The 144179-nt window shown below is 38.5% G+C and overlaps 2 protein-coding genes and 1 long non-coding RNA gene across 4 annotated transcripts; 2 read left to right on the top strand and 1 right to left on the bottom strand.

Moving 5' to 3' along the window:
- Positions 1-61681: 61681 nt before the first annotated feature.
- Positions 61682-121366, bottom strand: CTPS2 (CTP synthase 2). 2 transcript variants are annotated; one of them, XM_010725429.4, is made up of 19 exons: positions 121124-121366; positions 117861-118067; positions 115977-116147; positions 115580-115680; positions 113629-113745; positions 112211-112294; positions 108219-108299; positions 106754-106905; positions 106387-106519; positions 103105-103193; positions 102285-102379; positions 101334-101396; positions 100696-100739; positions 77837-77933; positions 76616-76671; positions 74904-75000; positions 72268-72412; positions 67071-67181; positions 61682-65454 (listed from the first exon to the last, which is right to left on the bottom strand). In XM_010725429.4, the coding sequence occupies exons 2-18, from the start codon at positions 118024-118026 to the stop codon at positions 67112-67114; spliced, it is 1761 nt and encodes a 586-aa protein (XP_010723731.1). In that variant the 5' UTR covers positions 118027-118067; positions 121124-121366; the 3' UTR covers positions 61682-65454; positions 67071-67111. The 2 variants fall into 2 exon arrangements, with proteins under 2 accessions (XP_010723731.1, XP_085067708.1); XM_085211582.1 differs by having other exon boundaries at positions 121255-121349.
- On the top strand, positions 92709-95230 carry LOC146545594 (uncharacterized). The gene is made up of 3 exons (XR_014880131.1): positions 92709-92823; positions 93025-93184; positions 94988-95230. It is a non-coding gene; the product is annotated as an uncharacterized LOC146545594 (long non-coding RNA).
- SYAP1 (synapse associated protein 1) lies at positions 121357-141370 on the top strand. Its single transcript, XM_085211593.1, has 9 exons — positions 121357-121677; positions 125307-125425; positions 127663-127729; positions 129447-129520; positions 129698-129837; positions 131332-131477; positions 137950-138008; positions 138661-138808; positions 140244-141370. The coding sequence occupies exons 1-9, from the start codon at positions 121485-121487 to the stop codon at positions 140369-140371; spliced, it is 1074 nt and encodes a 357-aa protein (XP_085067719.1). The 5' UTR covers positions 121357-121484; the 3' UTR covers positions 140372-141370.
- The last annotated feature ends 2809 nt before the right edge of the window (positions 141371-144179 follow it).

The raw sequence follows: 144179 nt of genomic DNA, 5'->3' as shown, positions 1-144179 counted from the left end.
ACTTTAGATGCTATGTATTATAACCATGTCAGAAGTCTCCTGAATAACTCTTTCTGTCTCCTCACATACGTAATCTGGACTTGTAGAGAAATCTTCATGCAATTATTAAGATTGGAAAAGATCCCTAAGATCACCTAGTCCCACCATCAACCCATCACACCATGCCCACTAACAATACCCCTCAATGCCACAACTCCGTGTTTCTTGAACAGCTCCAGGGATGATGACTTCACCATCTCCCTGGGTAGCCCGTGCTGCTGCCTCACCACTCATTTGGAGAAGAATTTTATCCTAATATTCAGCCTGAACCTCCCATGGCACAGCTTGAGGCCATTCTCTCTCATCCTATCAGTGTTACCTGGGAGAAGAGGCCGACCCCAGCCTCATCACAACTTCCTTACAGGCAGATGTAGAGAGTGATAAGATCTCCTTGAGCATCCTCTTTCCAGACTGAACAATTCCAGTCATTCGCCACTGGTGTTTGATTATTCTACACAAATAGTAGGAGCTACAGCAGAGAAGATGTAAGAGCCTGCAAAGATCAAGACTTGATCAGTAGTACCACTAACCTGTAGAGGTTCAACAAGCCTGGAAAAGAAACAAGCAAAAGCTTTTGTAAGAAAATAAGCACTTTAGAATCAGCATTCAGATTTTTTTTTTTTTTTTTTTAAGATGCGAGGCTTCAGAAGGAATATGTACCTTGGAGAAATCAAGCATTTTGTCACAATGACATAATGAGCTACGCTGGGAATAAACCAGCTGGTTAGATGTCTGTAGGGTAGGTCGCCTGGAAATAACACTCACTCAGACACTAGACAAGAATAATGGACTTACCAAATCTACTGACATCCAATCTCTCAGCCTACCCACGAGGGCATCCTTCTTTCTCAGCATAATGAAAGATCTGCTACAGGGAAAATATGCCCATAAACTCACATTGATCTAAAGTTAATGTACGTGTGAAAAATTGCTATCTAGGGTGTCAGTATAAGTTCTATCAGCATACTGGGAGCAAACAGAAAGTCTTTCTATTGGCATCTCAAAAAGAGATATATATATAAAAATATGCTTAAATGATATGCTGTATAAATAAGCAATGAGAAATACCTCATGCATACTTTCTGATGAAATACCTGGTAAAATGAGAATCTAAGGTCCACAGAGCACTTGTTGAATTGAATGCTAATGTTCCCAAAATGCCCTGAAAACAGATAAGCAACACAAGATAAATTACTTGCAATTCTTTCCCCAGTTCATGATAGAAACCACTGTTTCTTTGGTAAATGGATTGAGAGTGGCACTGGAAATTCCTCAAGCACATTTGTGCTCTCCATTGAAGCATTAATTTGTAAAACCCTATCCCACTACTTATTCCCCTGTGATGAGCCTCCAAGCAGGAGTCACGCAATTACCTTGAAGAAGTTGGGTCAAGTTAGAAAGTTTAACAGCAGCAAACGCATAGACATCCAAACTTTTTTCTTGCCTAGTTCACAGTGAGCAAATGGGAATTGTCTTGGGCTGTATACACAAAGGTAGCTCCAGTAACGCCTCGTATTTCCATGGATATTAAAACAGGTGCAAAGAACACAATAACACTGTTTGATAGAGCAAAATAACAGCATAGCCACCATTACCATTAGCTATTTCACCATTGATGGACAAGAGCCAGCATGCTGCACTTTTAAAAATCTGCACCAGTGGAGGTGATCTGCTGTCACTGCCACTACTGATAAAATGCACTCGCCCCTCTCCCCCTGTGCCCACAGCCACTGTTGGTACTCTACAAATGTTCAGCAGTCATTGAGGAATGTCAGGGGATGCAATTTTTTCTGCACAGAGGCATTCAGTGACATACCTTCACTTCATTCACTCTTCCAAGTCAGATGCCATTGTGTCAGAGTGCCCCTCTGCTGCCACTTGTCACACTGAAACAAAATGTAGTGGGATATTGGTCACCAACATCTGCCTCTGACGTTGTGGGTCAACATAATCACACAGGAGACATTAATTTCACAGCAGCCCTCATAAAAATTGATAATATAGTTAATGTATATAAGTAACAAAATTTATTTAATCCATAATATTTTTTATTAAAAAAAAAAGCAGCAAAACTACAAAACTATTAGGATATGTGACCCTGTTTCTGTGAAACTAACACATAAATCTAGTTCAATGGCATTGGCTGCCATTCTCAGTGAGCTCTCAAGGGGTTCCTCAGAGGCTTTTGATGAAATGTTACTCCTCCTGTGCTTCATCCTTGAAGAAAGTTGCTCACAAATGTAGGCAGTGCCAAAAAGCGATGACATGAATAGGGCATGACTGTGAAGCAAGGAATGTTTTTCTCTGGTAAGAGAGGTCTCATAAAAGTAAAGACACACAGTCAGATTTTTGAGTTGAATGTCTGACTGCAACTCGATACACTCCATTTGAAAATATGCAGGCCATGCATTTATGTTAACTGAAAATGGAGTTTAAAATATACCAAAAATATACTGCAGCCTATTAGAGGTGCCTGAGCAAAAGCTTACAGCTAGCACAGCAATCTAAGCTGATATCTACATAAACGTGCAGAATCACTGGACTATAGGGGCTGGAACAGACCTCTGGAGTCCAACCCTCTGCTAAAGCAGGTTCCCACAGTAGGTTACACAGGAAAGCATAGAGGCTGACCTTGAATATCTCCAAAGAAGGAGACTCCACAGCCTCTCTGGTCAGTCTGTTCCAGGGCTTTGTCACTTTGTTAGAGTAAGCAAGTTCTTACACCAGATGGACATGGAACTCTTCTTAAGAGACCAACATGAATTGTTGGCAAGAAGAGATTTAGAAAAAAAGAGAGATGAATAAAAAGAAGAAAAAGGTGTTCGGGCTTGGTTACGAACAAAGCTGAAATCTTGTTGGAAAATGCAAGATCTGCTCTCTAGCGTGTAGTTTTGCTTTGGTGAATCTGGAACATTTTGATTTAAACCTGGGCCTCCAATCATTTTGAAGCCTATGGCCAAAAAAAACTATTGCATCTTAAAGTTTATGATCTCATTGCCATGAAATTCTGGCAGGGAAGTGCAGAGTTTGCACTCCCACCAAGTTCAACTGATGTGTTATACTTGGGAGTTTCTTTCAGCACACAAAACCCATTTACTGTGATATATGATCATTAGCTGTTATGTCTTTTCATACTTTTATGCAAATTTACATGCAACTAATTTGTAAACAACTGCCTATTTATCAAGTTGTTACTTGGTTCTGTCTGCTAATGTAAGCTTCTAAATTTTGTTTAACAAAACAAATTTGAAATGTGTCTCTGATTAACATATAGCTCTTTTCTCAAAGCAGCACAGACCTAAGATCCTTATGTAGAATGCCTGTGCATGCTAAATGCCTTGACTTGGACAAATGGTTGGGACAAACTCAATTTACCTTTCATTTCATAGGCTTGTTCATGCCTGAGAAAGAAATAACCTCATAAAACATTTGCAGTGCTCTGCTAACGTAAGCAATGTCTGAAAAGCTGCCAATGAACTGAATTTTTCAGATTTTTGGTGCCATAATATACTGCTAACCCAGCTTGTACAATAACAGTCAGCCTCCAGCATCTTGGAGATAAGCAGCTTCAGCTACCTCTGAGTAGTGGCATGTGTCTCATGAGGAAAACAGATGCTGGCAGTAGCTTTGGGAGAGAAAACCTCCTTTTTTTCTAATAATTGTTAGTGTGGTTTTAGTTTATGTTGACACATTTACAGTCTTTCAATAGTAACCATTTTCTTCCCTTTGCTACCAGTCTTTTCCCTTGGAAATCATCACCCTACTACTTGAATACGTGAATGAAAACTGAGGTGACTACAAACAAAAGCAAGCTCAAATACACGAAGCCATTTCTCAAGTCTTGTGGTTTTCCCCTCTCTCCATCACCTGAGTCACCAGCCAGAATGGGCAACAGAGCAAACCTCCTGAGGGTTGTTCCATGCCTTGAGCTGCCTTTGATGCTCAGAGATATTTACTGAGTGTTCTTCTTGCTAACAGAGTGGGTAAAGATGCAAGGCCGACTGGAAGAAAAGCCAGAACACTTTCCAGAGCAGATTACATCCACAGTGCTTTTGATAATAATAACACATCAGACAAGGTGTCTATTCCCATTTCCTGCTGCATTAAGACATCTGCATCTACCCATATTACTTTCTGATCATACTCTCCATTAGCACATCCACATCTGGGCATTGTTACTATGTAACTGACAGCAGTAGCCTCTGGCTACCCACCTCCACTTATTCAGGTCCCATTTAGGCAAAGCATACATTTTCCCTTTCCTTACCTCCAGCATTTTCTGTATTTCAGTCTCAGAGTCAAATGAAAGTCATTCACAAGGCCTTCCTTGAACAACAATGGACTTGGGCAGTCATTGCTGATCCCGAGGAGGGCAAGAAGATGAACATATCCTGAAAATGGCTGTGATCACCTCAGCAATGGTGCAGTGAGAGAACTGTAGAGACTGAGGTTACTCTGGATTTAGATAATAACATTACTCTGACACAGTACATGTAATTGCCTCAGGGGGGGAGGGGGAGTAATTAAAAGACGAAAAAAATAAGTTAATTTACAATTTCATCTTCTGTCCACTTCTCATCACATGAAATAGAGATGGCGCAGGATAATTAGGCTCATTGACCTGAGCAGTTTGTGCTCAAAGATTTGTGATAATGTTCTGCTTTACTCTTGGTCTCCTTATTACCCATAGGACACTGTGAAATATCAGTCCAATGCCGAAGTGCATCAGTGCAGGCAGCCTTAGGGTCTTGTATCTTAATGTATGTTTTGACATCTGGTCAATCTTTAAACTTAACATATTGATTTATGTGCTAGCACCACAAAGAGCTCCCTATAGCTACTGAGCTGTCTGTTGTTTGCACATGCGAGGTCAGCTGCAGCTCATGCAGATCAATTCTTTGTGGTCTGTGCCAGAAAGTGATAGGGAATAAAATCATCTGTGCTTCCCTTGAAAATAAGCTTCAAAATTCCTTTAAAACTAAAAAGTCATAGTACACTATGTGTATCTGTAGGAAAAAGCCACAAGGAGTGGGTAATGGCACAAGGAATTAAAATGAAGGTACTGCTGCATAGTTCTGAAGCTGAGCTTCAGAATAATCACATTTCATCCTCCAAGAATATCCTTCCAGATGAAACATGAGATGAATGCCATTTACTTACCACACCAGAAGTTCTGGAAGGAAAATAATGAGACAGAAAATATGACGTGTATATGAAAGAGCTCCAGCAAATAATGGTTGTGATTTCTTACTATCATCAAGTAAAAGAAACTGGTGATGAAGTACACACTAAAGAAATATATATTTCTTTTATCTATCCTCAATATTTGGAGTTCTGAAACCATTTACCAAGTTTGTTTTATTTCTTCATTGCACCAGGATAGTCCACTGCTTGAGAAGTGAAATTTATTAACATCTTATTTTATATATGCATATATAATATATATAAGAATCATTGAGGTTTCGCTAACTGGTTTCAAAGTCCATTTTTCTTCTACCTTGGCTCGTGTATTCTGACACTACAGGCTTTTACACTGAAACTGCAATGAAGAATTACAGTAAAATCATTGAAGTATATTGTTAATTGCTATCTGGTTGCCTATCAGGGGTTACAACTTGGCAACATTTATTGGAAAGCACTTTGTCATAATCTGACAAGACAAATTAATTAGTGTAAAACTCCACCATGCATTCATTAATGCTGATGAGCTTCACACCTTTGACATAGCTACTGCTACATAATTTATTCCATTGGCAAGGAGCATGGTGAGACCCAGGTTTATTTCTTTCAGAGCACACAGCAATCACTCTTTAAACACCTGCGCCTTTTAATAAAGTGATCAGTAAGGAAAATACTTTTTAATATTGCTAAGGTGCTGTGTCCCTACTTGTATAATAGTTTGTGAACACCTTCTCTACATGTCTGCAGAAACGCAGTTTAAATATCATTATGCGAAGATTTTCTTTCTTGGGCTTTAAAGATGTTCCAGGTGCTTTATGTCCTCTCCCTTCTCCTGCCAATGAAAGTAACAGAGCATTCCTAATTTTCCTTGGCAAGCGTTTGTTCCCGGGATATAAATACGAAAGACTACAGATTAGGCAAGCAGAGTCTATTGCTGGAGAATTTATTATTCATCTAAATTATGAGCATTTTCGTATTAGAAAGATGGGGCTGCTGAGAGCATTAAGAGTAGTTATTGTAATGAACTCCATTTTGGGACTGGCTGTGCACAGGCAAAGAGGTCATGTGGGTGAAGAACAGAACTGGAGCTACAAGCAGTAATATCTTCATAGAATCACAGAATCACCAAGGTTGGAAAAAATCTCCAAGATCATCCATTCCAACTGTCTACATATCACCAATATTTTCCACTAAACCATGTCCCTTAGTACGACATCTAAACGTTTCATCTCCAGGAGTGGTGATTGCACCACCTCCCTGGGCAGCCTGTTCCAGCACCTCACCAATCTTTTGGAGAATTTTTTTCCTAATATGCAACCTGAACCTCCCATGACACTACTTGAGACCATTCCCTCTAGTACTACCACTACTTACATGAGAAGAGGCTGATCCCTGTCTTGCCACTACCTCCTTTCATGAGTTGTAGAAAGCTATTATGTCTCCCCTGAGCCTCCTCCAGACTACATAATCCTAATTCTCACACACTTCAAGACCTTAAAGTCTTTCTTATAGTACCAGGATGCCATTGGTCTTCTTGGCCACCTGTGCACACTGTTGGCTCATATTCAGCCAAGTGTCAGCCAACACCCCCAGGCCCATTTCTCTTACACAGTCTTCCAGCCATTCTGCCCCAAACCTGCAACATTGTCTAGGGTTGCTAAGTGCAGGACCTAGCACTAGTATGCTGAGGTGACACCACGACTCACATCAGATCAAGACAGTTGGTAGGAAACTGAACAAAATGCTCACTCTGAACTTCATTGTAATATGACTGAAGCACTACAAATATCAAAATAAACAAATCAAACCAGAAGGGCAAATGAAGAACAAAGTAAAGTGTGTGCAAATGGTATGAGAAGAGGAAATGCTTATGTATATATGTACAGTTGAGAAGTGTACATATATAAATAGAGCTCAGAAAAAAAAAATCCAGATGTCCATGGGTAATTAGTAGTAACTTGGGAAAGGACAAGACATCCTTGCCCAAGGAATGTAGTGGTGTGAAGAAGAGTGAAAGTTTATCACAGAAACTGGAAAGTGTGCATGCGATCAAAGCAAAAACTTATTCTTGATAAGCTCTGACCAATAGTAACAAGATCTCAATATTTATACCCAAGCAAATGTCTAAATGGAACTGAGCTCAAAAAAGGCCGTTTAACCGCTTAACTGTTGCACTACTGAGCAGCTGATGTGCCCAGAAATTTTGTTTTCTCTTTTCCAGTACAACAAATTTGTAGTTCAGTCCAGATCAGCAGCAATTGCTGGTGTTTTATATGATTATATGTATCCATGCAACAGTGTGAGAGGAAAAGAGCAGTTATCCCGGTGGAGCAGAGCAAGGTGCAAGCAAAGGAAAGCTGTAAGGTCTCTACATGGAGCACTGTGTGGGACAGAGATAAGAAATCAGAACCTGCAGGAAGCAGGTGCTCTCATGGTAACTGAGCTTTGCTGATGAAAGAGTTGAATCTTGCCATTCAGTAGTCTACTTGACAACAAGAGGGCATTTTTAATGAGACAGAAAGGAACATTTGCAAACTAATTACACAAACCATTGTCATTTTGACACGAATGTGGATCTAGCATACTATAGTGACAGCTGGTAAAACACTGACTTTTGGATACGTTACTTTTAAGCACATGTGTTTTCTTAAGAATGCAATGCTTAACAAGGCTGAGAAATAGCCAAAAGATTTTCAGAAGTATATAGGAAGTGAGCATCCAGTAACATCATTGGGAAGTCCTCTGAAAAGGACCCAGCTGCCTGTCTACATCTTTACCAGAACAAAACAGAGTTCAAGGCACTGACTGTCAAGTCAATATCAAGTCAGTATTCTAAATCCTTGGACATATGAAAACTATTAAAACCTGCTTTTTCCTCAGTCTCTCAAGCCAGGTGCTGTACAAGAGTAAGTACTGTAGAATCTGGCCCAGGATAGCCAGAACTTTCTTATCTCATCTTTGGACTCTTGCTAAGTTTTTGTCACCTCTTCAGTTCCCTTTCAGTGCCAAACAAAGATGTTGAGATTTTTTTGGCTTTTTTTTTTTGCTTGGTTGTTTTTTTTTTTTCTTAACCCTTTCAGGAAGGAGAAGTACACTGCATTTACTGTGAAACCAGGACACTCTCTTTGCATTGGCAGTACTTATTAGAGCTACATGCATAAAATGTGTTGTGCTACTATAATTTTATAATTTTACTATAATTTTATTCCCATACGGAAAAAAATTGAAAACGTGTTCTTTACACATTTGAAATATTTTGCTTAATTGCTTCTTCTAGAGGGCAGGCAGAAGCTGAAATCATGTGAAAGGGCATCCTCACACCTCTCTACTATTTTGATTGCGTAAGCATACAGACCATTATGTCTTTTCCTGCTGAATGACTGATGATTATCAATAATATCTTGAGTTTGGATAATGTTAAAAGTAAAATCCTTTAATGTAAAGGGAAAAAAGGGTAATTTTGATTTTGTGCAGGAAATGAATAAATGGCTACCTATAACCAATTAATTAAAATTCATTCCATCCTCTGGCCAAACTAGCGTGAGCTTATTTTCACTTTGGATGGAATAGATGCTGAAGTGATTATATGAACAGAGTACCAAAAAAAAGCATATTAACACTAATGCACATGGCTTTAAATTAATGTTGCCAGTACACAGGTACATTTAAAACACATCTTTCTTTCCATTCTGCTAAAATACATTAGCAATTTATTAAATCATGTATTTAGAAATGTACTTTGTACAACTTGCAAGATAACTTTTTCAAGTATTTTTCTCAAATTTTTAGGCTACAAGACAACGTTTCCTACGGACTTACAACATTTCTTGTCATTTCCCCGTTGCCATAAAGCAGAAAGTTTGCAAGCAAGACTGCCCAAGGAAACTACAAGCCAAGTTGCTATAGAAATACAGTAATTAATTCTCTGAAGTTGAGTAAACATTCAGACTCTCCTCTTCTTGCATTAAAATTGGGTATTTCGTGAGAAAACCACTATGCATAGGACAAGTTAATAGAAAATTAAACTGAATTAGAAGATGAAAAATATCACTAAGAATAATCTTTCTAATCTCTCTGTCAACCCCTAAATCTTCATTTCCAGACAAAGAATGTCAAGGTAGGTAAAACATTTCTTTCACAGAGAGATCTTTCCAATCATGCAGTCAACTAAAATATTTCAACTTTTTGTGCGTATCAATAGCAAAGGAACTAGAATCTTCTTTGTACCATTATGTTGCACAGAACACTGTTCTTGCCTGCCTTCCTTACAGTTCCTACCTTAGAGTTCCCAGCTATTCTCAGCAGATTGCAAAGGGCAAAATACATAATAAAAGAAAACACTTCAAAATAATTAATTTAAGAGACAGAACAAGAAGCTTTGACAGACATCTCTAAATTCTAAGCCTAATATCAGAATCATAAACCCTTTACAGGCTTTACAGTATGTCCTTGCATTAAAGAGAGAGCAGCACTCACTTATCTCCAAATTAGATCACTAGGTTTTCAGCCTTTTTCTCAAAGGTGAGCTTATCCTTAGCTGCTTCCTGGGGACCTAAGCCTGCTTGCTTTGATGTCAATGAGATCAATGAAAGTTTGGCACTGGCATTTAAACAGCACAGGAAACAACATTTAGACCACTTAATTCAATACAGCTGCAGACTTTTGCAGCATGGCCCTGACATTATATGTTTAATTTTATTAATTTTGGAGATGTAGAATTTGTTTCCAGATTTCAGTATTTCATTTTGTACTTTTATTTCGTGCAAATAGCAAGAAATATCTTGAAATATAACTGCACTGTTTTTGCCATGGCAATTTTCAAAGCCTTTCTCTAAGGTTTGCGGGCTTTTCTTTTTAATATCTAGAAGCCACTGAGGAATATATTGCACAGGAATTGTAAGCTAAATCCCCAGGTTCTTCTTGCGCAGCTATGTGCAGGGTTAAGTCTCCACCAAATTCTTACTATCGCTTCAGCAATGTGGATTGCATCAGAGCTTTGCAAACCTTTTTATTGGCCTTAAAGAAAGCAAAACTGCAGCTTGAATAGAGCTAAACAGTTAGGCAAGAGGTGATTAAAGTAAGTTATTTTCAGGACTAACATCTATTTCTTTAGATGCCATCCCCCACCAGCTATGAGAATGAAGACCGAAGACTCAATGCCAAATGTTACCCTTTCTCCAGGAAGTCATTAGTGAGCTACTGTGGACTGCCACATATGGCTACAATTGCAAACAGCTATCTGCTTCATTATTTGCTCCATTCCTGACCGAAAATCTCTCTCCATCATAAGAAAAGGTTTTTTTAAAAAAATAAACTTGTTTCAGACTAACTCATTCATCCCATCACTTGCTCCCTTTTCTCACCACCAAGATGTCAACAGATCTGCTGTCAACTTGGTGTCCCCCCACTCTATAAATTCTTAGAGAAAGGGTGAGGAGTGAATTTACTTTTGATTTGGGTGGCAGCCACTGGGATTCTGTACTGAATCTATGCCTCTTATTGATGCCTTGGTCCCATACAAAATACATCTATTGAATTTGCAGCAGCTTGTGCTGCTCTTCCAAAAGCATGTTTCCAAGTAGTCTCCATTTCCAATTATTTCTCTCTTTCATGCCCTCAAAGAATTAGAGAGAAACAATCACTTCAGAGAACAATAGTGAAAATCATCTGTCAACTTTGCTGTGTAATTTTTATTTTAATCCATGCAATTATGTGTAAGAATAATTAAATTCCTTTTACTGTCTCATTCCGGAGTTAGAATTATATGGGACTAATGCTAATTTTTCATAATTAGAATAATTAACTTATTTCAATTTATTTGTTTTGGGGAATGACTTAGGCTGGAAAGCATAGGTCACTGAGTAGCAAGATGGTGTAGTCTTTAAAAAGAGCATTTTCCCTGTGGCAATGGGAGATGATACAGGGCTTTGTTCATGATCATCAAGTGTTAAGGTCAGCACCAGAGCATCCTTTATAGAATTTCACATTGGTCCCCGAGTTTTTTAGACAATGATTTTGTGCAGGCACCCAAGAAATGACTTCTCTTTATTCATCCATTCCTTTAGTAGAAACAGAGAAAAGAAGGTTTCAGCCCTTACCTTGAGTAGGTCCATGTTCTTCCAATCAGCCCTGTGGTTACTGCCGGTATGTTTCCCCACTACATATTTAAAGCTGCATATTAAGCCCTCAGTTGTAGGTGGATGTTCATTTCTAAATAATAAAGCAAGTAAAATATTGGAAGAGGTATGGGTTTCACTCTTCACACAGGTCCAAGGTACTTTATTTCTTTATGGACCTGAGACAGGTGTAAATTTGCCTAATAGGCTCTTAATTTCTCAGAAAAGATGAGGTTATTTGAAAGAACAAACAAGGCTAATAAAAACAAGTGAAACCTCAAAATAATTATTTTAGAGATTAAATAGAAGACAAATGGCAACTGTATTTCATTTGTAAGCACACAACTGAACAATCCAGTAAGACATTGTGCAGACAGCTCATAAAAAAATGATAGATTGGAAGAACAAAACAAACTTAATTAAATCAATATTATAGGAATGAATTGTTATATCTACTTACTTTACTCTCATATTTTATAAGGGTTTTGGTAATTGTCTTATTGTTGTTGCTGTTTTTAATAAAACCTAACACATTAATAATTCATCAGAATGAAAGTAATCAGCTGATGAAAGGGAAAACATAAGGAATTCACATAATCACAGAACCCCAGAATGGCCTGGGTTGGAAGGGACCTCAAGGATCATGAATCTCCAACCCCCCTGCCACAGGCAGGGCCACCAACCTCCACATTTAATACTAGATCAGGCTGCCCAGGGCCACGTCCAACCTGGCCTTGAACACCTCCAGGGTCTGGGCATCCACAACCTCTCTGGGCAGCCTGTTCCAGCACCTCACCACTCTCTCTGTAAAGAACTTCCCCCTGACATCCAACCTAAATCTCCCCTCCCTCAACTTAAAACCATTTCCCTTGTCCTGCTGTTATCTACCCTTTCAAAGAGTTGATTCCTCTCCTGTCTGTAGGTTCCCTTTAGGTACTGAAAGACTGCAGTGAGGTCATTCCACAGCCTTCTTTTCTCCAGGCTGAACGAGCCCAGCTCCCTCAGCCTGTCTTCGTGGGGAAAGTGATCCAGTCCCCTGATCATCTTCGTGGCTCTCCTCTGGACCCTTTCAGCTCTCTGTCTTTCTTTTACTGGAGGCTCCACACTTGGACGCAGTACTCCAGATGGGGCCTCACAAGAGCAGAGTAGAGGGGGACAATCACCTCCCTGTCCCTGCTGGCCACCCCTCTTCTGATAGAGCCCAGGATATCATTTGCTTTCTGAGCTGCAAGAGCACACTGCTGGCTCATGTAAAGCTTTTCATCCGTCAAGACCCCCGGGTCCTTCTCTGCAGCGCTGCTCTCAAGGACCACTTCTTCCAGTCTGTATGAATGCCTGGGATTCCTCCATCCCAAGTGCAAAACCTTGCACTTTGCTGTGTTGAACCTATTAGGTTCACCCAGCCCCACCTTTCAAGTCTGGTGAGGTCCCTCTGAATGGCATCTCTTCCTTCCACTGTGTCAACCGCACCACTCAGCTTGGTGTCATGAAATTAAATTTCCCCACCTTTTCTTTTATTAAACCACCAACATCTCCAAGGCCCTATTTCCACAGAAATGACCTTTTGGACAGACATTTCTTTCTTGGAAATGTTAAATTTTTCTTTGACTCCTTAACAGCTTCATTATTTTGAATATTTGAGATATCAAGACTAGGAGCTTAATGTCAGAATTGCCTTGAAGTTCTTCTGCAGTAGGATACATTAGGAGCAATACATATTTATTAGCACATCCAAAGATTATGAGACTGTTTAAGTTTTAAAGTATAATAATTCCCTTCTACGGTGACACTTGCCAGCCAGGGAAAAGTGCACAGAGGGCGCTGGGTCCACAGACAGCCACACACCTCATAGGAGCATGAACATCTCTTCTCTTGGATCTGCTGCCTGATAAGTATCATAGAATCGTAGAATCATAGAATCACCAAGGTTAGAAAGACCTCTACAATCATCTAGTCCAACCATCCACCTATCACCAATATTTCCTCGCTAAACCATGTCCCTTAATACATCATCTAAATGTTTCCTGAACATCTCCAGGGACAATGGCTCCACCACCTCCCTGGGTAGCCCGTTCCAGTAACAGACTACCCTTTCAGAGAAGAAATTATTCCTAATATCCAACCTGAACCTCTCCTGGTGCAACTTGAGGCAATTCCCTCTTTATCTGATGCTAGTTACAGGGGAAAAGAGGCCAACCTCCAACTCACCACAACTTCCTTTCAGGAGCTGTAGAAAGCTACAAGGTCTCCTCTGAGCCTCTTCTCCAGACAAAACAATTCCAGCTCCCTCAGTCACTCTCTGTAAGACTTCTCCTTTAGACCCCTCACCAGTTTCGTTGCCCTTCTCTGGACATGCTCCAGGGTCTCAATGTCTTTCTTGTAGTGAGGATCCCAAAGCTGAACACACTGTTTGAGGTGCAGCCTTGCCAAAGCTGAGTACAGGCAACAATCACCTCCCTGCTCCTTCTGGCATCACTATTTCTAATACAAGCCATGGCCTTTGGCCTTCTTAACCTCCTGACCATACTGATGGCTCATGTTTAGCCAAGCACTGACCAATATCTCCAGGTCCATTTCTTCCATGCAATCTTCCAGGCACTCTACTCCAAGCCTGTAGCATTGCTTGGGGTTGCTGTGGCCAAAATGAAGGACCTGACACTTGGTCTTGCTGAACTTCATTCCTCTGGTCTCAGCCCAGCCATTTAGCCTGTCTAGGTCCCTCTGAAGGCCCTTCATACCCCCAAGTAGATCGGCACTTCCTGATGTCATCTACGTGGACTTCTGCAAGGCCTTTGACATGGTCCCTCACCACATCCTTATCTCTAAGTTGGAGAGATATGGAATTGAAGGGTGGACTATTCAGTGGATAAGGAATTGGTTGAAAGGTCACAGGCAGAGGGGCACAGGGTTGTGGTCAATGGCTCTGTGTCCAGGCGGAGACTTGTAACAAGCAGTGTCCCTTAGGTGTGTGTCTTGGGTCTAGTACTCTTTAACATCTTTATCAATGACATAGATAGTGGGATTAAGTTTATCCTCAGCAAGTTTGCTGATGACACCAAGCTGAGCAGTGCAGTTGAAGAACAAAAAGGTGGGCCCTTGTGAACCTGGTGAAGTTCAACAAAGTGAAGTGCAGGGTTTTGCACTTGGGTTGAGGTAATCTTAGATACGTATACAAGCTGAGAGAAGAAATTCTTGAGAGTAGCCCTGCTGAGAACACCTTAGAGGTTGTGGTTGGTAAAAACCAGCACTAAAAACAGCTTGTAGCCCAGAAGGCCAATGGTATCCTGGGATCCATCAGAAAAGAGGTGGCAGCAGGTGACCACCCACCTCTCCCTCAAGATCCAGAACCTCAAACCTATTATGTGGGAATACCTGAGCAACTGAGGTAGGTAGAGACGAAATTTTCCTGTGATGTCTACATATGATAGAATTGTAGAATCTGTAGAGTTGGAAGAGACCTCTAAAGTTTATATAGTCCAACTCCCCTGCAATGAACAGAGGAGCTGGACTACATGCAAACACACACACACACACACACACACAACACCAGGTCATATATTAATAGGCTGAAGACTCATCTTCCATTGATTCTATTTGGCATCCCCGAGAGTACTATCACAATGAGAAGGATGGTAACAGATAGTTTTATCACTTACAATAACAATAAGGGCTAACTGGCGATGGCCATGTGTCTCAAATAGTATTTACAGGATGTACAATTCATTAGTGAGAGGTAATTCAGATGTTAATGACAGTGACGTTCGGGTATAATTTAATGTTCAGACGCGGATGCAATTCTGCAGACTACAGCTGTTTGTCCTCTCATCCTTGCACATGGAGCACCTCCAGTGCAAGAGCTCAGGTATAGAGCAGTTCTCCGCCACTGAGAGTTTGCAGCCAGCAAGCAGGGATGGCCCCATCGTGCTACTGCTTTAAAGATTTTAAGGCTTTAAATGCCTTCTTGTGAAGTCTGCTGGTTCCTAGACTTGTAGTGGAGGCCATAAAGTACTGAGAATATTTTCTGCTTCTAAACCTGCCCCTCCTTAAGAGAGATGGAAAAGAATCCCTCCAGTGGTGTGTTGGTTCCTGCCTGCTGCAGGGAACTAGCAAGCCCTGCCAAAAGTGTCCACACTGTGGTGACACCAAGTGACAAGTTCTTCCCAAGGTGATATTGATTGCTACTTTACTCTTGTTTGCACAAATAGTATGGATTATCAAGAGCAACGGTGTAAAAAGCAGACAGTAGAACAGGGAAAGTAAGCAACATAGGACTGTGTCTGTCAAAACTTAAGACAGGTCTGATAGTTTATTCAGTTGTTGCCGTGAAGCCTTTATTCTCGATCTTTGCCACATCTCACAGACAAAGCAGTTTCCTATGGTCAGTGTCTGTGTGGCTCCTCTGAAGAGCTGTGCTCCTAGATTTGTGTCCCATAGTCTTTAATACATTCTTCTTTATCTCTGCTCCTGAAGGCCAGAACACACAAAAAGAACATCAAACATCTAGAAGAGGTGCAGAGAGGCAGGAAGGATAGTCATTGCTCTACAATGTCTTCCATATGGGAAGAGACCAGGATATTTTAGCTAGGAAAACAGATTGTGGAGGAGAATTAGAGAATGAATGGGAGAAGTGAATGGGTAGGGACTAAATGGAGAAATGATAGCCCCTCAAATGAGAATATCACACATAGCAGGCAGGTTTGAAACAATTACGAGGACAACCTATCCAGTATAATAAAACCAGTTTTCAAATTGCTGGGGAAAAAAAAAAAAAAGAAAGAAAGAAAGAAAAAAATATATATATATGGATACAAAATGCAGAAATTATTAGCCAAATTCATAGATGAACATGCTTCATAGCATAAAACTAAGATTTCTGTCTGAGACCCTCAACAGCAGACTGGGATTAAGAGATCTTAGTGGGGCAGCATGAATGCAAACTTACTGTCTGTGTTTACTCTTGGGCTGAGCTTTTGACATAATACCTGGTAGTGGGTGGAGGGAGGGAGAGAGGTTTCCACTGCACATGGCACCCGTAAGCCCTTTGATGCTTATTGTCAGTATGGCGTGAGACTGGCCTCTGGTGAAGGCAGGAGAGAAATGACTGCTGTGGGAAGGAGATATTCTACCCAGAGAGAGAAAGACTCAGGGAGGGGAACCTGGGAATAGATCTAGCCAAAAGGCTGAAGGATGGATCACATCTCCTCACCTGCTCCTAGGGATCAGTATTAGTCTGGGCACAGCAAGACCAGCCACATCCGTCCCATGTCTCATCAGGGAGGAGGGATGCAAATGACCATAGGAATCATCTAGATGCAACACTGCAGGCAGCGTGCTAATGGCTCTACATCCAGTGATACCTTCATTTTTCCCAGAGGTGAAGGAAGATTTTCTCCTGTGTCTGCCTCAGTACTGAGTGCTAACAACACAATCGAGCCCTATATTGCTGATGAATGCAAGTTGTGTGATGTCATGACTGATGCAAAGACATGCCTTGCTAATCACTTTTAACGTATTCCAGACCATTCTAGTGCAGTTCCAAGCAAATTACAGTGTTTGGTGGAATAGAGGCATGAAATTGTGATGTGTGGAGTAAGAGTAAGTCCTTGTTGCAGGAGGTAAGGAAAATTCAGAGTTCCTTCATTAGGCAGTAATTAAAATGCAGTTTATAGAGCAGGAAAACAGAATATTATTGAACAACTGTAAGACAGGTGAGCTAATCACTAACGGATTCTATTATGCTGCCCTAGCCCAAAATGAAAGCGATTTCCCTCTAAATTAGAATGAATTAAGAGCGTATTTCCTGATTACACCTTACATAATGATGCAGGGGATGGTTCTTCTGTTCGCATTTCCTTTCTTCTTTAATAAAACATACCGGAGAGGAAAATTAGCTAGCTGTTCCCATTAGCCATTTTGAACATGGTGTATCCCACCCTCACAACAGGCAGCTGTTAGGTTAGCTGTAAACAGTAATTAGCTTTCAGCCCATTGCAAAGGGGGTTGACATAGTTGATACTTCACAGGTTAGGTCCACATTACAAGCTACATGACACACACTCAACCATGTCCAGAGGAAGTTTTTCTGGGTAAAGAATTTAGGACACATTTCAGAAGAGAACAGATGTTGGCTTTTTTCTTTTGGCACACCAGGATTTATCCCACCTCAGAGTATTTTCCAAAAGACAAGCGTCTCCTAACTGCTTGTTTCTGAAACAGCACTGCAGCTGTCTAGAAAGGTAGACTCTAAACAGCAAAACAGTGCACCCCTGCACTTGCTTTTCCCTTTCCTTCCCGTGCTGGATGGTGCACGGATGGCTTACGGATGCCTTCTGTGGCTATCTATGAAGCTCTGTGTCCACGCAGAGCAAAGCTGCCATTCATCTTGTGGCTGTGGCATGTTGTGACCCAAATTGAGGCTCTCCTGCTCCAGAAATAGCAGCTAGCCCCTGGGAGAGGTCAGCCATGGCTGACTGCTTAATGTCAGTGATATCCGCTGCAGAGGTTTCTGGATCTGTTTGCCAGTTTGCTCATCGCCTTCTCATCTTTGGTCTCTCAGGGATTCTGCATCACCTCCCACTGGCCCTGCCACATTCCACACTGTGTTCACCCTGCACACCTTGTAGCTCTGTAAAGTCCTGTACATGAGTGAAGTTTTCACAAACTGGCCACAAGGCTGGTAGTTCCTGGGCATCCTCTGCTCTAAGAATGTGTCTCAGGGGATTTAGTATACCACACAGATCTACTCCACATTTTAAGAAGCCTCTCTAGAATATAAATAGACTCAGAGCAAGACTGTTTTGTTGTAACACCTTGTTTCTGAAGGATGCTTAAGACTGGAGTGCAAAAAACAGTTTTCTGCACTGACAGAGCCTCCCAGCCTCTGAAAGCCAACATTTTTAGGATTTTTTTGAGCTTGAGGTCACATACTGATCACTGTGCGTAACAGCCATTAATGGTGATGTTCTCTGTAAGCTTACCTTTCAGACTCATTTTCTTTTTTTGATGTATCCATGAATCTTTTGACAGAAAGGTCTGTTTTTTGATGGGGTTTTATTTAGTTAGTTAGTTTTCATTTTGGCACATGTTAGAATAAACAGTGAAGATGTAGAGCTGTTGTAGCTGATTGAGAGGAGATCCACAAAATTGCTCAGAGTGCATTCTATGGTTCTATAATATTTGGGGATGGAATGTCTCACAGCAGGTTGCATCCCAGGGCCAAAGTTCAGCTGCTGCCTTTTTGACTCTTCCTGGCAGTGGACACTTGACACTTCTCCTCCTTGACACTTCTCCTCCACATGCTTAGCAGATCCATGTGGCTAGAGATGTAAATCTGGGGCTTCAACTCTGCCTGGGCTGGCAGGTGCAGACTGAGAGCAGCTCAAACCTCACTCTTAGAAGTTGGGCACTTGGGCTCATGCACAACAAAGTGGGAGCAGAGGTGAAACATCCCATATCTACTCAGACCCACTGTGTTCTGCAGGGTGCCCTTCTAGCTCCCTCAAGCATGTTGCTTCACCAACAGATGAAAAAAGCTGTAGCTGGCCTTTGCTCTTCCCTACCCTCTTCCACCTCATTACCACCCAACCTTAGTTCCTTCCATTTATCCAAGACACCTCAGCCCCAACCCCAGGGATCCTAACACAAGTCTGCCACCTCAACCTCTCCTCAGAGAAACTCCCTATGATCAATTAAGTGGACCTGCGGACCTGGCCTCCCCTGCCCCATTAGAGTTTCATTGACCTACGAAGCAGACTGGGATACCCACAGGGCACAGGGACTGGATGCTGCCATTGATCCCTGAGACTTTGATGTTAGTGCCATCCTATGGCTGACTTGACTTTGATTTGTTGGAGAGCAACCAGAGAAGGGCCACGAAGATGATAAAAGGGCTGGAGCACCTCCTCAACGAAGATATGCTGAGGGAACTGGAGTTATTCAGCCTGGAGTAGAGAAGGCTGTGAGAAGACCTCATTGCAGCCTTCCATTATTTAAAAGGGGTAATAAACAGGCAGGAAACCAACTCTTTACGAGGGTAGACAGTGATAGATAAAGGAGAATGATTTTAAGCTCAAGGAGGGAAGATTTAGATTGGATGTCAGGGGGAAGATCTTTACAGAGAGAGTGGTGAGGTGCTGGAACAGACTGCCCAGAGAGGTTGTGGACGCTCTGTTCTTGGAGGTGTTCAAGACCAGGTTGGATGGGGCCCTGGGCAACCCTGGTCTACAACCAGATCTGTAGGTTGGTGGCCCTACCTGTGGTGGGGGGTTGGAGCTTGATAGTCCATGGGGACCCTTCCAACCCAAGTCATTCTATGATGCTATGATTCCCATAGCAGCACATGCTTTCTCCCTGGTGGCTCTTATAATCACAGAATCATTAAGGTTGGAAAGACCACTAAGATCATCTAGCCCAACCATCAGCCTATCAAAGAACTCTTGCTCCTTGTATCATGTTGGGGCAGCTCGCATACCTGCTTTGGCTAATTTTTCTCTTTGAAGGTATCTGATGGGTCTCATTTTCTAGAAATGTCATTCCTGCACCATTCATGAGCCTAAATGCCACTTTATTTTTTTTTTAATTACAGATGGGCATAATTGATGTAAATCACGATAATGTATGTTAAATACCATAGGTTGCTCCCTTGCTGAAAACCACATTTCTCTTTAACTCTTAATGTGGAGCCTGAGGTTCTAATAATATAGCACCACAAAGGCAAGCACTCATAAAAATTATGTGATAGCTGCCTTGGCAAGTATTGAAAAGATCACTTCTAGGACAGTGACAAACAGCATTTTAATTTTTATGCGCTCCTAGTGTTAATCCTAGTGGGATCACCACAACTGGGAGAGCACAGCAATAAGCTGTTATTGAACAGAAGTACATGGGATGGTACTGCTGTTGTTACGTGGCTCATAGCATACAGTATCCAAAACATGTGGTCATAGGTAAGCAACTGGATGGAACTGAATGTGAAAGAAAATGCACAGTATTTGATTTGGAGTTAGCGATAAATTAATGAACAGAGGTAGCTAGCATTATTACGTACTCCTGCATTACAGTGGTGCATACAACCCCAGACAAGGTCAGTATCCAGTTTTGTTAGATTAAAAGATATCCCAACCCTCAAAGCATTACACAGCTGTTCCTACATGTGTGTGCTTTTTGAAAAAAGTGTCTACTCTCTGTTATCTGAACCGCAACTTTGGCAACCATGATTAGCTAAAGTAGTAGCAACCACCTCTGCAGCACACCTATCCAAGAGCTACACAGATAGTAAAAATAGACTAAATAAACACAACAATTCCATTAAAAATTACACTAGTCAATACGTCAGTGAGATAAGTGAAAGGAACATACTGGACTTATAAGAAAAGGAAAAGACAAAGCACACATAAAAGTCTGCTCTGAGAGGACATTTAGACAAACAGAATAAAAATAGCAAGATGGAAATAGCTACCAAGAAATGGAAGTGGCAAAAGAAAAGCACATTTTGAAATGACAACAAAAGAGTGAATTACATTTGTGACTGAGAAGCTGAATGAAAGTGCCAAGGTCAATGGAATAGACAATGGTAGGAGAACAAAGAAAGAGGAGCCTAGTCATTTGATAACTCAGCTACAGGGAAGAAAATTTGTGAGAGGAAGGGAGGGAGGGAGGGAGAGAGGAGGAAGGAAGGAAGGAAGGAAGGAAGGAAGGAAGGAAGGAAGGAAGGAAGGAAGGAAAAGAGAGTGACAAGACATAAGGGAAGAAAGAGGTCCCAGAGCATTAAGAAAACTGAAAAAGAAAATGAAGGCAGAAATAAACAGCACTACAGAAATCAGGAAACAGCAAGAAGTATACAACTAAAAGTATAACAATTTAAAAATCAGAATTTCTTTTCTCTGGGTGCACAAGAGCAAGTTGATGATATGATTGCCTTGCTGTATATATGAAGAAAAACTTTGCAGCATGAGAAGTCACAGCTTGAGAAAAATACTCGTGTTCTGAGAAGCACTGAACAAAATGTCATTGCCGGTGAGGCAAGAGGCATTGAAAAGGTGAGATTTTCATTTGCTGTGATCACTGTATATTTTAGAAACTGAAATTTGTATTTGGGGACCAATCTACTGGATTGGAAATAGTATTTTTGAGCTACCCAGCATACAGGGGTAATAAACTTTTTTTTTTTTTTTTTCTCTAAAACAACTTTAAAAACAAGTTGTAGACATTTAAAACAGAAGACAGATGCACAGTTGAAAATAAGAAATTGTTCAAATTATGTAATTTTATAGGAAAAGACACATTAATAATATAGTTAAAACTGTGCTAAATAAAATCCTTCATATCTACCCTTCCCGTGGTGTACTTCCCAGCCCTTTTTGTCACTAACTTCATTGATGTCAAGAGGAATGGTGGTCAGAACATGTCCTCACCATCCCATGTTCTTCTTGGGTGGAATCTGACATTGATAGGGGGAGTATTCTTACAAGTTAGCTAACATAGGCTCTTTCTTCATTGGTCTTCATTCCTCTTCATACCTGTTTTCTACATATAAAGTAAGTTTCATGTGTGTTGAATGCTTGTATCTTATGAGGTTTATCTCTCCGTTTTACCCAAGACTCAGTGCTGGCTGCCTTCATTTATTCATCAGTAATTAACTTCTCCAAATTCACTTTTACAGAGCTTTGTCCATTCTTACCATCCTATGTCTGAATTTTCAAGGCGAAAGCATGGAAGAGTGACCATCAGGGGCAGCTCTTCACAAGTGTAGAGTATGCTAGTCTTTCTTTACTATGAATTTTGTTCTTACTGCAGCTCTTTAGTTTGCTAAACTACTTTGCTGTCTCTAGTTTCAGTTCACAAAGCATAAAAATTTCATTTTTATTAAAAAAGTTTTTCCATCAGCTGAGACCTCCAAATTCTGATAGTGAGTCAAGCATTGCTACACTTAATAAAGATATGAAGACCAGCAATTGTCCTCAAATCACACAGCTCCTTCGTACTCAGATTTTTGTCTCCATTCACTGTCTGTTTTAGGGTGTGGGGGAGCACTGAGAGGAACTGGTGATCATTGACTGCTGACTGCTGAGAGCTGCATTCAGACTACTTAGTAGGATGTCTTATGTAGACCAATGGGATGGTATTAGTGGCACTAAGTCATGCATAAAGTCCCATTAAGGATTTTAGAAGCCTGAATAGGTAATGAGGATCCAGCAGGTCTGGACTCTGCAGAGATCCTTTTTTTCCTAATTCAGGTACATAAACTTGAGAGATAAAGCTAGGTAGATGTGTATTCTTACATGACTGTGTGATCTTTCGAAAACATAACTGAGATGAAACCACAGAATCACAGAATTGTAGGGGTTGGAAGGGACCTCTAGAGATCAAGTCCAACTCCCGTTAAAGCAGGTTCTCTGCATCTGGCTGCACAAGTAAGCATCCAGATGAGTCTTAAATATCTCTAGAGAAGGAGACTCCACAACCACTCTGGGCAGCCTGTTCCAGTGCTGCATCACTGTGCCAGTAAAAAGTTATTTCTTGTGTTAGTATGGAACTTCCTGTCTTCCAGACTGTGCAAAGAAAAAGTGACAAGATCAAGACTTGGTCATTTCACTTACTATGTGCTACACATTATCATGCATATGAGATTATTTCCTGTAAAGTCTTGTTTTTAAGCTATTCCAAAAATTCAAAAATTCTACTTACAATCAAACTACTAGGAACTGGATATTCCTATACAATTTCCAGCTTGAAACACACAGTCGTGTAACATATTCATATGTTTATCTAATTAATACATGCATACAGATAAGCTGAAATTCACAAAGCACACTAGTGTGTTGACTGGACAATAGCCAAGCACATCTATGCACTTTCTCACTTCACTTTCTTACAGGATGGGAAGAAAATAAAAGAAAAACTCATGGATTGACATAATGACAGTTCAAAACAAAACAAAATTCTGCATGTAAGCAAAACAAAACATGTTTATTCTCTGCTTCCCATTGGTGGACCACTATCCAGCTGCTTCCTGAGACTTGGTACTCAGAAGTGTCCTGGGAAGGCAAACACCTTTCTTTGACTTTCGTACTGCTAAGCCCAATATCCTATAGTATGGGATATCCCTTTGGACATCCCAAATGTCTTGGCTGAGTCACCTCCCAGACTCTTGCCCATCCCCATCTTTTATATTGGTGGAGTAAAGTGGGAAAACGTGAATGCCTTGATGCTCTACAAGCACCATTCAGCAATAGACAAAAAGCTGTAACTGTAATCAGCACTTCTAGTCAAAAGTAAAAAATGCATACAAAATGTATCTACAAATAATTCTTTTCTGATTTCATGATGCTCAGTTATTTTGATTTCTTAAATCGATATTCTCTGCCCATTTAAAATTTTGCCTTTCCCTACCTTTGGTTCCTCCTCTAAATAACCCATAGTAAGTCCCGTGCAATTCCAAACTGCTTTTACACTTCATCCCACAATGTGTCCTAGGTAGAAACCCTCCTTAATTCTTAAGAGAGGTACTCCTTGTGACTCCTTACGATGAATTTCATGTCTGCACACTGGAGTGAATTTTTCTGGTACAAGGGCTGGTATGGGCTTGATTGTAGCTAGGCATGGTATTATTTGGGCTTCTTCGCCTGCCACTGTCTCTCTGAGGGGCCTCTTGGGTATGTAGATGAGCTTTTATTCTATAATCTAACTGATTAAAATTAAACTTTTGTGAACTACTTTTAAAATAGTTTTGGCCACATCTCTAGAAAGGCACAAAGCATGTAGTTAACGTGCATGCCCATGCACCCTGCTGAATAGTGCCATCACATGTTCACTGCTCTCAGTCTGTATGACTAACTTCTGGAAAATAAACTGAAGTTTGTAGGAAGATGTCTTTCTGGTCTTATAGCTGAAGGCATGTAACCATTCAATAATGACAAGGTTTTTTGTTTGTTTTGATGCTAGAATGCAAAAGTTCACCCCACGAGTTGCAAACAATTTCTATTTTTCAGGTTGTGTGCCACTGGAAAAAGTATGAAGTGATAACTGATATACCCTTTCTTTCAGTGTCATCTTTCTTTCATCTCCTGCCCAGTCTTGGTAGATACTCACTAGAATTCTTCATTCCTCCTCAGTCTGTGGCTTTCTCTTTCCACAGAAATGTGGAAGAGACAAGCTAAAGGACATAATCACAAGCCAGAGATAACTCTGGTCAGCAAGGTTTCATCATGATGTTATGTGGAAATACAAAGCAAATCCTTACAATGCAGCCGTTTTTGCAATGCAGCCATGTCCATTTATCTGAAGTTAATCTCATCGATCTTCAGGAAGGTAAATTCAAATAGAAAGGAATGAACTGCATAGCAAAGACTGGGGAATTGAAGTCTTGGCTTTTCAAAGAAAAAAAAAAGAGCATTCTTTCAGTCTTTCATCTTCTGACATCTTTTCAAACACCTAGAATCACAGAATCATAGAATCATTAGAGTTGGAAACAACCTCTGAAGGCCATCTAGTCCAACTCTTCTGCAATGAACAGGAACATCACAGATAGATCAGGTTGTCTTGAAAGTCTCCAGGGATGAGGCATCAACCACATCACTAGGTAACCTGTTCCAGTGCCTCACCACCCTTACTGTAAAAGATTTTTTCCTTATATCTAAAAGGTTACCTGTAATATTAAGATCACCAGGACACTCCAAACTGATTCTATTTTCTGTAATCTCTGCTGAGTGTGTGTGCCTGTGTGCTGAAAGTTTTTCTCATGTCATTGAGAAAAGATAAGAGTGCAGAATGTCATTTTTCTTCTAGCAGATGTAAATATAAGAAATCTTCTTGAAAATTCTATCTGTTTCCTGTTACAGCAGCTAATTTAGTGAGATCAAAGCACAGACATATGTTAGCAACAATGGACAATTTAATTTGATATTTGAGAAATAAAATTAAGCACAAATTACATGGACAATAGTTTTTTCACTGGGAGGCAAGAGCATTTTAGTAAAATACAGATTTATCACTATGACACTAGAGATATTTATTCTTTGATGTTCTCCTTATAACAGACATGATGTTCTAAAAAAATCAAAAAGCCTTCCTTTCCTTTGCAGATTTCTTCTATTTGAGAGTTTGGGGAAACAAGGAGTTGAGTTCTTTGGAGTGGAGTGGGGGAAAAGGAGAATCTGCAATGGGAGAACATATTCTGAGTATTATCTTATAGAGCAGAAGACAGTTGCCCAGTTAAACAACCAGGTTTTATGCCTCCATTCTCCAGTAAGACCTGTAATGACAAAGAAAAACAGAAGCTCTGAAGAGTATCTTAAGCATTCAGTGAGAGTTGCATATCCTCTCATTCTGCTGTTCAGTGTGTCTTGCAAAATCTCCCCTGGGTCTCCAGGATACCCATAATGATGGACCAAGTGAAGGGATGGAGAAACAAAGGGGGACACATAGCTCACTGCATTTGCTGCGCTGGCCTGTAAGTATGTCCATATTAGCACAGACAAAAATTTGAATTCCCAATTATGGAGATATGAATATCCAAGTAACTAGTGAGCCTCACTGTGATTCCATGCCGTGCACAAAGTTGTTCAATATGTCCATATTACAATCACAATATGTTCTCAAGGATCGTATGGGAGCTGCTAGTCTCATTAGCTTTGGGTGCTTAACAGAGGTGACCAAACTATGATCTCTCTCATGGTATGTGTTACCTTAGCTTGGAGAACAGGAACTACCCACCAGAGGAACTCACCACTCTCACAGAGCCTGCAGGGATCAAGGGCAGCGGCCACACTTACACAGCAGACACACGTATGTCAGAAAGGCTAGCCTTCCTGAGAATGCTGGCAAAGCTTAGGTGACACAGAGTGGATGAGAATGTTTCCCTCACCACAGAGACTGATCCAGAGGGAGTTTCAGCAAGTTTCAGCTTCCAGCATGGAGTGACTGATGAACCATCAACTTTGGAGTGGTTAGACCTTTGCAGTCACATTGCAATCCTGTTTCCTCTGAAAAGATGTAGCCCTAGCACCAAAAAATCTACAATGGTTTAGAATGTTAAGAGTAGCGTTTGGCATATTTTTAGACAGAATACTAACAAAATAAATATAGCTAGAAAACTCATAGTAAATAAAGAAAAGGTGCCTACAGAAGATACTGCTTTTGGAAAAAGGCAATTACTGCTTTGGTTATTACAGAGCCTCTCAACGCCTCTGTGCTTGAGATGTATCTCAAGGTACACTGATAAACCTTTAGCTTCCAGAAATTTTGAATGGTATTTTCATTGGTCACCACATTGCACAGTTACAATTTCCATGAATTATTTTCACACGTAGATTTATCATCTTTTTTGTCAAATTGTTTCTTTTTGTTGCAAACAAAATTGCAACTCAGAAATCACATCTATGTGACTTTCCTCTTCTTCATTTATTCTTCAGAAAACTTTTGTTCCGGCTAGTGCAAAGGATTTCTGTAGGCTAAACAAAAATGTCAATAAAGCTATCCAGAAATATTCTACTCGTTGGAATGGAAATAGCTTGAGGCACAACAAATTTTTGTTCCTTTACAGTCATTTATTTGCAATATGGCGATGGAGAAGATAAATTAATTTCATTTCTTTTCATGATTTCATTGTCACTAAACAGTTGGTAACGTTTGATTCCCTTCTTCTTGGGTGGCTAATTTTTACTGTCAGTTGGAAAAAGTAATTGCTGTCATTCTGATTGAGCTGTAGGCTACACCTGGTCTTAAAAACATACTAAAAGCAGCAAAATTACCTACTGTGGAGATTTCAACATATAAATGTTAAAATTATGTATTAGATTCAGAAATTTCTTTTCTCCAACCACTCTGGCCTTTTGCTGCTCCACAAGGCTATAGCCCTCCCATGGCTGTATATTCCCCTGGCCCACACGGATGTCTCAGCTACCAAAAGCAGCAAAAATAGCAACATGCTCAGGCAAACAAACTCTTTAAGCCTGCTTGCAAAGTTAGACAAAAAGAAAATACTACAGGAAAAGAATTAACATCAGTTTAGTTACCTTATTTTGAACATCCTTTTGCTTTTGGGGCTCAGGTGGATTTCTACTGCCTCATGTCATGCGGATTTATACTTTCTAAAAATCTGTGGGTGCAAGAAGTCAAATTTCCTGTCCTTATGAAATAATGAAGGAGTTCACTATTAATTTAACCCATATATTCTCAACTGAATCACTCTCTGGCTTAAGTACCTTTTTGTTGATAAGCCATTCTATAAATTCCAAATGTAGTTCATTACACTGGAGAGTGCTATCCAAATCCAAAACTGAGTTCCATAAAAGTTGTACTGGAAGAGCCAGGAGGAAAACTGAGACTATGCTCTTCATTTAAGCCAGCACATGTTTGTCATCTGATCTTCCAAGTACACTTTGGCCGGTTCCTTTGTCATTTTTATAACTACTTAATGGAAGGTATAGAAACTTCCTAAGTTCTTTCAGTAATTAAGACAAAAGATTAACACTCTGATGTTCTAAAACACAGCCCTCCTGTTGTTTTAGGCATGGGAACTGGAAAAAAAAAAGAAAAAAAAAAAGCAGACAAACGAACGAAAAAAAACCCACAAAATTTACATCCAGCTTTGGGTCAGAGGAGAGTCCACGTGGAACCAGCAGAACCTGGGGCCAACTGCTGTGTAGTTTCGGCATCTGCAACCTGCAGTAGAAGTGTGAGCAATACAGATATGAATCAATCTATACCAGCTGGCCAAAGAGTAACCCTTTAGCTGGTCTCGTAATAGTATCTTCCGGACAATGAAGTAGAGAAGCTGACTAGACAGCTTAGGACAACAAAGTCTTCAGTTTAGGTGCCACCTCAAAAAAATTGAAAACCATATGTTATTGGATAATGGAATCATAGAATGGTCTGAGTTAGAAAGGACCATTGAAGGTCATCTAGTTCAATTCCCCTGCAGTGAACAGGGACATCAACAGCTAGGTCAGGGTGCTCAAAGATCCATACAGTCTAGATAGTGTAGTATGGATTTGTGGATCCCATCCAAAGGGGCTAGAGAGAAAATACAAACCACATTGGTTTTCCCTTCCTGCTCTGCCCTCACAAAACCAACTCATAGGGAATTCCTCCAGATAGGATAAGAAGGAGAAAATCCTCATTATATACATAAAGAGAAACCCAACTGTTCGAGATAGTTCAGTATACACTGTCAAGGCAAGAAGGAGGGATAATTTCTCAGAGTGCTCCTTAGCAGTAACATACTTTTTCATATTGAAGGAACTCTGTGTAATTTCTCTCAGCATATAACCCAAAATGTTTCCAATGATCTGTATGGTGAAAAATGCTTATTAACATGTGGAAATTGCAATGTATAAAATTACAGCTTTTAATTGAAAGCTGGCATTGATACAAATATGTCGCTGAAAAAGGAAAAATGGTTTGCAGTCTTAGCAGTTTTGAGCCCTATAGTGCGCTGTTATTTACTATTGTTTTTATACACAAAAAGCACATATTCATAAGCAAGCCACTTCAGTAAATAAGTAGGGTACAATGGTTGTTAACAATTATTATAACTGAGCCAATACTGAGTATAGACTCTTCTGATCTGCACTCAGGCATACAGGCATACCCTACAAGCCTGCTACTTATATTTACATGTAGAAAAATGAGTTCTTTTTATATGATTTACCCCTCTATGTTATCTGCAGAATACAAGAACAGCACCAGGTCTGAAACTCCCCAGCATGACTCAGAAAGCTAAGAAAAGCCACCAGCCACTGTGCTAACGTGATGAGAACTTGCATGCAGAGCTGCTAACTGCTTCCCTGCAAAAAGCCTTCTCCGTGCTAATGCATTTCTGCTCAGTGTCTCCACATCATTGTTTCCATATAGATAGTTATAAATATACATGGCAGTAGTGAGCATGGCACAAAAAAGTAGCCACAGAGAAGTCAGTCAGAATACCCCTGGTAAGCTAACCAGGGATAAGCATTCAGCTCAGCTCGTAAAGTCAGTGTGACTGTGAAAGACTACATCTAAACAGAGGCCTTGAGAGCTTCATGGAGCATTTGTATTTTGTTTCTTTTATTAACTTTGATAGGATAAGGGGGAATGGTTTTAAGCTGAAAGAGAGGAAATGTAGGTTAGATGTTAGGCAGAAATTCTTTACTCAAAGGTTGGTGAGGCGCTGGCACAGCTTCCCAGAGAAGCTGTGGTGCCCCATCCCTGGAAGCGCTGAATACCAGGTTGGATGGGGCCCTGAGCAGCTGAGCTGCTGGGGGGCAGCCCTGCCCATGGCAGGGATTGTGGCTGGGTGGGCTTTGAGGTACCTTCCAACCTAAGGCATTCTCTGATTTTGTCATTCTAAGAGATTGCTCTGTATGCCAGCTTCATTTCTTTTTCTTTCCCTTCTGCCTGCCTGTTCAGACAGGTCCTCCCAGGCCAGTTTCCTATGTCTGTGTCTGTTACCTGGAGCTGCTGGGCCTCAGCTGGTGTTTGCCCACCAAGGCAAATGCAACAAAGCAGCTCATTTTCTGAACTTTCATATTTCCACTGTCTGTTCAACCAGTCTCATGTTTTATCACAAAACTTCAAAGTTTATGTATTTATGGTTCCTCAAGGTATTGCTGGTCTTTGCTAGCACCCAGTTCAGCAGGCTTCCCCCACAGATTTCAAGCATCCTGTCTGATATTCTGATGATACACCCTCTTCAGATGTTTGTGCAGCCTGGTTGTGCAATAGTAGCCAGCACACTCCTCTCTGCATAGAGCATAAAAACAAAAGCCACTGCTGACTAAAAAAATATGGCAGATAAAAAAAATAATGCTTATTGTAGGGAATATGTGCTTTTTTCTAATGAGGGCACCTTCCTGCTATCTGTTTTTAACTACTATGGCAACAGGCAGTATGAACATTAACAAATCAAACTGAATGGGAGGGAGTGCTACAAAACAAACAGAAGACCATATTACATGAGTGGACTGCAAAATGATACAAAAGACAGTGATTCTAGAATTGATTTGTTAAATGATTTGCAAGGAGAACAGTCTTATTCTGCCTAGAAAATAGGGTAAGAGGAATAAAGACTAATCAGCTGTATCCTGATAAGATACATCCTGGATAATCAACTTAACATGTTGAAGTGCAGATGTGTTGACTGAGGTAAGCAACATTTGTTTTTTACAACTCAAAAATTACACTTTGATGTTTAAAAAAAAAAAAAGTGCAATTAAAAGGAAATTCAGAGGAGTGCAGTGGTACTAAATTGGCTTCTTATGGCTCCTATAGAAGAAGCTGTAATATCCTCCTGCACTGATCTGCCAGGGCTAGTATCTCACGCACCCCATAGACCACTGGACAAACATGGGTTCTCTGAAAGCCTTTCTAAGGCAGGTCTAATAAGCAGAAGAAAATGAAAACCTGCAGTTACAGGCAAATGTAGATCTTTCTTGTACTGGGGGTCCCAGGTCTGGACACAATACTCCAGATGAGGCCTCAGGAGGGCAGAGCAGAGGGGAACAGTCCCCTCCATTTTTCTGCTGCCATCCCTCTTTTGGTGCAGTCCAAGATACAGTCGGCTTTCTGGGCCACAAGAGCACACTGCTGGCTCATGTCCAGCTTTTCATCCACCAGCCCTCAGGTTTTTCTTCACAGAGCTGCTCTCAATGAGTTATCCTTTTCTGTACACATATGTGGGACTGTCCCAACCCAAGTGCAATACCTTGCACTGAGCCTTGTTGAACCTCATTATGTACTCATAGGCCCACTTTTTAGGCCTATCCAGATCAATTTTGATGGCATTCCTTACTTCTATTGTGTCAACTGTACCACTCAGCTTGGTGTCATCAGCAAACTTGCTGTGGGTACGCTTAATCCCACTGTCTTTGCTGTTGATAAAGATGTTAAAGAGCGTTGGTCCCAAGATGGACTCCTGAGGGACACTATTCATGACTAGCCTCCACCTGGATATAGATCTGCTGACCACAACCCCCTGGTGGGTGCCATCCAATCTACTCTTTATTCATTGAATAGTCCAGTCTTCAAACTCACATTTCTTCAATTTAGAGATAAGGATGTGGTGTGGGACCATGTCAAAGTCCAGGTAGATTACATCAGTTGCCTCTTCTTTGTCCACTGACATCAACTGGTATCAAGCACTAACCACAAAGCAGAAAACAATTAGGAGTCAGTATGCTGTTATGCCTCAATAGGTGATGTTGCTTTCCATCCAATCTCAAAGGAAAAATATAAACTAGCAAGGTTTTCTGACACAGGTTTTCTGTATTCCTGAGGGTTCATCAGGGACCTTGCAGGCATCCAGCTGCCTGCAAAAGCCACAGAGCTCCTCAGTCTCCTCATGAACCCTCAGATTAGAGCCAATCATAATCTAGGGACATTAGTTCACTTTTTGAGCAACTTATTATAGCTTTTGCTGGATAAGGAAAGAGCAGTGTTTTTGCCAGAAATGATCTGTGGTCCAGACAACACAATAACAGTATAAATGCACATAAGTAGGTGTCAGTGTCTGTAATCTATCTCATTAGTTTTGAAGTTGAATTTTGGTCTCCAACGGCAGACATGTTAAGTCCTTAGAATGCTGAAAGAATTAATATTTAGTGTACAGATTAGAAAAGGAGCAGTTTTGCTGTTTAGAGATTTAAATTCATAAGAGTATAAAAGACATGACTTGAATACTTGGATTCAAATGCACTTAGTTTTCTCTTCCAAGTATTCAGATCCTATGTTCAAGTAGTTCTCTATGTATTCAGTTTTCTAAATCCTTTTCAACAGATACGAATAACCTTATTTTTAGTTCACAGCATTCTGGGTTTCATCAGCAGAATATCATCTCTAAAAAAAGTCTTCCCAAGTCTAAGCACAAATGCTGAAAATAAACTCAGCTCACTATGCTGTCTGTACTGACTTGGCATTCTTGCCTGTTTTTTAACTTTATTTACTCAAATGTATTTACAGATTTGAGTGCACAGGGCATTCAAGGAAGAGGAAGGCAGGGGGTTTTCTAAAAGCATTCTGTAAAGACACCTCCTAAACAAAACATGAAGATTGCCTGTGTACCAGTGCCAGCAGAGCTGTTCCAGCAGCACACTGAGTGCCTCCACAATGGACTCGTAGACTGGGGATATAGGGGGCTAAAATATATGAAAATGAAAAAAAAACAAATGAGGGCTTTCCAAATTATACCTGTGTCCCACAAGGCTTTGCAACGCCTAGTGAGAGGAAGGGAGCAGATGCTCATTTCTCACCATTTTTCTTGGAGTCTGTCAGCCAGCTGATCTAAGACAACCTCTGCTCAACTCTGCCCTTTTTTTGGCTCTCAGCCCTCTCTTTTCACAGAGTATTTTGGCAATTGACTGATTTTCCCATTCATCCTAAAACATAGCAGAGGGCTCCTTGGAGGTTTCAGAATATGACATCAGATGGACTCGTGGTTTAGAAGTGAAAAGGAAGATAGACAATTTTATTTTTAGCACTGTTAAATTCTGCATTCTTTATCGTAATTTTGGTTGAATTTTATTTTCCCTGTAGTTTTAAAAGTTGTCTTCCAGAATTCTATAGTTACAGTTTCTTTCTTTTTTAAAATGATACATTTACTCAAAAATCCCTTTTGAACTATACTTACAACTATAGTTTTCTATTAAATGTGTTTATGGACCATCCAGAAAATCCACATGCATAGAAACTTTGATACATCAATAGTAGGTAGAGATATTAGTGGTGTGTATCCAAAAGTAATAACTCATATTATGCAGGTTTCCCAAATCAAATACTCCTTGGAAGGGAATCAGGAAGTTATTTGTTTTTTAAAAGCTTTTTTAGAAATAAACATCTTAATGCACATCATTCATTCCAAATACATACATCAGTTTACTTTCAATTTTTTCAAAATGCCATTCTTCATCATGAACTCTTGTTTCTGCTTATCAATTAATTATTTTACATGCAGCCAAAAGGAACAGATTTAGATAATACTTTGTATGTAACTGATGAACTCAGTTTTGCAGATGCCTTTAAGACAAGTAGCCAGACAAAGTTACTCCAGGCTGAGGTTTTTTTGTGAAAAGTCACCAAAGAACATGATGAAGTACTGACCATCAGCACTGAATGTGGGTTGATCTACTGAAGGAACAAATTAGCACTGCCTGCAGCTGCTGCCAGAACTCCGTACTTCAGTTTTTAACATGTTGCATTTTCATGTTTCAGACTCTGATGTTCATTAGCTTGAAGAGAATTATACTGTTCCAGCCATGAAGTTTATAAAGTCATAGAAAATAACATTTTTCTAGCATCACCAAACCCCTTATCAATTCTTTGCAAGTTTCTCTCTCTTAAAATATAGCTATTGCAGAACAGCACAGAAACACTCCCTCACAGCTGCAAACCATTTTATTTACTTATGTATTTATGCTTAAGCCCTATTGTTAGTAGTCGTAGAAAAAAAGACACATTTTTCCTTTTCAGGTCAAAGGTAGACCACTGAGTGTGACACAGGCCAACTACAGTCCTTCAGGGGGGAACTAATCAAGTTGGATCAAATGGGATGAGGAAAAATTACATAGGGTACTCTACACCTTAGCCACTTTTCTTGGATAGGACAAAGAGAGCACTAAGGGGAGAAGAAATCTCTACTTTATGGCTGTTGGCTCAGTTTGGCCTGACTGTTATTTAAAGTATTATTTAAAACAATTGCTCTGTATGAGCCAATGAGGTCCATTCATGTCAATGGCAACTGGTGATTTTACAGTGTAACAGACCAGATCCATATTTATTAAGCTTCATTGGTCTTCCTTTTCTCTGTTGTGTCCAAACAGTGGCTGCTCTCATTCTGCTCTGACACTTCACAGAAGTCAGTAGAAAGCCCACTGTGGCTTTCCACTGTGGCAAGATGAGATTACTTTTCTCTCACTTCCACTAGCAAAGTAAAACCTGGGAGTTTTATTGCACTAATATCAGTGTGGAGAATGTGAATGAATTTTGTTAACAGCATAAGAATTAACTCAGACAATGATCTGTCTTTGATTCGGGGAGGCAATCATTGTGTCATTGAGAGTGGGCAGACATTTTATTTGCCACTTGTGGTAAGATTTATTCTGAAGATTTAAAACATCTACCAACACATGAGCATGCAGACACACACACAACACGTTGCTGCTCACAGCATCTAGTCTACTTGAATTGATTTTGCCCTTGGGCCTACAAACAATTCACCCCTGAGGGAATCAGTGTGCATTATGCAGTTCTCAGAATTCAACGTAAAAATACTTGTACTGCCATTACACAAGTACAGACACACTGCTGAGAAAGAAGCTAACTGTCCTTGCAGGAATAGATAAAGATGTGATCTTCCTCTCAACACCGTATCTACTTTTTCAGGATCATATACATCTAATTCGGTTGGAGCTATTTCATTCCAGAAGTGGATGTCTCAACCTGCCACACAGCTGTTGTCGATTAATAACAATGGGATATTGTAATAAAACTAATCGCCTATTTGTTCAAATCCTGTTTTATTTTCACGCCTTGCTCTCAGAAAAACCAATCGGCAGCTGTTCTGTAATTTCAAACTGGTCCCTATTAATTTGCTACAGGGTGTGTCTGGAGACTGAAATGTGTCATGCATGCACACCAACACAAAAGAGACTCGCTGCTGTTTCCAGCATGTAACAATAATATATTGGATGGAATGGTTATATAAATAGTAGTAATTATGCAGAAAACAGCCATGTTCCCTTGGCAATGGCACCTCATTAATTTTGCTTGAACCACGCTAAATTGTAGCAATAAATTCTGTTGTCAGGTTTGTGGTTGGGTTTTTTTGTTTGTTTGTTTGCCTTTCAGGAGCAAATTGTACTCCTGTAGAGTAGGACAGGAACAACAAATTGCTCATCATATAAAACTGTGGTGGGAAAAGAAAAAGTAGTGTGACTGGTAGCTTTCACTAAAATCAGTGCTTGCGAACAGGTATGGAGAAAGTCTCACTTTGACCTAAAAAATAAAATAAAAACAAAAGAAGAAGCAGTTCCAGCCCTGTCAGAGCTCAGTCTCCAGTGTGGGTATTGTGGGAACTGTAGGCTGCACTGTGAACTTACAGTCAAAAAAGACACAAGAGGACCTACTGATGAGAAAGAAAGAATACGAATGATGAGGAAACAGTCATTGATGGGGGAGCTGGAGGGAGGGTTGTTAGTAGAAGTAGTAAATTGTCAGACAATCCTCTTAGGAGGCAGCTGTTGATGAAAGAGAGCTTTCTTCACTTGTTGCTTGGCCTGTGTGTCTTGCAGCTGAAATTCAGCCATGACACAAATCACTGGCAGCCTTGGAAGCAGCTGGAGGATCCCTTCCATCTCCATATTGATCCTCTAGACCTGAGTCAGACCTGAGCTCAGGATGCAGTGCCTTTCCCTTGGAAATGAAATGAGAGGAAATGCAGTATCTCTGGGGCCTTCAGCTGACTGTCAAATTTTGTGGAAACTGAACCACAAATGTGAAAGTTATTGAGATGAGCTGAAGGTAAACATATTTATTCAGCATGACAGAATGAGCTTAGTTTCTTAGGAAATCAGACTAATAAATAAAAACTTTGATTATTGTCAACTTTCTGGTACCCAGGGATAGCTGATGATAGTGTCACCAACTTGATGGGCTCCATGTAAAAGTCCACATTTATTCGATGAATTATAGAATATCCCAAGTTGAAAGGGACTCACAAGGATCATGGAGTCCAACCCCTGGCTCCATGCAGCACCACCCAAAACCAAACCCAATGTCTCAGAGCGCTGTCCAGACGCTCCTCGAACTCCAGCATTTGGGGCCGTGCCCACAGCCCTGGGGAGGCTATCCCACTCAGCCAGTCTTTGAAAGTCCAGGCTTTTAACACATACGTGTCTTTCCATTGAAGAAATACTAAATAAGTAGCCTTCCACTCTTCAAGATTCAGCATTGCTTATTTTTCTCATACAGAAAACTATTCCAACTCACTAGGGAAGAGAGTGACTGACATCAGGATAAGATGCTGTTGACATCTTATTTACTTGCATACTGAAGAGCCGGTGGAAATGTAGCTGTGTGTACGTGGACAGCCTTCACAGTACCACCTGAGAGCAGGTCACAGAGACTCCTTTCTCTTTGGAGACTGAGTAAGCAGCTACTGCTCCGGTGGTGCTGAACTCAAACAGCCTCAGTACTTTTCAACACATAATGCTTCATGCCTTCATTCCCACCTGCAGAAGTCTATTGAGAATCTTCACTGAGAAGAGACTCCAATCTGTTCTGATTCCATTTATAAAATATTGGCCAGGTAACTGCTAATAAATACTCTGCAAATCCCAATGGCATGTGATGTTTGGTTCCTCACTGCTCTTTGTGAAGACTTGAAAAAGGATCGGGCTTCCTTTAGTTTGCATTTTGAAGGAGAGCTATTGCTACTGTAATGCCTTCTATACAAACTAAAATTGATAGACAGGTAAAGTACTTTTCTCTCTCTACTATGAGAAACTGTTATAGGAAACTCTTATGGGGTTAACTCACCATTCTTGCTGCACATATAGAAGCGCACTGAATCAAAAATGTGTGACTTCAGTTATCACAGTGTTTCTGATTTCCTTTTTAATCCTTTGCTAATTTTAACTCATGTAATCTCACAATCCTAATGGGGAAAGTTCCCAAACAATCCCAAGAACCAGTTACTTCATGAGTTTCCCTCATTCCCAGCTATGTTCCAGCTCTTATCTTGTCTGATTCTCATAAGTAAAAGTGCTGTTAAATGCTTCACTATTCATCTTTCTGTTCCTTGTGTTCTGCAAGCTGCAAATATACTGTTGTCACTGTTGCCTTTTTTTTCATTCTGGCTCATTCATTTCTTTCAAAAATTGCTTGTGTGATATGTTTTCCCAAAATTTCTCAACGCAGACGACTGCTAAAGAACTTTGAGAAGGCAAATATTTATTAGAAGTGAAAAAAAGAGCATTAAAATATTATCTCAGAAGAATGAAAATGAAATCCATCTCAATATTAGGCAATGAACAAATGAATTATTTTATATGATTACCGGGTGTTTTTAAACAGGCACTGAGAAGTCTGGAGGAATGCTAGGGAAAGGCCTGGACCAGTATTTCTTCCTAGTGCAGTACTAGAAGTGTACTCTGTATTATAGTCAACACATGCGTGTGGCCAGGTTGTCACTTTCAGTCTCAGTTGGTCTGACATTTAGAAATATTGAGTACACAGTCTATGGACTAGAAGAGCTTCTAGTGACTATAAAAAAAAAATTGTTTTTTCTAAATTGAATACACAAGTGGGAAAATATATCAGTCAATGTCTTTTTTAATAACTGTAACAAATTATTCTTCTATTCCATTGGTATAATGCTTACTCTTTTTCAAAAGTCCTTCTGAGTCTATTTACCCAGTCTCCTTGTCTAATGCACTTTATTTCATTCTTCTGTATGGAGCTGAGGTGTATGTTATGTATATATATAACCACACATATTTTTACTAAGCTTCAGGTACTGCAACTGTTTCATTTTTAATTTCAAATTGTGAGATTTAGTCATTTTATTTAATTTTGCTTGACCTTTCCAAGCCCATATTTTGTCCTTACTAGTGCAACACATTAGTCATTCAATTCTTGAGGTACAGGTAGTTCTTTGAACAAATGCGATGACAGCCCATCCTCTAACAAGCTTACAGCTGACATAAAAGATGACAGAAGAAGCTTGAGCTGGGGGCAATCAGTGAGTGATGATATTTGCACAGTATATGCTCGAGGATGAATTGAGCACAGGTTATGTATAGATCATAATGTCCTTGATAGCATGTAGCCACGTAATCAGGATCTGAAAAACGGTTCAAGACATCAAAGCAATGAAGCTTTAGAGCAAAATTCTTGTTGTGAGGATAAAGGAATAACTCATGCTCCAGTCCATTTGGCGTGTTTCTTTCTGAAAGGACTGTGTGAGGCTATTGCCTGTGACAGAGGGAGAGTGGATTTTTCTGCTTTTTTTTCACAGTGTTTTTGTATTTACCTAATATGGACATGGGAGAGAAAGTGGCTTGATAGGTGTAGGTTTGCAGAAGGTGGTTTGTCAAAGCTGTGTGTATGAGCTGCTCATGTCCATGCATGAATGGACAAAGGGGTGCTAGCACAGGACCTGGCGAGAAAGCAGGCTCTTATTAAATGGCTTTTCAATTGCTTTCCTGCCTGTTCTTGTGGTAGATCTTGGCCATCTTCAAGTGATGGAAGTGCTGGGTTTATTACACCAGAGATGTGCATTAAGGAGAATATTGCTGTGGACCAGCAAATCGTGAATAAACCCAGCAATGGCTGCCAACGTGCAGTGCCTATTTGTACTGTCACGTAGTGCCAACTCTGCAAACTTGTTGGACCGCATTAAGGTAAGCAGCAAAATACTTTCCAAATAAGCAGTTAGTCGTAGGTTTTAGAGAGCTGATAAAAGCAGGAATGAGAAGGAAGTGATCATATGAGCGGAGAAGAGAAGGGCAGCATGGCCAGACAACAATCTCACAGTTAACTGGGATGTGTTCTTCAAAAATGGTTTCTACCCAAGCTGCAAATAGTGTATTTAATAATAAATGGAACTGTTGGCAGAGTGGTGAGACCTTTTCAGAAAAAGAAATTAAATGATTTATTTTATTAGATAATAGAGGATAAAGTATTTGCACAGGCAAAGCATAACTGAATACCAATTTCTCTATAGCCCTCAGAACATTGCTACAGAGTTGAAGTAGTGGTAGTGTCTTTTCTTTTTCCTTTGCCCACCAATTACTTTTTGACTGCGTACACACACATACACAAACATTCATATCTTCCCACAATCTCTTTTGTTAGATTTGCATATATTTCCATATATAAAATAACTTTTCCTACTGTAGAGAATAGTTTTGTACTGTTACTGGTAGCTTCCCAAATACAAGCATTCAGGTGGCAAGGACAGGGAACATCTTATTCTGCCTTTGTGCTTTTGTCACCAGTCATACCTAGAGACTGAATCCTGGCTAAAATGCAGCCCTTCCTAAATGATTGCTAGCCTAGAAAAAAAGATATCAAAATGAAAATCAGCAGAGGAGGAAGGTCAGGTTTGACTGCAACATTTAAATTTTTTATCAGATTTCAATTAGGAAGAATTTTTTTACATGTGAGAGGGAAATCCAGGAGCGAAGCAATTCCTGGACAGAGAAATCCAGGAGTGTGTGGTTCCTGTACAGCACCTGCTGTTTGCTTCAGAGCTCCTGAGTTTCTCCTTGATTTCAGCTGTGCCTTGATAGAAACAGGGCAGTCTTCACTGAACACTTCATTTTCCATCACTCTGCAGAAGCCGAGCAATTATGTTCTTAAGAATTTTTCAAGCACGTGCTTTTGCACCTAGATATTTCTACAAAAACCTTCTTCAAATCTTCGTTCTCTGCCTACTTTGCCCTCTTCAAATCCCCTTTGCTCTGTCTGCTGAAACTGTGGCATCAAGAAGGCATCTGGTGTTTCTGTAATTGCTGCCTGCCTCCCTGCCCATTCACTGTCTACCTACAGAAGCTTATCAGCTGATTATATAGTCCAGTATGGACAGTCTTTGACCTGCACTCAACCTGATGGGATCTTGCTCTGAACAAACACTCCTGAGCACAACAGCAGTGCAAATACGTTGATGAAATAGAGAAGAGACTCTCTGCACAAAGATTCTAAAAAGCTTCTTCCCATTCTCTGTTGCTGTGGAAAAATGAGTTGAAGTTCTTCCTGTGCAATTCCTTCACGAGATGTCTTTTGCAACACACCCAGCCTATGCTATTTCAAACCAAAGCTGCTGCCTTTAAAAGCATTCCTCTCTCATTGTGCATCTCGAGTGCTGACAGAAATGTAGCACTCTCTCCTTGTTTTGTTAAAAGAATTTTGTTATTCCACTTTATCCTTTTTTGTCTTGCTCTTTGTAATTTGCTTTTAGGTGTCTTTCTGGCATAGAGATGTACTTGCCTCCATGAGTGGGGAGGGAATGTTTGTTCCTCAGCTCTCTCTATAGACATGTTTCACCTTGCTCTGGGTATTTCAAGATAATTCATTGCTATCAAGGATGGAGAAATACAGTAGATTGAACTTTCCAAAGCTAGGCAGGAACAAAAAAAAATCTTGGATGTGATGCCTCATGAGTAGGATTTCACATCAATTTTGCTATGATTTGGTCCTCACTGTTGAGACCTGCAGAAGCTTTTGAGGTCTTCTTGCTCAAATCAAGCCACAGTCTGTTCCCTAGAAGACCACCAATAGTTGTATGTACGGAAAGCTATGGCCTGTATCTCTTAATCCTTAATGAAAAGTAACCCTAGATGTCCCTGTGTAGAGATATATCATTCTAAACTTTCTGAAGGGAGAGGGAAATCAGGTAAAATGCAGAGTAGAGAAGGAAGTGAGGGGACTGACAAGAAGTATGATCTGTGACAGACTCTCTAGAACATGGGGCACCACTATCACCCTGGGCATTAAACTTCACTTTGCTATTGACCAGTTTTTTGTGGTCAATAGAGATGATGTCCTGGAGACTGTCAAGCCACTGCCCCATGTCTGGAATAGAAACAGAAAACCCCAAAGAAGTTTCAGACTATCTTCACAGGGCTTTTCAGAAAACATGATTATAGGTGCCACCAAAGCTACTTCCTGCCAAGACTTTGCCTGGAGAACCTGCTTCTCTCTTGTCAATCCAGTCCACTTTATTTCATTCATCTAAAATAGATAATGAATTATTCCTTCATGTTCATTTAAAGATCCTGTACTAGATAATACAGGCTCTTCAGTAGCTTATATTTGTTTCAAGTACAGTTTTGTTTCAGAAATAATTGAAACTTCAGATTAATCCAAGCTTTGTTTTTGTTCTGAGTACAGATCTAAGACCAATTGAAGTTACACGTAAGCAGACTGCTTTCATAGTTTCCTATGAGAAAAAGACTTCATATCCACCTTGATATGAAGTGAAATGATTGTTAATATCTTGAATGCATTAAAAAAAATATATGCTTCTTGAATTTAAAAAGAAAGGAAGAAACAAAGATTTGTTGATAGTTATTAGTAGACAAGAAGACACTGAAAAATGTGCTAAACCCTGGAGTGTTTAGCCTTCTCCCACAGTCTTTCCCCATAGTTATAACAACATTTGTATTTTCCTTGGGAATACTTTACTTGTCAGAAATTAAAATTCATTATTGTCTAATTAAATACTCTGATTTTAGATTGTCATTTCCGATTCTAAATATAAAAGTAATTACCCACACATGCGATCCTTCTAATGAAACAATTTTATCCTCATTCCCGGAAGTAATATCAATGCTTTTGTTATTTCTTGTAAATGAAAAGCCTTTACCATAACGACCTTCTGAAAGTCAAGTAGAAGCTATTACATAGATACAAAGGAATTAAATAATTGCACCAGCAATTTAGCAACATTTTCTACTTAGAAAAGCAAAAAAATAAATACGAAAGGACAGTTATTATGCACAGCTAAATAGTACAGCTTTTAGCTTTGTTTTCAAACTCGTGGAAAAAAATGACCCAAAATGTGCTACTGAGTCTTGAAATCTGCAACACTGGGATGCAACGATAAGTTGGTGTTTTCTATAAATCTCAATAAAAGCTAAGTCCCATCCTATCACTTCACCATGTCAACATCTCTCAGCTGCTCATAAGAGGCTTTTTAAAATGTGAGCAGTGTATTCATAAAAGATGTTGCTTTCAGGAACAATTTTCTCAAGCACAAACTTGACAGCCATGTACTGCAGGACCTCTTCACTTTCAGCATGCCATTTCTAGCAAACAAGTGTTTCTGCTAGTATCACCTGCCTGTATCGTGATTTGGTTCTATCAGTCCTATATGTCCTACACTGGGTTTTTTGTGATTGACACAGCGTCACATTTTCTGGCTAAAATGGGAGTCACACAAGAAGGAGATTCTTCATAAAGGACAAATACTTAATAGCACATGTAGTGTTTTGAGTGAGAACTTACCAATAGTTTACACAAGGTCAGTAAGTCTTTTACAGTCTCTGCAGGACATCTTTGCATGATCCAGCCAAAGACCGCCTTTCAGCTTTCCCACACTTGTACTTCAATCTGTTCATCCTGCAGCTGCTCAGTATAACAAGGTCATTTTCTTACCTCCTGTGTTTCCAGCTGATGAATTCCAACTTACAGCAGGAATTTTTGCTACTTAGCAACCTTGCATTTCTGACTTTTACAATTTTGTTACTTCTCTATGATGTCAAGATTTAAGATCACTCTGTCATTCCTGTGTGCTCCCATCTCCCACCTGCTACAATGAAGTGTTCATCCAAGTGTTCTCCTTTTTCTGCCAAACTCTAAGACATTTTTGAGTCCCGCAAACAGTCCTTCAGGAATCAAAGTCTTCTCTTTCCTCCTATTGATTATTTCCCCTCCACTGCATACCTCTTGCCATCTGCTTATTTGCCATTTCCTCAGCTATCACGCAAATAAAAACACAAAACTCCAGACAGATTAGTAATCTCCGAAGAGGAAATGTTTTACTGAAGTCCAGACGCACTGAAGCTATCTCATTTCTTTTGTATCAAAAATTAATTGACTCATGAGATATAAGTTTTAGTTTGAATTGACACAATCTACTGTCAGGAAACTGTAAATTGTGTTGGTTTATCCCATTTGCCATCTAGTTCCCAGTTCCTTGCCTTTAATTATTCTTTCAGACTTATGAGATTAATACTGTGTAAGTTCTTAGCTTATCTGCATTCATCTCTTTGAATTCAACTTTGTTTGCAGGAATCAGCATATTTTATCATCAAGTTCAGAATTACTTGGTTCAACTGAAGATGAGGTAAAATTTAATTATTTGTAATGCTATCTTTAGATTTCCATAATATGCCTATCTGAGCATCTATATTGCTGAAGAAGTCTTTATTACCTCTTTTAATGTGCATTACAAACTCTAAATAAGTGCCTTTCTTGAAGTTCTTACTTTAGTCATAATCTTCTTAATTTCCAAATTGCATTTTTTTTTGTTGATCCATGCCTTGTTTTTTTTGCAGATTGGACATACAATTGCCTCTCTCTATCTTGATTCTGAAGAGATTCTAGACTGTTAAAATGCAAGAAGTCTTAATCAGCTTTAGTAAAACTAATAACAGAAAGTCATTTGCTTTGCTATTCTTTCTAACATCTTTATAATCATTCATTTATATTCACATGTATTTCTGGTGCTGCAAAAGAACAAGTGAACTTAACACTGTTAGATTTAGAAGAAACAAGAAATACAAAGCAAGACAGTAGAGATCATTAAATCAGGATGTTGCCAGGTTGCAGAAATTTGCTAATACATAGAGAATCATAGTATCACAGAATGGCCTGGGTTGAAAAGGACCACAATGATCATCTAGGTCCAGCTTCCCTGTTGTGGGCAGGGTTGCCAACCACCAGACCAGGCTGCCTAGAACCACATCCAGCCTGGCCTTGAATGCCTCCAGGGAAGGGGCATCCATAACCTCCTTGGGCAAGCTGTGTGTCAACAGCCTCTGCATGAAATACAATACTCTTTACTACATTTAAGCATCTTAGGCTGTCTTCTGGACCAACACACTGAAATACGTGCACATGCATAGGTCTTTTGAATGTCATGTATAGGTGAAGGGAATTATAAGATGCTATGTTCATTGTTTTCTGATCATCTCGCACCTTATCCCTTATCAAATCAAATACTATATTTCAGTAAAAACAATGAGATTGTCTTGGTGTGAGAAAGTCAAATGGGTTGTCAAGATATTTCAGCACTGTCCCTGGAATGGCATCATTTGATTAAACTCATAGTATTTCATAAAAGACTTCATGGTAGCATCAAAGTTTCAGCAAAACAAACATTGAAAGTCTGTATTAACGTGTCTTTCACAGTATTGGCATCTTAATGAGACATTTGTTTCAAAGCAGCATGCTGCAAAACCCCTGCAGAGGAAGCCAAGTGTTAATATTTAAAATGTGTAAACCAGGAGCTTTCCTGGCCCCTCATCCTTTCCGGAGCTACACTGTAGATTAGCTGCAGCCCTTTCGGCCTCCCTCACTGACAAGGCATTCCAGTCACAGTTGTGACTTCCATCCTATTCAGCTGCACGGGCCTCACACCCACATCACAGCTCTGCTTCTGCTGCTGCTGATTGGACTCCAGATCTAATCTGTCACCTCACCTCATCTAGGGCTGTTGGTGAATCAGTCACCATGCAGGCACTGCTGAGATCCCACAACATGGAGGCCTGTCAGACAGTATCAATGAAACCCAACTTCCTAAGGCAACAGGGCTGACAACTCAGCACAAAGAAAGTACAATCTCTGTGGGAGGCAGCGATGAGAAAGTATTCCCCACTCCAGTTCTTCTGAAATGCTCTGATTCCCCAGCTAAGGATTGGCCAACTGGGCACAGCTTGACTGAAGCCTACCTACACTTCTTCTATACCTCTTCTTTGGACTCTGTACAGGAAGAAAGATGGTAGCTTTTGTAATATTCACCTTTTCTTGCCAGTGGAGAGTTTTATTCTGCCTGGAAAAGTCCTTTTTCAAATTAAGCACACCATACCAAAGCAAGTAGCAGGCACAATTTCTGAGGTCCTATGGCAATCCACAGGGCCCAGGAGAAGCCAGCAACTTTTGGTGCTGAATGGCATCTCAGAAATACCAGAGTAGTTCTCTGAGTGCTGATGGCCAAAGATTCTTATGACACCACAGGGTGTTAAAAACTAATCTTGGTTTCCGTAAGGACTTCGCAAAGCACAACTTTCCTTCTCAGACTGTGTTGCTAACTCTAGCACTTGCTTTCATTTCCATGTCTAGTCACAAATTAAATCCCATTGATTGATGTAGAACATTGTGAGGACAGGTTGCCTTTGACATCAAACCACTTTTTTAAAAATAAAGTCTTCACTAGGAATAGATGAAAAAAGTCCTTCTGGTACTTGAGGGGAGCATATAAACAGGAGGGAGAATGACTGTTTACAAGGGTGGATAGTGATAGGACAAGGGGGAATGGTTTTAAACTGAGGCAGGGGAGGTTTCGGTTAGATATTAGGAGGAAGTTTTTCACACAGAGGGTGGTGACACACTGGAACAGGTTGCCCAAGGAGGTTGTGGATGCCCCATCCCTGGAGGCATTCAAGGCCAGGTTGGATGTGGCTCTGGGCAGCCTGGTCTGGTGGTTGGCAACCTGCACATAGCAGGGGGGTTGAAACTAGATGATCATTGTGGTCCTTTTCAACCCAGGTCATTCTATGATTCTATGATGTGCTTTGTCAAAGGCTCATGCAGATAGAAACACAAGACCTGTTAAACTCATAAGCGGATACCAAAACAATTTCATAGGCCATACTTCCATTAATAAAGTGTGCTCTAACAAAGGGTTAACATCACTTGAGTACCTCTCACTTGGGCTTTTGAGTGACTTTCAGGACACTGAGCTTTGAAGTGCTCTGCTGTTGTACAGAATGGGGGCAGGAACAAGTTCAGCCTGCTAATAGGCAATCCACCATCATGAGTGTATTAGCATTACACAGATGTAATATCACAATCCCCAAGCTGTTCAGGCACATATTTATAAATAAAACAAACACCCAGCATTCAGGGCACAGGCATCACACCCTGCTTTGCATCACAGAACACAGGTAGGACCCAGCCCAACTGCACTTTGTGCAATCCAGCCTCGAATTCCTGACTACACCACTTGCTCCAGTAGCAGCTCCCACTGCTCAGCAGTAGAGATGAAGGGCAGGGGAGCTGTGCTTTCCCCACCTGTCCCTAAAGGCACTTCTCCTGGCTCCCAGCCCAGCATGTGGATAAGCAGCATTCCTGTGGGGCATAGGTGAGGGTCTCTGATTCTCTGGAGGAGTAGGAGATAAAGAAAAAGATTATTCTGGAGTGAAGAGCTGGGGCAGGAAAACTGACCCTGAACACCAATGTTCACTGTAGAGACACGTCCTGGGCCTGCCACCTCACCTTTGTTCTTGTTCCAGCCAAGCACTTGCTGAGCCAATTTTCTCCTAATCAGCACCACCCTTTGTGAGCAACACAGGAAGTTTCCCATTTTCTAGATACAGCAAAATAGTGTTGTGATTGAATTTCCTCCCTGGAGAGAGGCCGAAGAAGAAAAACCTTATTCCATGTCTGTTCCTACTTTAACAGCTCCTCAATGCAGCAATATCTACAATATTCAGAAATAAATTTAGCTCGCTGACTCCTGAACTAAGAAACAGGACAATCAAGAATAACATAAAACCTGAGCTGTTGCTGCCTTAAAACACTCTTTGACTGACAGCTCTTTAAACCCAATGTCAGAATGACAGCATGTCCAGGCAGTAAATGACTTAAGATGCAATCTGGCAAGGTTATCTAGACTCCTCCATTTCACTTGTTCTGAAGTTTATTTCCACAACATTTGACTCACTGAAGAAACATCAACTGTTGCTGCAGCTATTTTCTTCTTTTGAAAGTGAGGTACTGTGTGATCCTCAGAACTAGCAGTATCAAGACTAAAATACCCTAATTGGGTGGGGGTAGTATATGCCTGCTGGAAAATAAATATATTTTTTGCAAACAGTTCCCACCAGGAGTCTTGGAGATCATACAGTGTAGTTAGTTAAACACTTGGCTTAGCTTCAGTGAAGAGATAACATTCAGATATAAAAAAGAATATCATATTGTGGGAACCTTATCCCATGGTTTAATGGTCCTTGTGGAAGCATACAAGAAGCTGTGCACAGAACAAGAAAACAGGCAAGTAGGCAGTGGTCCTGGCAAATGGCGTAGTCATTTATTCTAATTAACTGAATTAAATTACAGGGGTCGGGCAAACTATCTTTCCACTACCAGCCAACAAAATCAATACCAAGGATTAGTCATAGCAAATTTAGTAGTGTTGCCTGCTATGAAGGTGGCTGAACATTTCCTATTTAGAAGGCCTAATTTCCAGCTAATTATTCCTTGCAAAACTTCATCTGTCTGAACTGAAATTTTCCATATGTGATATCCAACTCTGACAGATCCTTTTGGAAAATTTTAGCAAGAGGCCAATCATGTCCAAGAACAAAAATAGCAAATAGAGAAATGCTTGGCCCTGCTCCTTTCTATGGCTTTTCTTTCTGCCTTCTTGCCCCTTGCTTTGGAGGAATGATTTGAAGTGCACTAGAAAGTGGAAGCAAGCATCAGGAATGTGACTTTCACCTCCTCGGAGTCTCATGGAGTATCCCCAAAGCAAAACTCTGCTAAGCATCAAGTTCCCAGACACTCCATGGATGCTTAGTAGAGTACGACAGCTGTGCTGCATGTATCAGTATCCTCACCAAGGTGGTATCCATGGTCAGAAAGCTCCCTGAGTGCAATCCAGAGAACAACTTCACTGCAATCCTAGAGGTGCTGACTCTCATGATTGGGAATGTCTGGACTTAGAGAGGAAGGAGGACTGAAGGATGCAGTGATTATGTGACAACAGTAGGCGGGAGAGAATACTGCTGTTTCCCCTACTAATGAGAGAAGAAGGGTGGATATTTTTTCTAAAAGCAAAGTTCTAAACAATAAATACTAAAAAAAGATAGTAAGAGAAGGTGCTCATTAATTGTTATTAATCCTCTTGCTCTTCATTCTAGCATGTGTGCTGATTATTCCTGGCCTGCAACACAGAATGTAACCAAAGCATTATCCAACCATGCAGCAGAGCCTTCAATAACTCCATCTTCAGGATGCCACCAGGAATTCTATCCTAACGTGTTTAACTCCCAATGAGTTTGGGAGTAGCTGTCAGAGCACAATTTGGTGATCTGTTTTAATCATCTTTCCAAACCACTGAGCAAAAAATAAAATAGAATGTTTTATTATCTGGCTTGCTGTGTGCTGGGGGTTGGTATTTTTTCAGTTCTTATCTGAGAAATTAAATCTTTCCAAGACTGGCTCCAAAAAGTTTATGCTCAGTTCATAGGCTGGAGCCTTAGAGGTTAACCTAACTATAGTCAGTGCGCTTTGCAGAAATGACTGCTGATCGGTGTGCTATCACTTCCCTGCTGGAGGTGAACAATGCTCCATCTAAATCAGGAGAATTAGTTGTTTGAGCTCTCCTTAGGTGGTCTTGTGCCAGCTGATAAATTGACTTAGTACTTGCTAGATGGTAGTTCAACTTGGCTTACTTGCCCTGAGGTGAATGTAGAGACCTCATGTTTCATCCACCTGAGGGAGCAGTGCCCTTTGAAATCATCACAGGTTTTCCAGAAGGAACCATCTGCCTCTATCCTAAAATTGTATTGCACAAATTCTTAATACAAAGTTTATGTCTCAGAGCATCTGTTTGCTCCCTATATAATGCTGAAAACAACAATAACAACAAGTGAAGACTACCCAGATGCTGTTGTATTTCAGCAGCTGACAGACATTTGGGTTGGAGATGTTGGGAGAGCAGCATACAAACTCTTGTAGATGAGCAAAGTAATCTGCATTCTTTATTCACTAGGGTTTCCTATGGTACCCATCTGCCACTGGAGAAGGCTGGCCTGTTCGCTGTGTCTCCTCCCCTGTGAATCTGAATTCTGAAAATGCATGATGAGAAAAACAAAGGCAATTCAAATATGCAGAAGATCGTGCTTTGTTTAAAAAACTGTCATAAATTCGCATGGTTTAGACAAAAAGTCCAAACGTAGTGAAAGCATATGCATGTGGTGCGTTTACGGGCAAATCTCATTCTAATTTTCATCCCAAAATAACTTAGCCTTGGTATTCTTAACAAGCAGGTGTCATTGAACAAAATTACATCCTTCAGTGTCCTTATCCACACTGGTGGGAAGGAAGCTACAGAACAACGGGAAATATGCTTAACTCTTTCAATTTCACTTGATTCTTCAAAATACAGGTTGAAAACATGAAAACTCATTTCAATCTGTGTTAGCTATCAGGTATTCTGATTTTTTTGAGCGCAGATTTTGATCTGACTCGTATCTTGTAGGAAAATCACAGGGAAAAGACTAATGTCTGGCCACCTTTAGGAAGATGCCTCTGTGGTTCCAGTCACAACAAATGACTAATCCAAATTCAAACAAGTATGAAAGAAGAGGAGGATACAAATGAAGACCCACTTCCCTCTCTTCATCTCAAGTCACACCATTTACTTGTGCCAGCAGCGCAGAATTCAAGCTTGGCAGGAACAGTCACCAAAGTTGTTCCACAGAGATAAAGGATCCCATGTAAAAGCCTTGGCAGGCATTGCATCTGTGAGCATCTTCCCTTGGTACGCACACCATGCTTTAGAGAGTGTGTGGGCTTCCTTAAGGTGACTACAGAAGGTGGGTCCATCCCATGGCCTCCAACCTGCATGTGGCCTGGGACAGCCAGTGATGCAGCATCATAAACTTTTAACATTATTATGGGATTTTTAGCAATATTTTTCATGACTCAATTGTGTTTATCTTGAGCATGGACGATACTGGCAATAAGGGAACTCTGTAGAAGGGGGGGCACAGTGCAGCCTCGAACTCCGTTAGGTCTTCTTCCTTGTGAACTATTACAAAAAAAAAAAAAAAATTAAAAAAGAGAGAGAGGGAGAGAAAAGAACATTATTTTTTTACATCAGTGTGTAAACTTACCCTCTGACTCCTCATACTTCCAGTCTCAAAGGTCTCCTATTCATGTAAGGACCAAATAGATAATCTTGTTTTCTTCATACAGTGTGTCTTCCTGGTTTTGTTCCAACATGGGTCTTGTATTCATTATCACCATTGTAGAAATAAAGCATGCAGCCGTTCATAACAAGAAAATGATATTTTAGGATAAAAAGATATCAAAGGGTGTTTGTATTCTCTGTTCTTTCCAATCCTAGCCTCCTTTCATCCTCAGGTTGAAAATACAGGCAATCTGACTATTTACAACTTTCTCTTTTTGAACTACAGGCTATTAAACTTCTTCCTAGTTGAAGCCTTAAGAAGTCCTTCCTTGCAGTTCTCTTGATGCTAACTCTCTTTATGGAACCAACCCGCTGATGAAGAGAAAGTCCTATGTTCCTCATCACCCCCTGGAAGCTAATGAATGAAACTGATGTGAATATTCAGATATTTAAACAGCATGCACTCTCTAACTTCGAACTTTTGCCCATGGTTTGGATGGATGTACGCTCTGCTGGGTTAAACTCTATCTGGATGGCTGGGCCCAAAGTGTTGTGGTCAATGGACTTAAATCCAGTTGGCAGCCAGTCACAAGCTGTGTCCCCCAGGGCTCAGTGCTGGGGCAGCTTCTATTTAACGTCTTTATTAATGATCTTGATGAAGGGATTGAGTGTATCCTCAGTAAGTTGGGAGGGAGTGCTGATCTGCCTGAGGGGAGAAAGGCACTACAGAGGAACCTGGATAGACTGGATCGATGGGCCAAGGTTAACTGCATGAGTTTCAATAGGGCTAAGTGTCGGCTCCTGCACTTCGGTCACAACAACCCTACGCAACCTCAGGCTTGGGGAGGAGTGACCTGGAAAGTTGCCTGATGGAAAGGGACCTTGGTGTACTGATGGACAGTTGGCTGAATATGAGCCAGCAGTGTGCCCAGGTGGCCAAGAAGGCCAATGGCATCCTGGCTTGTATCAGGAATGGAGTGGTGAGCAGGACTAGGGAAGTCATCCTGTCCCTGTACTCGGCCCTGGTGAGGCCTCACCTCAAGTACTCTGTTTGGTTTTGGGCACCTCAGTACAGAAAGGACATGGAGGTGCTGAAGCAGATCCAAAGAAGGGCAACAAGGCTTGTGGAGGGCTTGGAGAATATGCCCTACAAGGAGTGACTGAAGGAACTGGGGCTGTTTAATCGGAAGAAAAGGAGGCTGAGGGGAGACATTACTGCTCTCTTCAATATCTGAAAGGTGCTTATAGCGAGTGGGGTTGGTCTCTTCTCACTGGTGACAGGACAAGGGGAAATAGCCTCAAGTTGTGCCAGGGTAAGTTTATGTTGGATATCAGGAAACAAGTCTTTACAGAAAGTTGTTAAGCACTGGAATAGGCTCCCCAGGGCAGTGGTTGAGTCACTATCCCTGGATGCATTTAAAACCCATTTGGATGTGGTGCTCAGGGACATGATTTCGTGAAGGGTTGTTAAAGTTAGGGTAGTGTGGTTAGGTTGTGGTTGGACTTGATGATCTTTAAGGTCTCTTCCAACCTGAGCAATTCTATGATTCTCTCTAATTGTGAATAATGAGAAAGTTTAAATGCCAAAGCTCTCATAGTTTCATACCTATGGCATCATGAATTACAGCACTTTAATAAGCTGCATTATTGATTCTGTTTCTCTCATGGCCAAAGCCAGCTCTGGTCTAAAGATCCAGCAGTTCCTTTGGTGACACCTGTTCTCAGTCTTTCCCAATGTGTCGAACTCTGAAATATCTGCTTCCCATCATATCAAATAGAAGGTCTGGCATTTTAATGAGTGTATCATAGCGAGACTAGAGAAAGCTTAATGAAATCCATGCTGGGATATTTCATTATCCTACAGGCAATAAAGCCACCAAAACAAAGCCATTCATTATCTTTCCTATTAAGGAAGAAAACAAGCAATCTGTATCATTTAGATTATGTTATTGTCCTCCCTGGTCAAAAATAATAGTGCCATAAAGATCATGAAAGAAAGCAATGTATATTATTCGGTTGTTTGTTTCCACAGTAGGAAATCAGTATTTTTAAAGTAAGAATAAGCTTGAGGGCTCAACTGCATTAAAATTGTCTATTTTACAGCTCATTGCATTGTTAAGTAACATTGCAGTGCAATTTGGGCTTTGGAATATAGTTTTACAAAAGGGTAGACATAGCACTTGCAAATTTCTTTTAATGTCCCATTCCCCCAAATAACACGTTACATAGAACCAAGTTCAATGTTTGGATTTTTAAATCTTCGCTAAATGGTAATGACTATGAGCTCTCACAGCAGCAGGCAGCTTCTGGACTCTAATCCTGCAAATGTAATTGTTTCAGAAGTGATGCATTGAACAGTTTGGAACTGTGTGTCTCTGTTGTCTATCTTGTTAGAACAGTTTATAATCTCCTTGTGATCCTAGTAAGAGATTTGGTGCGTTTGGGTATTCCTCCAAACTTTGTGGTAACAGGCTGGGAATAATTAGGTAAAATGCTCTGTTACTGCCATAACACCCCAGAGAGCCAGGTAAGTACCTCCTCTGGCCAAGTGGCTGCCAGGCACTGCCTGAGGCCCTACCTGCCAGCAAGGCCTGGCCATATCCAGCAAGGGAACACTGTAGCTGGCCATCAGACCCTAAGGTGATAACTCTCAGTTTCCTATGCTTAAAATGGAAGGAATGGGGACCTTTACCACAGCAGAATCCCTACTGTCTGCAAGCAGAAGGCACTTAGTATAGACGTTGTGTTTAGTGATGATTCCACCAGAATTAGTCCAAGGCAACTGTGGTCTAGACCAGAGTAGGTTCATATAGGGTTTTGATTCAGCCAGGCTAGGATTTTGATTCTAGGAAATGCATTTTCACAGTTTCCATAGTGGTTTTATTTCAATAAAACCAAAATGAGATTCCAGTTTCCTTGGCTGTGGGAAGTAACCTGAAGCCAAAACAAGTGGTTTAGAGGCACCAGATGAAATCAGATGAGGATGCAGAAGAACGCGTCATGATACTGCCCAGCTCTAGAGTGAGGTCTCCTACAAATTAATGACAAAAACTACAAAAAAGATGGTAGTAAAGACAGACAGACTGTGAAAGCAATTATGTTCCAGGTCCCCCACCAAGGATTTTCAAAGCAGCACACATAATTTTTTGAAAGTTCACTTGTAACAAGATTTCTTATTTAGTAAAATAAATTAAAACTATGAATAAAACATTTTTCATTTTGTGAGGGAAGGGGAAATTTTGGATTATGTTCCATGTTTTTAATAAAAAAATCTCATTATTGAATAGTTATTTCTTCAGGCAACTAGAATGATTATCCAATGGTAGCATTTCGGTTCTATATCATTAAATAGACTAAAAAGATAGAAAGCCATCCTCCAAAGTTGAACTTTTATTTTCAGATTTACCACTATGCCCAAATATTTAATTGTAGGTCATTGGCAGAACATCTTTTGTGGCAATTAAGTTCTTAATGCCACTGTAACATAAATTTTCCATACCATTTTCAGCTTAGCTGAAAGCAGAGGGCAAAATATTGCCTTTGGGCACATTAATGTAAGTTGCACAGAGAGATGAACTTAATTTAGTATTTCAAGTTATAAACTCTCATTCAAATACACAAGAGCTATATCTGCCTCTTAAGCTGGTGTCTAAAGCGTATCTCAGTTTAGGTCATAACGCATGAAACTATAATCTGTATTAAATTAATTTTTCATCTCAGCAAATACTTATATAGTACTTATCAGCCACAATGCTTTCCAAAGCACATCCATCTGGGTGAACTGAAGAGTGTGCTAACAAATTCACTTACCTAAGGTCATGCTGTGAGGAATAAGACCAAGTCTCTCAAGGCTCCCAAGACTCTAATAAGAAGGCAACTTCTCCAGAACCTAAATCAGATATGATTATATGTGATCACACATCTATCCTAGAAACTACAATTCTAGTCAGAGATATTAAAGATATCTTTAAAAAAGATATATCTGAAACTGAATAGCCATGGCAATAAGGAGCAGGACACATTCAGGATGATTACTAGACTCATAGATAATATGGGCAAAACGGTATAATTGTCTTCATTGTGTATGGTAGCTTTAGAAAGCAGTATATACTTTATATACTTTTATATAGCAGTATATAAATTTATGTACACACACACACACAGACTGAGCTGGTCAAAGATATGGAGTGAGAAAGAAAACGCAGTAAGAATATTTTGCCAAAAGCAATGTTTATTTGCCCAAACACAAAGGCTTTTTCCTTTAAAATTCTCTTCAGGAGTCTCCCAGTCAGCAATGGTGTGAGCTGAGATACCCAAAGTGCAAGACATGAGATGCAATAAAAAGATGGCACAATATGCAATGTTAAGAGTCTTCTGAGAAGTAAAGATCCTCTCAGTCAAATGTTTGAAAACTCTACGGGAAAGAGCATAAAGCAAAAGAATATTTTCTTTAATACTTGGATTTTTTAATAATCTTAAAAAATATCCTGATGGAATGTATAAAATGTCCTCTGCTGTGTTGTGAGTTAAAAGATGAAAAACACGGCAAGTCTCAGAATGAAAAAAGTTTCTAGAATGAGAAAAGCACCCATAAGATTGGACTTCACATCACTGATGCAGTACTTAAAATCCCAACAACAAAACAAGTACACTTTGATTTCCAGGAAAAAATTCTCAGTTTCAGAAATGAAAGATGTTCTGGTCTTTCAGTATAAAGGCTCACTTCACCTTATTATCCCAAAGTCAGAACATCCATACTGTTGAAGAAAAGCTGTGGGCAAAATTTAGTGGTAGATACTTAGCAATCTTTGAGTTGAGAATTCATCTTCAGTGATTATTTTGTGACAACTGTAAGTTAAATCATATTTTGGTCAAAAAAAAAAAAAAAAAGTGATTTTTGACTGCCAGAAGGATGGCAAGTGTAGATATTTAGCTTATTAAAGGATCACTGACCCATCACAAAAACATGAATGAGAAACTGATGATGGATCTATTAATGTTTTCTATACTTAAATACTAAAAGCTTTTTAAGTCTCATGGTTCTTTTTAGAATGAAAATAAGATAGCAGCATCACGGACTAACCTAGAGCAGAGACAGAGAGAGTGGAAACATACTGCTAAAGTTTGTTAAATTGTTCCAATATTTTTGTCACAGCAATGATGGGGTGAAGAAAACAGACATGGTTTGTGGGAGAAGTAGTATTTTCATTAGATCGAGTTATATTTTGGGGAAAAGCAAAAATTGAGGCACACGCTCATTCAGATGACAGAAAAGCTTGTCTCAACTAGTCTGGATAAATCTTTTTGTTTAGTGAAGATTGTTGCATCTGCCTTCAAGCTTATGCTTTCTCTCTAAGTTTTCAAAGCATCAACAAATGTGAATGAGAGCGAGAGTGAGCAAAACATCTGGTATTAGCAGCAGACACCTGTTCTTTATCAGGTTCATGCTGCCAAACACTGCATTCAATATAGCCAGAATTCTATACACAGTAGATACAAAGAAGACAAATTAACACCCTTGCAAATTAAGGCTCATCAGCATATAAAATCAAAGCAAGCAAGCAGACTGTATCACAGCCTTTTATCTCTTACACACTCACACATTCCTCTACAGGAATGATGACCAACAGATGTTGAAAGTATCACCTTAGAAAAAGCAATCTGAGACAACAGCCACTGGCCATTCTATTTTGTATCTGTATTTTTACTTTACACAGTTATATTTTCAGTTATGCTGAAGCTCTTGGTCAAACTTTTACATTTGCACTACAGCAGCACTAAGTGGAAGAGCACATAAACACCATCTGTCTGTTTTGTACGATTCCTGTAACCTGCCCCACTAAGGTCCTGCTGAAAGTTTCACATCAACCCCCAGGACTTAATCTACACAATCTTCATTTCATACAGAACTCAGAGCTTCCTTACTGTATTTGAGTAAAAAGTGAGTTGCCACAGATATAATCTCATCCCTAAGTCAGTTACTTATGCCAACAGCAAATCTAATTTATACCCCTCAAGAGGTCTTATTCTCCTGCTCACAGCACTGTTCTGTCATCAGACTTCATGTCAGTAGGAGATCTTCGTGACTTCAGTTGGTCAGAGAGCAATGCTTGTTGGTCAAGTGGTTTTATTTCTTAAAGTTTGGGTAAACATGAATGAATATGCTCCTGAAGAGTGAAATCATAGAATCACTAAGATTGGAAAAGCCCTCTAAGATCATATAGTCCAACCACCAACCCATCACACCGTGCCCACTAACCACATTCCTCACGGTTCCTGAACACTCCAGGGAAGTGACTCCACCACCTCCCTGGGCAGCCTGTGCCACTGCCTCACCACTTTCTGAGAGGAAATTTTTCCTAATATCCAACCTGAAGTCTTTGTGAGGCAATAACAACATCAGCAGTAAGATAGGAAAAACCTTCCAACACAATGTACAGAGAAATAATTCTAAACTTCAAACCTGCTTTACGCTCAACAATAACACTGACTAAATTTTGTTAAGACATCACATTATGCTTTGGAACAGGTTGCCCAAGGAGGTTGTGGATGCCCCATCCCTGGAGGCATTCAAGGCCAGGCTGGATGTGGCTCTGGGCAGCCTGGTCTGGTGATTGGCGACCCTGCACATAGCAGGGGGGTTGAAACTTGATGATCTTTGAGGTCCTTTTCAACCCAGGCCATTCTGTGATTCTACCTATCTGTTGCCTAACCTGCAGAATCACATACTTACTGTTTCTCTGACAACAGAATGGTGTTTTTTTCCTGTAGACAGCTCCAACATCAGTAAGACCACAAGGGATACTGGCTTTCAGAAATAGTGTTAACCTTGCTGAGTGGGCAGCCTCCAAAGGAGGGGAAGTCTTGCTGCTTCTGAAACTCAGGAAAAGATTGGCCAGTCTCCTGGGAAATGGGTTATAATTTCCAGTCAATCTCACCTCTACGACAGGTAAGGTCAGCTTACAGGAGTATCTGCTGTGAGATGATAGTGACTAATTCCTATTTTGGCATCTACACATCATGAAATGGATTCATCCAACCACAGATATCTGAGACATTTGGGCCAAGCTCTTCTTTATGGTTCATGACAAGAAAAAAGAAATATCCACAGGTAATTCCTCTGATCTGCTAAGGATGACTGATAAGTGCCCGCTGTTTGCTAGCAATTATAAAAGGAGCCTGTGATAAGTAGCTCAAATATAGACATTGACATTTTGCTAAATTGATATTGTACGGGTGCTTAGATGAGCATGGTTCAGCCATTTTAAAACAGTAGTAGTGGAACTGCATTTTATGTTATGTCCCACCGCTGAAGCAGGACACTTACCAGGCTCAAAGGGGGATCAGATACACCCATTTCGGGTGACCTCAGCACCATGCTATCTGGTTTATGATCTCATGTGGGAATACTGGCCCAGCACCTCAAATCAGGATGGCTGTATGGAACTTTATGAGAGCTTTCAGCAAAATAAATGATGACATAAAGTGAATTTAGTCACAGTTTGAAGTGGGCAGTGCTGCCCACAAGCGCGCCATAAATGGTTTGGAATTTACTTCAGAACAGATACAGCCACACATCCAGGATGACAGCTTCTGGTTCAATTAATGTGCTTCCAGTAGCTGGTATTAGTGTGCTGACATCCACATCAGCACTGTCTGAAGATTTCATATGTAGAAGTCTTGTTTCTGTTCCATCTCATGGCATTCTTTAATGGCACTGTGGCACTGCTGCCTCCCTGCTGTGAATTGAGCCGAGTCTGGTGATCCTGTGGCTTTTCACGCTTGCTTCAATGAGAAGAGGGCAGGATAGGAAAGAAGCTGAAAAAAACTGTTCTGAGCATCAGTAACAATGCCTTGAAGTACCTGATACCCAACCTCTGACATCTTTCCATCACAAACAGGCAGAATATCTGGACGGCTAAAGAAAGATCAGTGAAACACAGGTTACTTGCTTAACAGGATATGGGACTTAATGACATGGAAAAGATTGGAGTACTCACTGCTTTATTTGTCTTGGGTCTCCACTGGCTCTCAGGCCTCCCAAATCCTTGCATTTAATGGCCATGTTTGCTGGAGTGAATAACGATCACTGCAGCTGGAATTGTCCATACTGACATAGCATGTTGCTAATGTAAGCTATGGGCTGATGGGATGTTTCTGGATGTGTTTTCCCAGTAGTTCTCTCTGAACTCAGGTATAGGGAATTCCAGAGCAATGCGAGAGAACCCTCCCTATTCTTCAGCATAAAGGTCTAGTGCACAAAAACTGCTGTGAGGAACCAATCACACATAGTACATGGAAAGTATTTGCTTCAAAACTGCATTATTTCTCCAATTGCTAATTTAGACATAGACAATGAGGAGCACGTTCCAAAGAAAAGTGATACTTGAACTAAATGACATCTGAGCTCAGGTATTTTAATTCTCAAAGAACTTTGTGAAATAAGATTATTGAAGCTACTATTTGGTGATGTGATGGTATGCAAAACTCAGAGCAACCTATCCTAACTATTCCTTTAAATAGACTGAGCTTTACATTACGCTTTTATCTAAGACTCAAGTCAGTTCTTAGATTATCCAAACTGTATTACTGTTAACTTCACCAGCAGCTTCCAAAATTTACAGTTCTTTAATAATTAACCAGACAGCCCACAGAGGTAAGAAAGACAGACTTAACTTTCCAGCAGCTCTCTTGAAACACAGAATTGCTATCTCTATTTCAGGTAAAGCTAGTTTTCCAGTGTCTGATTCAAACCTGTGAAAGTGTGTTACCAGGAGGCTGATAACGCAACAAATTTCCTCAACTAAGAATGTTATAAGACAATATTTTAAACAAAACATCAAAGTGTAAAGTATGCAGTTTAACAACATTACTCTAGCAGCTGGTCAGCTAGGTTAGACCAGGATGTTAGATCCTGCAATTCACGAGGAATTTTAAGGATCAGGGAAACAGACAGTACTGAAAACGAGTCACTTGTATGTGAATAAAGAACAGAACTGGTCCACCACAGTGGACTTCATAAAAAATTAACATTAAATTAAAAAAAAATCTTTAAAAAAAAAAAGCCATACTGGTAAGGGCAAAAAGAACCAGCCAGAGACTGAAAAATCAACATTCCTGAAATTATTTCTAAGAATGAACTTTCAACTGAGACCTACATAGAAATTTTCTTTGGATAGCTAATAGATGCTTATGTAAATATTCCAAGTCATTATAAGAGAATGTCACAAATACACAAATCTTCCTACTCTCAAGCTCATCAACAGTCTCACGGTGTCACCTGCAGATTTATTGAAGGTGTGCTCAATCCATTGATCTAGATCACTGTGAAAAACATGAAATAAAAACTGGCTCTAATACTGAGATTTGAGAAACATCCCTGGTGACTGGCAGCCAACTGAGATGAACTTAATTCACTGTAATTATTTCAGCCCAGCCATTTAGTCAGTTCTTCACTCAGTGAGCCATACACTTATCTACGCTAGGAACAGACAGCTTCTCCAGAATTCCACGGGAAGCAGTGTCAAATGGTTTACATTTAAAATGCTATGTTAAAACACAGATAGAAAACATCCACAGCTTTTTCCTCATCTGTTAAGGAGATCATCTTCTCATAGATCAATTTATTCAGGTAGGACCTGCCTTTCATAAACCCATACTGGCTTCATCTGATCACTTAATTCCTTTGATTTTAGTCCTTAATTCATTTACTTCTGTCAGCACATTCTGATCAACAATTCAGATACAGAAGAATGCTGGAAAAGTCTAGTCAGAAACAAAATCCCAATCAAAGTGAAAAATAATATGTTCATTCAATTCACTCAAAGACTGCTCACCGAGAAGATGCGTGAAAACCTTTAAGAAGGTAGCGACTATATCAACAGCAAGGACAGGGTGAACTGGTAAGAGAAAAAGCTTATTTGGAAGCTTTCACAGAGCTTGCTGCTACTGATTCACTGTTACCAGGAAAAAAAAGCACGGTGTTGAATGAAGTGCTGAGGCACAAATGTATAATGGGACTTTCATGTAGATACTCCAGTGAAGAACTCTCCTTCAAATAATGTACAAGAATCAGGTGTTACTCAATCCTAGATATAGCAAGGATTATATTGCTTCTTTGTTCCTTTGTCATCTTGCAGTAAGTTTCCCTAGGATACTGGAGGAGATCAAACTCTCTCCCAAAGCGCAGTGTTATTCTGACTTCCTTCTCAATTCCCTTTACTCCCTCTGTCAGCAAATTTCAGCTACATCACGTTACACACACTACTACACATACTGTTAGAAAGAAGTAGGGGAAAATGGGCTACAGTCAGTCCCATATAGGTTTCTACTGACCCAGTTCATTTTTCTGTGTTCTGGCTTCACTACCAACTATAGCCAAGCTGACTCAGAAGTCCTACATGCTGTTACTACACTCCATACTGTCATCATGACACACACACACAGTTTGGGAGAACATTTCATTTGCTTTGCTATCTTAACCAGAACATTGCTCCCATAAGGAGGTTAGCTCAGACTGTTAACTTGCCTTCTGCTTTGACACAAAACATCCTTTAACTTCCTCCACACCTTTCTAGGAAGCCTGTCTACCTCTTCTGAGAAGTTCTTTCAGCCTGGAGCTGCAATTCCTGCTTGTACAGGTTCTTGCACAGAAAGCATCCCCTACTTTCAAGCTGTTTTTCAAACCCCACTGTTTTCCTGAGACAGCAGGGCTCAGGTGCCTGAAGAGGAATTTAGGAAAATCAACCCAAGTTGAATGCCAAGTGATAGGAAGCCCTTTTTGGTACCACCCTGTAATCAACGAAGTCATACTTGTATAATAGGAGTACTGCCCGCCTTACGAGGCTTCAGACAAACAGCAGGCTAACACAGAAGTTGGCCAACATCTCTGCAAGTATTTCCTCAGAAGAAATAGTCTGATTGGTCAAATAACTATTCCACAGTGTCAGAAGAAAACTAAGATCTGTGCCTCTCCATCACAGTCAGCCTCTGCAGGTAGTTACACAAAGGTTCTCTCAAAGCTGACAAAGTGAAAAATTTAATTCAGCTCAGCTGCAGCTGATTGCAAAAACAGAACAGAAAACAATTCTTATTTCCAAGGAATTTCCAATTTAACAAAACACTTATTTTCAAGGATCTACTTTGGTCAAAGCCTTCCATAATATTATTATTGTTAAGAAACTGTCAGTAATGAGGTTAAAAGGTAACTAGAGTCTCTCATAAAAATCACAAGTTGGCTGAGGTTGGAAGGGAACTCTGAAAGCCATTTGATTCAACCCACTGTGCAAGCAGGGACACATAGAACAGGTTGCTGAGGATCATGCTCAGAAAGATTTTTAATATCTTCAGAGGAGACTCCACTGGCAGCCTGTGCCAGTGCTCCATCACCTGCTATTGTCAGACTGCTGCTGATGTCCTAAATTATTGATGCAAGTACAGCCCATAAGCCTAAGCAACAGCCAAATAGTAACTCAACAGAGAATGAAAGATACAGATTTCAGAGCTCGCTGTGCTCCAAGTATATCTTTTTAACCAGTAGTACTTCAACTTGACTTTTGTACGTTAGGTCCTCTGCTCAACAATTCATGCTTCCCACAGATGAAGAACAGATCAAGACAAGGTCACAGAAAGCACAGAAATAGATCAGGCCACTCAGAGTAAAAAAATTTTTTCCCCCCCCATACATCTTTAATTACATCCTCCACTTTGGAATGATAAATCCAAAGCAAACTGCTTTATTCCATTTTTATTCCTTAAAATCCAAATTCCATGGTTCAAGTACAAATAAAAACCTGCATGCCTTCAATTTAGAAATGGCATGTTGCTGCCTCTTGTCAGTTCAAGTAGGAGATAGATTTTTTGTGGCAGGGACATGTGTATCTCCAGGATTTAGTTTTTTGTGTAGTAGGAAGAGGGTTGACAAAGGTCTGGATGTTTAAGGAGCTGTTTCCAGCTTTACTCCACAGTGTGTTTTCCCCTCAACTTTCTGGGATAAATCACTTCTCCGTAACACAGCTACACAAAACCAATTTCAGTAGTTTCCTAAGACATTTAACTCCTAATATTTCATCTTAATGAACTAGGACCATATCAACCAGACAGATATGACCACAGACAGAAAATTCAACTAGAAATGACAAAGTGAAAAATTCCCTACACCACAGTTCATAGTGATTCTTTAGAACAACATCTTAACACTTCTGAATAACACAAATATATTTGAAAATGCATTTCAACATTACAGATAGAATGAGAAAATTCTGGTTTCAAAAACCAGTAGCCAGTATCTCTTATAGGGGAAGACACAGTGATACCAATTCCATCAATATCTTCTATTTCTAAGGCACATATTTGCAGATCACTTTAAAACTTTAAAACAATCTCAGTCAAGAGAACATGTTTTTTACTTCTTTATCATTAAAAGTTATTTAGTGAAGAGAGAAATTAGTTGTGCAACTTGAGATTTCCTAAAGCAATGCAAAGTTCTCAAACTCACTGTTTTACAAAGCTGCAAAAGGGATATGGTACCTCTTATTTTTGTACAGATACTTACACAGACACTCTGAATGGCTTAAGTTGTAAGAGACTTCTGGAGATCATCTGGTCCAACCTCTTCCCTGCCTCCAAGCAGGGTCATCTAGAGCAGATTGCATAGGATCATGTCCAGGCAAGTTTTGAAGACCTCCAGAAAGGACAATTCCACAATCTCTCAGGTGGCTTGTTCCAGCGCTCCATCACCTTCACAGTAAATAAGCTTTTCCTCATATTCTAATGGAACTTACTGTGTTTGCGCCCATTCCCTCTCATATTGCTACTGGGTGCTATTGAAGAGTATAGTCCCATCCTCATGACACCCTCCACTTAAGATATTTGTATACATTGATAAGATCCCCTCTCAGTCTCCCTCCAGGCTAAAACGGCTCAGCTCCCTTGATGCTCCAGTTCCTTAATCATCTTTGCACCACTTTGCTGGACTCCCTCCAGGAAACTCAGAACCGGACACAGCCTCACCAGGGCTGAGTGGAGGCAGAGTATAACCCTCTTCAACCTGCTAGCAATACTCTTGGCCAGCAATCTGAATGTCTTTTTGGCCAAAAGGACACATGCTGGCTCATGGTTAACTTGTTTTCCACCAGGATTCCCTGGTCCACAGAACTACTCTTCCAGCATGTCAGACCCTACTCTGTACTAATACATATGGTTATTACTCATTTAACCCCCACTTCCTGAGTTTACCTATGAGGATGTTAATGGGAGACACTATCAAAAACCTTGTTGTTGTCCACTTTGACTTCAGCCAGTACTCTCTCCCCATCTACACGGCCAGTTCTTCCTGATCTCTTTTCTTCCACATGCTTAAAGATGCCATCCAGAATAAGTTGTTTCATCAGCTTCCAACGGACAGAGATGAAACTGACTGGCCTGTAGTTTTCTGGGTCCTTCTTGCCATTTTTGAAGACTCAAATGATGCTGGCCATCTCCGATCTTGCAAAAATGATGGAGTAGCCTAGCAATAACATCTGCCAGCATATTCAGCACTTATAGCTGCCTCCTATTGTGGTACATGGATACATGAATATCAGGTTTGCTTAAATGATCACTAACCACAGGAAACTCTCTCCAAGCTTTCTCTTTTATCTCCAGAGTATGGGATTCCTGTGGGCTGTTGGCCTTAGCAGTAACAACTGAAGCAAAGAAGCCATTCGGTTATTCTACCTTCCCTGTACTCTCCATCATTAGGCACCCATTCCATTCAGGAGTGGGTCCACATTTTTCCCTAATCTTCCTTTTGCTATTGATGTAGCAGTAGCCCTTCTCACTGCTCCTGACTCCCCTTGCTAGATTTAATTAAGTGGGCCTTAGTCCTTCCCATCACATTCCTGCATACTCTAACAATGTTCTTATATTCCTACAAAGTGGCCTGCCCCTTTTTCTCCATGTACTTCTTTACTCTCTTTTGAGTTTAGCCTGGAGTTTCTTGCTCATCCATCCAAGTCTTCTCCCCACTTCATTTGACTTCTTACTCGTAGAGGTGCACCGATCTGAAGCATGGAGGAAGTGAACCTTGAATATTAACTGTATGTCTTAGAATACCTACCTTCAAGGGCTCTAAGCCCACAGGATTCCCCCAAGCTCAGGAAGAGGCCAAAGTTTTCTCACCTGAAGTCCAGGTTTGCAATCCTATTTATTTGCCCTGGTTCCTCCGCACAGGATGCTGTAGTTCACTCATCTCACAGTTACTGCAGCCAAGCCCGTCCCCAACCTTCATATTTCCAACAAATGGTTCCAATAACTAGTGCTGCTAAACCTTGTACTAACCTTTTGATCTCTTAAAAACACCACTTTGCCAAAACCAAAGTGAAACCTAAAGCTAACAAATAAAAATTTTCTTTGTAAGAAAGGGGCATTCCAGGCATTTGGGCCCAACCTGTTACAGGTCCAGCCTCTGTGACAACTCCATTGTTGCCATTCAGCTCATGGGATCCAAGCTTATACAAAGTACAGTGTACCTCATTGTCTCAGTGATTCTGGCTGCTGTCCTGGCTTTGCAAGGGCAGCCTATACTTGTCACACAATGGTGTAAACTTGCAATTTCTAAATGAAAACACTGTTTTGTTCTACTGGGGAATGAGCCTCGTGATAATGGAGGGATCAATGGCTGCAAGAAAACAAGAGTAAACTTTAATTCATCATTATATTCAGTACTGAACTTAAAATAGTATTATGCATCTGGATCCCAGACTACACTCCAGGTTAATGACTGGTTCTTCTACAACCTTCATGCAAGTGCACAGCTTGCATTTTAAAATATGAGCACTTCCTTTCTATTATAAAATGTAAATACAAAAGCATCTTCTACTATCACTTCTGTAATTTGGTAGGTCAAAATTGTTTGATATAACATTTTTCAGGGAAAACAGAGAAAACAAACTTGAACTGTGGTCAAAAGGAATCACTTATAAAGTGAAGAGACATTTATATCCAACATCAATTATTACAATCACAGAGCTGAAACAGAGAAACAATTTCTTATTTGTACATACTGAGCAGCAAAAAAATAAAATTTATATGTATATACACACAACAAGCTTAACAGAGAAGCAAATCTGAAACTGTTTTATCTATGAACTGTAAAGAACAACTTCCCCTTAAGTATTTTATGCATTCCTACCTCATTCAGAAGAATGAATGTATTTTTTCTTACTGTCCTAAGGTGGAAACATTCAAATCTTCCCTTAAAGCAAAAATAACTGTGAACTAGTGAACTAACACATATTCACCTGAGATCACTCTGAAATATAAAACAAGATCAAAAATGATTAATAGTTGAGTGCACAACAATTTATACCATTTTTTAAAGCAAAATAGCATTTATACAAAACAGGTTTTGCTAAAGAGAATTACTGAAAACAGTGCAGGAGGAGATACTACGAGGACCTCAAGCAGCTTACTCTTCCACTTTCTTCACTTTCTTCTATTCAATATTGACCTGTTTCCAACTTTCTGTAACATAAAAAGAGAAGGAAAGGAAGAATGAAAGGAAAAAATGATTAAGAGCGTTTCTTCTCTAACTCAGCTTAACTCACGATTATGTTAGTTTCTCTCAAGTCCAAAGCAGTTTTATGATAAGTACTACAGGTAGATGAATTTCATACAGGTCAAACAGAATAAATAAATAAATAAACCCAACTAAATACGATCTACATGCATATCCAGCTCTGATTAATTGGGAGAATCATCCCTACAGAAAAAAAACAAAGTGAGCCAATGCTTTTATCCTCTGTTTATATCTGGATTAGTTATTTCTTTTTAGACTAATTATGTTGAATATACTTAGTAGCCACTAGTGACATGTTTAGAGAAAATGTGCTTGACTACTTTAAAGCATCACATAAGAACATTCATGCAAGCACTGAGAATGTCATAAGTGCAGTGGAAAACAGAATTATCATTTGTAAGTTCTACTGAGAAAAGCAAGATCAAAGCTAAAGGGCCTATCCTGTACTACACAATCTAAAGAAATAGAGCTATAACGATGTTTGGAGGTAGGGAGGATGTGGGCAAGAGTGAAAAGGAACATTATGTACATTCATTTTTTGGTCATTCTAAGACATACATCAGTACGGTATCTGTATGGATCAGAACATGGAATTACTAAACATTCTGTTCTCCTTTGTCATAACATAGGATTATCATCCATTTTTAACATGCGATATCTAAGAGGGAAGAATAAAAATAAAAGTCACAGAAAAAGTCATGCAATTTCTAGCACCTCACACCAGTATTTTATTGGTCATGGAAATGCATCATTCATATGCAGCCTTAATAACTTGTTTAGTAATTAAGCACAGCTGCTTAGTAACTAAACCACACGAGTGGAATAAAATCACAGGAGGGAAAGTTGTTTTCTGCTTACAGAAGTACTCTGAAATACTGAAAAATGTTAGTGTACACATGGATGAGAGTACCACACAGCCACAACTCAGATTAATGTGTTGAGAAAATTAAGATTTACACTCAGATTCTGCGTTGGTCAGGTGACTCACAGAAAATCTGATCTCCAAATTGAAAAGGAGTTTATGGCTACCATCTTTGCAAGTGAAAGAAACAACCAGACCTACAATAAACATCACTGCAGCAAACAATGATACAATAAAACTCTTGGGTATCTATCACTACACAGATTAAATCCAACTATTTATCTTGGGATACATTTGTTACATGACAAGGCAACAAACAAAATTACAGATGAATATTAAGACAAAATAAAAAGTCATGTCAACACAATGTACTCAAAATGGTCCATACCTACAAACTGAAGTAACAAAAAAGAAAACAATTCCTGTTTTATCAAACAGGAATTATCAAACACTAACACAACTTGATTATGTACAGCATCTTACCTATAAGCTGCACTCAAAACACTTAGCAGACTTTAATAATGCAATTGCAGAGTTAAGCAGAAGAAAAGGATGACAATTAAGTGCTGCAGGCAAGGAAGAAAACATGAGCTCTCAGATGGGATTTGAAAACAAGGGAGAATCAAGGTAACTTTGTCTCCTGTTGTAAGTAAGGAACAAATAAATGTCATAAAGCAGTATCAAAACAATTCATTTTACCTCAATAGCGTCATCCATTTCTGTGTTCTCAGACAACCATTTTAGCTTGTTTCTGATTTAGGAAACTCTTTCTCTGGAGAGCTGTCATCACTGAGGTCACTGTAGCTTTCACTGTTAAAAGCAATACATAGTTTGAAAACACGTACAGTGATACATGTTTGACTTCAAGCCCTCCCACACAGAGGATGTATATGACACACACTTTCCTCAAATGTATCACATTTTCAGAAAACTATTTTAAACTAATGTTCAATTCTGGTATTTTAGAATGCATTCCTCTGCAGGAATCGGCTTAAGTTTGAAGTCTATGAGGAACAATATTTCACCATACAAACAGGATATTCAATTTGTGTTGTTTTTTTTTTTTTTTTTCTTCCCCTGCTTGGATACTGTGTGCTCATTCTACAGTTTGCTGATGTCACACACATGCGATCATGATCAACAGCATGGAGAACAACAGGTATTCAGTGTTAGACTAAAAGAAATTTCTCCTTTGGGATAAAGAAAACTATATTTTAACCAAGAGAAAAGTTAAAACTATTTGCTCAGAAATCTTCTGTTTAAATTTAAATTATGATTCTCACTCTTGCATTTTCACCAAAGATCATTCTGACACTTTTCCCATTTGTTTTATCCCCTTTTGCTGTATCTTGAGAGAAGTAGATTTTTTATTTTTTTTTAACAGAACAAGCTGCCATGCAAGTGATCATTTTATAAGTGGCTAGAACAAGGAAACAGTGAAGGACAGGAATCACCACAATGACTGAAAGAAGTGCCCACAAACCACATTCATAGCAATATGGACAGGATCTTGTAGAATCTATTCAGTGGTATCTATCAGGTCTCGAGGTTTATCTTAACTCTGCACAAAATGCACCTCTTCACAAAATACTCCAGACTTAGCCTCCTCCAATAAAGCCTCACAAAGAATTAACTTTCAACACCTCTGCAGTTTGCTTTCCACATATATGAATTTCCCAAGATCAGAATTCAGCAAAGGGAGCCCAGGAAACTAAAGAGCATATGTGAACAGTAATAGCTCTGGCCAGTTCTCTGATACTGCAGAGAGTAGCATATGGTTAACAGAATACAGGTGGGGATCTCTAACCTCATTTGTGTGGGAGCACCAGTACCAGCACTAGGTAGCACATCTACTCCAATCACTGCACAACTGCCTTGCCACATTGTGCTCTTATCATGCAATTTTATCTCTCAGCCAACAGGACCTCAGTCATGTAACCCTCTAGCTCAGGTCGGGATCTCCTGCTGGGCCATCAAGCACACAAGCAGCCTATGATCTACCGAGACACAGCCTTATCAGCTGATCTTCAGTAACTATAGTGTCTCAAGGGGAACTAAGTAATCCCATAGTTAGAGATCTTTGATGTAAACTATAATGAGGAATGGTAAAGGAACTGCACTCATTCATACTGGTACATAATGAGTACTGCTTTCTAGCCCGAAGTTCACTCTCTCCACTTTGCAAAAACACAATCAAAGATAATGTCAGCCATTTTAACAGAGTGCAACAAGAGAAATGGAACCAACTGCCATCTCATTTAATTTTTACCTCCGACTGCTTGGAAAGACCCCCACAGTTACAGCAAATCACTGTAGCAACTTTTGTAAAAGACAAGGTAGATATTCCAACTGCTCAAACAAGTATTAGGACTTTACCTCCAGCATTCTGCCCTTTCTTTGCAAGACATTCATGTCGTTGATGCAACTCTTGTAAAGAGTGTATAATATCAGGCTAACTACAAATGCTCAATTTGATCATTCCACCAGCTGGCAAACAATTACACAGTTCAAGTGAGGAAAGTGTTGTTAACAGTATGATCAAGCATGCCAGATGCACACACACAAACACAACATCACTGACACTGTACTTACTTCTTTCTGAAAGTACCCATGGAAACACATGGAATAAAAATTCAGTATTATTAAACATGATTACATTTTCACATCAAAGCAAAATAGCAAAAATTGTCTACAGAACACAGAGTAAAATTGCTGATTGCAGAGAGGCATGCAGTTTCATGATAACTCTGGTTTAAACCCAAAACCTTCAGAGAAGAGTTCCATTATGTTTTTATCTTTTATTGGCTCTGCTGCCTAGTGGCATAACAACACGTGCCAGAGCCCCGAACATCTTTACAAGGCCCCTGGAAATCTAAATAAAAATGCTTAAGCACCAGTAAGGTGAATGGAGAAGAGCCCAAGTTCATCCCCAGGAGAAAGATGGTACAACATTTGATTCTACATTCCAATGAAGGGCTCTGGTCACTATGTTCTTGACTATTTTGCAGTAGCACCCCACACTCTCTCCTAATTTAAGAGTCCTGCTGGGTGTAAGTCAGTTTTATTTCTAACAGGCAGACCACAGTAGCAAGAAAGATAATGCAAATACCGGGGTAATGGTCAGCCCATGGGTTACGGACTCAATAACTGTCATTCTCAGTTTTTGCTGTTTGAATCATTTATCTTAGCATCCCCAGATAGTTGTGGCATTGTGTTAACAAGAACAATTTAGACTCCCATAAAACCTGAACCTCCTCAAGAGATAAGCTGCAAACAGGCACATGTGAATCTTGGCATATCTAGGCCTGTGAACTATATCTTCAAACCAATACTGATATCAAGTTCATAAGATTTACTGTGATATAAACCATAGTCAGTTGATAAATAATCTGAAGAAAAACTCCAAACAACCACTACCTCTCAAGAAGAAACATGTGCTTCTTTCCAGATTACACTGAGTTGCTACACAGATATTAAATACAAAAATCTACTACTATTATGTGTGATGTATAAGCCTTACCTAAATGAGCTGGCTATGAAAGTGGTGGGAAGAAAAATAAATAAGCCTGGCACCACAGGGCCTTATATTTATATTTCAGACCAAGAGAAAATCAGAACAAAACACTGAGCACGCAGCATCACTACATCTAGTCAATCATTTCAGTCTAAGACAGTCCACTGAGTGTGTAGACATGAAGAATTATGGTCACATCAATCCCTCTCTAATCTAGACACAGTTAATGGAAATACAGTACCCTTGCTTGTATTTTGCTTTGCAGTGAATTGCAAGAAGAGTTGCAGTACACATGCAATCAGACTGGAGTTAGCAAACATTCTCTGCTGAGAAATTACATTATGGGTTTTTGCTTTGTTTCAGTGCTTTTCCTCAGATCCCCATCTTTTCACAACATAGCAATAAAATCAGCTTTCTCTTTGCATGTTTGCATGCCCATTATTACTAAATCCACACCCATTGCAGAGGTTTTTGTTCTACTGACAGAAGTTTCATCACATTTGCTATGCAGTCTAATGTATGGAAGGAGACAAGATAAAAGATCCAGTATGATATGAGAGGCAGCTGAAAGTTAGGGGCACAAGGGCTATCTATGGAGTGCTATAATGCTTCACTTCAGCAACCAATCTCAGCTGCAAAACAAGAACAAATACTCATCGAGTAACTTTAAGTCTGTATTTCTCAGCAATCTGCTCATAAGCTCCGAACTGCCTGCTTTCCATGTTTTTGTCACAAAATATGGGGAACTGTAAAAATGGGTACTTCTTGTAAGTTTTATTTGTTCCACTTGGAAAATCTTTCGAACTCCTTTGAAAACTAAGTAGTTCACACAGTTTCAGAGGAGCATTTTTCATCTTTCTTTTTTATATATAATTGATCAAAAAATCCTTTTCCAGGAATGTTAGCAATGTTACAGTGCTATCTTAAGCAAAGGCAGAAGCTAAGCTAAGTGCATTTCTTCATAATGCAAATCAAAGATAAATGTAATTGTATTTAGCATAGGCTGCGGATGTTTGAAATAAATAATTCTTATAAGCTTTCTAGAACCTAGTAAAAACAAATCTATCAATTATTATTATTTACCTCACACACACAAAAATCTGAATGATTAAAATTACAGCTATTAAAACTTTGTTTGTGCAATGCTTATAATTGCAGTCACCTCTATTGCTCAATACATATTTTCAAGCTTTTGTCTCTATAGAACAGTACTATCCACCATCAGCATATGATTCTATGCTTCCATAAAATACAACTCAATTAAAGAATCCCTTCATCATATACCAAGTCTCCTCACTTCCAACATGCCAGACTTCTGCACTCACATAACTGGGCCTGGGATAAGGTTTTCATTAGGACACAAAATAACGAAACCTACAACCAAGAGGCCAGAAGGTACCTAGGTCAGATAAAAGTTCCCTCTGTCAGCTGAGTCTCCATGCATGGGATTCCATTCATACAGCATCAAGACATCTTCATCTAAGCTTGATATCACCAGCATCTTACCAGTCAATGGAAACAAGCAAGCACTTCTAGGGTATAACGCCTCTAAAGCACTCAACTATTAGGAGAAGCTACTTGACTTTAAGAGAGCACGTTCTCTAAGTGACTGCACAAAATGACTTGGAGTTACTATTCAAAACTTCGATGTTTTATGTGGGCTTTTTTGGTGGATTCTTTTTTGTTTGCTGGGGTTTGTTTTACATCTCTGTGGCAGTCAACAGCATAACTATAACTCACGTAAGTCAGTATTGGGTGAGGTGCACAGAAAATTGTCTCCTCAAATTTGATTCAAAGTCTTGTTATGACATGTCTTAGGTTTAATGTTCAATGACATCATTATTATTCTGAGGTCTAAAGGTTTAAATTAGAAATCCTTTCCACTCAGCAGGTCGAGAGTGGTTGTGTGTAATGAGCAATGAAATTCCCTCCTGAAAGTTCTCCCTATGCAAACGCTCCTATTTTAGCCTTAAAGCGTTTTCCTTTTCCAGTGCTCAGCTTTCTCTGGGCAGGCCTTTCTGTTTTATTTCTGCAGCCATTAAAGTGTAACTGGGTAAGAATTCCATTTCATTGTAAGTTAACAGAGTAGGCCAAAAAGCAAAATTAACTTCACTTTGCTTTACTAAAGGTTTTTTTCACTTCCTTCTGGTTGTAACATGGATCAAACCTGTAGCCCTCAGATCCTCTGTAAATGAAGAAAGGAAGGAATAAGCTGTTTATAGACACATTTACACCAGAATTTATGCTGAGCATACACAAGAATAAATATATCAATATATGAAGAACTCATTTTTCTTTCTTGGTCTTCTGAGCTGATGGACAGAATACTCCTCCCTCCAATAACGTAACTGAAACTGCAGGCAAATAAATAAGAAAGATTACCTTGGAGACAATTTACATCCACGCTGCAAGTACGCGTTAAGCGTTCCAGTTGCTGCAAGCAACAGCCCAAGGTATGGAGGTGAAGGTTTCATAGGTCTTGAGGAAAACTCTGGGTGGAACTGAACTCCCACAAAATATGGGTGATCTACAAGACAGATGTCAAAGAGAAAATTAAAAGATCTAAGAAGATACTAGAACAACTGTTGGAATAAAAGTTTCTTGAAGATACCACATAGAAGTCAAGAAGTCAGATCAGCATGTGTGAATTGAAGGGTGGTAACTTCAACATTTTTTTTTTTCCCCATGGAAAGGAACTGACAATGGTGGCAAAGGGTTAGTAAAGCAAATTAATGAAAAATCATCCTGTGATTCAACCTTAACGTGCCCAACGATGTAATTAAAAGCTGGATTATAAATATGTACAGACACATACAGAAGAAAACAATGCTATGTAGGCAACCATAATTTAACCATTTCACATGCTTTTTTTCCTAGTGTTTTGGTATCCAAAATTTATATTTATGCTTGCATATTCAGGACATGCACCTATATGCATCTAAGTGGAAAATAAAATAGTTCATAAAAGACTAGGCACTGCAATACAGCAACTACTTACACACTAAAAGATGAACACGGAAGCAATTTACACTGAAAACTGGGGGAAAACAAGTTTCAAACAATTTGGCCTGGAAGGGAACTGCTGGATCAATAATACTGTTTCCTGCTATTGAATGAAGCTGCATCATGTAGTGTCACATACAAAGGGCAAAAGTCCTCGTAACACCCCTCAGGACTTTTTGCTCCCACTGGAAAAGCATTAGGATAGTCTCTCCTTTTGCTTAGAAACCTCTTCCTAATTCAGAAGCCATCTTTTTTTTTACAGCCAAATTACATCCATTTCCTATAGTGCACTGCTTTCCTACTGTATGTTCTGTGATGAAGGATGACAATATCATCAGCATTTGGTGTCATTTATTACACTAATCAATAGTCTTCTCTTCAATCTTCAGCTGCCTCTCCAGTCAAAGCAACTCATGAATACTGCTTCTGCATCCCTCCTATCTTTCTTCGAAGGATAAGGATGTAACAATATTTTTGTGCTCTTTCATGTTGCACAACTGTTCCTTCTCTAAATATGAGTTGAAAGGAGCTAATGTTAACCATTTCTACTACCAGGACACAAGACGAAAGCAAGCACAGATCTTTTCTGATTGGCCAATTTCCAAAACAATCCCAAACATTCAAGGAATTTCTCTGCCATATGGAATAAGTGATAACAAGAATGCAGGGGTTTTTATTCTCTGAAGATAAACAATGTAAATAAGTATACTCCTCTTTGCTCTGTTCCTATGCCATACAAAGGATCTGAGTTCCTAAATTTATCCTAAAATTTCTCTCTCTCTGCTATGAAATTTAGTTCTTTAAAGCAACAAAATAAGACAAAGCATCAAATATTTCCTGCGGGGATGTTTTCCTAAAAGCTTTGCCTAGCTACCTAGTATGCTGTTACTTCTGTGCTTCTGCTTCAACCCACCCTCCTCTCTATGATGACTGTTTTTCTGCTTTAGTAATCAGTCTCCTTGCAGCCCATTGTGAAATAATTCCAGGTTTTACTGCTGCTTTCATTCTTTTTACAGTAACATGTAATTTAAAAAATCCTGCCTGATTTATTTAATGATGCTCTTTATAAAAGTTGTTTCATGCAGGACAGATAAAATAGTCTCCCAAATAGTCTCAGCTTGCATAAGAAAATTAGTCTATCAAGAACAAATTAAAGAATATCATGACAATTAACAGTTAATGAATTCATATGTACTTTTTGCTCTGAGTTTACTCTCTATGGTACAGTTGCTTGATATTACAAATAGATGTCTATATTCAAACCCTGGTTCAAAATGACAAGAATGTTCTTCAGCATACTATGGAGTATAAAAAGAATTCTCAGAAACATCTGGTCAGAAATAGCACTCTATAGAATGATAGTGTAGTCTTATAAGTTTCTATGCATGCTTATCTAAATCAATGGCATTTGAGGTCACTTAAAAAAAAAAAAAAAAAAAGCTTGTAAGGGAGTCCTCATGTAGCTTTCCTTTATCCTGACTTTAGCAAGACTTTTAACGTGGTTTCCTAGCAACCAAATTGGAAGCTATGGAAGGAATGGGTAAACCACAAAATGTTTTAAAAATGTCTAGACTGCTGGATTCAAAGAACAGTGGCAAGAAGAAGTCCAACCAGTTGCATATATGGAGACAGCGAAAATTTGACTGGATGACTGGATATGGCTCTTAGCAACCTGATCGAAGGCAGCTGTTCTGAACAGAGGGTTGGAATAGACAACTTCCCAAATCATTCTGTGATTCCACGTAGCACTGAGCTAGAATTACAATATTTTGCGGAAACTGTATCTCTCTGATAACCTAATTCATGCAGAATCCCCGAGGAGAAACATAAGACAGTGGCTCTTAAAAGCCACTGAATCTTAATCTATTGTTATACACAAGTGGACTCAGCAGTAACTCCTAACATGATCCTGGCTGTTTCAACAGGTAAGTACTGACCTACTTGCCATTTACTTACCAACAGTTTATGTAGTTTTAACAGATACAGAAACTACTACAGACAAGTGAGACACTTACTCTCCAGTTCAATCATTTCCATTCTGTTTCCTTCTGTATCATGGCCAACAAATTTCAAACCTTTCTCTTCAAAGCAGTGAGTTAATTCTGGGTTCACCTGAAATATTGAAAACAGCAGTTGTAGTTTTATTTATTTTTTGATGCAACTTTTTGATATAACTGTAATGCTTTTATTATGTATGCAAGAACAAAAATATTTGGAAAAAGAGCTGAGAATTTTTGCGTTCTTTGTTGATACTCAGGTAGTAACTTTCAAAAAATAAGCATGCTTACATTAGCATGAGATGAGTCAGTAACTTTAAAACTTAATAATAAATACAAACAAAAAATTAAGGACAGGGTCTCTTTTGCTCACTATCCTCCTGATCCTGAAGAGCACGCATTCCTCATTTTTGAAATGGCCAACGGTAGCAAGTGGAAGGTTGTCTATGGCATAAACTGTCAAAAATCACCCAGACAGGAGCTCTAGAATGAACTGTTTCATCTCCTTGGTAATGTTCTACCTACTCCATTAATATTCAAACTAAACACCCTTATCACCACTGCACTCTTTTCCCAGCTTAAAGGAAACTTAGCATTGTTTGAAACAGATTTTACCATGCATATATCTCACAGTTTAGGCCCCTTTAGAGATACTTGAGGAGTCAAGTGCCTTCTGAACCATTTCTGAACTAACACAACATGCCCAGCTACTGTCCGTCTTCCTAGACAATAGCATTTTGAACATACGGAGATGCCTTTGCTCAGATGTTCTCAAACACTGAAGAGGACCTATACCAGAGGCCAGTAGAATTGGGATAATTGCTAGGAAGCAAGTGATCTGGATTAGCCTCTGAGTTATAGATGCCTGAAGTCTGCCTATGTTTAGATTATAGAAGAATGTGGACTTCCTGAGCATAATCTAAACCCAGTCAGCTCAGGAGCAATACACTTAAAGATTATAAACCTATACCTTTCAAATATCTCATAGGAAGTCAAGTCAGGTAGTGGTTAAAAACAGTTTAAGAAACAATCTTGTTACGACAGTACACTACACTATTCTCCTTTCTTTAAAACTTGTAATAACACCTCTGCAATACCATGTCCAGTTTCAGGCCCTTCAGCACAAGAAAGATGTTAACAAAATACTGGGAAGTCTATAGGATGCCCACTGGGACGTTTCGGGGGACTGAAGCGCATATAATGTAGAAGAGACTGAGGGAGCTAGGTTTGTTCAACCTAGAAAAGAGAAGGTGAAGCGTGGAGTTGATTGTTGACTTCAGCTATCTAATGGGATGGTATAAAGAAGATGTAGCCAGATTCTGCTTGGTGGTGCAAAGCAGAAGAGTGAGACATTAAAGATGCAAACCAAACAAGGAATTTCCTGGTAGATATAAAGGAAGCATAGCTCACAATAAATGGTTAAGCATTGGAACAAATTGTCCAAAGATATTGAGCAATCTCTCTCTCAAAAGAATTTCTAAGCAAGACAGGACAAAACCTTGAGAAGTCTGATCTAATTTCAAAGTTAGCTCAGCTCCAAGCACCTACATAGGTGGACCAAAGCATGAATGTTCCTTACAATATAAATGACTATCTAAACATTAGTAAGTTTTGTTCTATGGTTATGTAAGAAATCTCCCACTGGCTTTAACAAGAATCATGTCCACCAAGTGAAACACAATTTGTTTAAGCTTTAAGTTTTGAGCACAAAGTCCATTAACAGTGCTTACCTCATATCGATGCCTGTGTCGTTCCTCCACAAACATTTCATCGCCATAAAGTTTCCCTGAAAATACAATAAAAAACCTAATACTAATGCGTTGCTCTAACTAATTACAAATATAGCTAATAATTTAAAACTCAGAAGTTTTTCATGTGGAAAACTTTGTAACAGGACATTTCATCTCACTCCAGCTTTCTGGGTTTTTTTAATCATTTTAGTTTCTTTTAATTTACTGCTACCTAAGTTTATTCAGGATTCATTCTGAATATTCCTCAACTAGAAATAGCTTATAAGCTTCAGAGTTTAAATTGTAAATGTCTAAATAATAATGAAAACAGACATTTGAGTGAAAAAGTAACATGAAATCCCTGCTGGTTTTATAACAATCGTATGCAAAATGTGCAGTGAAGTTTCAGAGCCTTTTGTTAGCATTCCATCTTAACAGATTATACTTGGCAAATAGCATACTCCTACTACAAACAGAATATTGCTTTTCTCTGTGGTTTCTGATCTTTTTAGCAAATGACTCTTGCAGCTCTCTTGAATCCTCTATATCGCAAACAACAAGAAACAAGTTTAAGGTATGCAGTAAACCAGAATTTAATTACCTCTCTCACAGTAACAGCCCAAACTCTGCTTTATCTTAGCATCATTAGGAGTACTGCCTCATTTAGGGTGTTGGTACAAGAACAGAGCTATCAAAAATTATCTCTAAGATTCTCAAGAGTGATAATACTGCAAATACTAAATACTAAAATCAGATTTTTTCATTAAATGTACATGCATACTACAGTGTGATCTCCTGCTGAAGTAGATATAATTTCTAAAAACTCAGAAGGTTATTTCCTGTAAGTTCAATATCGCTGAATACAGTAATGTGTCAGATCAATATTGGGGCACAGCAATACAGAAAATATGCTCATAGTTATTTATTCAGAAACAAGAAATTCTATTTTACGTGGTTTTAGTATAACCTGTATTAATGCTGTATAATAGAGTCCCAAATGGGCTAATAACAGATCTAAACATTATTGATTATTTCAAGCAGTGTAAAGCACTGGGTTCTAATTCAGCTTTTCAATGAGACTTCAGATTTTCTCATTTCATGGAAGCAGGATTGGAGTGAATAACATCAAGGAAGCTGCTTGCTTGAGGTTGTAATTCTTTAAAAAAAAATCTTTTAGCACCTTACACAAAAGGGAAGAGAAAGAACACAAGTGTAACTTACTTAAAATAGAATTTTGTGTTTTGAAAACGGTCTTCCTCTTCCCTAGTCTCATCGTTCCACCCATATCTCCAGGATTGTGTTCTGGCATGTCGATGACCTTTAGAGAAAAATTGTTTAAACACTGTTAATGTCCAGCAAAGAAAAAGAACAGCACAACAATCACATAACAGGCTTTGTAGATTTATAAGTAGTAACATCACTCAGTTTTCTGCCAAGCTTGTCCAATTACTATTTGCCTTTAGTTTTCCTAACGCTTCATTCTCTGTGTCTACTAGGCCCTTTATTGTACTTTTCCTTATACTATTCTTTATATCCAATCTTCTTTCTTACACCAAGCAGCATAAAAAGCTATCTTGTTAAGACAGTGGAGCTCCTTTTTTTGAGAGGAGGAGGGTACGGGACAGAAAAGAGAAGACAACACTCACAGCAAAGCTATATAACATTGTAAAAGCAGAGTACTAGAACTGGTGACCCCAACGTGTGTTGTCTCAGATGACAGACATAAGTAACTTAACAGAGGGAGAAGATTAACAAAACTTCCCTCCTAAATCACCATTACCAAACAAAGATTTGGTTTTTGTTGGTTTTGTTTTTCTAGAGGTATGCAGTAACAACACTAGAGGCAACCAGCACAAACTGGTTCCCTCTGAACACCAGGCAGCACTTCCGTGCTGTGCAGGTGACAGAACATCACACAGGCTGTCCAGAGGCTGTGGAGTTTCCTTCCTTGGAGATCTCCAAGAGTCGCTTGGCCATGGGCCTGGCACTCTGCTGTTCTGGGTGTCCTGCTGGGGCAGAGGCTAATGGACACAGAGGTGCATGCCAGCCTCAGCCACCCTGTGATTCTGGACCATTCTGTTTCTCAGACTGCCTAAGAGTACACAGAATACTGGGCTGCCTTACATGTAGAATATACTATTTAACATTTAGAGAAGAGAATGTGCAAAGCCTGTTATTGTGGACTGAAACAGATGGATCAAATGGCTGCTTTGTGGATTAACTAAAATGGTGGAATTCAGTGGCTGTGAGAAACAACAGCTTAACAGAAGTAGTGTAGTTCAGTTTTTCTCAGTTTGAAAAATCTTGATGAGTCTCATAATTGTGCTTAGAGAAATTCTGTCTCAGAGAGGTAAAATTATTCAGAATAGTACGAACACGAGCTGAAACAACAACCCACATTCCTGTATTCTCTATGTACACTTAGTGAGAAACTATTGACGAGGCGAGGTTCTAAAAATACAAATATTCACACATATGGGTAATCTGGAATTGGATTTTTATTAACTTTAATTTGCCCTCTGGGAGTAATGAAAACATTGTCTGATGATACACTTCATAAACTGAAGTTATTCAATTTAGAAGAGATGGTGGAAAGTGCTTAGCCTTTGGCCTTGTGCCAATGCATTTCAGCTGTGCAATTATCTCTGCATAACCTTATACCTTCAAAATGTTATTTATAAACTATATACTCATTATAAAATGTCATGAGCAGAAGTTGTGATCAAACCGGTAGGATATTACAAATCCTCTAATTGCCTCCCAAAAACATGAAGGTGAGGATGTGCAGTCTACTCAGCTTAAAAAGTACACACACACACACACACACACACACACACACACACACACACACACACACACACACACCACCAGCTCAAGAAATACAAAAATAATTCAGTAAACCCACGTTACTTCAGAAACAGTGAGACTATCTGGTTTCCTTCCATTTACTTAGAAGTAATGTTATAACATTTACAACAACCTGTGCATATATGTCAAACGTTGCCCTCCAAAATCACATACAAGTTTTCCAGGAGGTGATTTCCCCCCCACTCCCACCTCCACTTGCCCAGAATTTTAAAGTTGCACTCTTGACTCTTGTCAAATGGATATGAAATGGTCACAAGCAGCTAAAAATGTTTCAAGTATGTGCTTCTCTTCCAATCACAAAGGTTCCACTTCAATGGCTGTTTAATGAATATTTAAAGTTGTCAAGGAGATCATTACTAGGTTTTCCCCTGGTTTTCTCATAACAATTTAGATTTCACAATTTCCTTGCTATTTATTATTTGCTGAGTTAAGATCTTCTATAAAAACATTATGAGTGTAACACAATGAAAAGAAGAAAAGATGGGAATACAGTGAGGGAGAAGGATACGACTTAAACGACATTGTTCAACTCACACTCAGCAGTTAAAACGCTGGCTCCAAATGAAGTGGATCTGCCTATGCAGGTCATGGGAGATTTCATTAAATTACCGTGCTTAAATGTGTTTTTCAGGAAAATTCAAAATCAGCCATTATCAAATGGCACAATGCCAGGCTACAAAGGCACAGCTTTATCTGCTCTGCTGATGTCTTTTGCCACAATTTGGATCAGAATCTAACACAGAGCTGCAAGCCCAACAAAAATTCCAGAGGACTCAAGCATTTCTCCCACTTTGTTTTTGTCTTCTGAAAATACTGGATCCTTCTCTCAACATCTACAGTAGTGTGGTCAGCACCACATGATTAGAAGGGGATGTAGCCATTAAAGCTTGCATTATTATCAGATAAGTTTTAATTGAGGTATATTTCGAGAAACATTATAGAACAGTTCAATCTTGTTTCAATCAGTGGCAGATTTTCTGCCAATATAAAAGCTCTAATGAGTTTCAATATCAAGCAGCTTATTTTGTGCATTCAGGTTTTGTTGTAGGTATGTTGCATTATAAATCAACTCTGTCTTCCCCAAGATTTAATGTTTATGGTAATATAAAAGACTTCAGATATTAATTTTTGTAATCAGGTGAGAAAAGGAGTCCTGTATTAACAACACAGCTACTCTGAAACAAGATCTTCCCCTTCCTGATATGTTCCCTGGTACTGCTCAACTTCAGCACTACCAGCATACAACCCTCAATGTTTATACATTACATGAGTTTGCAGTAACATCTGTACAAGCAGCTTTCAAAGGAAAAGCACCACTGCTGCTCTACCACCCAAGATAGCAATAAGAATCAGAAAACCAATTCATATTATGGAAAACTTTGCTCCATTTTACAGAATTTATTTGAACAGATAAAAGACAAATCATCAAGTGGCTGTTACTGTGAACAACTGACTAGATTCTTCAAAGAGACTGTGCTTCCCTCCACAAAATAAATCTTACCATGCATTAGCTCTTTGAAGAGTAAAGAATGGCAGAAGGAGAGGAACCACAAAAGCATCAGTAGGGAGGATGCAATACAAGATAAGGCATAAATCAGTCTTGTTTTTGTTTTTTAACCCAAGTCTCTGAAAACTGTTAATACTATAGGGACTTTACAGGGATCACATATTACACCCTTGACAGTCAACATCAAACAAATAATGAATCACTGACACAACAAACCATATTGTAAATGTAAAACAGTCCAAGGGGTATTAAACCACACAGTTGATGAACAGCAACTTAAACTATCCATGAAATACAGTTTTCTTTCAGAAATCTACCACTTGGGTTGTTTCATTGTCATTAGAAGACATATAAAAGTTAATGAGAAAAGCCCAGACAGTGAACATGCAGAAGCCATGGCCCTGAAAATGCAACAACTTGTATCACTTTACTAATCACTCCAGTAGCATTAATGCTTTGTCTCTGTTTTGTTTCAGGCCAACGTCAGAATATATCTACCTTGGCTACTCTGGGCCTTTTTGTTTGTTTGTTTTGTTTTTTCTTCTTCTCTTAATCTCTTCCCCATCCTATTGGGAGAGTGAGTGAAAGACTGCATGATGCTAAGCTGCCTGTTCACCACAGTAGGCAAGCATTTTTTCATTCTATTTTGCTTATTTTAATAAAAGAATACGTTTATTCAGAAAAACTTCCCTGTGCTTATTAAATTTTAAACAAAGAGCAACAAAAAATAGACAATTTATAGAGAACCACTGCCAACAGTTATGAAAGCCAATGTTATACTAGCCTTTGTGCCAAAATCATATGACAAACTTACTTAGCTTACTAAGCACTCAGCTGAGTCCACTCTGCAAAACCACACACACACACAAAAAAAAAAAAAACAGCTCAAGCCAATCACTGTAACTTTAACTGAAGCAATTTGTTCTGATGAGCAAGCCTGTTTTCTTTTCAGCTCTTTTATATTTAAGCTACAACTTTCTACAGGAAATAATCAAAGCTGAAGTAGTTCTTAAACTCATTTACAGTACAGTTATGCTTCTTCTCAACTTCCAACCCCTTCTACTTTTGTTTTCATCAAATGGTTCAATGGTTTGGGTTGAAAGGACCTCCAAGATCACCTGCATGTACAGGTCCAACTCACTGGCACAGTAGGGCTGCTCCAGGCCCCATCCAACCTGGCCTTGAGCACCTCCAGGGACAGGGCACCCACAGCTTCTCTGGGTAGCTGGAGCCCATGCCTCACCACCCTCTGAGGAGTTATATGGAAGAGATATCTAGACCTCTGGAAAGCTCTCCTGCATTTTCTTTCCCACTCCCCATGAAGTGAAGACCAGCACTGCAGATTATTTCCGTGAGTCGTTATCCTCCTTACGACAAATACATCATAGCCTTTCTCATCCCAGCTGGAGAACTGATAGAACTGAAGCAAGCGCTGCTTATCATATAAATGTAATTAAGGCATTTACTTTAAATTCTAGGGTTTCCCAATACTATAAACAACAATGTAACAAAAAATTAAAAAAGATGACAGAGTAAGGAGATAATTTCAAACATACAACTTTGTGAGTTAGATTATCTCACAAAGAGTACTTTGTCATTACTGTCTATCCAACAGCTGTGCACAGCTCAGTTTCAGAAAACCGAAAGGATTGATATATCAATTTCATAGCAAAGATTAATTACCTTAATTAAATCTGCCAGCCACTTCAAGGATGCTTCAAGTCTCATGCTCTACATTACATTTAATTATTTCCTGCTTCCACCCAGATAAGCATTAACTGGTCAAAGACCATCTTGTGTTGAAGAACCTTAATTCTGGCAGATTATTTCTGACCTGCAATCTTAATTCCTTTCTGTGGCACAAGCCACAACATGCAACAACATGCAACATCCATACCATCTTCCCGTCTGTTCTCCCTTAAAACCTTATAAACTTCACTGTCCAAATTGTAATGTAATTCTGCACTCCTTACATTAACTCTCTAGCCCTCAACTTGAAATGACAAGAATTTCTTGGAATTTGCTTTCCTTATTTGCATCTACATAGGCATTTGGAATCAAGTTGTGCATGATTTAAAAGAATTTAAAAGTTGCTTGCCTAGCTGCATCCATACCATCCACTTCAGGAGAGAGACAAAAGGTGACTCACTTCTGTCACAAGGCGCCTATGAGTACCACTAAGATGCCTGGATTCAACTGTGGGCCCCAGCCTAGAGTTAATATGACAGCACAGATATACTTGTGCACTTTTTGTTTGCTAGATCACAAAATCAGAGTAACTACAAATCCACATATTCATTTTTTATACACAAATATAGCAGACACTTTTAAAATATGAAATCCATCTCCAGAAAGAGAAATATGAGAAAGTAAGAAGAAGAAGAGAAAGAAAAGTAGATATATAAATGCATATGGAGAAGCCCTAGCAAAAAGTCTAGGGGAAAAGGAGGCTGAGAAGAGACCTTATTGCTCTCTTCAATATCTGAAAGGTGCTTATAGCGAGATCAGAGTTGGTCTCTTCTCACTGGTGACAGGATGAGGGGAAATGGCCTCAAGTTGTGCCAGGGTAAGTTTAGGCTGGATATCAGGAAAAATTTCCTTATAGAAAGGGTTGTTAAGCACTGGAATAGATTCCCCAAGAAGGTGGCTGAGTCACCATCCCTGGATGTGTTTAAAAACCATTTGGATGTGGTGCTCAGGGACATGATTTAGCAGAGGGTTGTTACTTAGGGTACTATGGTTAGGTCATGGTCGGACTCAATGATCTTTAAGGTCTTTTCCAACCTGAGCAATTCTATGATTCTAAAAAAGCAAGTGAGGACAAATGGGTCTAAAGATCATTCTTCATTTACTAACAAGCTTGTAAAAGCTTATAGGAAATATTTTACCTACGCTGTTCCAAAGAAAGTAACATCTAGAGCGTACTATCACCTCTATACTATGCAAATCAAGTAGGTATTTAATTAGTATGGCATCAAGTGAACACGCCCAAAATAATTCAGACATCCTCTGTGAAAAGTGTGGGTGGCAGGAGAGAGATCACTTCAGCAGATAATGCGACAATCCCCTCAAATGCTACGCACAGATGTTTACTGAGCAACCAGCAGAAGCATGCCGATATTGCCACGCCACAAAAGTTCTAGGCTGTCACCAGCTGGCACAGCATCATACACAACATACAGCCAGCACAGCAGGAACTCTCCTACAAAGTATCACAGAGCCCATACAATTTCTCAAAAGTAAATGGTGCCCTACAAGAAATCATTTATATCCTCCCTCTCGCACTTCTAATACACTGGGTCTCCAATGGCAAAATGAAGTTAAATAGCATATAAAAAGTTTAAGTTAAAAAGCACAAGTCTACAAAAAAAAATTGCAGAGTTCCATTATTCAGTACCTTACTGCGCATTAAAGTCAAGGATGGGAGGCAAATAAATATAGAATTAAGTGTTCACTTCTGGGTGACCCTTTCATTTTCCTTCTACCTCTCTATCAGCAGAAACTTTTTTTTTTTAAATGTGTTGTGGGGGGCAGGTATTTATTAAAAAAAAATATCATCAGCTGATAGTCTTTATTTGTTATTCATTAAAATGACACAGTTACAAACAGAACAAATAAAGCACTCTATCTCGTTAAATACATCCTCCCACACAACTAGGGAATTGATCTGACTCCCTGACTTTTTCTTCTTACACTGAGGTAGATGTTCGACTCAGTTCTCACTCCTGGATGTCTGCGAGGTTATTGCAAACATAATGGAAGTCCTCAGCTGTTGCACAAAATCTCTTCTTCCCAGGTATTAAACAATAGAGGTGGTGAAACATGCTTAAAGTATGTGAGAAAATAACCAATAGAAGACTAGCAGAAACAGAAACCAGGACTTCTGTGACACCTAACCTTGCTCCTTCATTTTAGAAACAAGGCTGCACTGGCTCTTTAATGTCACCCAAAGCAAAGAGATGATTAAATATCCTGTCAGTTAAGCTCCAGTCAAGAAAAGGCAGGTGTTTTAGCTGAGAAGGTACTAATACAAACACATTCGATACATGACAGGGCCAGTGTTACTGAATTTCAACAGCAACAATTTATTTGTGTTCGGAAATTCATACTGTTTGTTACCATCACTTACAGGACAAGAACGCAAAACTTGCAAGGAGTCTGGTTATCTCTACTTAAAATACATTGAGTTGAGAAAGCTTAGAATACCTTCCTATGACAAGGAAAAAAAAAAATGTTCACAAAGTCAAGCAGTGCAAGAAAGCAATGGTTGTTGATTTATGTTGTTTGCAGAAACAGCATGTCTACTGCAATTTGTCAAAACTTATTTTTCAGTTTACAGATTAAGCAATAGTCACTTTTGCTTTGTCACTTTTGCCAGGTTCTTGGACAACTGTTAGACTTCCTTCTCCTCACTACAGACCAGAGTTAATAGCTTCATGGAAAATTAATCTGATCCCTACATGGGATCCCTGTAATTAGTCAGGCCAAATGATAATCCCAATGAGAAGCCACAGCTAATTAAATACATATTATCTTTTAGCCACAATATAATAATCACCAGGTGTTTATATATAAAACATATAATTCCGCACTCTTTATATACTGATTTTAGGACTTTTTAATCATAGTAAGTGATGGATAAGAAAATGTGAAGGTGCAGAGATAGTGAGAAAAATTCATTTTAGTAACATCTCAGAGGAAAACCAACATTTGTCCTTTTTTGATGCTTTGCTAGTTCTGATATACAAAGGCCTTGTAGCGTGCACAGGTATCCTTGGTTCCAAACTGATATTAACCTTAAGGCATAATCCCACATGGCACTTGGTGCACACTTTACAAGCTAAAGGCAGTTAAAACTTCGTTATAAAATCCTCTCCATTCTTGGTTCCAAATCCAAGGAGTTAATTTTAAGAAGCAGCTACTTAAAGCTGTGGTTTGTTTCAAGAAAGAGGTGAACTTCACTGTATTACTGGTGAGAGGAAAAAAAAACCTGTGTTGAAGATAAGACTCATCGCCAATCTAAATTAAGTGCAATTGGCTCTGTGGTTGAACCTTACATTCAACTTTAGAAAATACAAATCTATTTATTTGAAGCCCTGTTTTACAATTGACAAAAACTGAAAATTTCCAAACTATTACTGATGTTAGTTATTGAAGTTGTGATCATCTGACCCTGATTTAATTTTACCTAATTAGAAACACAAAATTAGGCCAGATACATAAGCACTATGCCTTCTGACTATAGTTTTCATTAAGTAGCAATATATTCCTGCCAGTAGACTGTAATCACAAGTAAGACATTTAGACAACTGCTCAATATTCTTAGTGGCTAGCTAGTATTCTCATCAGCCTGGCTATATTTCCTTGACTTAATTTTAGTTCTTAATCGCATCCCAGGGTAACACTTCATCAAAAGGGAGAGGGCAAAATAAATTTAAAAAGGATTCTTTATCAGCCTTTTGCTTCCATTGTCCCAAATTCCCCTATTAGAAATGGCTGAAACAATTATCCATGGTAATATAAAGGGCTTTCTGACAGTTCCTCTTTGGAAGCAAACCACTAAGTATCTACAATATTTACAAATCACTACACTGCAGCGCTAACAAATAAGGGATTTGTATGCCACGGGTAAAACAATTGCTTTATAACATTTTTATTATATTTCACATGGGTAAAGAAAACACCAAACATCTCACGATGAAACCAATAAGCTCTCTGTATGTGGTTTATTATTTCACACTTACAGACTTCTGTCTGAGAAGTAGCAATTAGTGCATATAAGCACCTCTTTCTCTGAAAGCGAGCTCTAAAGCTCTTACCACTAACCACATACAATACCTGTTTACTTGTCTCTGCATTTTGTACTGCTGAGTGACCAGAGTCACTCAGCAACTGGTTGTTGTAACAACAGTACTGAAGAGATTTAGAGGTGCCTACTAAGGAAGCCTTAAAAACAGCCTTTGTTTCTGTCTCCCTAAGAGCACCTCCCATGATTGCTGATGCTTCCCAAACTCATCAGATCCTGGAGAAAATTAAGAGCTTATTTCCTAGACCATAGAAGCTGTGGTATCCCATCCCTGGAGGCACTCAAGGCCAGGTTGGATGGGGTCCTGGGCAGCCTGATCTGGTGGTGGGCAGCCGTGCCCACAGCAGGGGTTGGGGCTGGGTGGGCTTTGAAGTCCATTCCAACCCAAACCATTCTAGGATTCTAACAAGCATCTTTACTCAAGTATTGTGGCACTGTCTCAGAGACTCCCTTCTACTTCAGTAGGAAGGCCAGAATGGCTGCAGCAGGGTCACAGTGGTCTAAGGGCTGCTCATAGCACAGTTCTGATAAAAGTCTTCAGAGTCTGAAATCCTGGGTATTGAGTATTTTAACAGCTCTGAAGGCCCACTGTCCCCATCAAGTGTACCTTCAGGCCTCCCATTCAACAATACACACTGCTACGTGTGGCAAAAAGTACATAATTCTCACTCTCCCAACTCCTGATGTTTAACACAAAATGCAAAATAGTTTTAGAAACAGAAGCCAGAACACATTTCCCATCTTTCCCACATGCAAAGAGAACAGTAATCAATCACGTCAATATAGAAAATGCCATCTTCGGCTATTGTCTTGTTTTTAAAGAAAGGTTCTCTAATTCCATATAACATCAGGTGTCTTTTCATTAAAGATTAATCACCTCAGATAAACTGCAAGTGTACATTTTTTATTAGGTCTTTCCAGGATTGAGATGATCAGATATGCAATTTCTAACTTCTCTTTGGATCGTGCTGGATTATCACATACAAAGACAGTTATCCTGGACTTGCATGAAAGCAGAATGTAGGTATCTCTAGACAAGACTGAGGTCGGACAAAGCAGCTTCTTACTAACATTTTCAGGCTTTGGGATTTAGACATCTCAATTCCAAGTAATTCCTACATTATGTGACCATGCTGTTTAATAACATGCATGTCTAGGCTTCTTTTGAATAGGTTTCTTTTGCATCATTGAGAACAACAATGCTTTGAAAAAAAACTACTGAACCCAATCTTCACCTTGCCTCATCAGCCTCATGTTCACAAAGAGGAAGGGCTCTGAGGCATGACTGAGACATCTAGAGAGCCCAAGCATCTCCAAGATCAGAGGAGACTGAAAGAAGACCAACTTATTGGGAGATAAAGAACTTTCTAATGCCATTTGTACAGCATTTGTTTTTTTATGCTTACTTGGTCTACTTGAAACTCAACAGTATTTTACTCTTCAGTAAATACGTATGTGCCATGCTGAAATGAAGATTTCTACATTTTTTGAGCACTCTTAGGAATTAAAAAAAATTTCATGAAGGAACAAAAAATTAACTAAGTTTCACCTGCAGCATGCTTATGTATCTCAATCTTAATGCACTGCTGCATACGTCAAGGCTCAGAAAGCAGAAGGATAAAACCTTCTTGAAGCATGTTCTCTCTCAGAACTGTCTCATGTAGCATGGAATATCTATGTCACAGGAAGCTTCAGCAATATGATTGTTTGTCTGCCAGATGTGTATATATGACACGATAAGCTGACACATATAGCTACAATGAACAACACATCACCAATTTAAAGCTGACTAAAAACAATGCATCATATTCAATCACTCATCTCTTAAGCAGCCACACCCAGCACCGTTTAAAGGACACACTTTCAACATCTATGAAGTATAGTTACAGTATAACAAGGATAACCTATAGTTCAGCTTTGTGAGATGAGACAACCCTTTTACACGTCATCACTAAAAGCTTGACAACAACGGTGGTTTTAACACAAGGCATGCATCACTCCTGACACATAAAAGATTTTACAACCTGTCTTCAAATTTTAACAGTTTCATACCTCTGAGCAACATCAGGTTCACCACAATGGCTGTAGTGCAGCTCTCTGAACTTCTCACACAGCATTTAATCATTTTCAGAAAATCTGTTAACTGGATTTGTGTGTTTTTTTTGTTTGTTTGTTTGTTTTTTAATCTCTCCCGCAGTCTACCCTTTGCCTTCTCCTACTGTGGTGGCAAGAACACACGGCACTGGCAACACTTAGGAAGCTCTACCTAGTTCTATTTAACTTCAGATGGCAACATGAGGGATTGCTGTTTCACAACAGGTATGGATAAATGTGCATTGTTTATACTACCATTGATTCCATACAAATATTACTCTGCTGCTTTATTTGCTAAGAAATCAAACTTATTTGAGTCTTGTGTAAGACTTATTCATAAGTCAAGTAAGGAACTGAGACCAACTTGTTAAATTATTCTATCATCTTTCTCCACTCCAGGAAGTAACCCCGTTTAACAGAGGGCTTTCATCTAATGACTGATGCCTGGAAGCTAGGGATGATGCACAAGCAGTGTACAAGTAGAAATAACTGAATACTAAGCACAACAGTGCCCACTCTTTCTTCTCACATACGCAACATCCACTCTCAGTTATAGCCAACTTCACCTTGACAGAAGACATTTCTATACTGCAGTCAGGCTGCGACATAAGCCTCAGATACACCTTAACTGACTTTAAACTCACCAGGGTTCATATGCAAATAACAGTGGTGATAGTAACTACAGAATAGACCAAGGAAGCTGGAAAAATACTGGAGAGTTAGGGTGTTAACCCATCAGCAGAGGATTAAACAGGATGACTGAGATAGTTGCTGCCCCCAGGTGACAGCCCCACCTCTGTAGCAAAGGCTGTCTCTTCCAGCAGTGTCAGTGGCATGGAAATATACTGATGGAAAAACCCAGTTTATAGTCCAACATGTTACAGTTGACAAGTTACAAAGATTCACCTGCCATACAGCCATCAATGGTGGCAAAAAATATGTGATAAGGACAAAAAAAAAAAAACAAACAATAGCACCTGAGTTACCATTCCACTTAAGCCATCATTAAACATGCTTCAAGATCTTGTGATCACAACACCACTCCTACCACTAGCAGTGGTACTCAAACTTCAGTCATCTCTGCAACTAGAATTCTCTCATGCTCCAGCGTGACTGGAATTGCTTGCATCAAGCATGTCCATACATCAGTTTACTAGGGCAATATACAGCAATAGCCAGTTGAGGGAGAATTCTGAGGCTGCAGACACCATCACGGAAAGTGAAATACTGTCATCACAGGAACACGTGATGTGTGTCCCTAAGCAGATTGACAGTACATGATCAGCTCAATTCTCTTTTTTTTTTGTTGTTGTTAATGGTCTGGTATCTAATCTACAGTAAAAATGTCAGTTCCAAAAGGATATAGTACTTGCTAGTGTGATTTTTTCAAGCCCAGGGCAAACCCAACTGAATTATGCCATGAACCACAGGAACAATATAGACCCATATGCCCAAGAAAACACAGAAAAATGTGTAACCAAATCTGAAATGCTGCTTTTGGACAAAGTGTCAGCTTACACAAATATCAGTCAAGACTTGATACCAAATACTTACTGTTCTTCAGCATAGATAAATGCTGCTGCCTGCTAGCCACACATCACCTGATTGAGGCAACAGTAACGTATTCAGACTTAGGTTCTAATTCTGCCACAGTGATCAGAATTTCTTACCACTGGAAACATTCTGCCATTGCTGGGTTGAGCTGGATAAACTTTTGACTTGTATCAGAGTAGTAGTTGTGTCCTGCAAAGCAATCTTGGATAAAGAGAATGAACTACCCATGCCTGTCAAACTGAGTTCCCTTGTCAATTCTAATAAAGAGCTCAGATGTGTCACACAAGTCACTGTAGGTCACTGTGGTCTGTGAGAGAGAAGGACAAAATAATCTTGGAAGATCCAACTACAGGTCCCAAAACTGACACTATCATTCAGATGGGCCCCTACAGACCACAATAACTTGTAAACAAAGCTGATCTGAAGAGCATGGACTCATCCCCAGATTCAGCATGTAACTCTTGCGTGACTTTTGAGCAGGTCACCTAAATTTCCAGACCTAAATTTCCACCTAAATTTCAGTTTCTCACTGCCGTGGGAAGATGTTTCAGTAAAACTCGTTATGCTATTTTGCAATCAGTTGTCCTCTTTAACGAACCTCTAGCAAGTTAACAAGGCTAATGTACTGAATTCCTAAAGTTGTGACCCCTCAAAATATAAATTATGCTTCTATTCTAATGAACACTTTACTACTGCATATTTAAGACTGGTGGGGTGCCTGCGGTACAAGTAAAGACAAGTCATTTGAAACTTAATCAAGAGTCCTGCAAATACTGGAATGTCAACAACACGTATCAGGCACATCAGGTTCCAGACACTGCTTCTAGAAGGGAAGAAGTGTTTTGAGGTTACTACATCCAAAAGCTACAGGCAAGAAAAATGAGCAGATGAGGGAAAGGGAGTATTAGCAGACCACCTGGTAATTCATTACTACTAAAGTTTCATTGTACACCAAAGGTGGAAAACAAGATGAAAGGAGAATAACATAGGACATCCTTCACTCTGCCCATGGAAAGAAAAGAAAAAGAAACAAGGTCTCCTACTTATCTTGTTGTCATGAATGACCAAGGCACTCGGACATTACCAAAACTGTCTAATAATAAACAACAGATCTGATAAGGAGGCTGTGGAGTCCCCATTATGTAAGTCACTTAATAATAGGTTAACCAGATATGCAGCATAAGCAGCAGTGACCCCAATAAGAGGAAAGGAAAAAACAAACTAGATGATTTCTAGAAGACTCTCTCAGTCCTATTCTAGGAAATGAGAAGAAGCACATGAAAGTGGGCTGTTAATGCAAGTGGATAGACAATTCATTTAGCAAAGTTCACCAAAGGGAGCCTTCCCAGGAAACCACAAACCTACCTAAAATGTATCTTAGACCCATATACCTACAGTTCCAAACAATCAATCCATTTCCCAAAGATCCACAAAGCTCTTGGTTCAGCAGAGCTGGTAAACCTTCTCAGTAAGTGACACAGAAAGCAAAAGATCTAGTAAGTGGGCCTGGAGCTAAGCACCAAAAAAGGCAATTGAAGAGAACAGAGATTTGAAATTACAGCCAGAGGCAGCAACTCATCACACTATGCAAAAACAGCAGCAGTATTTCATTCTGTGATGGGTTGTGAAGCATCAGCCTGGGCAGAATATCACTCAAATATGCCTCACATACCCATCATCAATTCAACACTGCAAAACCTGCTGAATACAATATTCAGTTATGCTCACTTTTCATAATCTTAGATTTATCTTTCCTATTTAGCACGGTTCCTTCTTTCTTCATTCATATCATGGGGTCTTCTGATTTTTAATATTGGCAACCAAAATTCGATCCCAGCGCATTTTTCTCCTACGCTAAGAAACAGCACCAAATTTGGGAAATGATCTTCGGCAGTGGTAATTATCAATTCACACAAATGGCATCTGATTCCTTCATATTTTACATACAATTAAAAAAATAAACCTACTTTTATTATTTTCCACTTAGAAGAAATAGTATACTTATCTACACATAACCCCATAGCAGCATTTTTAGGCTACTGGGGGTGTGGATATATCTTCAAGTATAAAATACACAAACTGAAGACAGAAAACCTCTCCAAGATGGCCTATAAAAACAAAGGAAACCTACCCAAGTACAATGATAGATGCTGACAGTGACCAATTTCAGAGATTTGAAAAAAAAATATTACTCATTTACACTGTTAATGTATCCTATTCACCTGACTACTGAAAAACACAATAGGAGCAGTACACTGACTTAATGACAAATGCTGGTTTCATAATCAGGGTGGAGCATGAAAGCCACTATAAAGGTAGTTCCAATCTGAGACTCTCACTTGTGCTGCATACATTTGAAGGCTCTGTATTTTGAGTGAGGTAAGCATGAACTAAATATATTGAGTGTTTTTATTATCTTCATTTAATTTTTTAATTCCTACAAGAATTGTGAGTTTACAGAAAAGGTCTTTTCATCTAGGTTAAGTATTGATGATATGCTCTGTGAACCAATGAACAGTGTCAGCTGTATTTCAAAAAACATTCTGTGCATGAGATGATTATTGCCTGCTTTGTTTCCAGTTATTCTTCAAGACAACACCTAAGAAACATGGAACATTTACTCAATGACAACCTTCTGAAATACTTTACTCAATATGCTTTAATGGAGGGTAGCACTAGTGCACTGTCCATTGGTGGGCTGAAAAATCTGCTCCAGAATCAATTTTCACAGTACTTGAAGGTAAGTCTCAATTGTTTTATTCACTGTACTTCCTATAAAACAGACAGGAAAAAGGGAACACAGGCAGTGATACTGCAAGGCAGATTCAGTGCTCAAATGGTTTTCCAGCTCCATAAATAATTCTTACTAAGGATTAGTTTATGCAACTTTACTTGCATTAATGAACATTAGGGAGATAACATAACTAAGTGGGGAGTTTGTAATATGTCCTACAAAATTAAATGCAAAAATCTAATAAATTCTTTATGGAATTCAAATTTCACCTCGAATACTGCATCTGAGTTTTATAAAATAATTTTATTTCAATCAGAACAATGCATTTTCAATCTAAAAAAATATATAGAACACCTATAAATCAACTAAATCAGTACAGCAAGTTTAAAAGTAAGAGGCATGGGCCAGTTTCTATACAATCTAATTCTCCACCATTCAAAATAAGAAGATTTGTCATTTCTGAAAGATTCTAAGAAGAAAAAAAAAAGATATCACCAAACTAGAAAGAAATATTTACTTCCTGAGGCTGAGGGAAAAAAAAAAATCCAACCTAATATCTTTCCTAAACTAGATTAGAATTCAATTTAGATTCTTTTGCTAGGCAAATCCTTAAATACTGGTTTTTGGATTGCAAGACAAGACACAGGCACGTTTTGCTAGAGATCTGAAAGAAACTGTACCTCAATGGAAAGTTCAGTATTTTTAGAACTACAGGAATAGAGTTTAGTTATAAGGCAAAGAAAAAAAAAAAGTCACCTAATAAAACACAAGTAGTCTCCCCTTGTAAAGCCACCTGTCAGAAATTAATTACTAAAACTTATAGGAAATGTGACAGTAAATTCAGAAAGATAATGCTTTTTATATTAGCTGTAGGCAGTTTAGGTGGCAGGACCCATTTCCAGTGATTTATGGAAATAGAAGCGCTCAGAAAAAAAAATACAGATGTTTTGCATCTGGGTATCAGACATTTTCAACTACCCACTCTGTAAGCAGAAATATATGGCACCATTATAAATCAACAAAATAGCAGGACATGACAGTACAAAACAGACAAAAAGTACAAAGAGAGCATTTTAAAGACTTAATTTATATTCAGAACTATTTAATACAAACTAGGCTGATCTGCGACGTTAGCAGAATACTTACTGCATTAAGATGCCACATGAAGAAGCTTATAGCATAAACCAGATTTATTCTATTAACAAGAATTTTCTAACACAGTATTCCTAGTAAAGAGAAGAAAAGGGGAAGGAAAGGGACCCTCAGGCCCAAATTCACAGCCTACTGAAACATGTTTTCAATAGTGTTATGTTGGTCCTGGATCTAATAAAGCAGTAGGTGGTATACATATTGAGGACTACAGGCACAATGAAGCTGCTGCACTTGCTGCATTACCTATGTTTCATAATGTAATCCAAAGAAAACTTAGAAGACTGAAGTAACCTGAGTAATACTTGTAGTTGGGTGATGACAGATGCACTGGCTTTTTCACGTGTTGTATGTGAATGTCTTTGTAGTACAAAACACATCCGAGTATTCAGGTTATGTTCACATATTGAAGCTTCAAATGAAAAGCAAACAACAGCTCACAGTTTTCAAATAGTTATTGTAGCTTTGTTAACATTCTTGAGAAGCATTAGCAAGCACTGTAGTTCTAGTTTAACCAGTAAAACTGGTTAACACATCACCAGTAACATCTTCAAGCAACACTCTTACTGACTGCATCAATTCTTGGTAATAATCCTCACTAAAAAACAGTTGTGGCAATTCATTCCTTTTTCTCCTTCTCTCTCCCTCCAACAAAAACAGGATTCATTCTCACTTGACAACGTAATTAAGTTATTGGACAAAAATAATGATGGAAGCATCAGCTTCGATGAGTTTGTGATGCTAATAAAAAAGATTACAGGACAATAAAGCATCTGCCAGAATGAGCATCGTTCCTTTGAGGGAGAAGAACATGGCATTCATGGACACTATGTGCACCTAAATCCACAGATTTCCTTGTTGTAATTTCAAAAAATACACAATAAAGATTTGTATGACATAACAGATTAAGCTTTGTATTGCATTCCCTGGCTAGGCACAATTTCCAACAAAAGTGCCTCAAAATTAGTTCAGAACTACTTGTCTTTATTTTAAGCTACTAAAATGCTATTTGAGAAAATGTCATCACATAAGATGACATTTTTAAATGCTAAGAAGTTCAATTTAAAAAAAAAAACAAGGCATTTATTTTAAACAACAATATAAAATTACTATGATAAGCATGATGACTACAATATTCCACCTCAGTTTCAGGCAGTAGATAAATAAGTACGTATTTCCTGTGTTAAAAGTTTTATAAATAAGAACACACACACCTATATAAGAGCTGAGTGCTTGCTGCTGCAAGTTAAAACATCCATTACAACTTTTTTTTGGTGTGGTTTTAACTTCATTTCACAGTTCCCTTGTCACACTTGCATTTGTCTGAGTAATTCATGGAGACTATCATTTACTTCAACAAAGGAAATTAATGAAGAAGGAAAAGGAAGAAGTACTTCAATACAAAATAATTTAGAGGATGAGGCTCTAGTCATTCTATAGAACTCTCAATTTTGGACTGAATTTTACTATCAACACCCTCCATTACGCTGATAGAGCAATTAGGTCCAGATCTCAAGAGTTACTTAAGGATTTAGGAAGCAACTTAATGGTAAAGCAAATCAAGTGCATTAGAGACCACATACAACTGATCGTGATCCCTATGCTTGGATTTCTTCCCTAACAGAGTGGAATCCAGTGCTGCACCACAGCTGCATGCATAGCAACCTCAAAAATTACAATATTTAAACACGATAGGAATGTTCTACTGGGCTCTCGGGCCATGCTTTTACACAAACTCATCAGCTGTTAAACTGTGTCACAAGTTCTGGAAGGAAAAAAAGAAATCATAGTACTTGGTACTTTTTTTCTGGTTTATTAAAAAATCATTGTTCTAATTTACCGATATACTTTGATTTCAAAACAAAATGTGCCATATTCTCATTTGCGTGCTAAGCAACATTAGCTACTTCACACAATATCATAGAATTTTAAGATGTTTCTTTACATAACACATGGGACACACATTCCTTTTCATGTGTTAGGAAACATTTGGTATTTCAGAATTCAATCGGGTTATGGGCATCCTGTATAAGAAAAGTGGGCATCAATTCACAAATGTGTTATAAGAGTGTCACCTACTGGCGATGTCTACTTCTACCAATTTCTTGCAAAACACAGATGCCATGCAATACTTGAGGTTTCATAATGCTACAAGAGATGAACCACAGTTCTTTATGACATGTCACAACAAGACTTAGCTTAAAACAAATACATAAGAATCCTTGCTGGAACAATTTCACTGTGCTGCTGTTCTGTTTTCTTGCTTGCTAGAATGGTACTAGGCAGCTGAAATAAAGTTTCAGCTCTTCATTATGCTCTTCACCAAAAAAAAGCGAACCTAAGCTAAACAGTAGAGGAAATGAACACAAAAGACAAGGGGGGTGGGCAAAAAAGATCTGTTTTTCCACCCACTGAATCAACCTCATTAGCAGTTCAGACTGTACAGATTCTTCTTAAAGATTTTAAAACTGTCATTTGCAACAGAAAACTCATACTAAGCACTACTCTCAATGCATTATTTTTTTCTGAACAGTTATCTTCCCAGCAGAGAGCTGTAATTTACCTACTGTTATTATCCAAAGGGTTGGAAAACAGAGCAGAAAGCTTAAGAATATATAATGGGAACATAACCTGAAAATAACGAGTCAAGATGATGATAAGGAACATCAGGGACTGATCAGTGATCATATATCTGTCTCATTCGCCTCAGGGAAATCAAACATACTTAAACCTTAAAAAAAAAAAACCCAACCTTAATATGTTATTCAATGCAAAAGGCATGGTTGAGTGGAAACAGGTGAAAACTGCTCTAAAAATTTTTTTTTTTTTTTTTTTTTTTTTTTTACTTCAGACTACACATCTTTAGCTTAAGACTAAATGAAAATACTGAACAAATAACTTCAAATCTCTCAAACAATTTATAACCCACAGTCTATTAATGTTTTCAAATTCTAGGTGGCACTAAGTTTTCACTACATCTAATACTATTTTTTTTTTCCTACTGGATTTTAAAAGAAAATTTGGGGTACATTTCACATTATTAAGCCATTAGTTTCCTCTTTTTGTTTTATATGCAGAGATTATCATTTTTTGTTCACCATTTGAAGTCTGAAATAATACATCTAGCCATTTACATGCCAAGACTATTAATAAGAATACCTCCCAAAACAGACAATACAGGGTTTTCCTCCTGTATCAGGTTTCACTTGGGTGATTTTGCAAAACCTAGGTCAAGTAATACTGTCATAATGAGTCAATAGAGCAAGAAGCAGATGAGCAGCTGAAATGAAGCAGATATTCAGCATTTCATGCAACACTGCGTTTGCATGTTCAGTTCTGTGTTCATTATTTGTCAAAGAAGAACAAGTCACAATTGCCTCATCACACCGAAACTTCTTACAACGCTGTTTTTCTTCCTAACACAATGTTCTTCTATAGTACAACTTCTGCCACTGTTACTGAGAGACATTAACAATAATAATCTCTCACAATTTCAGTCACTTGGAGTTAAGCTTCCAGAAGAAATACAAGTTATTCAACAATCTTAATTTTTATTTTTAATTGAAAAAGAAAAGTTCGTTTCCACAAAGGTAAAGAAAAGGGCGAAAGAACAACTTGTAGGGACTAAAAAGGCCAATAATAAAGCAAAGCATCCCTTTATTTTTTTGTATACGTGTTTTAGAAGAAACTATTTTGGTACGTACTGTTCTGAATACTTGAATGCTTAGCAAATTAAGAAGGAATTCAAGAAGATGTATATTTTATGGTTGCCCTAAAATTCTCCTGATAAACATTGTAGAACCTGTTTCCTTTTAAAAACAGAAGAAAACAGAACTGATGCCTCACCAGTGTTTTTCCTCTCTCCCTTCAGCTTCCAAAGGAGCAGGAATAAAAGTATATATATGCTGCTGTGATTCTAAGTCAGGACTCAGCTGAATCAAGCAGTGGCATCACAAGATATTATCAGTGCTGACACTGTTTCCAATTAATTTTCATGGATAATGAAACATCTGCATCAGTCTAGTAGTTCACAAGCTTCACTGATCTGCTGCTTCTCCAGTCTTTTTTATTGATTTGTCATTACACAGAACACCTAAAGTTTTTAGCACAAGCTAAATAATCTGTTTTAGCAAAGTCTTAGCATTAACAGATATTGACAGTATGAATTTATTTCTTGGAACAATTTACAGCCATTTCTCACCCAGAACTGAGATGTCAAAGATCAGATTAAGGTGCTGACCAGTATTAATCAGTTTCACAACCTTAGTGCAGCTTAGAACAAAAGAATCTGTTATACATACTGAAAGCATACTGCTTCCATTGTAAATACTGTATTAACCTTCTATGACACATACATTTGCTCTATTACTTTCTGAATTCATTGCCAACACAACTTTCTTTATAAAATATATACCTTGCTTGACTTTGATTGCTAACTGCAAATCACTCAGTTAATTATTTGTGGAATAAAAACTTTGTCTGATATATATTATACTAATACACACTACCATTTCAGTAATGACAGAAACAGCCAATATTACTGCAGACAAGCTTCTATATTCCAGACTTCAGTTAACTGTTGACCTCTGCATATGAACTAGCAAACAATCCTCAGAATAATGGAGGCAAACAGGCAGTTCCACTTCTTCCTCAAGCAGGCTTCACAACCTGACCGTACTCCAAAAGGTATCTAAGCTGACCAGATGAAACGCAGTCATACGAAGCTATATAAGATGTATTCCATATTACTTGCCTTTAGGTCTCTGAAAATTATGAGTCTACTTTGCACCAGGCAGAAGGATCTCGCATCACCTACACACCTAATTTAAACCACCAGCTCTGTCTCAGTCTTAGGCAGCACTAACCTCCCCAAAAACTGATTGTTGTTACAATGCAAGAGCAGAAACTTTCTGCACATAGAAAAAAATCACGTTAATAATGTAAAGAATCATGAACTAAATTGCCAGTGTTAAAATCCAAATGAGATTCAAAATCTTTTTCAAGCAGCTGATGGTGATTCAAACCCACAGAAAGCAAGGTATATCAGTTGTTCAAAGGATTAAAAAAAAAATAGGCATTAATAGCATTATAACCTTTGCCAACTGAGCTTGAATTACTAGAAAAAAAAAGATAACTTTGGAAAAACCGCAAACATCACTTTTGGCAGTTAAAAATCATAAGGTGCCAAAAGAAGAAACCGTGCCCCATTCTATCCAACAACAGTAAAATATCCCGCATTCATAGAGCTGTCGCTAAAAAACCCTAAAAGCAAAGTCATCACAGGATCAGCCTCCTGTATTATCACTCTTGCTTCCCAAAACAATTATAGTAAGCTTTCAACAACTTCCACATTTTACAACACATTGCTATTTATGAAATTGATCCCTTCAGTAAAAAGTATGTCTTCTCATACATTAGGAAGGGGGAAAAATCTCACAATTAATGTAATTGTAGCAGTCTCAAGTTAACCTTCAAAAGTTCAGATTGGATTATCTCTTCTATGTATGTAAATAACACTGACAAACAGGTAAAATACTTTTAAGAACTCCTATCTGCATGCTGCAGATGAAGCAGATGTGAAAAAGTATTTTACTTTAGAATTCCAATAAAACTCTTTTGAAGGAAGTTTATAAGCTACTGTTTCTGTATCACAAGCAATGCATTTAATTCATCACTAAAGGATCTTGCACAGAGGCCCTACTTGATTTTGCACATGTACATATGTATCCTATTTCACTTTTACAAACCCATCCCTACTGATCCATTTTAAGTTTTACTGTTATGGATAATGTGATACTACATTCTCCCAAACTAGAACACACACCCAGAGGAACTCCATCCCAAAATACTACCATTGGCATCCCATACTGAGAACCCTGGCTTACCTACAGCACAGAAGTTTTTCTGAAAAGGAGAACCGTGAGATGAATGTGCATTGGGTGGGTGGGGTCAGCAGGAAAGAGTGCCTACTTTCCAGTATTCAAATAAAGGAAGAAAAACTTTCCAACAGCTTTGTATATAATCTCTTCTTGTATAAGTTTATATTTTAATGGCTTTGTTCTACACTTTCCAGCTTCTCTTTACATTTTATTCTCCAGTAAAAACTAGTGCTATTGTCTACTACCAGCATTTGCCAACAGCTAAGGAAACTATTAAAAACTTAATAATAAAATACTGTTGTGGCAAATTACAGAAGTGAGCAGGTGAAGGCAAGGAACTATTCAAAAATAAAATGACTATATAAGTAAAACTTAATAAAGACAACGGACATCGCTTCATGTATAAACATAGATCAACTGTAACTTCCACAGGGTTTGCTTATTTTTTTTTAAACACAAAACACACACAGGAGAAATATCAGTACTTACAACAGGGTTTTTTGTGTCTGGGTCAAATTCTGTAGAATTTGCATCTGAAAAAAAAATTCAAAAACAGTACATCACCATTGTTCTACAAGCACTACAGACTCATAAGAACAGTTCTGTGACATTTTTCTACTTGTCTGCATCTCTACTTCAATCTTGCCTGTTGAAAGACATACTGTACCACTTTGGAAGCACTCTCCTGTGACCTCAGTCACACAGACTGCATTTCCCAATTGCCAAACTTTCTTCATCTCCATTTTTAGTGGTAGTAGTTCACCGGTGAGCTAAACCTCTTCAAATTACTGCTGCAATGGCTATTATTTAGCAACACCAACAAAGTATGCAAAAGCAAGCGAGGCCTAATTTCACGTTTTAACTCTTCACCACACCTGTACGCTCCAGCAAGTGGTCACAAAGGTGAACAATAAGGAGTATTGCAGAAAATGTGCTTAAGTCAGGAAGCAAGTTACAGAACAATCTGCATAACAGGAGTTCCCGCTCCTTTGTACAGGGTGCTTAGCTCTTGCAACATAACCATTTAAGGATAATCCTAGGATCTACCTAAAAATAGATAAATATTTCACGTGTAGAATAAAACTCCATCTAAGCAAACCACATTCACACCAGCATTCTGAGCTCACCTTTCCAATTTAAACAGTTTCTTGCAAATTCCACAACTGCTAATTGCATTCCCAGGCAAACTCCTAAAAGACAGAACAAAAAAATAAAACAAACAAAAAAACAGTATTTAACAGCACAAAGAGCAGGGCAGATAAAGTACTGTTCCATCTTAATGGGGCTGTTCAGAAACCATAGTACCCTGTGTATACACAGAGACTTACCAGAAAGCTAGAACAAAAATGGCAAACTTCAGACTTGGTGTACTGTGAATACATGTGAAACAATCATGCTATAAACTCTTTCAAAAATCGTTTCTTCTTTTTCCCCCTCCCATCTTCTTCTCAAATAATTATTGCAAAGAAACAAAAGCTGAAAGCCTGGGTATATCCAAAATCTAATTTTATCTCAGCAAATAGCCACTGTTATTTATAGAATTGTACCAAATCTAGAGTGAGGACCAAAGCTCCAGGGATTTACACACAGAGCATTTAGCTGACAGGCCATATGAAACTTTCAAGAATTGTTGTAATAAGATATCAGACAAATCAACAAAAATTATTTAATACTGCACACGTCCAAAGACGCTCGTTTTCTGCACACTGATTAGCAAGTATGATACTGATTTCACCACACTAAGGTACACAGAATCTCCATGCAAAATGTGAATATAGCAAATAAAGCCTTTGGAATAGGAAAGGTAGGAAAGGCCTTTTTCTTCCTTATACAGCAGCTACAGTACATGACTGTGACCCTAGACATAATTTATAAGGCACATGTTCCAAACAACATACATGTAGAATTCTTTCTTAGTATTCTATTGACAGTATTTTTCTTCTTACTTACTAACAACATAGTAGATGTTTACACACCTGTTCTAGCAGGTTGGGAAGACCACTTTTTTTTTTTTTTTAAATATCAAATTAGCTTTCTCTACACCTCCAAAACACAACTACTGACACTAATGACCTTACCGAGGAAAGGTTTTTTCTTTGTTCTTGCCCAGGAGATAGCTTGGAGTTTGCCTTCTGTTCCCCTAATTCCAAACCCTCCCGGGACGAGAATGCCACTGTAACGACAACCATATATAAAGCAGCTAACAAATACAATCAAGCCACCAAAAGAAGTTTTTCTCAGATTGTATGGACTTTTCATTACAAAAGAACAAAAACAGTGCACAAAAGATGTGTCCTACTACCATACAGAATTTAAATGTGGGAATTTGTCTCATCTATCAATCCTAATTCTCACCTGACTCTTTACTACACAGTGAAGTTCTCACTGCTTTCTACAGCTATTAGCAGTGTATTCACTAAGTTTATTCAGCACTGCAGGATCTTAAAATCAAAACTCAATGACTACTAAATAACACTGAAAAAATGAATGCATCTAAACAACAAGTTAAGTGTCCTTACAAATAAAAATTGAAAGCCAAACAACAACTCATAACAAAGAGGTTTTCAGAGTGGCATACGCATTTACTAAGCTTTTCTCTACCCTTCACTGTGATGCATGGCCACAGACTATAGTTACTGACAAACAGACCTTACTTTAAGGAAAATATTTTAACTAGCTATCCAAAACTAACAACTACAATTTGTCTAAAGAGATTAAAACAGAGTTTGAGGATGTAGAGCAATTCCACAATTTGTTGTGTTTCACTATCTTGACACCAGTCATGCAAGGCTGTCCCATTCCATAAGAAACAAAAGTTTGGATACACTGAGAAGTGATTCACTGAAATAGTTTTCATCACACTAAGTAAATACCACATTCAAGGTTCAAAACACTTACTCTGCTTTGCACAGCTTGTGCCATGCCTGATGGTATTTCACTGAGTTCTCTGCTTCTGTAGAACGCTCAAGTTCTGTTGAGTCTATATACTAAGAAAAAGATATTCAATACTATAGTATTTTCTTCCACAGAGAAAGCACATACTTCATAAGCAACTTTTGTATGATGTGACTACTAAGAGCTTCAGGTAAATTTCTCAGTAAAACTACAGCAACTACAGTGAAGATTCGATGTTTGCTCTACTTGCTGCACCCCATGCTCCTTTCTTCACACATCAGCTCCAGAGCTCCTGCTCACCTCCAGTCCTTGTTTTCCTGCCCCTCCAGGTACACAGACTTGCTTGAATGCTCAACAGCCATGTACCCAGCTTTAGTTTCTATGGAAATCTGGGCACCAATCAAGGGCTGGGGCTGACCTTGTACTGACATCCAAATGAGACGTAGCTAGGATGTTTATTTTACTAGCTTTTGTGTGCCACTGTTCATCTAATCTTCAAGACTGGATAAACTTGCATTGTCTAGCCTGTGAGAAAGATCTCGCGTGGGTTGACTTGAAAGCATGAACTGTAGAGAGCAAGCCAGGCTCACTGTGTATGTCCTACCAGAGATCCTGAATTAGAACCAATACTGCCACTAATAAGCATGGCTCCTGAAGCACCACTAGAGTAAATGACTGGAGCAGTTATATACTGCATTAGAGACACAGAATTTCAGAGTTTGATTCATGGTTTTAACAGTCTTTCTGAAAATAGCATAATTAGTAGCATCCTGCTGCAGTGGCCATGCACTGTAAGAACTAGATTATCTGAAATGACAGTATTCATTTGTGTGTGAACAAATTAAACAGATATAAAGATCGCCTACGATTTTCAAGATAGAGTTGCCTCACAGCTAACATTTCTCCTTTTTCCATTCTTTGAAAGGCATCAAAAACACAACAGAAAAATAACTACCTATGGATCTTGCTATTTTACATTGGTACGAGAAGACAAACTGAAAAGATGCTTTATCACACCAGAAAATTGAGGAAAAAAAACTAACTACAGCTAAAGTTAATTGTAGTTTCCCTGCCAAGCATAGAGAAGCAGCACATTCAAGCAGCATCAACATTTTATCATTCACATATCAGATATTAGGTTGCAAGCAGGATCCCATATACAGTATTAAGAAGTTCTTCTGGAACACAGGTTTATATAGAGAACCTTCTGATGAGGAAAAAAAGAAGTTGATGCATGCACATAAATACAGCAGGAATCCTTGTCAGTTAGCACACTTCAACACCAGGCTAGAATGAATTTTAGCAATCAGTCATTCCCATGCTTGTTAATGAAAAAGCTCCACTGAACTCAGCTTTAGATGCAAGTAAGCCTTGTTAACCATGTACCTGCAATTCTAGGCACACTTCACTAATAATAAAAAAAAAAGTTTTTTAAATATCATAAATATTTCCAATTATGCACCTGCCAGCATAAAACACTACTTAGAGAGGCAGAATCACATAGCTTAGAGAGACAGAATCACATAGATTGGAAGTGCTTTTGGAAGATTCTAGACAAGATCCCTGTTTAAAGCAGGTCAAATTGGAGCAGGTTGCTCAGGGCATTTCCAGTTAGGATGTAAAATTCTCCAGGGATGGAGACCTCACAACCACTTTGGGCACACTGTTTCAGAGTTCAACTGCTTTCACAATGAATTTTTTTCTTTTCTTTAAGTCAAGTCAATACTTGTCACATTTTCTCAACCTTCTATTGCACACTTCTGGAATGAGCCTGACTCATTTTCTCTTCACTCTCTTGGATACAGACAGCAATAAGATTCCTCCCAAGCTTTCTCTTCTTCAGACTGAAGAAACTTACTCTGCTCTCTTCATAAACGTGCACTTCAGCCCTCTGATCTTTGTGGCCCTACTTCAAACTCAATCATTATGTCAGTACATAGCCTGTACTGGGGAGATGAAAACTGAATACCACCCTACATACACAGTCTTAAAAGTGCTGTACAGAAGGGGAACAGTGACTACCCTCAGCTACCCTCATCATATGATGCCACTTATTACCACAGTATTGCTCAGGATGTTGTAGGCCTTCTTCAAAGCAATGGCACATTGTCGGCTCACGCTCAACTCGTCATCAACTTGGAACTCCAAGTACCTCTCCCCGAGCTACTTTTTAGTCAAGTGTGCTGCATCCTGCACTATTAATCAAGTTACTCAATGTCAGATGCAGGACTAGCATTTTCCCCTGTTCAACATGACAACACAACTTAGCAGAGGATTGTTAGAACTAGGGTAGTATGGTTAGGTTGCATAGCCCGATCATCGAGTCTCAATCTTTAAGGTCTTTTCCAACCTATGATTCTAACATCGGATCCTGTCAGCCCATTCCCATAGCCTGTGAAGGTCCCTCAGAGTAACAGCCACCACACAAAGAGCTCCCCTTAGTTTAGTATCATCCTCAGACTTTCTCGGCTGCACTCCATCTCATCTTTCATATAATTAACAAAGGCATTAAGCAATTTGTTTTTCTCAGTTTCTTCTGTTGGTAAGAAATATCTCTTTCTGTCTCCCTAGGAAATACATTAACACACTTCGTTCTTTGAAGAAGCCCTACAGAAAAATATTTCAACTGCCTACTTTGATTGATCTACCTAATACCTCTTCCTGAATCACACTAAACCAGCATTTTGTTGCTGATACTTTGTGACTATTTATTACTATTGCAAGTTACCAAAGTATCCTCTGCACCCATTCATAAATACCAATATACACTTCCACACTGCTTCTCTGCCCCAGACCTTCCCACACATCAAAGCCCTAGAATAGAAATGGATAGTTAACAGCAGTAACAAAGCTAATAACAGTTTCTGTGTAATTCAACTTTCTATTCTTAATTTAAGAGAACAAATTTAATACTTATACAAGGATCCACACAGCAGATTTTAATAAGAAAATAAATTGCTTTTCAATTTGCCTATTATCTCTTGTCTTTCTTAAGCTAATCTCACTAACAAAATAAGCAGTTGCATAACAAATGAAACCTAACCTTGAAAGTAAATCAAATAATCAGATCCAGTTTGGGGTTATCAATAATCTTTTCAGCTAAGTTTAGTTCCTAATAAAACAATTACATTTCTAAACACTACTTTAAAAAAAATGTTTAGCCAGTCTGTATTTATTCATGATTCATTTTTTAATTTTCATATGAATAAAAGCTGCTTGACATGATGGCAGTTAGTAATGTATATTCAAAATATTCCTGAAAGCAAAATCCAGAGAGATCCTCACCATTAAATCCAGTTTGTGATTAATCGCCAGTGCAGAGTGTTCCAGAGCCTTGAAAACAGATGCATAGCAATCACTTAGTTTTGTGTACTTGCCAACGAGAGCTATGGAACACACCTTCAGCAACCTTTCATATCTGACAAAAACAAGTTTTTGGATTATTACATCCATTTTCACGTTTCATTTTTCTTTAACTTTACAAAGCATCTTTTAAAATCCCTGAAGTGTCAATGTTTCTAAACCCAGAGTTTCCACAGGTGTTGCAGCAGCAACATGCTACTGACCCCAGTGCAGTTTGGTTGTCCCAGGTCAGCTAAAAACCTAACCTGAATTCAAACAGCTCCCAAAAAAGCAGCAGGAGTCAGCATACCTGTCAGCCATTTTCTTCCATTTCATTAAAAGATCACTTGGCTGGTCATCGATGGGTAAATTCAACCTCTGTTTAAAATACTTGATGATGCCTTGCTCCTCCAACAGAATTGGTACTCGGTAAGTGGAAGAAACATCATGGATAAATATCACCTAAAGAAAAAAAAAAAAAGCACAGTAAACATTCTTACCTAAATATTTCTCATAGTAAATACATATTCTATTTTTGCATGCTACGTACATTCTGTATTCTACATACATTCTACTTTTTAAATAAGTTTCTTTTGAGTGAGTAGGGCAGTTGTTGAACTTCAACTCCAACAGGCAGCTAAGTGCCAGACACTCACGCAGAGTGAGTACTCACTCATCCCTGCAGAATGGACAGAGAGAATCAGAAAAATGAAACTGAAAACAACTCCCGAGTTAAGATAAAGACAGTTTAATGAGTATAACAAAATACATGCACAAGCAAATTTTTCCACTATTTCCCATAAGTAGACAGATGTTTACCTATTTCCAGGAAAGCAGGATTTCATCTCACATAACTGTTACCTGAGAAGACAGATGCCAAAACTATGACCTTCCCCCTTTCCATCCCTTAGCTTTAATTACAATCAAAGTATCTCAGAATAGCTTCGACTGGAAGGGACATTAAATATCACCTTGTTTGTTGGAATATGGTGGCATGAGCAGGAACACCTTCCAGAAGACCAGGTTGCCCAAAGACCCATGCAATCTGGCTTTGAACACCTTCAGAGATGGGGCATCCACAGCCTCTCTGGGTAACCTGTTCCAGTGCTTCCTTCTAATAAGCAACCTAAATCTCTCTTATTTTCATTTAAAAACATTCCCCCTTGTCCTATCACCACACTCCCCAATAAAGAGTCCCTCCCCATCTTTTTTTTAAGCCCATTTTAGGTACTGGAAGGCTGTTATAAGACTCTCAAAAGCATTCTTTTCTCCAGGCTGAACAACCCCAACTCTCTCAGCCTGTCGCCATATTCAAGCGGCTGTGACAATCTCTGGACATAAACAAAATCCCTAGCTTTAGGGCTGGCTTTGTTTATCCACTGTTATAAGCATTTTAGATGATTTACAGACAATAACCAACCATACTTACAGCACTGGTTATTGCATGAGACTGCACAGTTTTCATGACAACATATAGCGAATTAACTATATATTCAAAATCTACTCCTTTATTTAACTTTCTTTTTCCCCCCCACAGACTATTCAGTAATTATACCAAATATAACACGCATTAAAATTGTTAAGGACTGTTCAATATATGAAAATTAACATGTAAACTTTTGACATTAAGTGTTGAAGTGTACATATAATAATATAAGAAAAAGTCAGAAAAGCAACTATAATGTAATGAAATAATCTGAAGTGGAAAACTGAAAGGCATGGATGTTCTCGTATGCTTACCCACATATATAACTCATGATAACTGAAGTACTGACCTGCTCAGGCTCCACGTGGCAGAACATGGAGATCTTTTCCTTCACTGCCATTTCTATAGGTTTTGCACTTCTGCAGACAATCTGTCATAGTAGAAGAAAAAAAAATCTTAAATCTTTCTCAGAAAAGAAACAATAGAAGACTCAGTACTGTTTGTGAAGAAGTTCACTTCCTTTGGAAGCACAGCACAAGCAAATACACTTAATCTTTCTGCACACTTTTGGAGTTGTACAGAATATCACAGCTCACAAGCATCTACCAACCAGGTAAAAGTATTCAGTTAACCTGCCCATACTGACCCATTTTTATTAATCTGTCACCTTCTGTATGTATTTTGTTTTCTCCTCGCTTATAACTACTATTTGTAATATTCCTTACATAAAGTGAGGCAGGTCTGTAAGTATAAATAACACAATGAAAAAGAAATATTGTGATCTTACCAGCTAAGTTCATAGGAATAATACTTGGACTATATGTGTGTTTTCTATCATTTCAGTATCTTTTTTTGTAGTTCTTAATTTGTACATAACAGTAAAAAGAAGGCTGAAAAACAGAAAACTCTTAACTTTATGGTTTATTGGTGCTATTATTATGCTGAAACATATCAAACTCTGGGATTTTGGAAAATACTGATTTTTTTTTCCCCAACAAAGAAAATAAATGGGTGTTTTGGTGTTTGTTCGAAGAGATTTTTTATTTTCATTATGTAACATCAGGCAATTAACAAAGTGTACAACTGCTCTCTGAATGTGCCTACTGATAACTTAACCTCCTACCTCGAGTTATTTTGTACTTGGTTATACTTCAAGGATTCAATGATACTGTTAAAAGTTTAATTCCCCATCTTTCTAGTATACACAACTACTTAACCCATTAACCTCTTTTCTTGTTCAGAAACTAGTAGACCTTCTTCAATACCATTGCTGAAATGCAGTCTAGCTACACTGATATTGATGAAGTCTTAAATAATTTCCCTTACCCTTGCAAAACTTCTAGAATCAGGAAAATAAAGGTCAATTTTAAGGGAAAATGTTTGCTTAGTCTTATAAAAATTAAAAAAAAAAAAATGTGTGCAACAATTTGTACATTCTCTTCAGTTAAGCGTAGCTTATATTGAAGAATTTAATTCTGTTTGAAAACTTTATTCATAAATCTTGATAGCACAAGTGCTTGATTAAATCCTCTTGGAAATCTGCCTTCCTTCCTGAGACAGCATTCAAGTCACAGAAATATAATAAAAAATATCAGAAACATCATGAAAACAAAACTGCAACAACAGTGGCTGAGATGCATCTCAAAGCAACATAATACAAACAAGACAACGGGTACAATTCAATCAAATAGGACAGCATGGACAAACATACAATCAGCTTTCAAGACGCAGCAATATAGTCCATGAAAACTGCAGTCACAGTGTGTTCATTAAGCTCTTGGTACTCCCCAAGGAGAACAGAAAGGCTCCTTTATGCAGACAGCTGAGACCAGCACGGCATGCCACCTCAGGGAGGCTGCTGCTACCTGCAGGAACAGGCCTAGCCAAGCTAACACCAGGCAGCCTGGCAATGCAGCTTATGAAGGAAGCCCTCCTGACTGCCACTTTCCAAGTGTCACCAAGAAAAAGAGAGCAGCTATATTCATGTTTTCTTCTGACAGCTTACTGACACAGCCACTAGGCATTGTTCACAGTGTAATCTCTGTGCTTTGGTCCTCAAACACAGCAACAAGGCAAAAAAATGAAACAAACTCTCTGTGCTGCTGGCAGCCCCTGAACTGCTCCAAGCAAGGAGATATGTGGAAGTGACTTGACTAACCTACTTCCCTCTGATTCCACACGCACGTAACAAGCTTTTAAAAATTAATTTGGGAAACAAAAAAAATTTGCAAAAAATAAAAGGAGGCACTGGCAGTTATCATAAAGCCCTACCAAAAAAAAAAAAAAATCACACCCAACTTTCCATATTACAACTATGCATACCTATACAGAGGTATTTTAACTTTAGCCCTCAAAGCTCAGAATGTTGAGCAGTGCTGTAAATACTCAACTCATTCCCTCTGCAAACATACTACAGTTATCCAGTGAAAGGTGTTTGAAGCTACCTAACACAGCCTTCAAACATCTTATTTATAAAAAACAATTGAATGTGTAGTTAAAAACATGTTTGCTGATAAAATGCTAAGTCTTCTCATGCAATAAAACTTAAAAATGTATGTAACTAAATAAGTCCACGCTCTCCCCTATCCAGTATAAATACAGTCTCTGAAAACAGTGTCTACAGTACAAACACAACTACAGCTGATAATGTAAAGATCATCAATGGCCTCATGAATTACTGTTCACATGACAAGTATCAAAATATTTTCATGATGAGAACAGGTTACCTGTTCTGACTGCATAAATACTTCATTTGTCTTCCAACAGTAAGAATGTTGGTTGGCACTTCTCGAAATTTTGAGGGAAAACAAAGTATGTGTGTAACTTTGTAACTTAATGGGAAAACTATGTTATCAACATAAAGTTGCCCTGCATCAGAACTTAATACCAGATACTGACACAGAACTTTTTTTCCCCTCGTAATTAGAAAATTACAAGTGTAAAACAGTGCTGTTATTTAAAAAAAAAAAAAAAAAAAAAAGATGAGGCTAGTGTGGGGCAGATTCATTGTTCTCATTCACAGTGCTGTATTAGCAAGTGAATTAATATCTGTGCCAAGCATTACATGGGATCACGCTGAACCCAACACACCATGCTGTTTAATCATTAGCTTGCCTATTTGTCCTGCTTTGGATACTCCAAGCAGCTTTTTGCAAAACAAACCTGTTCAACAAGGGCCAGTCCTGAAGAAAACTTTACATTTTTTACATTTCAAAAAACTAACTGTGAAAAGGGATAGAAAGAAACTTAAACATCTCTTTTTTTTTTTTTTTTTTTCCACTTGATGTGGCAAATTGTGCCACTAAGGTTTTTCTTTTTTCCTTTTTTTTTTTTTTTTTTTAAATGACATCTATTTCCACTACACCTCTGTCACTAATTCATGTGGTTGCACTCTTCCATGGAAAGTAGCATCAAGATGAGGCCCTTAAAATGTCCAGACACTAGAAAAGGACATATGCCAAAATAAACTCTTGCAAAAGTTTATCACAGAAATCACAGAAAGAAATATAATACATAGACATAATTGATTTGCACAACTATCCAGTTTGAACTGGGGCTGTATTGGTGTTTGAAGGCGTACTGCCCTGGTTTCATTGCAAGCAACACCTGTACAAGCAGATTAACATCCCTCAGTGGAAGACAGGAATTGCCACAGGGAGCTATAATTAACTTATGTCCCTTCTCTGCTCCTTAGGTAAAAGTGCCAGTGAGGCAAACACTGGTAAATCTGGGCATTAAGCACATACTCATTACTAGAGAACTTGGGGGAGAGAATGGAAGTTAAGCATTTGTCATCGGCTACCAACTCACATGAGGTGGAACTTGCTGGCTTTGCCTTGTCTATAATATGTGGTACTTGTTCAACAGAAGAAAGTAATTGAGTAACCTTACTTTGAAGATTCACCAATTTCCAAACAGCAACATTTCTAAAAGCTGGACTTCACAGGTAGGATTGCTTTCCCTTTATTTTTTACACAAGATTAATTTGTGAAAGAATGGTAGAAGGTTGAAGTATTCTAGGTCTTTCCATAAAGTGAACTGATACATCTGAACTTCAGATTATTTTTAAACAATGCAGAACGGTTTTGCTGCAAAGATCCCTTTGGACAAAGAACACAGCTAGAAGCCCCCATATTTGCTAAAAGTTACTGGATTGTGTTATCTTAGAGCAAATCTGAGCAATTTAATTTAGTGAAGTAGTACAGTAAATATGTTGTTTTTCTTCTAAAATTCTTGCATCTCATAGGAGACTAAGGCCCATTTTTTGACCACTTGTTACGTACAGATACCTCTAGGATGATGTGTAAACATAGATTTGTATTTATTGACTTCTGAACTCACCAAATCTGGAGACAAGCCTAAGCCTCTCAGTGCTCGAACACTGTTCTGTGTTGGTTTTGTCTTCTGTTCACCGGTGGCATTAGGCTAGAAGGACATATTTTGAAAGCTCAAATAGTATTTAAAATATATTAACACAGAAGCTGTCAGGTAAAAGAAAATTCATTGCACATAATAATCCTTGCAGGAAATAAGTATATTGAAACAGAGCTATGACAAGTCAGAAACAGAAACTGCACCACAGTTATTATACACATCAAAAATTCTGGGAAGAAACACATGACCAGGTCAGGTTTACCTTGTCTTGTTCTTTCAAAGGAAAAGTTTCAACATAATTGACTTGGGTAAGAAAAGAATCTTTCTTGGGTTTTGCTAATAAATGGAAAACATCCAACAGCATAAAGCCTTAAGTCCTCAGAAACAATCAGACGTAGGAAATAGTACACAGAATTAAACTTCCTGAGTATTAGCTGCAGTGGTTAGTATCTCTTTAACTATACAAAGCACAATCACATCAATACTATCAACATTCATTACCAAGAATTCCCCAGTGAAATTGCTGAAGAAAACCTCCTGAAGTAAAATTTAGTCTGAATGTAAAATACTTTCAGCTCTGTACTACAAGTTGTAATGGTCCTGACTGGAGTATCACCACATACCAAGAAGTTGGTGCTCCACACAGTAGTTAACCTGAGTGGATTCAGGACTGTTCTATACAGCACATCCAGCCTGGCCTTGAGGCTGTTCCATTCCACACAAATCTCCTGGGCACAGGATATACTTAGCCACAGCATAAACTCAGCCAGCTCATGGCACCAGTGGAGCCTGCAGGCAGCTATCACATGGTACTAGGGATAGCATCACTGCACAGTCTTCCCTGTATCTAGGAACGCAGCAACAAGTTTGATAAGAACATAATTTCAGCTTAACAGCAGAAACAACAATTGTTTTCTTTTAAGAAAATCACATAATAGGTCAAATGACTAAAAAGGATCAGCCCAGTATGGTTTAGTGCTACATCACCTGGGGTTTCCATCACCTTACAACTTTAGTTCTAACAAACAGAATCCGAAATAATATCCTACAGAGGCTGGGTGCCTTTCTTAACAGGATCATAACGTACAAGTACTTTCCAGAGCAACACACAACCATATTTAGGCTTCTAGACTAATCAGCATCGATAAAGTTTTTGTTGATAACTTAATTGCTTTATTGATGTGAGAATGTGTTTCAATGTTCTAGCAAGGATTTTATTTATCCCAACGAGGCTGGCCTTCTCTGAAGAAAAAGCCACCTTTTGGCCTTTATCACTCAACCTTTAATCCTTTCCAAAAACTCTTCCTAATCAGAGAAATAAAAAAATACAAAGCTCTATCCAGAGTAAAGATTACATATTAATTAAAAACATTTTAAAAATTTACCTGTGGTACTAGACTAACGTGGATATTACAGAAGTTCTCTCTTTTTGCTTTGAACTGGAATTGTCTAAATGCTTCCACAAATGGCATTCCTTCAATGTCTCCAATAGTTCCACCGAGCTGAAAAAGAAAGCTTGAATGGGTCAGTGCCAGAAGTAAAATAAATGAAAATACTTTTTGAAGAGTTTCTCTCTTGGATATTTAACAAGTTATCTGAATTTTATTATTAAAAAAAATACAAAGGCAAATGAAATTTGCAGGCATACTCTGCAAAGAATTCGCATATATTCTGTATGTTTTCTTTCCAATGAAAACCACGTAACAGTTTTCCAGTTCCATTATACTCACTTTACATCAAGCATGTTTGGGAGATAGGGAGATATGTAGTCCTACAGAATAATACATGCTTTTACTATTTCCAAAGTGGTGATCAATAGTTAATAAATAGCTAAGTTGACAGTATCTGTTTAGACAAATCACATTTTCCTGACCCCCAGATCAATAAGGAATCACAAACAATAAGATACCAATATCTACCAGTAATTAGATTAGAACAATTTGATTGTTCAATTAGAACAGCTTTCCAACACTGAAAAATCCTACATGGACAATGAAAATTATATTTTAAATTGAAAACAGTTCAAATACTTACTACCAAGCCACAGTCCAACACTAATTCCATGATAAACCTAATTCAAAGACATGAGTCTTTTAAAGATGCAAAGAGTTGTAGTAAATACCCAGTGAAGCAGTTTAGCACAGAAGTCCTGTGAAGTAGTTTTATTTCAGAATGATCCTTCTGTGCCACCATGTGGCTTTCTACAGAGTTGCATATTTGTGTTCACATGCTACCAGAAAACCTTTCTACATTTGTTCTTGATACACATATTCATCCTAGTGCTTTCAGACTTTTGCAATGGCAAAAAAAACAAAAAAACTTTATGCTTACAGTCTTAAAGAAAAATATCTTCATGAGGCTGACACTATAGTGCAAAAACCTTTACATGGAGGAAACAAAACTACGTTCAAAGTTTGACCATTCAAAGATCGTCACTTATCAACATTCTTGTGCAAATTCTGCATTTAATGGTTTTATGCTTGCATTAAATGTTTTATTCACTGTGCACATCATTAAAAAATATAGCTACATAAATGAGTGTATTTTGATTAAGAAAAATTGTTCTGTATAAGAAACGCTGAGCAACTCAGTATCTTGGGTCATAAAGTTTATCACACTGCTGATTATCGTGGTGGCTTCTGGCATTAAATCCACAACATTTTCTTCTGTCAGATTATCAGGTATAATTATTTTCTGTATTTTCAACCCTACCAGTAATACCTAGCAATTACTGACCGCACTTCTCCAGGTTGTCATCATGCACTATTAAGCGTAAGTGAAACTCATTGGATCCATCATGCAGAACATCATGGTTAAGTGATTAACAAAGTTGCTCACAGAGATCTTCAAAACGAAACTAGAAAGTAGGAAACTACTTGACATAATGATGAAATATATTCCTGCAAATATGACCACGAGCAGCAAGATGGAGCATTTGAAGCCACGTAGCTACAATTGTATAAGTTCTCCTACTGACCATACGGCATTTCAGATATTACCTAAGTTTCCTCAATACCATTTATAGGATATAGCTTCAGTCAAACATCTGCGTCTCTGAATAGATACTCCACATTATAAAATTAAGGTAGCCATTTATTGTCAACTAGTAAACTCTTAAGCAGCTCAGTTCCAGCAGGATTTAGTCAGGATAACAAAACCTGTGGAGATACAGCCACGCCTATCACCCTCAAAACAAATCATCGAGAATACAAAATGTGTATTTGTATTACTGCTCTCTGTAAAGCTTCAGCTTGACTTTTTTTTTTTTTAAAGCAGTAAATAGGAAAGAGAGAACAAACTAGCTCTTTGTGTTCACCTAAGAGGTTTTATACTTGCCTCAATTACACAGATTTGCGGCTCTTTTTTGTCATCATCCACAGGAACTTTTGCCTGATTCATTACCCATTCCTGAACCGCATCAGTGATGTGTGGAACAACTACAAGACAAAGCAGGAGTAGTAAGCAAGCACATCCAACTTTAGACTCACAAACTTTTTTTTTTTGTGCAGAAAAAAATGGGGAAAAAAGGAGCAGAAAGTCAAATGGAATCAACAAGCATTTTCTTTAATATATTCCTCCTTTCCTTGAACCCAGAAGTCCTACATTACACCAATACGTCTGTATTTCCTAGATTGGAGAAAGGAATAAGCTGATGTAGCAAGAAGCAGCTTGTTCTAGCCACTCTTTTAGGAAGACTGGATGGACTAGCATGCCACAGAACTGAAAATATCACCTTGAACAGTCTTTCCCAGGTAATCACCATGCCTTTCTTTATTGATAACATGCTGGTATATCTTTCCAGTGGTGATATTGTTATCTTTATAGAGATTAATGTCCAAGAATCTCTCATAATTTCCCAAATCTAAGTCAACTTCCCCACCATCATTCAGTACAAAAACTTCTCCTGGAAAAAAAAAAAAAAAGAAAGTGAAAATATTAAAAATAACATAAGGAAAACTTGGGAAGAAAACCATAATAGACAGCAAAGTAATAAAATAGCTAAAATCTGCTAAGCACACAACACAATCAAGAGAACTACAAACTTGTCTTCAAACCAAACCATTTTTTTTTTTTAATAGACATATTGAAATGATACATAGATAAAACATGCTGCAACTTGATTTGTGTTGTCATTGTGTGACTTCATATTAAGCCATCATTTTTACACAAATGTCTATCAGACGAATATTTTTGAACGCAGATTTAAATAATATGGTTAAAATATTAAGAGACTTAAAAACCATTCAACAGGTATTTCAATAGCCCGATACAATCCTCAATCAGGAGAAAGTAACTTCCAGGAATCATAAATTTTTAATAATAAATTTTACTGAATAAGGCTTGAACCAGAATGAGTATAGATGAGCATAAAATGCTTCTTCAAACGTGTTCATTATTTATTATTAAGTTGATTGATCTCATGTATTTGGTTCACTACGCATACTGCAATAGTTATTTCCAACCCTGAAAAAAATGTAACGAAAGTATTCTTCAGAGCTTATATTTTCGTTAAGTCTCTGAAGAGTCTTTAACTTCTGAATCCAATTTCTGAAGAAATCGTAACTGCTAGATCCTGAGGTAAAGGTAAGAAAGCTCGGCACAAGAGACAAAAAGAAGGAATTCCCTTGAAGACATGATGTAGACTATGAAAATATACATCCCATCTAGATACAACATTTGAGTGAACAGTTTAACAAAAACAAATGAACACCCTCAACAAAAAAAAAAATATCCTCAAAATCTGAAGTCATTACAGGAGTCCTACGATCAAAAGTAAAGGCAAAACATCCTCGGAAAACTGCCTCAGTAGCACTCTGAAAGTGCAGGAGTATTGCATTAGATCAATTTGGCTTTGAGTGAGGTTTGGTGCACTGCTTTCAGTTCACTTCCAAAAATGTTTATCTAGACTAAAATTAAGCAGGCAAAACTTGACAACTGAAACAAATCAGAAATCTGTCTTGTCTGAAGGCACTTGGGAACTTTGAAAACCACTGTTTTCAACAGACATACTAATACTAAGCACCACAGATGAATGTTCAGCATTATAAATGCCTATCAGACTGCTATGCAGCTCATCAATGCAGTCAGTACAAGCCAACCAAACTAACATACTTTTAAATAATAACACTAGTCAGTTTTCTAAGTTCCACTGATGGTTTTGACTTGACCATCAACTAAAATAAGAGCTTAAACTAACTCTCATGAAGACACTCACACTAAAAACACTGATACCCAGGTAGCAGCATTCACAGCTAACTGCCCAGCAATATAGCTTCAAATAAGTTCTGCTGTACTATTCCAATTTTTATTTTTTTGTTGTTGAACAGAAGACAGCATAGACTGAACAAGGCCCACAGCTAGAATTTTTCTCAACAAAGCAGAATTTCATAGAAAGTAAGCCTCTACTAACAGAGGTTTCTCCCAACAGCTCCTCTCTTTACTTAGAGCAGACAACACCCTTGAAAATACGAAGGGAACAAGACTGCATTGCCAAATAGATGATAAAATGACTAATAACCACTATACTATTGCTTTTTTGTTTGGTTGGTTGTTTTTAAAACATGTGATTAAATATGCAAATATTTACTACAAAACGGAACAGCGCTGTTCTTCATACCATGTTCATATGGTGAAAATGTTCCAGCATCTATGTTTATGTAAGGATCAATTTTGATTGCAGTGACACGCAGACCACATGATTTCAGAATGGTGCCAATGCTGCTTGCAATGATCCCTTTGCCAATGCCTGAGATGACTCCACCAGTTACAAGGATGTACTTCATTGGAAAAATCAGATCAAGCACACAGATTTTGAGCTGGAAATCTAAGACGACAAAGAGATACATTTGATTAATGCAAATTCATCCCAGGGAATAACATAGTCTTTCTATGCAAAGAATCAAAATGACCTTCAGGAACAGACAACAAAATCACCACTTTAGAATCCCTCCCACCTTATATGTTGCTATTTAAGCTTGATGTCTAAATCCTCCCCACAATCGGTGAGAAAACAGAGATAGTAATTAGATGCATTGCCCTGTAGAGAAACCAAAGCAGGTATAATTCATCTGACTTCTCTAACATGACAGGAACAGCCAACCACCTTTTAGAACCACAAGTTAAGCAAGACTAATCTCACCCTAGATTCTTCCTAAATTAAAGAAATTAATTGTTTCATTTGTGTTTTGAGAAGTTAGCTCTAAGACTGTTCCTTGCTACATTAGCCAGAACAATCACATTCTCTCTTCAGTAGATCTACCTTCAAAACCTTCAGCCTATAGGTACCAGTATCTTTGTATCACCCACTACATTTTTCAGAAGATTTCTCCTCCCTAGTTCACAGCATATCACGTATTTCAAAGGTCTTACCGTATCCTACACATCAATGGAATATAAGAGCAAAAAAGAAAAACGGAACCAAAACATCTACGTTTACATGACAGCATATTAACCATGAGCCTCAAAGTTTTTCTTCACATATCCACCCATTCTCCAACAAATTACAGAGAAAATAAAATCTAAAAAGAAAAATCTAGCTTCCCTAGATCATGAGATAGAGTAAAAGTTGATGCTGTACTAGAAGAAAGCCATGTTATGCCAGTTTTAAGTTTCAGATTTAGAGAACCATTCAAAGTTATGACACACAAAGTCAGAACTGCAACCTTGGATAGCACAGAGCTGTGTCATATGGCCTTCAATATGGTCAACTTCCCCATGTCTTAGCTTCCTAGACTACAAAGAGAAATAAATGACCCTTTAAAAGGGGTAACTGTAATTATGAGTAGTGGTAAAAACTACTATCTGAACAAAAAGCATGACAGCGTAACTAGCAGGTTGATGGAAGTGATTCTCTTCCTCTACTCTGGCCTCACAAGACTCCACTTGGAGTACTGAGTTCAGCTCTGGGGCCTTTACAAAGAGGTATATTTCTTAGAAGAACAGGTCCAAAGAGGTATCAGAGGACTGGAGCTTTCTCTTTAAGAAGAAAGGCTGAGAAAGTTGAAATTGTCCGGCCTGAAGAAGGCTTCAGAAAGACCTGATACTAGCCTTCCAGGACCTAAATGGGCATAAAGGAAAGATGAAGAGGGATTCTTCATCAGGAACCGTAGTGGCAGATGGTTTTAAATGGAAGAGGAGACATTTAGGTGGAAATTCTTTACTCAGAGTGTGATAAGGACCGGCACAGGCTGCCCAGAAAAACTGTGGGTGCCCCATCCCTGGAAGTGTCGAAGGTCAGGCTGGATGAGGCTTTGGGCAACCTGACCTAGTGGAAGGTCCCCCTCCCCGTGGCAGGGGGTTGAAACTAGATGATCTTTAAGGTCCCTTCCACCCCAAACCATTCTACGATTCTGCAATTGCTCGTGTATGTTATGTTGCCAAAGCTTTGATAAAAGGATGCAACACCATGTTTCACAAGGCTATGCCATAATTCTCACATACAGAACAATGGCTATTCATATACAGAAACTGTCTAAAAAAAAAGTCTGTTTACAAAAAGCCTAGATAATTAAAAAAAAAAAGATCCACTACAAACTAACAGATTCAAATACCATACCAGGGCAATCATATGATTTTGAATGGGAAAAAAAGCATCTAAGATACACACCTATGCCATCTTGCACTATTTAGTCGTATTTCCTTGGCTTAGTTATTCCTTTCATCTTGTAGCACTCAATTGTTTGAGAAAGTGCCAGTGAATTTTTTGACCTTACAACCGCCAGAAAAGTACCAACAATATTTATTTAAATAAAAAATAACTAACTTTATTTCTTCACTTCAGCTTTCATGTATGAACTGATACCTCCAAACATTTAAGTCACAGCTCATTATATACACTGTGTGTGAAAATCAATAGTATAAGTCTCCAGCCCATCTGAAATAAGTGAACGAAGAATGGAACTCACCTGTAACTGCATTTAGATTACATTCAGGCAGATCTGGGGGCTAACCCTTGAGGTAATTCTAAAACAATGATAGCACAGCATGCCACAAAGCAAAAGGCTTGGGGTCAAGAATAGCTTTTCCTTACCTAAATATGCATTTTGTTCAAAACAACAGGCAATAGCATGTGATGTGAGTTGGCACAGTTCTTTAAACACTGGTAGCAAGCAGTAGGGAGTGAATAACTGCTCTTCTGATGTTATTAGTTAACATAAATAAGGCCTAGAGCTTCAGTTAGCAGAGGTCAAGATGGTAACAATGCTTATTATCAATGCTTTTACAATGAATAGCAGGAAGTTAACAGAGTATTACTTCTTTACCAGCATGCACAAAAGGGAGACAAATACGAAGTATTTAATCCAGAAGAAAAGAACCCTTGGAATTTACTGTGAGCTGGTAACAGCTAGGCATGCAGCAAACACTAGTGGAAGTAAAAGAAAAAAGAAAACAAGAAGGAAGCTTCTTTCCATTCCCCTTCACAACTTGCAAACACGCTAATGACAGAACTTCAGAGTAACGGAAAGCAAGAAACAAGATGATGAATGAAGAAATGGAAGATCTTCAACACGTGTCACTTCAAGACTCACAGACCCCACTGCTTCCCTGACAGAAATCAGAACGAGAGCTGCTATCTTCAGAAGCACAGATTTCCCCATTTCCCTACAGCTGTGGAAGCCCACTGCTTGCTCACAGCAGAAACAACACACAACAGGTGGGTTGGGAAACCACAGGAGCTGCTGGAAATGGCAGCCGGCTCCTTTTCTCTCCCTAAGCACTAAAATCACGAAGTTCCCCCTTCTTCTCCAGAGCTCCACAAGCTGAGGCGCGCCCTGCAGACAGCTTTAACTTTCGTGTTTGTAACGCACGGCTCCGCTTATAGAAACTACCGTAAGCATCGAAGCACCACGATACTCCCCAAAAAAGACTTTCTCCCCGTACCAGAAGCTGCGAGCACCCTACGCGGGACGGGGGCGGATCCGCGACGCACCGGAGAACTTCGCACAACCCCAAAGGAAGAAACGGCCCCTCCTCCGGAGCCGAGGGACGCGGAGCGGGCGGCGGGGCGTTACCTTCCGCGCGGGAAAGGGAACGGGCGTACGCGCAGGTACCCGCGCGCGCACAGCGCTCTTCCCACCTCGCGGCCCCGCCTGGCCACGCCCCTTTCTCAGACAGAGCCCCTCCCCCTGCGGCCGGAAGTGACGTATGCGGAAGGAGCGGGCCGTTCGGGAGTCCGTGCGGAGAGTCGGGTCTGTCAGCCGGAGCGCCCGTTAACAGCCGCCTGCGCTGCCGCCCCTGCGTCATGTTGCGCGGTTTAGGCAGCTGGCTGGGGCTGGAGCGGGTAGGTGAGGAGAAACTGCTGGCGGCTGAGGAGGGGAGCAGCCCCGCGGAGGAGGTGGAGGAGCCGGGCGCGGAGCCGGCCGCGCAGAGCCAGGAGCGGGTGGAGCCGCAGGAGGATACGGACGCGCTCCTTAGCCAGGCCAAGGGATTCGGCAGTGAGTGTCCTGTCCTGTCCTGCCTCGGTCAGGCCTGGGGATGTTCCACGCACGGCGAGCTGCGGGGGGCTTCGTGCCAGGGGAAGCTTGAAGTGGAAGAACAGCTTTCCTTCTTGCCTGACGTGTTCTGGGAGCGCAGCGATGTGTGTCTGCTTAGAAATAGTAATAATGTAGCCTTAAAGCAGTGAATCTCTCGTGGTATAGCAAGAGTAAGGCCGACTAGCTATAGGAGTGAAGGCTGATCTGTTCGGTGCATGGTTAGATGTAAATCGCCTGGCGCTGCTCGTTGGCACTGAGCTTTAACTGAACTAAACAGTTGCATGTAAGTTTTAGGTTAATTGCTGTTCTCAGCTCTGCACGCTTAAAGAGCTGTCTTCTTTGTCTTTTCTACACCCCCAGCATAGCTTACTTAGTGATGTAAAGTAAAAGCAAGGTGACCAGAATATTTAAAAAGTAAGCAAATAGTGAAACAAGCCCTAAAACATATTTTTCCAGATGTAAATGATAATTTGGGTCAGCTTAGCTAATGTAGGAAATTATCTCAGTTACTTTCACATATCTTTTTTTATTCTGTGTTTTCTCATATCATTGTTTTGCATCTCTACTGAATCGCATTTGTTAATGGCTTTATATGCCAAGTGCATCACTTGGGTTCTCACAAGATGGAATTTTCTATACATCTTGTCCAGTCTTCCATAGTTCTCAAACAGTCCTATGTAACTGATAAAGGCAGAAGTTTGAAATTAAGCTACTCCTCCAATATCATCTCCACTATTTGGTCGGTTGGTTTGTTTGTTTCTCAGAGATTCTTTTTAATTAACAATTACTGGTAATGAGATAGAGTTGCTGTCTGTTCTGTGCCCTGTTAAATGATGCTTCCTCACTAGGTATCAAAAGCCATTGTATAAAATGCATTGGATATTCAAAATATGAACCAAACAAATGGCTTCAGGTGTTCCTTTTGGTTATCTCTTACTAAATGAACAGCATTTCTTTACCTGTTCTATTGTCAGTATGAGAAAAGCAATGCATACGTACAAATCACATGCTTTGTGAAGTGGTGTGGATGTTTCTTTGATGCTTTATAGGAATGCAGTGTCTGATTATTTTGTTGAACTCATCTGTAGAGAGGTAGGGTTGTAGTTGGCTGTAGGTAGGAACTGTGCATTACTAGTGTAAATTCTTAGGTAAAGTGCTATGATGTATAGCTCTGTACTGAAGGCGTTCCCTGAAATTCTGGCTCAGTGTCTTCTGAGACATCAGTCTGAGGTGTTTCTGAGGTGTACACATCTTCACCTTTCTGAAATGCAGCAAATTGTATGGATTGGTCAGGTGTCTGACTGTTCTTGTAAGTAGGTCCTAATCTACTCCAGTTGTCCAGGAGGATACTTTGAAGCTTCAGAAGAAAAAATGGAGGATGTTAGTGACAAAAATATTTGTCTTGTAATTTGCTGTAGTAGTAAGAATTTGGTACAGTGATATGTGGACTCATCCTCTGTGACATCAAAGAGGATTGGGATGGGAAGGGTTTTTTTGCGTGGATTTGGAGGCTGCTCTTGTAACGGATGACTCTAAAGGTCTAACAGCCAAAGTAGCTGTGAGTGAGACTTTCCTAGCACATAACAAATTCTGCTGGTAAAACTGGAGCCTTACATACATTCTTTTTGCTTGTTATTGTATCATTAAAAGGTTTAGAAAAGTTTGTTGATATGAATCAGTGATAGAAATATCGTTGGACTGATTTTCTTACATAGGCTTCTAAGATGAAGGTTTCTTGGTCAACTGGATGTGGAAGCTTTGTTTTTCCACTGCTAATACTATTCTTCTGAGGCTAAGTTTCTTCTCTTATTGAGGTTTTTTAAGTACCTTAGCATAAGAATGTTCAATTTGTCCTTAATGGAAAGAAAAAGTGTTTTGCCCTTTAGGCTGGTGTCAGGACTTGCCTGAACTACTTTGCTCAGTTGTACCGAAGTGTTGCTGGGCAGCAAATGCTTCAAACTTTTGCACCTAAAGCACTTAAATATTAGAATCATAGAACGAATCACGTAATAATAGAATGGTTTGGGTTGGAAGAGACCTTTAAGATAATGTAGTTCCAACCCCTGCTGTAGGCATGGACACCTCCCTCTAGACCAGGTTGCTCAAAGCCCCATCCAACCTGGCCTTGAATGCTGCCAGAGAGGCGGGATTAGAAAGATTCCAGGGATACATAAGAGAACCAATGAAAGCTTGTGGGGAGAAGAGAGTCTAGTAGCCTGTTGTTTTCTCTGTTGTTGTAAAGTGTGGTGCTATATTTCTCTATGCAAGAGGTAGAGAATAGACTTTTTTTCTAAAATGCAATAGAAAGCATGTGATGGATGTAAAGCCTGATAAACAGATAAGAAAGATGCCAGCAAGTGCTAGGAGAAAGTTTAGCTTTAGTTGCCACAAATCTGCAATAGAAATAAGTTACGAATTAAAAAAAAAAAAAAAGGCTTGCTGAAGGACTTGGCTACACATTTGCGTTTTTCAGTGTTGATTTGGTGATAACGTTAAGAATGAATACATGGGTCAAAGAACAAGTCAGCTTTCCAGAAGGTGGCATGAATGTTGCAAAGTGCCTCATTCTACCAGTGGTGAACAGCAATGTGTTAGAACAATTCAAATACTTCTAACATCTTGAAGTTGTTGTTGTTGTTGTTGTTATTATTATTATTATTTACATTTCTAAGCTATAAGGAACTCGAATTTTTGTGCAGTTTAGATCTACCATTACTTCTTCACTTCTAACCCTAGAATTTTATTATTTACTCTGGCACTTATACTGTAACAGTGATGTTACAGGAATAATACATCTGATTATAGTGTTTCTTTCTGACATCATGTAATGATCTGAGAAGTAAACAATGTGAGTGTTAAGATCCTCTGTCATTAAAGTGGTATTTAATATTTCTAAAGATTCGTGGCAGAGGTCTTGCTGCTTACCTTCTCACATTTTTCTAACTCCTTTAATTAAGAACTTTACAGTACAAGGTAACTGCCTGTGCTATTTAGCCCTGAACCTGTTCAGAGGAATAAACTGTCACGTTGTTTGTAATGGAGCTCTAAAGAAGACACAAAGTAGAGAAGGGCAACCTTCTATCTTAAGAATTTTCAAGGAATCTGAAGTGTTCCTTTCCAGAACTTTCATGCATTTGTTGTCTCACTTCATGAGACAGTATTGTGCACGCTGATTTTCTACAAAATAGAACTGTTTTAATACTGTTGCTATGGTTACTTTATTACTTAAAGTCTCAGAAATAAGTGAAATTCTGAAAGATGCATTGCTTCAGAAAACTTAAAGGAAAGCAGTGTATTGAGCTACTATGAATGTTTGATTTAGCAATCAATGTTCAAGTATGATCTGAAATGATCTGATTTACAGAAAACTTTGATCCAGCTTGCAGTTTGGTTATCATTAAAGAGTATGTGAACCAGAAAAGGATAAATGGGATGTTAGCAGTTCTTTGTAGGTTAGAAGCTGGGTTCAATCATTCAGAAGGAAGACTTCAAGTAGGTATCCAAATCTTTAAAGAGAAAGGAAAATCTAGTACCAGTCTTGGATGAAGGGAGGTCTTATTTCAGCTGTTTTTCTTCTCGTCTATTTGAAGGCTACCTCTTCAATTTCGCCACTGCTGCTACAAAAAAGATATCTGAATCTGTTGCCGAAACAGCACAGACCATTAAGAAGTCTGTAGAAGAAGGGAAAATCGACAGTATCATTGATAAGGTATTTTATTTCTCAATTCTTGACCTGAAATATCTGCTTGCTTACTGTTGTGTAATCTGGCATGTAATAGAATTTCTTTAAGCTGGCTTTAGGAATTGTGTGTTTCGATAGCACATATCTCCTGCCATGATAAATGACATGACCAAAATGTTCATTGAGGGTAAAAGTGCAGTGGTTAACTGTGCTTTACTCAGTGCTGCACAAGTGCTCATTTCCTTCAGGATGTAGATGTACTGGAGAAAGACAATAAGAAATGGCATCTGGATGAGGTTCTAAAAGATATGGTTTAGTAGTTTGTCGTAGTAATGGTGATAGGAGAACGGTTGGACTAGATGATCCTGTAGTCCTTTCCAACCTCGTGATTCTATGTGAAAACCAAATATATCTATATATATATATATATATATATATATATATATATATATATATATTATGTATGTATGTATGTATGTATGTATGTATGCTGAGATAGGACAAAAGGCTGAACAAATTGGAGTTGGACAGTTGGTGATGTCTGGGATGTAATTACTTTTCTTTTTCCAGTTAAGTGGGAAGAAATTATATAGCCTCTCTGTCTTAAATGCATCTCCCAAGCAAGATTCAGAATTAGGTCAGTTTTGTGAATATTGTATAGCAAGGGCCTAGAGCTACACGTGTATGTTTTTGTAAGACCAGGGAGTAAATAAAAAAGCATACTATGATCCTGCTCTTGTCCCCTGCTCTGGCAATGATCTTTTGCTCTCACGGCTCTTCTCTGCTGGCTCCAATTGTTTAACTTGCGCACCAAGTGTTCTAACAGTGCTTCAGTCATGAACTTGGAAGGGGAAAGTAAAACAATCAGTACCTTGTAGTGTTTGGTTTGTGAGCAAAGGTAGCTTGGAAGAGGAAGGGAAGTGACCAAAACCAATGCAGGGTGGTGAGTGTGCATCCGCAAGTGTCAGAATGCAAGATGGAGCCTCCCTCCTCCTGCAGCTTTGTTTCATATACCCTTTTTGGGGAACTAAAGCATTGCCTTATTTGTTGATTTAAAATACACTAAGTATTAAGTTAAGTTTCTTGGTATAATCAGTGTTCATGTCATCTGCCAAATTAATCAAATGACACTTCTAAAATTCTGTTGTGATTGAATTTTATCTCCAAATTTCATTGACTTCTTAGGGACAGCTGTCAGTATATGATAACAGAGTTACATTTCCTACAACAGTATAGTAGAGTCTTTCTAGCACAAATCTATGTGCTCGAAAAAAAGAGGGAAAATAGACAAGAAGGTTGTTTGATCATTTATTACAGGGGCAATAATGTTTATAAAACATACTGTAGGTACTTAGCACAGTTTCTCATGCCTAAAATACTGTTTTCTTCAGGTAATGTGAATTCCCTGTTTTAACTAAAATGTGCGTGTATGGAGAAATAGAATTATAGCTTCTATAGCATCCTAATGCTTTTCTCTTACACCATATAACATTTTTATTCTGTAAACAGTAAAAATTGAGATAACTTGGAACTGGAGGGAACCACAATGATGTATTGTTATCATAGGCACTACAATAGCTCTCTCACTGATGCTAACCTAAAGAAAAAAGAATGCTGGATCACTGAATGAAATGTTCTTACAGTATCTCAAAGTAGGTTTAAATATTCGCTTCTAATTTCCAATATCGTTCCTTTTTTTTTTTTTTAATTCTTCCTATGCTTTCAACTACAAAACAGTATTTGCATTGTTACCTACATTATGGCATTCCTGCCTCAGAAATCCCGAAACATTTCACTGTAAAATGTACGGTGCTGTTTTACATCAAGCATATGACTCTTCTGTGACCATTTCCAATCTTTTCAATGTTAACTTCTGTATAGGATATTTCTGAACATAATTTTGTGCTGTACATTTTTCAGCACTTAGCTAAGCACGGATTCTGAAAGTCATACATAATAATTTTGTAGGTCTGATTTATTGCAATGGGTATATTTCTTAGCCAAGTCTTGAATCTTACTACAAGGCCAAGGGTATCTTGAAGTGTTGGTGAAAGCAGGTGGTAGTTTTTGTCTCTATTTCGTATGTAAAATGTATATAAATGTATGAACTGTATGTTGATGTTTAAATTAAGTCTGTAAGCCTTAGGGATTTGCCTTTGTGTTTTTCATCTGCTGAAGTTGATAAAACTATAAATATTACTTTGAAAGAGTGTGTGTGTGTATATAATGTTTTACTTACTGAGGTTTCTTGATTTTTATTTTAGACAATTATTGGAGACTTTCAGAAGGAACAAAAGAAGTTTGTCCAAGAGCAGCAAACAAAAAAGTCAGGTAATGTATGCTATCTTGAGCAATGCATGACGTAATAAATTAAAATGTTACAGGTAGCTGGATATTTGAGCTGTATCTAAGCACAATCCATCAGATTTCTGTGTAGGGAAACATTTGTATGGCCCAACTTGATATATTCTGTGGAATAGGAAGATTATTTTTTTTAAGCAATGTCATTGTTACGTTATCTAGTAAGATGATACTTGTTTGTTTTTTAACCAAACTCAGCTTTTTAAAATCAACTAAAAGATCAGTGTGCTCGCAAAGCTGATCTCTTATGCTTGTTTTGAATCTTAAGTCTGTATTTACTGAAAATTATCATGCTGATTAATTTTCCTTTAAGCTTTAGCAATTGTATCATGCTTTCGTAATGGAATAGAAAATGTGAGCTAAGAGTTGCATTATAGCGTCTGACGAGTTGCTGTAGGGAATAATTGTGCTGCTTATACTGAAGGCATAATTGTTCTTCTGCTTTCCCATAACTCATTTGCTTTATAATTATCTGTGATCTAGATCCTTCAAATTATCTATCTACTATTGAGATCTGTGAACCTATTTGAAATTTTAAAATAAGCACTTTTTTCTACATTTGGCTTTATCATTGCGTTAATCTTTTTGGATGTGTAACTGAATACAATGATGTGTTACAATTTGAATAATTAGTGGCTTTATTGTTAAGCTAGAAAATATGCTGATTTTAAATGGATCGTGATGAATTTTTTCATACCATCTGTAGGTAGTATGTGTCTTGGTTTTCTCTTGCAATGTCACTTATGTGATCATGCTGTCTGTATGTTGTATTTTCTGTATCTTACCAGTAAACCTTGATATCTTCTAAAACATTTCTACGAGTTTCATGAAAATAGCTAGCTGGATTGACAGTAAAGGGGAGACAGAGGTGGTCTAATGGAAAGAAGCATTAGCATTGGCCTGGTAATCCATGTAGGTGAAAGAGCTTACTTATGTCAGTTGTACAGGCAAAAAAGCATAGTTAAATGCACAATAATTATTTATTAAATGGTTTGGTTGAGTTATACTGTCTCTTCAGGCTGAATTTACATTGACAATGAAGAGCTTTCTATACACGTAGAATAGTTTTTGTATGTGTACAGCCTACATAAATATTGTGTAAGTATCTGTAAATGTACAAAGCAGGTCAACTGCAGTATGTTTATTCCATGTATAATTCATTGCAATTAGTAACAAATTTTTAAATTATTTTTCTCCTTCTATTTCTTTTTTCTAAAGAATTTGTATCGTCTGAGTGCTGAAAAATTAATATACTAGTAAATTATTTTGAAAACTTAATTTAGGTGAAGTTTGCACATTTATAGTGACTCTAGAAATTTCTCTTGGCAGTCAGATTACCCAATTACACAGCTTTTACTGCAGTAATTAAACTAAGAGGCAGTTAAGTTCTGGCTGAACACATAGGGAACAAACCTCCACATTTTGTTTTATAATGACATAAGTCAGCAACTATTTAAAGTATTGTTTACCTCTGATAAATCAGGATCTGTGATAAATCAGGATCAGCCTAGAGTGACCTTATGGAGATGATAGGAAACATCTATTAAAAATTATATAATTAAATATTGCTTCTTAGGAAAAAGAAGCAATGAACTAACCTAGTGATGCAAGTCTGCTGATTTTTGTGACTTTTTTTTTTTTTCTAAGTTGCACAAACACAAATAGTTTTTCCTCCTTTCCATAACAGAAGCAGCAGTTCCTCCCTGGGTAGACAGCAATGAGGAAGAGACAATTCAACAACAAATACTGGCCTTATCAGCAGTAAGTATTCAGTTTACTCTAAGACCAACAATATGATTTTTCATTTTTATAGAAGGATTTACAGTTTTCTGGTATGATAGAATTATGTGAGAAGTGGGATTGTTTTGCTGGTCTTGTTTGTGAAAAGTGATATCCTTTTTCTGGTATCAGTTAATGACTGTAATATGTTCTTCAAAGGATAAACGAAATTTTCTGCGGGATCCTCCAGCAGGTGTTCAGTTTAATTTTGACTTTGATCAAATGTACCCTGTTGCAATGGTGATGTTACAAGAAGATCAGCTTCTCAATAGGATGAGGTTTGATCTCGTTCCTAAACAGTAAGTAACTTTTTGATGGTTATTATTATTTTATTTTCAGTGTGTCTGCAAATATTTGTATATTATTCTTTTTTCCTACTTCCTTCAATTCTCTTGTTAACTACTTTCTCTGTATTTTATATCTACCCATTTCAAATACATAAAATACTGCACCACTTTGATACCAAAAAAAAAAAAAAAAAAAAATCAAACCAACAAACCTGCTGCTGCATTTATCTTTGGTTGGGAAATAAATTTGCAATTTAACACAGCAGATCTAGAAAAAATTAAGACCTCTCCCAAACTGAAATCAAAGGGTCCTTAGTAGTTCTGAATTTTTAAGACTTCTGCTCCTTCCTTTAATTGGTAAACTGCAATGCACATGCAGTATTTCCTCAAAGAAGTGATCACAGATAGTAAGAGGCCCCTGGAGGAATGAAAAAAAAAAAGAAAAAAAAGGAAAAAAAAAAAGTATTATTATAAGCAAGAGGAACAATGAGAAATGCTTTGTTGTTACCATCTTCCAGCAGACCCAACTAAAATATCCCTAAGTGTCCCAGCACTTCCAGTATGGCTTCTTGATCCCAGTTTTTTCCAGTTCTGTTCTCCTTTGTTGTCCAATCCAAGGTTCTGCCCTCTAAGCTTGTTTCACAAGTCAGCATTCTTGTTAACTAAGAGTTCCCAATATTAGTCTCCATCTCTGAAGATGAAAACAGGAGAAAAAAATGCTTTTTGTGAGCTTTTCTGTCTTAAGTCTCCTTTTATAAAGTTTCCCTTCTCCTCATTCTTTCTCCCCCTTCCCTGCTTTTCTGTTTCTGTTCTGTCAGCTCTCTGGCATGTTGTAGGTCTTTGTCAGATCTGTTTCTGATGCTCTTTTCTTCAACCTTTGGTCCTGCTGTTCTTGCCTGCCCTGCCTCATTTCTCAATAACTGGTTTTGATATTTTTCAGTTGTTTTGTTTGCCTGATTGTGGGGTGGTTGTTTCCCAGATGGCACTTTCGTAAAGAAAGTTATTTCATAAAGAATTACGAAAGGTCCCACAGACAGGCTGAACGATGTGCCAGGTAGTGGAATATTTCTACTGCAATCTTGGGCTGGCTACTACTTGTAAATCAAAGATTACAGTTGCACCTGAGGTCTAAGGAACGTATAGATAAAGGTAGTTCAACAGTAAAAGAATATTGAGTTTATAGAGGAAGTGATGAAAATGTTAACAAACTCAGATGAATATAACAGCATCGTGTTTTACCAAATTGTGTATTACTGCATGATGTTAGTTTTTTTTTTGTTTGTTTGTTTTTAAGAAATAACACCTGATTGTATATTAAGCCCAATGTAACTGTCATGGAAGAGATCAAGAATTTTTATAATGGTAGATCTTTAAAAATTGTTTATATCATACATGTCAAAGTGACAGCTCTGCTTACTCCTTCCATATTTCCTTTTAGTTCATTGGTAGATGGTAGGAGGAGCCATATTTCGTATGTTGTAATCAGTATCTGTTTGTTCTCTCTAGTGTAAAGGAGGAGGTGTTCTGGAGAAATTATTTCTACAGAGTATCCCTAATTAAACAGTCTGCACAACTCACAGCACTTGCTGCTCAGCAGCAAGCAGTAGGAAAAGAAGATAACAAAGGCAGAGAAGAGGATAGTCAACTGACAGGTATGAAAAGGATTTCTATTGTCACAGTTCGTTAATTTGTTTACTGACTGTATGTATCAGGTGCCAGAATTTTTATCCTGGATTTTATGTGAAATCAAGACTTCTCTCACCATGCTCAGCCTATTTGTCCAGATGGGGGAGGGAGTTCTGAGCGCTTTTTAACCGGTTTTCCTATTTCAGCCAACTTTGCCATAATGGTGCAAGTCCCAAGAGATGAGATGCTGTACTTGATTTATAACAGGTCTCAGCCACTAGTGGTCTCTGGTGCACTATTTTGACCTGTCAGAAGCCAGGGGTAGCTTTGGTTCACCTGTAAGACATCAGGCATTAGCCAAGTGGCATGCACTTTGCTCTCACTTTTTTTTTTTTTTTTTTTTTGCATAAGGCTCAGACCAGATGGAAATAAGTTAGTGATATGGGAGTATAATTACTGTGGTGGTAGAGGCAGATGTGTGTAGGACATGGAAGGACGTGCAGTGTATTAAAGAATTGAAGTAAGATGGGTACATAGGCTGCTTGAGATTCAGCCTTGAGATGAACAAGCTACCTTAATATAGGCTTTCTCAGTTATGCTGATCAATTTATATCAGTGTATCATTACTGATCCTCTTTTGAGTCACTGGGCATCTTTATTTGCACACGGACAAATTCTGCAAGCAGGAATAAAAGCAGCTTTAGGGAATAAAGCAGTTTCTGGCTAAGACACAGTCATAGTTTATAAAAATCATAGTCTAATGAATGCACTCACCACCCTTGAGGAATCTGCAGGTTGGGTAGGCATTGGGCTGGAGGAGGAAGCCGTTGCTGTACCTTAGAACAGATTTATATATCCTCCCAGCATCAAAAAAACAGTCATCAGATCTACCAGTGCTGGTGTTCTGATGGCAGTCAGCTTGACTGATAGTCAATGTCAAGATGACTCCCTTTTCCCTCTTTCAGATATTATATCTTTCCATATTTTAATTTTTCTTCTTGAGTCCTGCACTGCTATTGATTCCATGTTTGTAAGCCTCCTTCAGTCTGTAAATTCATCTTTCTTATTTTCATATGTACTTTTTCACAGCCCTTTTGCCCAAGCTGCTAATTTTCTGTGTGCTGTGAGCCAAGTTTACTCAGCTGGGCCTTGGTTCCTTGGATACAGGCAGATGAACCTTGGGATAAAGGGAGATTTATCAAGGGGATAACAGAGCTGGGGTGGCATGTTGCATAGAATATACTTTTGTCAAAAAAGAATTGTAGTTTCCTCAAGCTTTTTTCTTTTTTTTTTCTTTTTTTAATTTGCCTGTTTTGTCATTTTATCTCATTCTGTTTCTTTTGAGTTCTGTCATAGTTCATGTGTGTTAGCTCAGGCAAGGTCCCCATTTAGAATGAACAAAGTAGAATGGAGCCAATGGAGTCTTCATTGCATAGTTGCATTCTTACAGATATTTTGATGCTGTTAAAGGTGCTGCCTTTGTTTCCACCTTCCCTGCCTTTGTGGCAGCTGTTTCAGCAGGTACTCTCTGCCCCATTTATTCTATGCTGTTTGATTTTGTTTATTGGTTGAATCTTTCTGTCTTATTCCACTCTCATTCTTTATCTTTTAATTCACACTTGCTTAAGTAATGTCCAAGTTGAACTTCTTTTCACTAGTGATGTTAGTAAAATCTACCACTTTGATTTTATTTATCATGTAGTTCTTCATTGTCATGTAAATTCAGCATCTTGTCGTGGGTATCTTATCAAGTTACATTTTGCTTGTCCAAAACCATAATCATCATTTTCCTTGATTTTTTTTTTTTTTTCTTTTGACCATACTTAATTACATTATTTGGAAATCAAACACCAACAATATTACTATACATCTTAACTGATATTATTTAGTATTTCTGATTTTTTTTTTTCATAATATTTTTTACCTGTTCATTCAGGTCTAAAACTTTTGTGCTTTTAAAATGTGGACCAGAAAGCCATTCCTTCAGGAAGACATGAAGTGGTCAACAATTATAAAGGATAGATTAAGAAAGGTGAATAATTCAATAAATCAATCTTGAAGATGCTAATTCTTTACAAATTTCATATAATTTGATGTCTGGGTACAGGAGAAAAAAATGGTTGAAATGAAAGGAAGATGTCAACATCCAGTCACTTCTTAGCAGGTGTAAGTAGGAATAATCTTGCAGGGTTCAAGTTTTATGGAGGCTGCAACTTTAATTTTTTTCCTGGTGTAAAAGAAGTAGTTTTTAATGCCCTGCACTAACTTTTTATCAAAGCAAGCATTTTCTGTCTTTATCTTTTGGTGCAGGCTGTAATTAGGTTTGTTTCCTAATTAACTGTTCATATCATAGTACTTTCACAATCTCACCACATTCATCTCCCATTTGTGTCACTTTCTATGAGCAACTTTTGTTCACTGTTGCTCTGTACAGGAGCATTCCAACTCAGTAAATCACTGGGATTCTCACTGACTGCACCTATCAGGCATCTAAGTACACTTATATTTCTTTGTTTCTTTTTTGATTTTCTTTGTTCTAGTGAGAACAAAGGATACCATCTGGATACCATCTCTAGACAACTGGGAGAAAAGGAGGTTATCAGGAGTAGTCAGCATGGGTTCACCAAGGGGAGGTCGTGCTCGACCAACTTGGTGGCCTTCTATGATGCTGTCACATGCTGGGTGGATGGGGGAGGAGTGGTAGATGTAATCTACCTTGATTTTAGAAAGGCATTTGATACTGTCTCCCATGACATCCTTATAACAAAGCTGAGGAAGTGTGGGATAGACGAGTGGACAGTGAGGTGGGTTGAGAACTGGCTGACTGGCAGAGCGCAGAGGGTCGTCGTTGGTGGTGCAGAGTCTGGCTGGAGACCTGTAACCAGTGGTGTCCCCCAGGGGTCTGTGCTGGGTCCGGTCTTGTTCAACATCTTCATCAGTGACCTTGATGAGGGGATAGTGGCCACCCTCAGCAAGTTTGCTGATGATACGAAGTTGGGAGGATTGGCTGACACGCCTGAAGGCTGTGCTGCCATTCAGCGAGACCTGGACAGGCTGGAGAGCTGGGCACTAAGAAACCGGATGAGGTTCAACAAAAGCAAGTGTAGGGTCTTACACCTAGGGAGGAATAATTGCATGCACCAATACAGGCTGGGGGATGAGCTGCTGGAGAGGAGCTCTGCAGAGAGGGACCTGGGCGTCCTGGTGGACGACAGGTTGGCCATGAGCCAGCAGTGTGCCCTCATGGCCAAAAAGGCCAATGGCATTCTGGGGCGCATTAAAAAGAGCGTGTCCAGCAGGTCGAGGGAGGTGATCCTCCCCCTCTACTCTGCCCTGGTAAGGCCTCCTCTGCAGTACTGTGTCCAGTTCTGGGCTCTCCAGTACAAAAAAGACAGGGATCTCTTGGAAAGAGTCTAGCGGAGGGCCACAAAGATGGTGAAGGGCCTGGAGCATCTCCCCTATGAAGAAAGGCTGAGTGAACTGGGTCTGTTTAGCCTTGAGAAAAGAAGACTGAGAGGGACCTGATCCAGGTTTACAAATATCTGAGGTGTGGGGGCCATAGTGGTGAGGCCAGTCTCTTTTCAGTCGTACGTGGAGACAGGACGAGGGGAAACAGACATAAGCTGCAGCACAGGAAGTTCCGCACGAATGTGCGTAAGAACTTCTTCACAGTGAGGGTGACGGAGCACTGGAACAGGCTGCCCAGGGGGTTGTGGAGTCTCCTTCTCTGGAGATATTCAAGTCTCGCCTGGACGCCTACCTGTGTGACCTGGTGTAGGGAACCTGCTTTGGCAGGGGGGTTGGTCTCGATGATCTCTAGAGGTCCCTTCCATCCCTACAATTCTGTGATTCTGTGAAGAGGTTGGGGTGGTGGTTTTGGCTTGTTTGTTTTTGGTTTTTGTTTTTCTTTTCTTTCTTTTGGATTTTTCGTTACTCCGACTGACAGGACTGTATTGTAGAGTGGTAACTGTCATCTTCTCTGCTTTTTGTAGTGCCTTACAGTAGATCTTATGTATTGGAATTTTTCACTTACTGCTGTCTTTAAATTATCTTTATATAGTGGAAAAGATTGTATTTGGAAAGATCGGAAAACATAAAGTCTCACAAAAGAGATTTTATTCGCTATTATTTGTAAACATGTTGCTTGAGGAGTCTGGTTGCTATTAGTATGTTTCTCCTTACCTCTGATCTTTTTATTTGATTTCTGTTTCTGCATGTCATTGCTTCAGTAGACCAATTTTAGAGACAAGAAAGCCACTACTCTTGTGGCTGATGGCCTAGTCACATAGAAGGTTTTTTGTCATTAACTACAATGCAGAAAGTTTCCCTTACACAACTTAAATATGTGCTTAAATGGACTGTCTTGAACTATGAGTTCCTAGAGCTTTGCTTTTTAAACAGTACAGTACTCAAATTTGCCAAGCCACAGCTCTTTTAACGGAAGTGTCTCAACTCTACAGGAGAGACAGAGCACCTGACCTTATTGAGCAACAGAACTGTTACCTCTGAATCATCCAAACACTTGGAAATTTCCAATCAAAGTTGCTGGTTAATACCCAAAGAGCTCTAGTAGAACTTACCATTATGACTGAAAATGAAACATTTTCATTCAGGAAAAGAAAAGGCATCACCTTTTGACCTGTTAAGCATCTCATGTGATTCAGAAGGCCAGTATAGAATATGCGAATAGATTTACTGCCCCAGTGACTGTATTTTATGTAATGGCAAAGATATATTTACCAGTCTTTAGTAAATAGGTTTTTTTTATTTCAACACTGTATAGGTTTGAAGAGCTTTGAATTATTATATGTTATATGACCTTTTTGAAGGTTGAATTCGCTAATTGGAGGCTAAAAGTAGAAGTAATTGCCTGTTGGTAACTTCTCATAATGTTCAGTGTCTTCCCAAAGCTGACTCATGTCTATGAAGTAGAATTAATTGCCTTCCATTTCATCTCTATCTGTCTCCTCCTTGCATGCTGTTTTCAAAGAGTTTCACGTCAATCATGAAAGTTAAGGGCAAATAAAAGGAAAGCATTCCATATTCTGACCTAGAAGCCATGTGTATATATGCTCTGTTTAAAAAAAAAAAAAAAAAAAAAAAAAAAAAAAAAAAAGGCAGCCAAGTTCTGCTCCTTCTCTTGGTAGAACTATTTACTATTGGGAATGAAGTTATCTTAGCAGCAGTGGAGGAGATGATGCCAAGCTAGAAGATCCAGAGCAGTGCTAATGGTCTGTTACTGACATTGGACTGGTGCTTGGCTCAGCACAGAACTGCTGTGCTGCATCTGCATGAGAGAAGGCATGGAGACTGAGGCTCCTCTCTTTCCCAGTGTTGTGGGACTCACTGTTGAAGAGCAACGTTTTGTGCCGTGTTCTGCAGCCTCCCCAAGTCAGGAGTAGTGGAGCCCTTTTAGATGCAGTATTGGGTACAATAACAGATCCTATGAAGATTAGGGAGGGAAAGGAGGAAAGAGGATATGACAGAGCAGTGGTCATTGAGTAGATGAGCTTTACAAGCAGCGACAGCTACCAATTAGAGAATTATTATAATTAGAACTGATCTTGGAAATTAAACCTGAAAAAAGTCCCTCTTCAAAAATCACTGCATAAGCAGAAAAGATCCACCTGCAGTAAACACAGCTGCGAGTTCACAACTGCTTTGCATGTTTAAACAAATAAACTGCTAAGCAAGCACTTCATCACTACTGCAACTTGCCATGTACATTAATTGTTCTTGAAGCCACTTGGCTCATTAATGTGATTCTTCTACCTCACTAGCCATGTGGGGAGAAAAGCTGGAGTGTTCTTTTCCTGAGAAAAAGATCTTTCCTTCTTTGTAGGCAGCCATTGTCTCCTTTGCACCATGCTACTAAATTAAGAACATACAGTGAGTTTTATCAGAAAATTTGGAACAGCTTCTAGGGTTTGTTTTTCAGTGACTTCTGCCTGTGTGAAATAAGGTAAGGCTTTGGAGCGCTCTTGTGTGGTTCAGGGGTGTGCACACATACAGTCTGCTGTACCTAAGAGCTAACTAATACCTGTGTCAGTAGAAGTACACAGGCAAGGGAGCTTTAAGTTGTACAATAGTTGATAACTGGATTTTCTGAGGGAGTCTACACCTTTGAAACTTCAAAGATCTTGCAGCATGTAATGCTATTGTGAGCATTTTATAGAAGGCATTCTTCCCCATTTCCAGCTATTTCTATTTATGTGGTTCTTTGGATTGTTTTGTGGGGCAGGAGGGTTCCTGGAATTTAACACTGGATTCATAATAAGAAAATAATTTGCTGAATTTGCCTTATTTAATTAAAAACAGAAATTTGTCTCTCTGTTTTTGCTTTTGTTGCAAATGCTTCACCTATAGTTGAATTCAGCCTTTGACCACCAGATTTCCTTAAAATTTAAAGTAAAATGTTTCCTTCTATACTTAATAGCTATTTAGAATAAATGAGATCTTTAATATTAAAATGTAATTACCTTTTTTCCCTCTTGCTAGAAACAATACGTCCAAAAACACCACCTGTAACAATAAAGCCTCAGATAAAATCTCAAGAGGTAAAAACGGTTATATTTTTATTTGCTATTTGTTATGTGAAACTGTCATTTCTTAAGTAATTATCCATCCTATTGAGTAAGTTGTGATATGAAACTATAACAGTATCTGACAGTCTGATGTTAACATACTAGTTTTGTTGTGATACTCACTTTCAGTAGTAGAAACAGCAATGTATCTGAAAAATGCTTTCATTAATATCCTGCATGTTATAATAATAAAGATGTTTTTTTTTTTTTCATCTGAAGAAACATTTCCAAAATGTTGAGAGTAGAAGGTTTCTATTACATTTAATCTCAAGAGATGCCTTCATAAAAATATGTGCATATACTATGCTTTGTCCAGTGTAAAGTACAGGAAATCTAAATCATACATTGCCATAGCAATATTACCTTCTAGCAAAGCAGGAATAGCTTTGATAGTGCAAAACCTTTAACTTAGACACCTAATGACCCTTGTTCATTTCTGGGTTATAAAATCAGTGCCAGAGAACACTGTTGGCAAAAGCAGAGCTGTGTAATGTATTTGGTTTTATTTTGTTTTTTTTTTGGTCTGTAACTAAAAGGCAGTCTGCTGCCATGAATAAAAGTTTATATTGGTGCCATTCTGTGTCCAACTTTAAGGATAAGTTTATATGAAACTATCTTAATACAGGAGGAGGAAGAGATTTCCACAAGTCCAGGTGTATCAGAATTTGTGAGCGATGCTTTTGATGCTTGTAATTTGAATCAGGAGGACCTAAGAAAAGAAATGGAGCAATTGGTGCTAGACAAAAAGAGAGAAGAGACTTCAGTAGTAGAAGGTAAAACTACTAGTACTTTCTGTCTTAAATACAGTAATTCTAAAATAGGTTGACTTAAATCTATATATGTACTGTAATTACATTTAGAAAATCAGGTTTGTGACCCTTCTTCAAAAATGAATGAAATTAGTGATAATTCTTCCCACAATCAATGTCTTCTGCAGAACGTTATTTGTGACAAATTCCAGTCCAAATAACAGTTTGTAGATAGCTCTTTCATAAAAGTGTCTACCTTCCTATCTCTTGTCTACCTTCCTCCTCCTTTTCCTCTTTCCTAGATTATCTGCATGTAATTTTTCTTTATTTAATTGGGGGTAAAATACATTATTTGGAAATCAGGCTTTTGTCAAACTAAGTATTTGCACCAGTTATGAGTTTGCCCAGTGCCTTTGTTGTAAAAGGCTTACGTGCATGCGTTTGCAACAGTTAAAAATTAACAAATAGCTTTGAGTAAGATGAGAGGGAAAAAATGGGGCTTATTCTAAAACAGTGATTCAGAACTAATATTGATGTTAAATGGATGAAAACAGTCTATAATGATGTGACTTTGGCCATACACAATGAACTATTTATAATGAAGCCACTTCTATCGGTAGATAATTATATTTTTCAGACTTGCTTTCCAGTGTGTTTTAGACATTGCAAAATGTTTGTTTTCTGAAATTGTTGATTTTTTTTTCCTTTTTTTCAATGCATAGCCAAGCTTGAGGAAATTGGTTTCTCGCATCTAGATTTTTGATGGAAGTGTTTCAATAAGTCATTCACGAGTAATTTGTTCAGATAAATCTCATCTGACTTGGACTGTGGAATTACCCACCTTCGTATCTAGGCTTAAGTACTAACCAACACGTAACACATCAAAAACCCACCTCCTCCCCCATGATCTTTCATATCACAAGCACAGTTAATTAAACAGATTAACGACACAGGGAGTGCCTCCTGACTCATTTTCTTTTTGCCCTGAGGTATGAAATATGGTTACCTTTAACCTGGATTAGATGGGTTTGCCTAGCTACAAATGTTAGTGAGGAGAATACCAGCCAAATTTAAAATTATCCACAGTATTTGATCCTGATTTTCTTCTTACAGTATATTCAACAAACTTATTATGTTCATTATTTTCCAAATAGTGCAGCTTTTTCCCACACCGAGATTTAAAGGCACAAAGTGAGATTTAGTTGATATTAAATCGCAAGTCTGTAGGAAATTAGTTAGCAAAGGCACACATGATAAAACTGTTTTTTTCCTATCTGTGGTCAGTCAGAAGATGAAGATGGAATTTCCCATCTTGAAGTTTCTTTAGCTTTGAAGAATTATTCATAAAGTTCAAGAGAGAAAATATAGACTCAATGCAAATTAATCAAGTTTCTAGTTTTATGTAAATAATGTGTGACAATCAATTTTGATAGTATAAGATACTGCTTATCTCTTGCAGAAGAGACTGCTGATTGGGAAAAGGAATTACAACAAGAGCTTCAAGAGTATGAAGTGGTGACAGAATCAGAAAAACGCGATGAAAACTGGGATAAAGAAATAGAAGAAATGCTGCAAGAAGAAAATTAAGCATTTTCACAAAATCACTGTAACCCCAAACTTTTCCTGAAAATGGATATGGATTTCCACTTTCATATTTTGTTTCCTAAAGACCTTCAAAAGACAAGAAAATATAGTATTGTATAATTCCATATTGGGATACAACCAGTATTTCTGTTCTTTATATGAGCAATATCTGAACTTCTTTATTCTTTTAAATGAAAGAAAGGAAACAGACACTGCAGGTTATATCTAACAAGTAAAAGTGATAACATGAAGCAGCTGTTTAGTTTGAGGTATTAGGTAATCAAGAAGCTCTGCAAGATTTCCAAGTCTAGGAATCTCAAGTTAAGTTTGTCTACAGCCTGTTTGGGATGTAGAAATTGATGTTGTACATAACTTTGTCCCTGAAAATAACTTTCTTTGCATTTACACTCTGATTCCTGTATAATCTGTAAATGTGTACTATTTTCAGTTACTTGTAGCTGGTAGTTTTAAGTGTATTTAACTTCTCCTTAACATACTTAGCCAAAGAATGTATAGAAGACCCCAACAAATAATTTCTGATGTTTAAAAAAAATAATTCAGACTCTAAAAGAATTGCTGACTTATTATTGATCAGATATGATTAGTAGGCAAACATTCAAGCATTTAAATAAGAACCGAGTTCCTACCTGCTTGAAAAACCTGATGTTTTTATTAAATCGTCATATTGCCTTTCCCCACAGAGAGAATTGGTTTTAATGCTTCCTTTGTTCAATGACTGTTTTGTTTCCATTTAATTTTGCTGAGGAAGAGCAAATTGAATGTTTCTCTTTAAGTGCTGAAACAATTATGTAGAACTTTGGCTGGTTATAATAATCTTTATTAAATATTGTAGATATGTATAAAGTTGGCTCATTTATTTGGAAGGAGGGCATATTGAGGGGAAGATATTTCAGACTTACACAGATTTCAAAAGTATCCTTTCAAACAGTGCGTAAGATGTGGAATTTAAATAAAAATAGTTTTCTCTAAACGCTTTTTAAATTTGTGTTAGACATGGATATTTCCTGTAGTTTTATCATTAAGTCAATTTCTTTAGATGTACAAATGAAAAATTTATTGTTCTATTTGCCATCTGTGTCATAAGCTGTGACAAAGCATTTGTAAAGTCCTGAATATAAAGGAAAATGGGTAAAATGCAGTAGGATCCATTAACCACAATTGAATTATAGGCATGTTACTTACAGAAAGTTGTCCTAAGGACACAATTCTGCAGAAATTTTTTGTGAAGAGATTGAGAAAGGTTATAGCTATAATTATTCAGACTGTACATCCTGAAAAGAGCCAAGTAGTTTGAACTGCTGTTTCGCTAAGAAAGTACTAGTTAAAATTGTATCAATTAACAACTTGGACAGGAAGCCCTCCTATAATTTCCATCATGGAAGATTGTTTCAAACATGCAAATGTTTGGTTTCTCAAATTGTTTTCATTACTTCTATACATTTTCCCAACTATAAATCATCTTAAGCACGGTTTATCTTTACAGTGTTCTTCACTTTGAAGGTCCAATTTCCCTTCTAGTTAACAGATGTGAAGTAAGTCATGTGGTATTGTGGTAATAATAATGGTGTAGGATGTCATATCAGGAATTAAAGAACCACAAATAGTGTGACTGTTATGCTCACTAATATTTAGACTATTCAGTGTTTAATGCTTACTCTTAAATTTTGGCAAATGCTTACAGACTTGAGCTGGAGGCATTAGGATATCTGCTTCACCATTAGGTTGGATATCAGGAAACACTTCCTTAGAGAAAGGGTTGTTAAGACTGGAATAGACTCCCCAGGGAGGTGGTTGAGTCACCATCCCTGAATGTGTTTAAAAACCGTTTGGATGTGGTGCTCAAGGACATGATTTAGTGGAGGGTTGTTAGTTAGGGTAGCATGGTTAGGTTGTGGTTGGACTCGATGATCTTTGAGGTCTTTTCCAACCTATGATAGAATTCTATGATTCTATGATTTGACACAGCAGTTACCACAAAAGTGGTATTTCTGATCTTTCAATGGCAGATTTTCAATGGATGATTCAGAGCTCAGTGTCACTGCTCTAACTTTGTGATTTCTTGAAAATCAGTCTGATTGTTCCTGACGTTTTCAAATTAATCATCTTTTTATTTGCACAAGGTTCATACATCAAGTTTTATCTCCCTTTTCATGTAAGCATAGCCTATATAGTAGTTATAGATGTAAAACACAATCTTTCAGAAAAGATCATTCCTACATACAAAACACTGCTAAGTGCAATGAAAAGCCAGTAGCTAAGTAGCTCTGTGTTTGAGAAGGCAATAATGTAGCAGGGCTAGATGTGATTGAGCTCTGCCACAAAAAGTCTTATCAAAAAGCATCTTAATACTCTCAAATCTGTATATCTGATTTTAACCTGGGAAACTGTAATAATTTTTTGTAGTTCTGCAGAGTTTTCAGGACTGTTCCATAACTTTTGTTTAGTTTAGCTTTACAAATATCTAGCAGCTTTAATTACACTTCACCAGAAAGTGTCTGTTCCACTTCTGTAGTAACAAGGTGAACATAAGCAGATCTGGACTAGAGTTGTGTGGATGGTAAAATACAGCAAAAGAACAGCAGTGTGAAACCAAAGGGAGGTGGGTGGTTGTGGAGCTAAATAATAGAATATTAAACTCTAGAGACGATGTAACAAAAAAATTTAGTCATTTAAAACATTGAGGAAAAACAAGCGAACTTTTGTGAACGGTTTTCTTCAGAAGAAGTTAAGCTGGAAGATTTTGGAATTAACCTTTGTGAAACAGAAGATTGCTTGGGAGCGATTCAGGTTAGCTTGAAATAAAAAGCATAGCGTTATTAAGCCATGTGTAGTCATTCTCTTTCAAAAATCAAAAAACCTTTCAATTTCCAGAGTTAAGTAGAATTTTTTATTACTTTATCTGTTCATTTGGATCATAAAAGTATTTTTATTCTCTGCTGTTTGACTGTCTTCCTATTAGGTTGATGGGGTTGTGCGTGTAGTACAGCACAGTATGTCAATTTTTACCTCACGTATTTACAAAAATAACCCTATGTGCAGGAGTGTGTCACCTGACTGTGAGATGCATCCTTGAACTGCTGGACACTCCAATACTATTGACTTTTTGACTTTGCAGCAGCTGTTACATAAAGGAAGATGAAGTGCATCTGGTTAGTTACCAATGCCCTGAGAAGCGATAGCAGCCACTGAGTCCTATGTCTGGAGTCCAGTTGTAGAACACACAAATACAAATGTAGGTATTACTGTACCTAAACATATTCAGGGACTCATAAGGTACTTTGAAGTTGTTGCTTTTAACTAAACAGCGCTGCAAGAGGAGGAGCAACCCAAATAATTATCATTAGTTTGTCACTGTCAGTTTTAACAAGACGGCACTCTGCAGAACTTCAACTGAAGAATGAATCACACTTCATTTTGTAAAAGCATGCTTTTCATTATGGGACAGACTGTGGATAGTTTTCCTTTCTAATTCAGGGATTCATGAGGCTATGACAAACCTTTCCAGATGTTCTTAGGAGGTGTGCTGAATCCAAAACCACACAGGTAGAAAAATTACTTTTTCTCAATGTTTGTGATCCTGTCAAAGCAGGGAAAGCCAGAAGAGAAATGCAATTAGTCAAGGGGCATATATAAAACTGGGTAAAGATTTCATATCTGTTTTGATATGTGATACTATAAATAAAACATGTTTAGTGTGCATTCTTTAAATTGTAAGCATGCGCCAAACCTTATTGCTGCAATTGCTTTTCTTTATTCTCTGAAGTGCTGGTTTCCATACTCCAATGGGGAT

Source organism: Meleagris gallopavo, chromosome 1 (assembly GCF_905368555.1).
Source record: "Meleagris gallopavo chromosome 1, MGAL_WU_HG_1.1, whole genome shotgun sequence".
NCBI lineage: Eukaryota > Metazoa > Chordata > Aves > Galliformes > Phasianidae > Meleagris > Meleagris gallopavo.
The sequence above is the reverse complement of the archived record's forward strand: the minus strand, read 5'-3'. Positions and strand labels throughout refer to the sequence as shown.

Excerpts from the sequence above, each read along its gene's own strand:
- CTPS2 (XM_010725429.4), bottom strand. The coding sequence starts at position 118,026 with ATGAAGTACATCCTTGTAACTGGTGGAGTCATCTCAGGCATTGGCAAA. Across the intron at positions 100,740-101,333 it reads AAACTGTTTAAATTGGAAAG|ATGCAAATTCTACAGAATTT; the intron begins GTGAGCTCAGAA and ends TTTTTTTTTCAG. Across the intron at positions 67,182-72,267 it reads GGATGTAAATTGTCTCCAAG|TGAAAGCTACAGTGACCTCA; the intron begins GTAATCTTTCTT and ends TGCTTTTAACAG.
- SYAP1 (XM_085211593.1), top strand. The coding sequence starts at position 121,485 with ATGTTGCGCGGTTTAGGCAGCTGGCTGGGGCTGGAGCGGGTAGGTGAG. Across the intron at positions 121,678-125,306 it reads CCAGGCCAAGGGATTCGGCA|GCTACCTCTTCAATTTCGCC; the intron begins GTGAGTGTCCTG and ends GTCTATTTGAAG. Across the intron at positions 125,426-127,662 it reads TCGACAGTATCATTGATAAG|ACAATTATTGGAGACTTTCA; the intron begins GTATTTTATTTC and ends TTTTTATTTTAG.